The following is a 119,890-nucleotide window of genomic DNA, read 5'->3' on the forward strand; positions in this document are numbered from 1 at the left end:
AGTATTAACTCTCTCCACTGCCAAGACACTGCAAGTACATTAAATACCATTCACAAAACATCCTACAACAAACACCGCTATTACCTTAATATTATCTATCCCTCTAAGATTTTCCAGTTTAAATTAAAAGGAATTTCCATATTCCCAAGATTTTGTGCATGTTTCCATAATTTTCTCCCTTTTTGAAGGTAACATACAAATGCCTAAGATAAAATTAGCACATAGGAATGGCCACATATTCAGGGAAAAATGATGAATCCAAAAGAATGTTACTTTTAATTAAATGTGAAATTCTAATGTATATTGTGAACACTTTTTAACAAAAATTATCAAGTCATTTGGAATTTTAATTGATCGAATCTGTAGAAATTCATCAAGAACATAAAATTACTTTATTTTCTGTAATAATCAACAGACCTATTTAACAGAAAATAGACTTCATGTAAATTTATAATACTTCTTGCACAGCAGATCAGCAAGTTATTTTCGGTGTGCTTTTCTGAACCTCCACAGCATAGTCTTGCAACAGAGCCTCAAAGCACGCACTTCGTCAGGCCAATAGACTAGTCTTTATTTTTGCAAAACCATGGACCTTATTTACAATTTACATCTAAGTTATTAAAAAGTTATGAAAAGGATATTCTTACATTTTGAGCCGCTCAAACCATAAGAGGATGAAATTATCAGTATTAGGATCCATACTGATGAAGTCCTACTGGTTGTCATCTTGGTGAGAACTCGGTATGAGATACCGAGGTTCACGTAGGATGTTGAATACCTGTGGCTCAGTCTTTTATACAAGAAAATTCGGCATGTGTCCAGATTGCAAGTGATTATCGGGTGGAGCTTGTGAAGACAGAATTTGTTTCATCCCCAATGGTAAACAGCAAAACAATATTGCGATCTGATTTAACCAAAGATTGTTTGCTAAGTGGGAGTAGAAACTATGTGGTTTGTTTACTCAAGAAAGTGAAAAAGATAAAAGAAGTAACAATCAGAATGTAACTGACAGGTTGACAAATTATTTCCTAATTTAAAATTATTTGTCGGCAATCTTGAGAAACACAGAAACATTTTTTTTCTGAAAATAAATCAATTCACAGATTCCCACAGCAAAACATAATCCTGCAAAATTCCCTTACAGATGTAAATGTTTTAAGCAGTGCAATCTTCAAGGTATTTCCATTAATTTCCCAGAACTTGCCAAAAATTGATGCTTATAGGTAAAATTCTGCCCAAACAGTGGAGGGATGTAATTGTTTTATAAATATACACTTCTGAAATTAAAATGAGAACAAGTTATTCTGTACCCTGTCATATTAATATTGAAGTGATTGATCTGCAAGTGAAAGAGGATTCTAACCACCAATATTGATATTTTATTCGCATAAGATATGTTTATTAGAAATATAGTGAAATTTTTGATACATAAACTTGTCAGATTGTGACAAATGTTTTGCTGGATTGATTCATGGATAAAACGGCACAGAAACAGACCCAGGCATCAAACAACCTTAAGAGATTTACACTGATTTTATGTTAATCCTGTTTATTCTCCCCACAAATCTGCTTTGCCTAACAAATCTGTTCTTCAAGGAAGTAACAAGCAGGGTGGACGAATGAGAGGCCGTGGATGTCATTTACTTGGATTTTCAGAAGGCATTTGATAAGGTGCCTCATATGACGCTGCTTAACAAGATAAAATCCTTTGGCAGTACAGGAAACATACGGCATGGATAGAGGAATGGCTGACAGGCAGGAGGCAGAGAGTGGGAATAAAGGGGGTCTTTTCTGTTCGACTAGTGGTGTTCCTCAGGGGTCAGTATTGGGATAGTTACTTTTCACATCGCTTGTCAATGATGTAGATAGTGGAATTGATGGCTTTGTGGCAAAGCCTGCAGATGATAACGAAGATAAGTGGATGGGTAGGTAGTGCTGTGGAAGTAATGCGATTGCAACAGGACTTAAACAAATTGGAAAAGTCGGCAAAAAAGTGGCAGATGGAATACAGTGTTGGGAAATGTATGATGATGCATTTTGGTAAAAGGAACAATAGTGCAGACTATTCTCTAAATGGGGAGAAAATTCAAACATCAGAGATGCAAAGGGACTCCATGTAAGTCTCCCAGAAGGTTAATTTACAGATTGAGTCTGTGGTAAAGAAGGCAAATGCAATGTTGGCATTTATTTCAAGGTAAATATAATATAAAATCAAGGAGAAAATGCTGAAGCTTTATAACAGCGGTCCCCAACCACTGGGCCGCAGACCAATACCGAGCCGCAAAGCATGCGCTACCGGGCCATGAGGAAACGATACGCTTCGGTGATGTGAGTCAGCTGCACCTTTCCTCATTCCCTGTCACGGCCACTGTTGAGCCATTACGCATGCGAGGTCATTATCCGTGTCAGCGCGGCAAGGAGATCAACTCCTCGAGCTTGCAAATGATGGCGGGCTGAAAAGTATGTTTGACATAACATCTCTGCCGGCATTCCGGATCAAAGTCAATGCTAAGTATCCTGAGATAGCCACAAAAGCACCGAAAACGTTGCTTCCAACATATTTCTGCGAAGCGGAGTTTTCTGCAATGAATGCAACAAAAACTAAACTGCGGAATAGACTGGACATAAGGAATTCCCTTCGAGTATCGCTGTCTCCCATCACCCTTCAATGGGACCATCTTGTTGTAGGGAAACAAGCCCAGGGCTCCCACTGATTCAGCGATATTGGTGTGTTGCAATGATTTTATATGTTCATATGGGGAAAATATGTGCTGTGTGTTTAATATCCAAATGTTACTTAAAATGTTATGATGCTATTGACTTATATAACCATATAACAATTACAGCATGGAAACAGGCTATCTCTGCCCTTCTAGTCCGTGCCGAACGCTACTCTCACCTAGTCCCACCGACCTGCACTCAGTCCATAACCCTCCATTCCTTTCCTGTCCATATACCTATCCAATTTTTCTTTAAATAATAATATCGAACCTGCCTCTACCACTTCTACTGGAAGTTCGTTCAACACTTACTTCAAGCTCTCCTGTCCTCCCCTTTCCTCCCCTGATAATTGACTTATCACTGTATTCATGCGAGGAAAATATGAGCTGTGTGTTTAATATTAAATTCATTAGATAAACCCTTTTAGAAATGAAATTGAGTGTATTAGCCACTTATCACCTATATTTTGGTCGTGATTAACACCCACCTCCACCTCCACCCCCACCCAACCGAACAGAATCGCCAAAAACAATTTGCAGGGAAAAAAATCGGCAGGTACACGCATACGCAGGTTACGCATGCGCACTGGTGCCCGCGTAAGGCTTCATGGTCATTGTAGTCTTTTTTTGGGGTAAACACAACGTACTTGACTGCTACTCTTGTCCGTTGGCAACCCTACCCACCCCCCCACCCCCTGGGTCGGCCAGTCCACAAGAATATTGTCAATATTAAACCGGTCCGCAATGCAAAAAAGGTTGGGGACCCCTGCTTTATAAGACACTAGTCAGGCCGCACTTAAGACCATAAGACATAGGAGCAGAATTTGGCCATTTAGGCCATTGACTCTGCTCTGTCATTCCGTCATGGCTGATCCTGGATCCCAGACAACCCCGTACACCTGCCTTCTCACCATACCGCTTGATGTCCGGACCAATCAGTAAACGAGCAGCACTTGAAGTATTGTCAACAGTTTTGGGCCCCTTATCTCAGAAAAGATCTGTTGTCATTGGAGAGTCCAGAGGAGTTTCACGAGGATGATTCCAGGAATGAAGGGGTTAACATATGAGGAGTATTTGGCAGCTTTGGGCCTTTGCTCACTGGAATTTAGAAGAATGCAGGGGAGATCTCATTGAAACCTACCGAATATTGAAAGGATGAAATAGGGTGGATGTGGAGAGGATGTTTCCTGTGCTGGGAGTATCCAGAAATACAGGGCACAGCCTCAAAACTGAGGGTGACCTTTTAGAACAGAGGTAAAGAGGAAATTTTTAGCCAAAGAGTGGTGAATCTGTGGAATCTCTGCCACGGTAAAGTGGAGTTGATAGGTTCCTGATTGGTCAGAGCATCAAGGGATATGGTAAGACGGCAGATGTATGGGGATAAATAGGATCTGGGATCAGCCATAATGAAATGGTGGAGCTCACGCACCAGGAACAATTTGCAGCTGCTAATGAACATATCAACCCACTAGCCTCTGGAGTGCAGAAGGAAACCAGGGCATCCATAGCAAGTCACATGGAGAACATGCTATCTTCAGGCAAGCACTAATTGAGATCAGGACTGAATTGGGTCGCTGGTCACACTGGAGTCACACAGTACAGACACAGGCACTTCAGTCCACTGTGTCCATTGCCCTTATCTGAATTGGCTGCAATTCTACTAGCTACTCCACCACACTATCCTAATGAGACAATACTAGGTAAACACAAGAGCTCCTGCAGATACTGAAAATCCAGAGCAACACACACAAAATACTGCTGGAACTCAGCAGCAGCTATGGAAATGAATAAACAGTCAATGTTTCAGGCTAAGACCCTTCATGCCTGTGTCCTACCAGCACTTTGTGTCTGTCGTTCAGGACAATACTGGAGTTGTTTTCTTTAAATTCAATTAAACAAATTTTCCGCAAAAGCTATCTTTTCACATTTCCCTTATACTTAGCTGATAAATGCAATGACTGTTCCCTTGAACTTTAGAGGGTCTGAAGAAATAGCGAGCTGGACATAAGTTTCAATTCATTTCCAAGTCAGCATGGTGTTTGAAGCGGAACCTATGCCCACTGCCCTTGGTCTCCAAGGTGTTGAGGTCATAGGCTTTCGGAGGTGCTGTTAGAGTAGTCGGTGCATGTTGTAGGTGCTGTGCACCACAGCCACACTGCACTGCTGTTGATGTGAATGAATGAGCAAGGTGTAAGGGTGTCAGTTCAGCAGGTTGCTTTCTGCTGGATACTTTTGAGATCCTTGAAAGTAGTTGAAGTTGCACTCAGGCATGTTGGAGAGCATTCTATCACATTCCCAACACAACATGTGACTTGAAGATGGTAGAGATATGGTGGTGGTGGTGGTGGGGGGCAGGGGGAAGGTCACTTGCTGCAGGATCCTCAGCCTCCAACCTGCTATTGTGACATTTTCATTTATATGATTAGCTGTTATTCTGGTTAAATGGTAAACCTGGGACACTAGTAAGGGCAAACCTATCTCATGACTTTGACTGTTAAAGACAAGTTGTAAATTCCCTCACATTGGAAATGGTCATTGCCTGGCACTTTTGACGCACTTACCAGTCCTTGCCTGAATATTGTCTTGGCGTGGGGTGTTTCACTTGCAGAGGTCTGGGAATGGTATTGTGTAGACATGAACAAATATCCCTATGGTGGAAGGGCAGTACGACAGTGTAGTGGTTAGCACAACGTTTTACAGTCCCAGTGAACTGGGTTTATTTCCCACCAGTGTCTATATGGAGTTTGTATGTTCTCCCCCTGAGTACCTGGGCTTTCTCCGGGTGCTCTGGTTTTCTCCCACAGTCCAAAGTCGTACCAGTCGGTAAGTTAATATGTTGTTAATTGTTCCATATTAGGCTAGGATTAAATCAAAGGTTGTTGGGTGGTGTGACTCGAAGGCTTGTAGGGCCCTATTCCACACTGTATCTCAATAAATAAAGTTCATAAGACCGTAAGATTTAAGAGGAACATTAGGCCATTTGGCATATTGAGTTTGCTCTGCCACTTCATCATGGCTGATCCAATTTTCCTCAGCCCCAATCTCCTGCCTTCTGCCCAGCTGCCTTCGTACTCAAACCAATCAAGAATCTATCAACCTCTGCCTTAAATATACATAAAGACATGGCCTCCACAGCTGCCTGTGGCAAAGAACTCCACATTCACCATCCTCTGGCTAAAGAAATTCCTCCTCATCTCTGTTCTAAAAGGAAACCCCTCTATTATGAGGCAGTATCCTCTGGTCATAGACTCTCCCACCATAGGAAACATCTTCTCCGCATCCCCTCTATCAAGGCCTTTCACCATTTGCTGGGTTTCAATGAAGTCACCCCTCATTCTTCTGAATTCTAGTGAATACAGGCCCAGAGCTATCAGGCGTTCTTCATATTACAAGCCATTTAGTCCTGGAATCTTAAACACAAAATACTCTGCAGATGCTGGGGTCCAAGCAACACTCACAACGCGCTGGAGGAACTCAGCAGGTCGGGCAGCATCCGTGGAAATGATCAGTCAACGTTTCAGGCCGGAACCCTTCATCAGGACTGACTGACAAAGGGTCCCGGCCCAAAACATTGACTGATCGTTTTCATGGATGCTGTCCGACCTGCTGAGCTAATCTTGGAATCATTTTTGTGAGGAGGCTAACTCTGGCCTCTCTCTTGTGCCTTTAATACCTTTTACTCCACTGTAATACTGATACATCTGACTTTAGCTTCTCTTTCTCAAATTTCAGGGTAAATTTGATCATATTATGATCACTTACCCCTGAGGGTTCTTTTACTTTAAACTCTCTAATCCATTCTGGTTCATTGCACAACACCCAATCCAGAATAGCTGATTCTCTAGTAGTGGGCTCAATCATAGTCATAGTCATACTTTATTGATCCCGGGGGAAATTGGTTTTCATTACAGTTGCACCATAAATAATAAATAGTAATAAAACCATAAATGGTTAAATAGTAATATGTAAATTATGCCAGGAAATAAGTCCAGGACCAACCTATTGGCTCAGGCTGTCTGACCCTCCAAGGGAGGAGTTGTAAACACAAAATAATCTGCAGATGCTGGGGTCAAAGCAACACTCACAACACGCTGGAGGAACTCAGCAGGTCGGGCAGCATCCGTGGAAATGATCAGTCGACGTTTCGGTCCAGAATCCTTCGTCAGGACTGTAGGGGGAAGGGGCAAAGGCCCTATAAAGAAGGTGGGGGGAGGGTGGGAAGGAGAAGGCTGGTAGGTTCCAGGTCAAAAACCAGTAAGGGGAAAGATAAAGGTGTGGGGGGAGGAAGGCAGGGAGGTGATAGGCAGGAAAGGTGAAGAAAGAATAGGGGAAAACACAATGGGTAGTAGAAGGAGGCGGAACCAAGAGGAGGTGGTAGGCAGCTGGGGGAGGGGGCAGAGTGACATAGGGATAGAGGAAGGGAGGAGGAGGGAATTACCGGAAGTTGGAGTATTCTATGTTCATACCAAGGGGCTGGAGACTACCTAGACGGTATATGAGGTGTTGCTCCTCCAACCTGAGTTTAGCCTCATCATGGCAGTAGAGGAGGCCATGTATGGACATATCTGAATGGGAGTGAGAAGCAGAGTTGAAGTGGGTGGCTACTGGGAGATCCTGTCTGTTGTGGCGGACGGAGTGGAGGTGCTCGACGAAGCGGTCCCCCAATCTGTGTCAGGTTTCACCAATGTAGAGGAGGCCGCACCGGAAGCACCGGATGCAATAGATGACCCCAACAGACTCACAAGTGAAGTGTTGCCTCACTTCGAAGTACTGTTTGGGGCCCTGAATGGTGGCAAGGGAGGAGTTGCAAAGTTTGCTGGCCACAGGCAGGAATGACTTCCTATGACGCTCTGTGTTGCATCTCGGTGGAATGAATCTCTGGCTGAATGTACTCCTGTGCCCACCCAGTACATTATGTAGTGGATGGGAGACATTGTCCAAGATGGCATGCAACTTGGACAGCATCCTCTTTTCAGATACCACCGTCAGAGAGTCAAGTTCCATTCCCACAACATCACTGGCCTTACAAATGAGTTTGTTGATTCTGTTGGTGTCTTCTACCCTCAGTCCTCAGCCATAAGCTGCTCTAGAAAGCCACCTCATTAGACATTCTAGAAAATCCCCCATGGCTATTGTAACATTGTGCTTTTAGCATGCATTTCTATTTCCCATTGTAAATTGTAGGCCACATCCTTATTACTGTTTGGGGGTCTTTATACTCCCATCAGGATCTCTTTGCCCTTGCATTTCGTTAGCTCTATCCACAGTTTTTCAACACCTTCCAATCCTATGTCACCCCTTTCTAATGATGTGATTTCAATTTTTACCAACAGAACAACACCACCCCCTCTGCCTTCCTGCCTATCCTTTCAATAGACTGTGTATCCTGCGACATTAAGCTTCCAGCTATAATCTTAATAAGACCATAAGACCATAAAACATAGGAGCAGAAATAGGCCATTCAATCATGGGCTGATCCAATTCTTCCAGTCATCCCCACTCCCCTGCCTTCTCCCCATACCCTTTGATGCCCTGGCTAATCAAGAACCTATCTATCTCTGCCTTAAATGTATTCAATTACTTGGCCTCCACACTCACTTGTGGCAACAAATTCCTTAGATTTGCTACCCTCTGACAAAAGTAATTTCTCCGCATCTCTGTTCTAAATGGACGTCCTTCAATCCTGGAGTCGTGCCCACTTGTCCTAAGAAATTACTTTGCCAATCTAATCTCTTTAGGCCTTTTAACATTGAACTATTTCTATGAGATCCCCCCATTCTCCTGAACTCCAGGGAATACAGCCGAAGAGCTGCCCGCTGTTTCTCATACGGTAACCCTTTCAGTCCTGGAATCATTCTTGTGAATCTTCTCTGAACCCTCTCCAATGTAAGTATATCCTTTCTAAAATAAGGAGCCCAAAACTGCACAAAAGTGTAGTCTCACGAGTGCCTTATAGAGCCTCAACATCACATTCCTGCTCTTATATTCTTCTTTCAGCTATGATTCCATGATTCCTACAACATCATATCTGCCAATCTGCAACTATGCTACAATTTTATCTACGTTATTCCGTATTCTGTACACATTCAAATACAACTTCAGTCCTCTATTCACCCTTTTCAATTTTGTCATACCACGCTCAACCTTCTGATTACTAAGTTTGTCTGAGGTCTTACCAACATCTGACTCCACAACCTCTCCACTAACTTTTTTGCCATGCTCTTTTCCATCCTCCTGCATTTCTAGTTTAAACTCCACTATACAGCATTGGCAAACTTTCCCACTAGGACAGGGGTCCCCAACCTTTTTTGCACTGTGGACCGGTTTAATGTTGACAATATTCTTGCGGACTGGCCGACCTGGGGGGGTGGGTGGGGGGAGTAGGGTTGCCAACGGACAAGAGTAACAGTCACATACGTTGTGCTTACCCCAAGAGAGACTACAATGACTGTGAAGCCTTGCGCGGGCACCAGTGCACATGCGTAACCTGCGTATGCGTGTGCCTGCTGATTTTTTTTCCCTGCAAATTGTTTTTGGCGATTCTGTTCGGTTGGGTGGGGGTTAATCACGACCGGAAATATAGGTGATAAGTGGCTAATACACTCAATTTCGTTTCTAAAAGGGTTTATCTAATGAATTTAATATTAAACACCCAGCGCATATTTTCCTCGCATGAATACAGTGATAAGTCAATTATCAGGGGAGGACAGGGGAGGACAGGGGAGCTTGAAGTAAGTGTTGAACGAACTTCCAGTAGAAGTGGTAGAGGCAGGTTCGATATTATCATTTAAAGAAAAATTGGATAGGTATATGGACAGGAAAGGAATGGAGGGTTATGGACTGAGTGCAGGTCGGTGGGAGTAGTGTTCGGCATGGACTAGAAGGGCAGAGATAGCCTGTTTCCATGCTGTAATTGTTATATGGTTATATAAGTCAATAGCATCATAACATTTTAAGTAACGTTTGGATATTAAACACACAGCACATATTTTCCCCGTATGAACATATAAAATCATTGCAACACACCAATATCGCTGAATCAGTGGGAGCCCTGGGCTTGTTTCCCTACAACAAGATGGTCCCATTGAAGGGTGATGGGAGACAGCGATACTCGAAGGGAGTTCCTTATATCCAGTCTATTCCACAGTTTAGTTTTCGTTGCATTCATTGCAGAAAACTCCATTTCGCAGAAATATGTTGGAAGCAACGTTTTCGGTGCTTTTGTGGCTATCTCAGGATATTTAGCCTTGACTTTGATCCGGAATGCCGGCAGAAATGTTATGTCAAACATAGTTTTCAGCCCGCCGTCATTTGCAAGCTCGAGGAGTTGATCTCCTTCACGGATCAACACGGATAACGCGCGGATAATGACCTCGCATGTGTAATGGCTCAACAGTGGCCATGATAGGGAATGAGGAAAAGTGCAAATGACTGGTATCGCCAAAGCATATCGTTTCCTCATGGCCTGGTAGCACATGCTTTGCGGCCCGGTACCGGTCCGCGGCCTGGTGGTTGGGGACCACAGCACTAGGATTTTAGTCCCTCTGCAGTTCAGGTGCAAACCGACCCTCCTGTACAGGTCTCACCTTCCCTGGAAGAAAGCTCAATGATCCAAAAAATTTATGCCCTCCCTCCTACACCAACTCCTTAGCCATGTATGAAACTGTATAATCTTCCTAGATCTGGCCTCACTAGTACATGACATGGGTAGCAATGCTGAGATCAGAACTTTGGAGGTCCTGGCCTTTAACTTAGCATCTAACCCCCTATGCAGAACCTACCCTTACCATTCGGTACCTATGTGACCACGACTTCTGGCTGTTCACTTTCCAACTTAAGAATGCTGAGGACTCAATCCAAGATATCCTGGACCCTGGTACCCATGAAGCAACATACCATCCTGGTATCTTGTTCTCACCACGGAACCTCCTGTCCATTCCTCAAACTAATGAGTCCCCTATCACTACAGTGTGCATCTTCCCCCTTCCCATCTGAGTCACAAAAGGCAGACTCAGTGCCAGAGACCTGACCACTGTGACTTTCCTCTATGAGGTCATTGATGAGGCAACTGAAGATGTTTGGATCTGGGATGTCCTTGGGCTTTCTTTGTGTGAGATGTGATTCTAACCATGCAGTGTTTCCCTTTTGATTCTCAATATCTCGGCTCCTACTGCTCTGCAATCCACTACTATCAGGATGGTGTGGCAACCACTCTCAGTTCTGATCTGGCTGTAACAGCTAAGAGAAGCCATGGCAGGAGCTTACAGTGTGTGGCTGTGAACATTTCCGCTAACTGTCCACAGTGTTTCCTAGATGCTCAGCTTTGAGGTGTCATTGTGTTTTCTGAGCCAATGTCAATGGAACAATATTAAGATACCTGAATGGCCTCTTGCTTCTTCAACCCCTCAACATAATAATCTGGAAAGCCAACTCTATAAATTCAGGCTCTTTGCATAATTTAAAATATACTTGGATAGGTGGTACATGGAGGTGTGGGACTTTGAGGCATATGGGCTGAGCACAGGAAATGAGGACAAGCAATGTGAACTCCATGGTCAGCAGGGGACAAAGGACCTGTATCCATGCTGTCTTTCTCAATGTCTCTATAACCTACACGCACAATTTCATCTAACCAGTCAACATGTGAAAGCCCCATGATTGTTTTATAATTAGATTTAATAGATGCATAAATTTTCACCACATTCCTGGCACATTTGGGTGGGTGGGGCTTCAATAATATACGTTCAAAACAGAGATAGACAGATCTTTAGATGGTTATAGAGATATAGAGCACAGAAACAGTAACCATCCTGACCACCAGACACCCATTTACACCATCCTTCATTAGCCCCATTTTTTGTCCACCAACTCCTACCGGATTCCACTTCTCACTTATCCAGGTGACCACTTATAGCAGCCAAGTATCTGTATGATTTGGGGATATGGGAGGACACAACATCATAGAAACAGAAAACCTACAGCACAATACAGGCCCTTTGACCCACAAAGCTATACCGAACATGTCCTTATCTTAGAAATTACCCATGGTTACCCATAGCCCTCTATTTTTCTAGGCTTCATTTACCTGTCCAGGAGTCTCTTAAAAGTCCCTATCGTATCCGCCTCCACCACCGTCGCCGGCAGCCCATTCCATGCACTCACCATTCTCTGGATAAAAAACTTACCCCTGACATCTCCTCAAACACGAGAAAAACTACAGATGCTGGGAATTCAAGCAACACACAGAAAATACTGGTGGAACGCAGCAGGCCAGGCAACATCTGTAGGAAGAAGTCTTCCTATAGATGCTGCCTGGCCTGCTGCATTCCGCCAGCATTTTGTGTGTGTTGCCTGACATCTCTTCTGTACCTACTTCTAAGCACCTTAAAACTGTGCCCTCTCGTGCTAGCCATTTCAGCCCTGGGAAAAAGTCTTCTGACTATCCACACGATTATACACCTCTCATCCTCCGTCGCTCCAAGGAGAAAAGGCCGAGTTCATTCAACTTATGCTCCCCAATCCAGGCAACATCCTTGTAAATCTCCTCTGCACCCTTTCTATGGTTTCCACATCCTTCATGTAGTGAGGTAACCAGAATTGAGTACAGTACAGTACTTCAAGTAGGGTCTGACTGGCGTCCTATATAGCTGCAACATTACCTCTCGACTCCTAAACTCAGTCCCATGATTGATGAAGGCCAATGCACTGTATGCTTTCTTAACCACTTCACCCACATCATCTGAAGGAAATTCGCATAGTCACACGTAGTACTTGTAGACTCCACACAGAGAGCAACCAAAGTCAGGATTGAACTCAGGTAGGTTACCAGTTATATACATTTAGTGAAACTAGGATCCAGGCATACAACCCAGAAGAACCAATTGAACTATGTTCCTGGTTTCAACCCGCATGATCATGCTCCAAGCTAATCAACTCATGCTCTCCTCAAGGTTAACTGGCCCAGTTTCTTGCTGATCTTCAACGGGAACATAGTCAATAGCCACATGCTCAGTAGTTTGGGAGATGTTGGTGTCGATTGTTAAGGATGCAATTTTAAGGTACTTGGAGGCACATGATAAAGTAGGCCAAAGTCAGCATGGTTTCCTTAAGGAAAAATCTTGCTTGACAAATCTGTTGGAATTCTTTGAAGAAATAACAAGCAGGATAGACACAGAGAATCATTGGATGTTGTGTACTTGTATTTTCAGAAGGCCTTTGACAATCTTGTAGTGAGAATGGGTAAAGGAAATGTCGCCAGACTGTTCTCAAGCCCAGTCTCTGTGACAATCGTTCTTTTGCAAAAGTTTTAATTTAGTTTAAATAATTAAGTTTGACATCCTATGGAATGCCACACCACTCCATCTTTCCCGTATGTACAGAAATAGGCTTTTCCTTTAACTTCTACCATAATGTCTGTATCTGTTTTGAGAAGTTCACCTGGCAATAGCCCTTTCACTTTTCCAACTTTTTAATTGCTCGTAGGTGCATGTCTCTGAGTGGGTGTTGTACAGAGAAGCTGTTGTAATACACTTACAGGTAAAATCAATGTAAAATGTGGTTGCTACAGTGACTGGCCCCTTCCAGGGCACCCATTGTAATATGAAAGATAATATGTAATGTGAAGTTTCAATGAGGTGTAATTGTGGCACTGGAATGACAACACAAGATTGTAAGTGCTGCACAAAGGAGAATTGTAGGTGGTGACATCAAAACTTCCCACACCTTGAAAAGCAAATAATTCAAATATAAATAAATCACAACAGATTGCAGTGTGAGTGAGGTACTTAATGAGTACTTTGATTCAGTATTTACCAAGGAAAAGGATATGGAGGATCAGGAAATCAGTGCTGTGTGTATAAAAACATTAGGGTGTTTAGAGGTCAAAAGGGGGAAGTGTTGGGTCTCAATGAGCGTTACAGAGAAAAGTCCCCAGGGCGTGGTGGGATTTACCCCAGGTTATTGAAGGAGACAAGAAATGTGGTCTTGACCGGTATCTTTGTGTCCTTTCCAGCCACAGGCAGCCCTGGAGGACTGGCTAATGTTGAACCTCTATTTAAGAAGGGAAAAAGGGAAAATCTTGTGGACTATAAACTGGTGAGTCTCACATCAGTTGTAGGGAAATTGCTGGAGAAAATTCACAGGGATAGGAAATATGAACATTTGGAAACCCGTGGCCTAATTAGAGAGAGCCAGCCTGGCTTTGTATGTGGCAGGTTGTACTTTACACCCTTGACAGAGTTTTTTGACAAGGTGTTGAGAGAGATTGATGAGCATTGGGCAGTGAAAGTTGTCTACATAGATTTTAGTAAGGTGTTTGACTAAGTCCCTCGTGGGAGGCTAATCCAGAAGGTTGAGATGCATGGGGTCTGGGAAAAATTGCCTGTTTGATTTCAGAATCGGCTTGTGCATAGAAGACAGAAGGTAGTGATTGAAGGGACTTAGTCAAGCTGGAGGTCTGTAATTAGTGGTGTTTCACAAGGATCTGTGCTGGGACTTCTCAGTTTGTGATGTATATAAAAGACCTGGATGAAAATGTAGATGGGTGGGTTAGTAAATTTGCAGATGATACCAAGATCTTTGGAGTTGTGGATAATGTAGAAGACTGGCAAAGAATATAGGGTGAGATAGACCAGTTGCAGTTATGAGCAGATAGAGTTTCACCTTGGTAGGACAAATGCAAGGAGACAGTACAGTGTTAAGTACAAGATCCTTAACAGTGGTGTTGAACAGAGAGACCTTGGGATCCAAGTTCATAGCTCCTTGAAGTGGCTACACAGGTCAATGGGGTGGTTAAGGCTTGTGGAATAATTGTGCGCAGTGTTCACATCATTGCAAGCTATTTATGGCAAGTACAATCAGAATATTTATTAGTCTTTGGTCTGTCTTGTTTTCTGTAATATCACTCCGGAGAAACATTGTATCATTTCTTAATGCATGTATGCATTTCTAAATGACAATAAAAGAGGACTGAGTGTTCTCATAATCTAATCTAATCTAATCTGAGCTGTAATACCAATTTGCCCATCACAAATTTGTAATTTCTGTAAATATTGCTCCCTAGTCAAGAACTGGAATTCATCCTTCTCAGCTCCTATTTCACAAGGGCAACAGGCTACTTTATTGCTGAAGAGAACAAGCCTGTGGAACACTCGAGATTGTGATCTTGTAAATCTTCCCTTCCCCATCACTTCAGACCAGCGACAACAGAGTTATGAAGAAATTGAAATTTTGCTCCAGTGTCTTATTTTGCAAACCTGATTCGATTTTGTTTGTTGGCATTTTCATTGGGAGCATTTAATAGGTAGTGGGAGCTCAACCATACTACCACCACCTATAAGACCATAAGACATAGGAGCAGAATTAGGCCATTTGGCCCATCGAGTCTCCTCCACTATTCAATTATGGCTGATGCTTTTTTCCCTTCCTCAACCCAACTCCTCAGCCTTCTTCCTTTGATGCCATGCACCCAATGACCTGGTCTCCACAGCTGCCTGTGGTAATAAATTCCACAAATTCATCACCTTTGGCAAAAGAAATTTCTCAGCATCTGTTTTAAATGGACGCCCCACTATCCTGACGCTGTGCCGTCTTGAGCTAGACTCCCCCGCCGTGGGAAACATCCTTTCCATATCTACTCTAATTAGGCCTTTCAACATTCAAAAAGTTTCAAAGAGATCCCCCCCATCATCCTTCTAAATTCCAGTGAGTACAGACCAAGAGCCAAATGTTCCTTGTACAATAACCCTTTCATTCCCGGAATCATCCTTGCGAACCTCCTCTGAACCCTCTCCAATGCCAGTACTTCTGTTCTTCGATGAAAAGCCCAAAACGGGTCATGATACTCAAGGTGAGGCCTTATTAAGCCTCAGCATCACATCTCTGCTCTTGCATTCTAAAACTCTTGAAATTAAGGTGTTCTGAAAAGGATTCCCAAATCCCTTTGCATTTCAGATTTTTGGATTTTCTCCCCATTTAGAAAATAATCTGCACATTTATTTCTTCTAGCAAAGTACATGATCATGCATTTTCCAACATTGTATTTCATTTGCCACTATCTTGCTCATTCTCCTAAACGGTCTAAATCCTTCTGCAGCCTACCTGTTTCCTCAACACTACCTGCCCCTCCACCAATCTTCGTATCATCTGCAAACTTGGCAACAAAGCCATCTATTCCATCATCTAAATCATTGATATACAGCAATAAAATGGTCCCAACACCGACCCCTGTGATTCCTGTGGTGCACCACTAGTCACTGGCAGCCAACCAGAAAAGGATCCTTTTATTCCCACTTGCTGCTTCCTACCAATCAGCCAATGCTCTAACCAAGCCAGTAATTTTCCTGTAATACCATGGGCTCTAACTTGGTATGTAGTCTTATGTGTGGCCCCTTGTCAAAGGCCTTCTGAAAGTCCATATATACAACATCCACTGCATCCCCTTTATCTATCCTACTTGTAATCTCCTTTAAGAACTTGAAGAGGTTCATCAGGCAAGATTTCCCCTTAGGGAAACCATGCTGACTTTGTCCTATCTTATCCTGTGTCACCAAGTACTCCATAACCTCATTCTTAACAACTGATTCTAACATTTTCCCAACCACTGAGGTCAGGCTAACTGGTCTAATTTCCTTTCTGCTGCCTTCCTCCTTTCTTAAAGAGTGGAGTTACATTTGCAATTTTCTAGTCCTCTGGCACCATGCAAGAGTCCAACGATTTTTGAAAGACTATTACTAATACCTCCACAATCTCTACCACTACTTCTTTCAGAACCCTAGGATGCAGTTCATCTGATCCAGGTGACTTATGTCTTTCAGCTTTTTGAGCACCTTCTCCCTTTTAATAGTAACTGCATTCACTTCTTTTCCCTTACACCCTTCAACATCTGGCACACTGCTAGTGTCTTCCACAGTGAAGACTGATGCAAAATACTCATATGGTTCATCTGCCATTTCCATGTCTCCTATTATTTATCTGTCCACATTTTTAGCGCACCTATATCCACTTACCTCTTATTTTAAAAAAAAATTTGAAAAAGTTTTTACTATCCACTTTGATATTGTTAGCTAGCTTGCTTTCATATTTCATCTTTTTCCTCCTAATGATTCTTTTAGTTGCCCTCTAGGGTTTTAAAAGCTTCTCAATCTTCTGTCTTCCCAATAATTTTTGCTTTGTTGTATGCCCTCTCTTTTGTTTTTACATTAGCTTTGACCTCCCTTGTCAGCCACGGTTGTACTATTTTGCCATTTCAGTATTTCTTTGTTTTTTGGAATACGTATTTCCCGCACCTTTTTCATTTTTCCTAGAAACTCAAGCCATTGCTGCTCTGCTGTCATCCCTGCCAGATGCTCCTTTCAATTTACTTTGGCCAACTCCTGTCTCATACTACTGTAATTTCCTTTACTCTGCTGAAATACTACTATGTCAGACTTTACTTTCTCCCTATCGAATTTCAAGTTGAACTCAATCATATTGTGATAACTATCTCCTAAGTGCTCTTTTACCTTAAGCTCCCTAATCACCTCTGGTTCATTACATAACACCCAGTTCAGTACCTAATCCCCTCATAGGTTCAATGACAAACTACTCTAAAAAGCCATCTCGTAGGCATTCAACAAACTCAAGATCCATTACCAACCTGATTTTCCCAATCGACCTGTTGAAATCTGCCATGACTATCAAAACATTGCCCTTTTGACTTGCCTTTTCTATTTCCCGTTGCAATCTGTGGTCCACATCCCAGCTTCTGTTGAAAGGCCTGTATGCAGCTGCCATCAGGGTCCTTTTACCCTTGCAGGTTCTTAACTCAATCCGCAAGGATTCATTATCTTCCGATCCTATGTCACATCTTTCTACTGATTTGATTCCATCCTTTACCAGCAGAGCCACACCATCCCCTCTGCTGACCTTCCTACACCTCTGATATAATGTGTAACCTTGGACATTCAGCTCTCAACTACAACCATCCTTCAGCATGGTTCATTAATGGCCACAACATCATACCTGACAATCTGTACTGGTGCAACAAGATCAGCCACCTAATTTCTCATTCTCTGTGCATTGAGATTAATACTTTGAGTGCTGCATTTGCTGCCCTTTTTGATTCTACATCCCTAATGCACTGATACTCTGCCTGCTATCTTCCTGCCCTTCCTGACAGTCTGATTGCACGCTATATTTGCTTAACATCTGTCCTATCCTGAGTCCCTTCACTCTGATTCCCATTCCCCCCACCACCAAATTACTTTAAACTTTCCCCGACAGCTCTAACAAACCTGCCCGTGAGAACATTGGTCTCCCATGCAACCTGTCACTTTTGAACAGGCCATACCTCCCCCAGAAGAGATCCCAATGATCAAGAACCTGAAGCCCTGCCCCCTGTACCAGCTTCTCAGCCACACATTAATCTGCCAGATCATCCTGTTTCTACCCTCACTGGCGTGTGTCACAGGCAGCAATCCAGAAATTGCTACACTGAAAGCCCTGCTTCTCAGCTTTCTGCTTAGCTCTCTAAATTCTCTTTTCAGGACCTTTTTGCTTTTCCTTCCAATGTAACATGTACCAAGACATCTGGTTGCTCTCTCTCCCTCTCCAAAATGTTGTGAACACAATCCAAGACGTCCCTGACCCTGGCACCTGGGAGGCAACGTACCATCCGGGTGTCCTGTTCGTGTCCACAGAATCTCCTTTCTATTCCCCTGAATGTGAAGTCCCCTATCACTATCACTCCCCTCTTCTCCCTCTTTTCCTTCTGCACCATGAACACATACTCAGTGCCATTAACCATGGTATCCTCGAAGGTCATCCCCTACAGCAGTATCCAAAACAGTACAATTATTGAGGGGAATGGCCACAGGGGTGCTCTGTGCTAACTGCCTATTCACATTTCCATTTCTTCTCCTGACAATCACCCACCTACTCACCTCCTGCAACTTAGGGGTGACTATTTTTCTCTAACTCTGATTATCTTCTCACTCCTCCGTACAAGCTGAAGGTCAACCAGCTGCTGCTCCAGATCCCCAACACGGTCTTCAACGAGCTGCAGCCGGATGCACTTCATACAGACTCCGGGTCTGCCAGGACTCCAACATCTGGCATGAAGAGCACACAACAGCCATTTACTACGCTAGGTACAGTAAGAGAAAACAAAAATGGAACCTTAACAGAACCTTACCCAGAGCCAACACCTCTTCCAAGCTGAAGTCTCCTTTGAGCCAAAGCCTGACCCACTCTCCTACCCTCACCACTGGTCTGCTCCCAACCAAGGCTGTACTGCTTGTCCCTTCTATATATTTAAACAAGTGTTGCCAACCTTCAAGAAACCTCATCACTGTAGCCTACTCCAGCCAATGATTGGGCCATCAGAATTTCATCCTTGTATTCCCGTCATAATGCCCAACTGAGAATAGAGGCATCAAGTGATAAGCTCTGAATTTCGCAATTGTTCAAACAAATCCTTCAAAGAGTTCATCAGATCACTGTTGGAACACATTAACAAGTTATATGTTATCTCCTTACCCTTTAAATAATTATGCTTTACACTGCAATTCGAAATCTTAAGGTGAGGGTAAAACACAAACAAAACTCACCATCATAGGAAGTGTCAAATGTTGCTCATAGACCTATGCAGAACAGAAACAGGTTCTTCAGCCATCCTCACCTACTTGAGCTGATCCAATTTGTCTGCAAACCCCTCTCAACCGTTCCTACCTACACATCCTTCCAAATGTGCTAAAACTGTAATGCCCCCACTTCTATCACTTCTAATGAGTTTCTCCAACATACCTACCACATTCTGTATGAAAATAATACCTCTCAGGGTATTCCCTCTCGCTTTCAACTTATATCCTCTAGCTTTAGTCTACATCTGCTCTTCTCTTATTAAATATAAAGAGACTAAAAATGTGTTTTTACATTTATTTTGTATAATATTGGGAATGAAATTCACTATTTCAGCTTATTTTCATAAAAAGCAAAACGACTATTGTAGATTAAGTATAACCCAGGCAACTACTCAAATTAAAATCACATAATTCTAAACTTTAAAAGAGCAGTGCAACTTATTTCCTGTGCTCTGATGCTCTAGTGACATTTCATCAAGTTCAACAGAACTTTTGTGATTCAAAATGGAAGGCTCAATATTATTAGATATTCTTTGTCAGTGACATGAGAATTCTGGATGCAAACTGAGAGCTTACAATTCTGAGATAATCAATTCTCAAATAATTTAAATTTTGCACATGAAGATTGTAATTGCCGTCAAGTGCAAATGCAATAACCAAGAGCTAGTCGGTCATATATTTTGAGGAGCAAGCTCTTCATTGGTCAGGGTTGACCATGGATGTAATATTCTAGATGTATACAAGCCAGTATGAAAGCCTGGGCAGTGCGATATAGAGAGCAAGCCATTGCCCATGCAGCAGGTTATCCCTTTACACGCAGCTGATCAATCCAAAGGAATGGCAGACACTGACAAGAGTTTGGCACCAGTGGAGTCGCAGCAGTTGCCTGTCAACATAAGACAGTCTGAGGGACTCCAGCTCCAGATTTTTCCCTCAGGCTACAAGGCAGCAGAGGTTTGAGATCACTAACAAGAGAAAATCTGTAGATGCTTGAAATCCAAGCAACACACACAAAATGTTGAAGGAACTCTGCAGACCAGGCAGTATCTATGGAAAAGAGTACAGTTGACATTTTGGGCTGAGACTCTACAGCAGGACTGAAGGATCTACGTCGGGTCTCACTCTAATTTGTAAAAATGCCATCCCCATCTCTCAATTCGTGTTTCTGCTGCATCTACTCTCAGGATGAGGATTTTCATTCTCGAATGAAGCAGATGTTCTCCTTTCTCAAGGAAAGGGACTTCCCTTCCTCCACCATCAACATTTCCCTCAGCCACATCTCCTCCATTTCACGCACGTCTGCTCTCACCTCATCCTCCCGCCACCCTACCAGGGTAAGGTTCCTCTTGTCTTCACCCCAGCCTCTGCATCCACCACATAATTCTCCATAATTTCCACCATCTCGAATCCCACCACCTATCACACCTTTCCTCCCCCCACCTCCCCGCTTTCTGCTTTCCGCAGGGATCTCTCCCTACTTGACTTCCTTGTCCATTTGTCCCTCCCCACACTGATCTCCCTCCAGGCACTTATCCTTGCAAGTGGAACATGTGCTGCACCTGCCCCTATACCTCCTCCTCTCAACTATTCAGGGCCCTAAACAGTCAACACTTCAACTGTGAGACTAGTAGGGTCACCTACTGTATCCAGTGCTCCTGGTGTGGCCTCTTGTATATCGGTGTGACCTGACATAGTTTAAGAGGCTACTTTGCTGTGCTCTTACCAGAAGAAGCAGGTTCTCCCAGTGGCCACCCATTTTAATTCCACTTCCCATTCCCATTCTGATATATCGATACATGGCCTCTTCTACTTTTGCGAAGAGGCCACACTCAGTTTGTAGGAGTAACCTATCTGGGTAACCTCCAACCTGATAGCATGAACATCAATTTCTCAAACTTCTGGTAATGGAACCCCCCCCCCACCACCACCTCAACTTCACCATCACCTTTTCCCTCTCTCACCTCATATCCTAGTCTGTCCACCACCTCCCTCTGGTGCACCTCCAACTTTTTCTTTTTTCCATGTCCTTCTGTCCTCTCCTATTAGATTACCCCCCTCTCCAGCCCTGTATCTCTTTCACCAATCAACTTCCCAGCTCTCTACTTCAAACCAAACCCGCCTGCCCTCGGTTTCATCTATCAGCTTTGTGTTTCTCCCTTCCCTCTCCCCACCTTTTAAATCTACCTCTCATCTTGTTTTTCCAGTCCTGCTGAAATATTGACTGTTTACTCTTTTCCTACTGAGCACTTTGTGTGTGTTGGAGATTTGAGATCATAAGCTGCCAACCACCCTGTGGAGCCCCATCTTTCTGGAGCAACTGGCTTTCAGGCACCAGTAACCTGCCTTGTCAGTAGAAATGGCTCTGCCAGGCTCAGTAACTAAACCACATGTGGAGGGCAGGAGCTGAGCTGCACTTGCTTGTCAGAGGCTATTTGAAACTCTGTCATTGGGAGCATTTAATAACTCAGCCCCACTACCATCACCTGCCGCCATGCCTACCTCCAAGCTATGACAACCTGAAGGAACCATGTGCATTTTAAATTGACGCAAAATTAAAATGCAAAATTCTCCTCTTCAATCAATCAATGGTAGAGAATGCAGAAAGGAAGTAGCACAGAAGTGTCTTTGCAAAACGCAATGTTTTCCTTTGTAACAGATTTACATTTAATACTAAGAAGCTAAGGGGAGTCCTGACAGAAGCTTATAAGATTAACAAAGGCATAGATAGACAACTTGTATCTTTTTCCCAAATTTGAAATATCTAATGCTAATGAGTATGCATTAAGGTCATGGGGGTAAGGTGAAATGAGATTTACCTTTTCACAGTGGTCGGAGCCTGCCAGGGTGATAGAGGTAAATACGATAGAAATGTTTAACAAGTTCTTAGACACACGGATGTGTGGTGAATGGAGAGATATGGATATTGTGCAGGCAGCAAGATTTGTTTAGTTAGCTATTTATTAGTTTAATTAGTCTGGCATATCCTGGGCCGAAGGTCATACTCCTGTGTTATACTGTTCTATGTTCTAAATTTTAAGAAATCATTCTAAAATTTGATACTTCAAATTCTTCCCTTAATCTCAGATGTCTGTCATTATGTTGCCTTCTGTCGAGTATTTCAAATATTTTTTAAGTGTTTTTCACATCATGGGTTGATAATGTCTTGATGTGATTGGCTGCTGAGACAGTTTGGTGGTATCATTAACTTAATGATAAAGACTTAAATGCCACTGGCAGCAACTCATGCTGTAGAGTCATAGAGAAGTACAGCACAGAAACAGGCCCTTTGGCCCATCTAGTCTGTACCAAACCATTTAAAATGCCTAGTCGCACCGGGACCTTAGTCCTCCATCTGTGGGTATATTTAAGTCAGAAGTTATTTGTTTCCCGATCGGTCAGGTCACCAAAGGGTATGGCGAGAAGGCAGGTGTATGGGGTTGAGTGGAATCCTGGATCAACCATGATGGAATGGCAGAGCAGACTCGATGGGCTGAATGGCCTAATTCTGCTCCTATGACTTATGGTCTTATAGCCCTACCATCAATGCACCATCGAAAGTTCGCTTAAATGTTGAAATAGAGCTGACATGCACCACTTGTGTTGGCAGCTCGTTCCACATTCTCACAATCCTCTGAGGTTTCCCTCATGTTCCCCTTAAACTTTTCATCTTTCACCCTTAACTCATGACCTCTGGTTGTAGTCCCACCCAACATCAGTGGAAAACGTCAGCTTGCATTTACCCCATCTATACCTGTCATAATTTTGTATACCTCTATCAAGTGTCCCCTCAGTCTTTCATCCTCCAAAGAAAGAAGTCATGTATGGGGGGGCGCATGGTGGAGGTGCAGGCTGTATGGACAGGGGCTGGGGGGGTTGGGGTTGCACATATGGGTAATGATTATGGAATGTGGGAGATTTGAGAATGAGTGGGATTGTATGCCATGAGGGGTGCAGGGTTGTGAGGAGGTTTTAGAAAGGGGAATGGAGTCTGTATGGAGAACCATTGGGAAGTTTGGGGATGATGAAGGTGGGGGTGTTGTGCAAAAGAGGAGTGTTTGTGGGGGGATGAGGAAGGTGTGCGAAGTGTTGGGGATGCATGGTGAGAGGGGAAGTGATAAGGATGGCAGGGTTAGGAAGACATGGACAGTGGATTGGGGGCAGTGTGGAATGGATGAAAATGAGGAGTGTAAAGGGGTTACCAGGGATGGGTGGTGTCTCAGAGAGACAGAGGTAAAGTGGTACACATTGTGAGGATGAGTTTGTGAAGGCTGGGGAAAAGTGAGTAAAGGGTTGGGAGGAAATGGATGGAGTGGCAAGGGGAAAACTGGAAATAATACTCACGAAATGTCATGACTGTCCAATGTTGCATATTGTCTGTAGTACTTCTGACTTCTGTTAAATTTAAAGATTCACCCAAACTGTTTAGCCTTTCTCAGCCAGGTGGTGAACAAGGTGCTGAAGATGCTTTAGAAGTGTCGACAGCTCTGATAGAATCTAGTGATGACAGAAAGTCCAAACGTAATGCAGTGTTAACCGTATGATAGAGTACAAGTCAAAAAACTAGATGCAGGTCCAACAACCCTCAAGTCAGCAGTGCACACGTTGCAGGCTGTACCTTCTGCACTTTCAAATGCTCTCCAGTTCTGAGAAGACGGAAACCTGTACATCACCAATGCAGATCAAAAGTTGTGAATGGTTTGAGGGGGAACTGAAGGCCTGGATGTCACTGTGTTCAGATATGGCTAAAGTGCAGTGTGAGAGACACTGAAGCTGGTCAGTAGTTCACAGACTTTAATGTGAACAGAGTTAGAGGGAAAAGAAAACAATAAATGCTAGGCCAAACAGGCCTAAAACTCTCAAATGGAAAATGAAGCCAACACTGCTGCTGAAAGGAGTAACTAGATATAAAATAAATACCGCTAGTCTTCAGAGTTAGTTAACTGAACAGTCCAATTTCTCAAGCAAGGCAGAATGCAAGCAGGTAGTGAAGTGTTGCTATACTTAGTTGAAGTCTTGACAAGCGCTACGACGAAAAGAATGGAGTTAAATACCGTCAGAATGAAATAATAATTAGCTGACACATGCATATTCACGATCTGCTGCACTGCCGAATCTGTGGTTGTAACACTGGATCTTACTCTGCTAGCAAGTGTCAGGCTCAGGCCAAGCAGGAGATCATTGAGAGTGAGTGGGGTGGCAGGGGATGATATCCGAGATTCAGGGACAGTCAGCATCTGAATGAGTGTTGGGGAAGCTCAAAGGTTTGAACAGTCTGTTTTCCCACTCCTTGTGTTTCAGAACCAATGGTGATAAAACACTGGACCCTTTCTGGGCCCCCAAAACTGAGCACAGCCCTCCATAGGCAATCACAGGAAATACTGGAGACTTCCAACAGCTCATGAAAGCACAAGATTCTATACAGGCAAAATGTGGAGTCCAGCTACTCAACTGAATCATAAAGCTCTCTCAGTAAAACACCAGATCATAGGTATAACATGAAAACTTACCCTTTGACCTAACTGGACCATCTAGACTAGTCCCATTTCCCCTCTAAACCTTTCCTGTTCAAGTACCTTTCCAACGTGTTCCTTTGATGACTTTTTCCACATACTGACCACATTCTGGGTGATAAAGTTGTCCCACAGGTTTCTATTAAATCTCTCCTTACTCATCGAAAACTCTTTGTCCCCGAGTTATTAATTACCCAATCAACAAATTAATCAAGAATCGATCAAACTGTTTTGATTTAATGGATATAAATCCTGCTGCTGCCTGTAAGGAGTTATATGATCACGTGAGTTTTCCTCGGAAGCTCCGGTATCCTCCCACAGTACAAAGACGTACAGGTTGGCAGCTTAAATGGTTGTTGTAAATTGTCTCAGGGTTAGGTGAGGATTAAATTGGTGGATTGCAGAGCAGTGCAGCTTGAAGGGGCAGAAGGGCCAATTCTATGCTGTATCTCAATAAATAAATAAATTAACTCTTTGATGCAGCTTGATTTTATGACTGGTTGTTCCTCAGTGCTTATTGTCCCTGTCATGTAAGAAACATTTCATTTTTGTTGCCTTTAAACAATTCACTTTCCAGATTGAATTCTGTATTGAATTTTATGTCCACACTATAATTTTCTGCAATCATCTGCACGACTGTGGAAGCATAACATAGAACATAGAATAGTACAGCACATTATAGGCCCTTCGGCCCACAATGTTGTGCCAACCCTCAAACCCTGCCTTCCATATAACCCCCCACCTTAAATTCCTCCATATAACTGTCTAGTAGTCTCTTAAACTTCAGGAGTGTATCTGCCTCCACCACTGACTCAGGCAGTGCATTCCATGCACCAGCCACTCTCTGAGTAAAAAAACCTTCCTCTAATATCCCCCTTGAACTTCCCACCCCTTACCTTAAAGCCATGTCCTCTTGTATTGAACAGTGGTGCCCTGGGGAAGAGGCACTGGCTATCCACTCTATCTATTCCTCACTCTATCTTGTACACCTCTATCATGTCTCCTCTCATCCTCCTTTTCTCCAAAGAGTAAAGCCCTAGCTCCCTTAATCTCTGATCATAATGCATACTCTCTAAACCAGGCAGGATCCTGGTAAATCTCCTCTGTACCCTTCCCAATGCTTCCATATCCTTCCTATAGTGAGGTGACCAGAACTGGACACAGTACTCCAATTGTGTCCTAACCAGAGTTTTACAGAGCTACATCATTACCTCGCGACTCTTAAACTCTATCCCTCGACTTATGGAAACTAACACCCCATAAGCTTTCTTAACTACCCTATCTACTTGTGAGGCAACTTTCAGGGATCTGTGGACATGTACCCCCACATCCCTCTGCTCCTCCACACTACCAAGTATCCTGCCATTTACTTTGTACTCTGCCTTGGAGTTTGTCCTTCCAAAGTGTACCACCTCACACTTCTCCGGGTGGAACTCCATCTGCCACTTCTCAGCCCACTTCTGCATCCAATCAATGTCTCTCTGCCACCTTCGACAATCCTCTACACTATCTACAACACCACCAACCTTTGTGTCGTCTGCAAACTTGCCAATCTACCCTTCTACCCCCACATCCAAGTCGTTAATAAAAATCACGAAAAGTAGAGGTCCCAGATCAGATCCTTGTGGGACTCTACTAGTCACAATCTTCCAATCTGAATGTACTCCCTCCACCATGACCCTCTGCCTTCTGCAGGCAAGCCAATTCTGAATCCACCTGGCCAAACTTCCTTGGATCCCATGCCTTCTGACTTTCTGAATAAGCCTACGGTGTGGAACCTTGTCAAATGCCTTACTAAAATCCATATAGATCACATCCACTGCACTACCCTCATCTATGTGCCTGGTCACCGCCTCAAAGAACTCTATCAGGCTTGTTAGACACGATCTGCCCTTCACAAAGCCATGCTGACTGTCCCCGATCAGACCATGATTCTCTAAATGCCCGTAGATCCTATCTCTAAGAATCTTTTGCAACAGCTTTCCCACCACAGACGTAAGGCTCATTGGTCTATAATTACCCAGACTATCCCTACTACCTTTTCTGAACAAGGGGACAACATTCGCCTCCCTCCGATCCTCTGGTACCATGCCCGTGGACAACAAGGACATAAAGATCCTAGCCAAAGGCTCATGGAGCAGCCTGGGGAATATTCCGTCAGGCCCCGGGGACTTAAGCGTCCTAATGTATTTTACCAACTCCAACACCTCCTCTCCCTTAATATCAACATGCTCCAGAACATCAACCTCACTCATATTGTCCTCACCATCATCAAGTTCCCTCTCATTGGAGAATACCAAAGAGAAGTATTCATTGAGGACCTCGCTCACTTCCACAGCCTCCAGGTACATCTTCCCACCTTTATCTCTAATCGGTCCTACCTTCACTCCTGTCATCCTTTTGTTCTTCACATTATTGAAGAATGCCTTGGGATTTTCCTTTACCCTACTCGCCAAGGCCTTCTCATGCCCCCTTTTTGCTCTTCTCAGCCCCTCCTTAAGCTCCTTTCTTGCTTCCCTATATTCCTCAATAGACCCATCTGATCCTTGCTTCCTAAACCTCGTGTATGCTGCCTTCTTCCACCTGACTAGATTTTCCACCTCACTTGTCACCCATGGTTCCTTCTCCCTACCATTCTTTATCTTCTTCACCGGGACAAATTTATCTCTAACATCCTGCAAGAGATCTCTGAACATCGACCATATGTCCATAGTACATTTCCCTGCAAAAACATCATCCCAATTCACATCTGCAAGTTCTAGCCTTATAGCCTCATAATTTGCCCTTCCCCAATTAAAAATTTTCCTGTCCTTTCTGATTCTATCCTTTTCCATGATAATGCTAAAGGCCAGGGAGCAGTGGTCACTGTCCCCCAGATACTCACCCACTGAGAGATCTGTGACCTGACCCGATTCATTACCTAGTACTAGATCTAGTATGGCATTCCCCCCAGTCGGCCTGTCCACATACTGTGACAGGAATCCGTTCTGGACACGCTTAACAAACTCTGCCCCATCTAAACCCTTGGAACTAATCAGGTGCCAATCAATATTAGGGAAGTTAAAGTCACCCATCTGGTAGTGCTGCTGCCTTGCAGATCCACAGACCTGTGTCAATCCTGACCTCCAGTCACCTGTGTTCAGTCCTAATCTCTAGTGACTTGTGTTCAGTCCTGACCTCCAGTCACCTGTGTTCAATCCTGACCCTCAGTGACCTGTGTTCAATCCTGACCTCCAGTCACGTGTTTAATACTGCCTCCAGTGACCTGCGTTCAGTCCTAATCTCCAGTGCCCTGCGTTCAATCCTGACTCCAGTGACCTGTGTTCAGTCCTGACCTCCAGTAACCTGTGTTCAATCCAGACCCTCAATGACCTGTGTTCGATCCTGATCTCCAGTCACATGTATTCAGTCCTGACCTCCGGTGACCAGCGTTCAGTCCTGACCTCCAGTGACCTGCGTTCAGTCCTGACCTCCAGTGACCTGCATTCGGTCCTGAACTCTGGTGACATGCGTTTAGTCTTGATCTCTAGTGATCTGCGTTCAGTCCTGACCACTAGTGACCTGCGTTCAGTCCTGACCTCCAGTGATCTGCGTTCGATCCTGACCTCCAGTCACATGTATTCAATACTGACCTCCAGTGACCTGCGTTCAATCCTGACTCCAGTGACCTGTGTTCAGTCCTGACCTCCAGTAACCTGTGTTCAATCCAGACCCTCAATGACCTGTGTTCGATCCTGATCTCCAGTCACATGTATTCAGTCCTGACCTCCGGTGACCTGCGTTCAGTCCTGACCCCCGGTGGCCTGCGTTCGATCCTGACCTCCAGTGACCTGCGTTCAGTCCTGACCTCCAGTGACCTGTGTTCACTCCCAACCCTCAGTAACCTGTGTTTAGTCCTGACCTCCAGTCACATGTATTCAGTCCTGACCTCCGGTGACCTGCATTCAGTCCTGACCTCCAGTGACCTGCGTTCGGTCCTGACCTCCGGTGACCTGCATTCGGTCCTGAACTCTGGTGACCTGCATTTAGTCCTGACCTCTAGTGACCTGCGTTCATTCCTGACCATTAGTGACCTGCGTTCAGTCCTGACCACTAGTGACCTGCATTCAGTCCTGACCTCCAGTGACCTGCGTTCGATCCTGACCTCCAGTGACCTGTGTTCACTCCCAACCCTCAGTTACCTGTGTTCAATCCTGGCCTCCAGTCACATGTATTCAATACTGACCTCCAGTGACCTGCGTTCAATCCTGACTGGTGACCTGCATTCGGTCCTGACCTCCGGTGACCTGCATTCGGTCCTGAACTCCAGTGACCTGCATTCGGTCCTGAACTCCAGTGACCTGCATTCAGTCCTGACCTCCAGTGACCTGTGTTCAGTCCTGACCTCCAGTGACCTGCATTCAGTCCTGACATCCAGTGACCTGTGTTCGATCCCGAACTCCAGTGACATGTGTTTAGTCCTGACTTTCAGTGACCTGTGTTCAGTCTTGACCTCCAGTGGCCTGTGTTTGATCCTGACTTCTAGTAATCTGAGTTCAATCCTGACCTCTGGTGACCTGTGTTCAATTGTGACCTCCAGTGACCTGTGTTAAGTCCTGACCCCTGGTAGTCTCTGTATGATGTTCAGACAATTTCCCATGACTGAATGAGTACCTTTCAACTGCTCTGGTTCCCTTCGTATGACGGAACTGACTAAGTCCAGCACTCTATGTGGTGTGTTGCATTTCTGTATATCAGAATTTCCACTGCAGCTCATTATGCAACCTCATCAAACACCTCCTACTTTCGTCTTCAAAGATGTGCTGAATCTCTGTAAATATCTATGAGAATAGAGAAACTGATTGCATCTATGTGCAGGCCCCAGGATAGGCCCACCACCATTTCCACTGCAGACCACTCAGTTTACACAAGCAGGTAGCTACCATAAGCTCATAATTTTGAATCCATGTGACCAGAAGTCAGCACCTTGCTCAAGGACACTACTTGTTTGTTTGCTAAATTCCACAGGTACATGTCAGTCTCACTCTTTCTGAGGACTTTTCTAATCCAGAACAACATATATTCATTGTAAAGGCACACTTTGCACTTAGAATGAGTGATAAGGTGGTGCAGGTCCTGAGGCACGTTCACTTCTGAACATGATAAATGCTATCAGTCTACAGTCTGCAGGTTCTCTGTCAGTACACAGTCTACATGTTCCCTATCGGCGCACAGATTTCATGTTCTCTATCGAAACACCGTATGCATGTTCACTGTCAGTACGCAGTCTGCGTGTTCTCTATCGGTATAGAGTATGCGTGTTCTCTATCAGTATAGAGTCTGCATTTTCTATATCGGTATACAGTCTGCATGTTCTCTATCAGTGCAGAGTCTGTGTGTTCTCTATCGGTACTCAGTCTGCATCCTATCTATCGGTACACAGCCTGCATGATCTCTATCGGTACATAGTCTGTATGTTCTCTCCCGGTCACTTCATGTTCTCTATCGGTACACAGTTTCCATGTTCTCTATGGGTACACACTTTTTCATGTTCTCTATTGGACATAGCTGCATGTTCTGTATCAGTACACAGCCTGCATTTTCTCTTTTGTTACACAGTCTGCATATTCTCAATTGATACACAGTCTGCAAGTTCTGTATCAGTACAGAGTCTATGTGTTCCCTGTTGGTACAGAGTCTGCATGTTCTCTATCGGTACAGTCTGCATGTTCTCTATCAGTGCAGAGTCTGTGTGTTCTCTATCGGTACTCAGTCTGCATCCTATCTATCGGTACACAGCCTGCATGATCTCTATCGGTACATAGTCTGTATGTTCTCTCCCGGTCACTTCACGTTCTCTATCGGTACACAGTTTCCATGTTCTCTATGGGTACACACTTTTTCATGTTCTCTATTGGACATAGCTGCATGTTCTGTATCAGTACACAGCCTGCATTTTCTCTTTTGTTACACAGTCTGCATATTCTCAATTGATACACAGTCTGCAAGTTCTGTATCAGTACAGAGTCTATGTGTTCCCTGTTGGTACAGAGTCTGCATGTTCTCTATCGGTACAGTCTGCATGTTCTCTATCAGTGCAGAGTCTGTGTGTTCTCTATCGGTACTCAGTCTGCATCCTATCTATCGGTACACAGCCTGCATGATCTCTATCGGTACACAGTCTGCATATTGTCTGTCAGTATACAGTCTGCATGTTCTCTATCGGTACAGTCTGCACGCTCCCTATAGGTATATAGTCTGCATGTTCTAAATCGGAACACAGTCTGTATGTTCACCACCTTTACACAGTTTTCATGTTCTTTATCGGTACACACTTTTCATGTTCTCTATTGTACACAGTCTGCATGTTCTCTATCGGTACAGTCTGTATGTTCTCTATCGGTAGACAGTCTGCATGTTCTCTATCGGTACAGTCTGTATGTTCTCTTTTCTTTCTTTTTCAATCTTTTTATTAATTTCATAGAATGAAAACATAACATAATATTACAAATAGGAGATACATTGTTACAGTTAAAATAAATAATTATAAGACCAAATAGTATAAATTGACAAAACTCCCAATCGTGTAGAATAGGAACAAAGCAAAAAAAACATGAAAAAGAAAAAAAGAATCCTATCCCCCCAAAAAAAACTAAACAGAATTAGTCAACTAAACTAAAGACTTGGGCAGTGCTAACAACTTAAAAATGGGAAAGAAGAAAACCTTAGTGTCGACGACTCCGCTCCTCTCAACCAGCAGTTCAACAAGTTTGGAAATGGTCAACTTACATCAAATGAAAATACTGAATAAATGGCCTCCAAGTTTTTTCAAATTTATTGGAAGGGTCATAAACCGCACTTGTAATTTTTTCCAAATTTGAACACACCATAGTTTGTGAAAACCAATGGAATACAGTAGGAGGGTTAATATCTTTCAATTCAGCAAAATAAATCTTCTAGCCATTAGAGTAAGAAATGCAATCATCCTACGTGCTGAAGAGGTTAAATAACTTGAATCTATCACTGGTAATCCAAAGATAGCAGTAATTGGGTGAGGTAATAAGTCCATATACAAAACCGTTGAAATAATGAGAAAAATATCTTTCCAATATTTTTTCAACAAAGGACATGACCAAAACATGTGAGTTAAAGAAGCTATCTCGCAATGACATCTATCACATATTGGGTTAATGTAAGAGTAGTAACGAGATAGTTTATCTTTGGACATATGGGCCCTGTGCACTACTTTAAACTGTATGAACACACGTTTGGCACATATAGAGGATAAATTAACCAATTGAAGATTTTTTTTCCACTTTTCAGTCGGTATGACAATCTTAAGTTCTCTTTCCCAATCAGCTTTAATTTTATTGGAAACATCAGGGGATAAATTCATAATTATATTATATATAATTGCTACAACACTTTTCTGAGAAAGATATAAATCTAAAATTTTTTCCAAAGTGTCCATTGGGTATGGGTGTGGAAAATTAGGAGAAACAGTAATTAAGAAGTTTCTAATCTGTAACTATCTAAAAGCATGAGATCTGGGTAAGTTATATTTATTAGAAAGTTGATCAAATGACATGAAACAATTATCCAAAAATAAATCACGAAAACATATTATACCTTTGGTTTTCCAATCAAAGTAAGCTTTATCCATAGTGGAAGGTTGAAAAAAGAAATTAGATAAGATAGGACTTGCTAAAATAAATTGATTAAACCCAAAAAATCTTTGAAATCGAAACCATTACGTAAAGTGTGCTTAACTTTTGGATTATTGATTTGTTTATACAATTTAGAAAAAGTAAAAGGAAGCGAAGTTCCTAAAATTGAGCCCAAGGAGAACCCTTGGAAAGAATTACATTCAAGATTTACCCAATGTGGATTTAAAGGTACCTCCAAATCTCATAACCAAAATTTAACTATCAGATATTAATTGCCCAATAATAAAATCTAAAATTTGGGAGGGCAAGCCCCCCCGCCTCCTTTTTAGATTTCTGTAAATACTTTTTACTTAACCTAAAATTTTTGTTCTGCCATATATATGAGGAAATTTTTGAATCTACGTTATCGAAAAAAGATTTTGGGATAAAAATTGGAACCGATTGAAATACATATAGAAATTTGGGCAAAATAATCATCTTAATAGCATTAATTCGGCCAATTAAAGACAAAGAGATTGGTAACCATTTAGTAAACAAAAGCTTAATCTGATCAATTAAAGGTAAAAAATTAGCTTTAAATAAATCTTTATAGTTTTTCGTAATTGTTATCCCTAAATATATAAATGAATCAGTAACCAATTTAAATGGTAAATGTCCATAGATAGGTACCTGCTTATTTAAGGGAAATAATTCACTCTTATTAAGATTCAATTTGTAACCAGAAAAATTACTAAATTGAGCCAACAAATCTAGAATAGCAAGAATTGACTTATCCGGGTTAGAGATATATAGCAACAAATCATCTGCGTATAGTGATGATTTATGTATTTCATTTCCGCGGGTAATACCAAAAATATTGGGCGAGTCGTGGATAGTAATTGCTAAAGGTTCAAGGGTGATATTGAATAATAAAGGACTAAGAGGACATCCTTGCCTAATGCCACGAAAGAGCCAAAAAAAAGAAGACCTATGATTATTAGTACAAACCGAGGCTACCGGGGAGTAATATAACAATTTAATCCAAGATATAAATGTCTGACTAAAATTAAATTTCTCAAGGACATTAAATAAATAAGGCTATTCAACTCTGTCAAAGGCTTTCTCGGCATCTAATGAGATAATACATTCTGGAGTAGTAAGTGAAGGGGTATAAACAATATTCATTAACCTCCTAATATTAAAAGATGAATAACGATTTTTAATAAACCCGGTTTGATCCATAGATATAATTCGAGGTAATACCTTCTCTAACTTAGTGGCTAGAATTTTTGAAAACATTTTTGAATCTACATTCAAAAGAGATATCGGTCTGTATGATGCACATGGTCTGTATGTTCTCTATCAGTACACAGTCTGCATGTTCTCTATCAGTACACAGTCTGCATGTTCTCTACCGGTACGCAGTCTGCCTGTTCTCTATCGGTACACAGTCTGCATGTTCTCTGCCTCCTTCCTGTGTCAGCCATTCCGCTATCCATGCCAGAACCTTTCTTGTAACCATAGGGTTTTTTCTTGTTAAGCAGCCTCGTGTGGCACCTTATCAAACACTTTCTGAAAATCCAAGTAAGTGACATCCACTGCCCCATTCTTGTCCACCTGCTTGTTACATCCTCAAACTCTAACATATCCGTCAGGCACGATTTCTCTTTATGGAAACTGTGCTGACTTTAACTTATTTTAGAAACATAGAAACATAGAAAACCTACAGCACAATACAATTCAGCCCACAAAGCTGTGCCAAACATGTCCTTGCCTTAGAAATGATCTAGGATAACCCATTGCCCTCTATTTTTCTAAGCTCCATATACCTATCCAGGAGTCTCTTAAAAGACCCTCTCGTATCCGCCTCCACCACCGTCGCCGGTAGTCCATTCCAGGCACTCACCATTCTCTGCGTAAAAAAAACTTACCGCTGACATCTCCTCTGTACCTACTTCAAAGCACCTTAAAACTGTGCCTTCTCATGCAAGCTATTTCAGCCCTGGGAAAAAGCCTCTGACTATCCACACGAACAGTGCTTCTCATCATCTTATACACCTTTATCAGGTTACCTCTCTTCATCCGTCGCTCCAAGGAGAAAAGGTCGAGTTCACTCAACCTGTTTTCGTAAGGCATGCTCCCCAATCCAGGCATCATCCTTGTAAATCTCCTCTGCACCCTTTCTATGGTTTCCACATCCTTCCTGTAGTGAGGTTCATGAGGATAATTCTGGGAACGAAGGAGTTAATATATAGAAGCATTTGGCAACTTTGGGCCTGTAACCACTGGAAATTAGAAGAATGCAAGTGGATCTCATTGAAACCTACTGAATGTTGAAAGGACTAGATAGAGTGGATGTGGAGGGGATGTTTCCTATGGTGAGGGTATCTAGAACTAGAGGGTACAGCTTCAAAATTGAGGGTGACCATTAAGAACAGAGTTAAGAAGGAATTTTTTTAGCCAGAGAGTAGTGAATCTGTGGAATGCTCTGCCACAGACTGTGGTGGAGGCTAAGTCCATGTGTATATTTAAGGTGGATGTTGATCGTTTCCTGATTAGTCAGGACATCAAAGGATATGGTGAGAAGGCAGGTGTATGGGGTTGAGTGGGATCAGGATGGAATGGTGGTGCAGACTCGATGGGCTGAATGGCCTAATTCTACTCTTATGTCTTATGGTCTTATGGTCTTACTCAACATCATAACCTTGATTGTTTGGCCCATCTTTCACAGAACGTAAAACAGTAATCCTTGTAAATCTCTTCTGCATCTTCTCTAAATCTTCCACATTTTTCCTATAACATGTGACCAGAAATGAACACAATACTCCAGTATGGTGTAACCAGGCATTTACAGAACTGCAGTATCACCTCGCAACTCTTCAACTTACTCCACCAATAATGAAGGCCAGCATATCACCTGCCTTCTTAATCACCCTATCAAATTGCGTGACAACTTTAAGGGATCTGGGGACTTGGTCTCAAGTTCTGGCTGTTCCTCCACACTGCAGGAACCTTGCCATTAATAATTGTAGTCTGCCATCAAGTTTAACCTTGAAATTTAACTCCATTTGTCACTTTTCCAAACAGCTCTGCATCCTGTCTATATCTCGTCATAACCTACAACAACCTTCTGTACTATCTACAACACAATCAATGTTCGTGTCATCTGCAGATTTACTAAACCACCTTTCCACTCTCTCAAAATCATTAATAAAAAATATCACAAAGAGTCAGGGACCCAGAATTGATCCGGCAAAGTACACTCTATCCACTATCATGCAAATCCAAATCCACACGATGTTTCTTTCTATCCCAATCCTCCTGACTGTTGTAATGAGTCTACCATGGGAATTTTACTCAAATCCTTCTGAGCATGTTCACCACTTTACCTTCATCAATTTATTTTATCACTTCTACAAAAAAGTAAATCAGGCTTGAGGAACACGCTGTTCCTCACAAAGCCATGCAGACTATCCCCAATAAGAATGTGCTTCACAAATGCTTGTAGATCCTGTCCCTTAGAATCCTTGTCAAATGTTTACTTTCCAATGATGTAAGACTCACTGGTCTATAATTCCCAAGCTTTCCCTTATTACCTTTCTTGAAGTACAGAGCATCATTTGCTATCCTTTAATTGTTGCTACTACTTCTCCAGACAGTGAGGACACAAAGATCATTGCCAACCTGACAGCAATCCCTTCAGTTGCATCCCATTGTAACCTGGGATATATCTTGTCCTGCCTTGGAAACATATCTCTCCTAGTGTTTTTCAAAAGCTCCAACACTGTCTCTTAACCATAACATCCTCCAGCCAATTAAGGTGTTTATTGGTCAAGTTGGAGCATGCTTTTAGGGACTGAAACAGAACAGCACAGGAACAGGGTAAATTGGTGGCATCCGTTAGTCTCGCGAGACCATGGATCTGCACCTGGAAGGTCTTGCTTCAGTCTGTGTTAGAGCAGCGTCTGTTGTGGCTGTAGAGGCCCACACGGGAGTGACAGTCTTGGCTGCATCGACTGCACTTGAAGGCGTTGTCCTCTATTGTTATCTTGGAGCTGTTTTTCCGATGAGTGTTTTCCGAGAGCAGCAAGCCTAAATGGTGAATAATTAAATGCCTGACTAATCCCTGCTGCTGAAACAATGTTCATATCCCTCCATTCTATGCACATGCATGTGCCTATCCAAGAACCTTTCCAATGTCTCTATCAAATTTGCCACAACCATCACCCCTGGCAGCACATTCCAGACATCAGCAAATCTCTGTAAAAACTTGCTCTACACATCTCTTTGCTACTACCTCCTCTCTTCTTAAATGCATGCTTTCTTAATATTAGACATTTTAACCCTGAGGAAAAGATACAAGCTACCTCCTCTGTCTATGCCTCTCTTAACCTTATAAACTTTGATCAGGTCTCCCTTTAGCCTCAACTCCAGGTACAACAACCCAAGTTTATCCAGCATCTCCTTATAGCGTAAGCCCTCTAATCCAGGCAGTATCCTGATGAACCTCATTCGCATCTTCTCCAAATGCTCCACATTCTCTGATAAGTGGCTAATTGAACTGAATGCAACACTCAAGATTTGGCCTAACTAGAGTTTTATAAAGTTGCAATATAGATTCCCGATCCCAATTCTTGAACTCAACGCCTTGACCAATAACAGCAAGATTGTGTTACACCTCTTTACCACACTATGAACTAGTGCAACTATCTTCTGTGAAGTCACATCAAAACTGGGTCACTGGAACTGAGAGGCAACTGGAGCAAATGCTGCATCACTTTTCTACCCAGCAGAGTCAAAGGATCTCTGGAAACCTGCTTCTGGTGGTCAAATAAAATGCCAGCGAGTGCGTAACTGAATGAAATTGTGTGGCCACAACATCCAAAGTATGTGAGCCAAATGTGTATTGTGTGTGATGAAAACTATTAGTTACATTTTATGTTAGATGTACAGTATCATGTTTATACCATATATCTTACTTCTCTACATTAATCATTCAGTTCCTAACTCATGAGGATACTCTGGACAACAGAGATTTTGCTTCCTGAATACTTTTGGGTGTATCTTATGGATTTTAGACTGCTGATCATGAAAATCACCATGAAATTTCCCTGTTTTCTTGAAATCTCCTATATTTGTTATTTCATTTCATAATTCAAGTCAAATAAAATGTTGCCCACAATGTGATTTGAGAAGTTTTCTATCTTGTACAGGCATTTCTGGGCAGGCTTAGGTGGGATGGAAGCTGCATGGCAGGACAGGTTTTCAAAAGGTGATAAAATCATCATGCACACACCATTCTATGCATGGCGTTTATATGTACATCAGTTTGCGATCACATTGCAAGACAGTAAGGATGGAATCTGCTATCTCCAGGCACAAAAATTTCCTTGAAGGATATTGATATTTGAGACAGATGTTCCCATGAATAACAGATGCTAAGACTAAGGAAGGCATTTTTGTTGGTCCACAATCCAAACAGGCCATCAATGACAGGCAATTCAAAGAACTTCTAGAAGGACCAGAGAAACTTACATGGAAGGCGTTCAAGGATTTTGTTGAAAATTTTCTTAACATCTGCAGAACATCAAACTACGTGCAGCTGGTTGACAAGATAAAGTGCAACATGTCACTAAAGATTCATTTCCTGCATTCCCATTTAAAGTCAAGTGGAGTTATTGTCATAAAGAAAAAAGGCTGAGTTCACTCAACCTATTCTCATAAGGCATGCTCCCCAATCCAGGCAACATACCCAGCTCTGGTCTTCTGCCTGCTCTGGATCTCTTTATTGCTAACTGCCAATGGGACATCAACGGCCTCAACTTCACAACACCTTGTTCCAATTCCAACATCACTCCTTCCGAACGCTCTGCTCTCCACTCCCACCACACTAATCCTAACCTTACTATAAAACCCGCCTATAAGGGGGTGCTGTTGTAGTCTGGCGCACTGACCTCTACCTTGCCGAGGCACAGCAACCACTCGCGGATACCTCCTCTTATTTACCCCTCGATCATGACCCCACGAAGGAGCACCAGGCCATTGTCTCCCACACCATCACTGACATAATCCATTCAGGGGATCTCCCATCCACTGCTACCAACTTATAGTTCCCACACCTCGCACTTCCCGTTTCTACCTCCTACCCAAGATTCAGAAATCTCCCTTTCCAGATAGACCCATTGTCTCAGCTTGCTCCTGCCCCACCGAACTCATTTCTGCATACCTCGACACTGTTTTATCACTCCTTGTTCAATCCCTTCCTACCTATGTTCTTGACACTTCTCACACTCTGAAACTTTTCAATGATTTTAAGTTCCCTGGCCCCCACTGCTTTATTTTCACCATGGATGTCCAGTCCCTATATATGTCCATCCCCCATCAGGAAGGTCTCAAAGCTCTCCACTTCTTTTTGGATTCCAGACCTAACCAGTTCCCCTCTACCACCACTCTGCTCCGTCTAGCGGAATTAGTCCTTACTCTTAATAATTTCTCCTTTGGCTCCTCCCACTTCCTCCAAACTAAAGGTGTAGCCATGGGCACCCGTATGAGTCCCAGCTATGCCTGCCTTTTTGTTGGCTCTATGTTCCAAACCTATTCTGGTATCTGTCCCCTACTTTTCCTTCACTACATCGACGACTGCATTGGCACTGCTTCCTGCACGCATGCTGAGCACTTTGACTTCATTAACTTTGCCTCCAACTTTCACCCTGCCCTCAAGTTTACCCGGTCCTTTTTCGACTCCTCCCTCCCCTTTCTAGATCTTTCTGTCTCTAAGGAGACAAAGATGTCCTCCTGTTTTAAAGAAAGGGGCTTCCCTTCCTCCACCATCAACTCTGCTCTCTAACGCACCTCTCCCATTTCACGCACATCTGCTCTCACTCCATCCTCCCGCCACCCCACTAGGAATAGGGTTCCTCTTGTCCTCACCTACCACCCCACCAGCCTCCAGGTCCAACATATAATTCCCCATAACTTCTTCCACCTCCAACGGGATCCCACCACTAAGCACATCGTTTCCTCCCTCCCCCCTCTGCTTTCCGCAGGGATCGCTCCCTACGCAGCTCCCTTGTCCATTCATCCCCCCCATCCCTCCCCACCAATCTCCCTCCTGGCACTTATCCTTGTAAGCGAAATAAGTGCTACACATGCCCTTACACTACCATTCAGGGCCCCAGACAGTCCTTCCAGGTGAGGCAACACTTCACCTGTGAGTCGGCTAGGCTGATATACTGTGTCCGGTGCTCCTGATGCGGCCTTCTATATATTGGCAAGACCTGACGCAGACTGGGAGATCATTTTGCTGAACACCTACGCTCTGTCCGCCAGAGAAAGCAGGATCTCCCAGTGGCCACACATTTTAATTCCACATCCCATTCCCATTCTGATATGTCTATCCATGGCCTCCTCTACTGTAAAGATGAAGCCACACTCAGGTTGGAGGAACAACACCTTATATTCCATCTGGGTAGCCTCCAACCTGATGGCATGAACATTGACTTCTCAAACTTCCGCTAATGCCCCCCCTCCCCCTTGTACCCCATCCGTTATTTATTTATATACACACATTCTTTTTCTCTCCCTCCTTTTTCTCTCTCTGGCCCTCTCACTATACCCCTTGCCCATCCTCTGGGTTTCCCCCCTCCCCCTTTCTTTCTCCCTAGGCCTCCTGTCCCATGATCCTCTCATATCCCTTTTGCCAATCAACTGTCCAGCTCTTGGCTCCATCCCTCCCCCTCTTGTCTTCTCCTATCATTTCGGATCTCCCCCTCCCCCTCCCACTTTCAAATCTCTTACTAGTCCTTTTTTCAGTTAGTCCTGACGAAGGGTCTCGGTCCAAAACGTCGACTGTACCTCTTCCTAGAGATGCTGCTTGACCTGCTGCATTCACCAGCAACTTTTATGTGTGTTGCTTGAACATCCTTGTGAATCTCCTCTACACCCTTTCTATGGTTTCCATATCCTTCCTGTAGTGAGGCAACCAGAACTGAGCACAGTACTCCAAGTGGGGTCTGACCAGGGTCCTATATAGCTGCAACATTACCTCTCAGCTCCTAAACTCAATCCCACTCAATTCAATTGATGAAGGCCAATGCATCGGCTGCCTTCTTAGCCACAGAGTCAACCTGCACAGCAGCTTTGAGTGTCCTATGGACTCAGACCCCAAGATCCCTCTGATCCTCCACACTGCCAAGAGTCTTACCATTAATGCTATATTCTGCCATCATGTTTGACCCACCAAAATGAACCACCTCACACAGATGGTTGAACTCCATCTGGCATTTTATCATTAGTCTCTAAGTACCTCAAAACCTCATCCTTAATAATAGACTCCAACACTTTACCAGCCACTGAGGTTAGGCAAACTGGCCTCAAATTTCCTTTCTTTTGTCTTCCTCCCTTAAAGAGTGGAGTGACATTTGCAATCTTCCAGTCCTCCAGGACCATGCCAGAATCAAGTGATTCTTCGAAGATCATGACCAATGCATCCATTATCTCTTCAGCAACCTCTCTCAGAACTCTGGGATGTAGTCCATCTGGCTTAGGTGACTTATCTACCCGAAGCCCTTTGGGTTTGCTTAACACGTTTTCCTTTGTAATTACAATGGCACTCACTCATGCTCTCCAATACTCAGACCGCTGGCACACTGCTGGTGCCTTCCACAGTGAAGATAGGTGCAAAGTACCCATTAAATTCATTTGTCATTTCTTTGTCCCCCATTACCATCTTAAATAAGTAATGATGGTAACTTTGAAAAGAACTTCTACATAAATCAAAAGCAGTGAAATGTACACACATTGATATGTGTATATAATTTAATTATTTTGAATTATTGGCAGACATTTATTTTTGTTTGTACGCATTGGTTCATCAGACAAGACAATAAATATCAAGGAATATATTTTGGAGGGTAAAATTATTGGTAACAAATAGGAAAGAAAAATGCACTAAACATTATGTTTTTTCAGATTTGCAATTAATTAATGTGATTTGATAACATTATTGATTTATTCCATTCTTTTTAAGTTGCTTCAAATTTGTTTTTCTGGTGATGCCTTTGCTTCCTTTCTTCCCATCGCTTTTCTTGTAGATGATTTTGTAGACTTCCTTCCACTTTACGTTTATTTGGCTCACTTGCTTTGTTAAAGCTAGTGCTGCCTGGCTCTTGTCTTGAATTCATTAAGTGGTGATAATCTCCAGACTCCTTGCCCCTGGATGGACTGCGTTTTGTTCGAGAGACTTTATACATACTGTTGCTAATGGTTGAGTTGGTTTGATCTTCACATTTGTTTTCCACACAATCACAGGTATCGACATAGATATATGAATGATGAATAGTGTTTCCATCGGGGCACATCAAAACCGTTTCTCTTTTATGTGTCATCATCTCTTTACAGCAAGTACATTTGTGCTTCATTAAATTTACTTCTGGTGAATACCTGTCAGTTGTTAGATATAAAATACACTAATTAAACCAGGAAATTACATGAGATGGATAGAATTAAGTGTGACAATAAGTTAAGCATAAAGATATTGGGGAGATCTTAAATGCATTTTTAGCATCTGTGTTTACTGAGGAGATGGACATGGAGTCTACAGAAGTAAGGCAAAACAGAGTGGGTGCTGTCTACACAGACAAGGCCATTGACAAGGTCCCGCATGGGAGGTCGGTCCAGAAGGTTTGGGCACGTGGCATTGAGGATGAGGTAGTAAATTGAACTCGACATTGGCTTCTTGGGAGAAGCTGGAGATGGTTGCCTCTCTGACAGGAGGCTGCAGGAATTGGTGCAGGATCTGTCGTTGTGTTCTATATCAAAGATCTGGATGATAATGTAGTAATCTAGATCAATAAATTTACGGATGACGTCAAGTTTGGGAGTGTAGCAGACAGGAGGGAAGGCTATCATAGCTTGCAGTGGGACCTGGACCAGCTGGGAAAAGGCTGAAAAATGGCAGAATATAATATGGCAAATGTGAGGTGTTGCACTTTGGGAGGACAAACAAGGAAAGTGATAGGACACTGGGTAGTGCTGTAAAACAGATGAATCCGGGAATGCAGATGCATAATTCCTTAAAAGTGGTGTCACAGGTAGATAGGATTGTAAAGAGAGCTTAAGGGACATTGGCCTTCATAATTCAAAGTATTAAGTGCAGGAGTTGGGATGTTATGTTGAAGTGGTATAAGATTTTGAAGAGGTCTAATTTGGAGAATCGTCTGTAGTTTTGGTCATCTACCTACAGGAAAGATATCAATAAGAGCGTAGAGAAAAAATACAATGATGTTGCCATGATGATGACTTGATCTATAAGGAGAGGTGGAATAGGTTAGGATCTTATTCCTGAATGTAAGAGAATGAGGGGAGATTTGATAGAAGTATAAAAAAAATGAGGGGTATAGATAAGGTTAATGTAAGCAGGCTCTTTCCACTGAGATTGGGTGAGACTAGGACCAGAGGTTAAGGTGAAAGGTGAAATATTTAAGGAAACTTCTTCACTCTATGGTGGTGAGAACGGAATGGGCTGCCAGCGGAAGTGGAGGATGGAAGTTTGTTTTCAACTTCTAAGATAAATTTGGATAGGTTCATGGGTGGGATGGGTGTGGAGGGCTGTGGATCAGGTGCAGGTCAATGGGAGTAGCAGATTAATAGTTCAACATGGACAAGATGGACAGAAGGGCGTGTTTCTGTGTTATAGTGCTCTATGACTCTATAATGTTACTCACCTAGAGTTAGTGCCACATGTTCCTTCACATTCAGCTACTTCCACTTTCTGTATTGATTTACATCCCTCATAATTAATATGGACCATTTTCTTTTCACGCTTGCAACTCTCTTTCTCTTGACCTGTAATGATAAGGATAAATTTTATAATTTCAGGACAACTGTTTGAAAACAGAAGAGTCACACTTGCTCAGGCTGGAAGATAGATGAATGGCCAAATATATTCAGCGATTAACACACGTCCAGGCTTTCTGTTCCTAAAGCTGGAAATGAGCACACTTTACTCAAATCCTGATGGATGTACATTTGAAATGCAGATGTTTTTGTTCACAAAGGCCTTAAACAAAGTTTTAATTTGAGAATTTGGTGTGGAGATAACTCCTGCACAGATGAAACAGCCTGTGCCCGCATGCATATGGACCTCTGGTTTCCCACTGCTGAAGTCTATGAACCAGTCCTCATTGGAGGATCAGAGTGGAGAGAGTTAGTAACTTTAAATTCCTAGGTGCTACTATTTCAGAGTCCTGGACTCAGCATGTAAGTGCAATGAAGAAAAAAGCATGGCATGGCAGCACCTGTCCTTCTTTATGAGTTTGCAGAGATTCGACATGACATCTAAAACTTTGACAAATTTCTGTAGGTGTGTAGTGGAGAGTATATTGACTGACTGCATCACAGCCTGGTATGGAAACACCAATGCCCTTGAACAGAAAATCCTACAGAAAGTAGTGGATTTGACCCAGTCCATCACAGGTAAAGCCCTCCCAACCACTGAGAACATCTACATGAAACACTGTCGTAAGAAAAAAGCATCACACACCACCCAGGTGGGTTCTCCCTGCTACCTTTAGGAAAAAGATACAGTGCTTCAGGACTCACACTACCAGGTTCAGAACAGTTAGAACCCTCAACCATTGGGCTCTTGAAGCAGAGGGGATAACTTCACTCAACTTGCCCCATCACTGAACTGTTCCCACAATCAATACACTCACTTTAAAGACTCTTAATCTCTTGATCTTTGAATTTACTGCTATTTATTTATATTTGTATTTGCACAGTGTGTTGTCTTCTGCATTCTGGTTGAATGCTCTAGTTGGGCAGTCTTTCATTGATTCTGATATAGTTATTATTGTATATGCTACCTCTCTCTGAGTTCTTACACAACTTTGGCTCTAGCTAACTCTGCTAACAGTCACGTGTCTCAGCAGTGAGAAGGACACCTTTCATAAGTAATACATGTCTAGGGTCGGTATGATTTGGGGTTCAACCAAACTGGAAAGTTAGGATGTTTCAATTAAGGAACATTGATTCTGGAGAGTGCTGTGTAAATACTGCTCGCACACAATTATTGGTCATCAAGGAATAACATTTTGTACACCAGCATAAAATTATAAAGGAAGTATATTTATCAAATTTTAGCTTTATCAGTTAACAGGAAAAGAATAGAAAAGTAAAAGGGTCCATTGCAGTTAAACCTGTCAAATGTTGGAGCTCATTTTCAGAGTAGTCAGGTTTATTGCTTTACTCACGCACTGAACCTACATTCTGCGTGAAAGACACCAGTTCGAGCTTTCCTCCAAGATCATCTCAAATGAACTGTTTAACCCAGGAATATTGGCACTTCCTCCCTTGAACCATTCATCTGCACAAAGCACTTCTTACAACAGGGTCTCTCCTTCAAATGACGTTTGTCGGGCATCTTCCCTGGTGTCACACACACATTCCGCAGCTTCCGTCAAAACACCCCAAACCAGACTACTGTCCTTCAGAAATCTGACCCCACCCAGCCCTCTCGAATGTTCCATGGCAGCCCAATGGGCAGAAAGTTACAACACGTACCAAAACAACTCTGGTTGGCTGACACAACATGGCTGCTTATCTTTAGCTGAAGCCAAAACACTCTTGCTAGCAGGACACACTGCATTTGCAGAAAACTGCTAAAATAAAAATGCCTCACAACACAACAGTAGAAATCTTAACCAGGACATTACATTCTCCCCCCACCACAAATAGTCATGTCTTCAAGACTTTGGAACTTATTAAGATCATAAGATATTGGAGCAAAATTAAGTCATTTGGCCCATTGAACCTGCTCCGCTATTTCATCATTGCTGATCCAATTTTCCTCTTAGCTCCAATCTCCTGCCTTCCCCCAGTAACCCCTTCATGCCCTGACCAATCAAGAATCTACAACCTCTGCCTTAAATATACATAAAAATTTGGTCTCCACAGCTGTTTGTGGCAAAGAATTCCACAGATTCACCAGAATCTGGCTAAGGAAATTTCTCCTCATTTCCATTCTAAAAGGATGCCCCTTTATTCTGAGGCTATGTTCTCTGGTCTTAGAACTCTCCCACCAAAAGGAAACATCCTCTCCACATTCACTCTATCAAGACCTTTCGCCATTGGATAGGTTTTAATCAGGCCACCCCTCATTCTTCTGAATTCTAATGAATACAGGCCCAGAGCCATCAAGCGCTCTTCATATAACAAGCCATTCAATCTTAGAATCATTTTCGTGAACCTCCTTTGAACTGCCTCTCTACTTCCTCAAAACAACTTACCTCTCCACCTATCTTCATATTGTCTGCGAACTTTTCAACAAAGCCATCAATTCTGTCATCCAAAACACTGACATATAACATGAAAAGAATCGGCCCCAACACGAACCCCTGTGGAACACCACTAGTCACTGGCAGCCAGCCAGAAAAGGCTCCCTTTATTCCCGCTCTATGCCTCCTGACAATCAGCCACTGCTTTATCCATGCCTCAATCTTTCCTGTAGCTTATTAAGCAGTTTCATGTCTGGCACCTTGTCAGAGGCCTTCTAAAATTCCAGGTACACAACATCAAGCATTTCTGCTTTGTCTATCCTGCTTGTTATTTCTTCAAAGAATTCCTGCAGATCTGTGAGGGAATAAGTTCCCTTGAAGAAACCATGGTAATTATATTCTATTTTATCATGCACCTCCAAGTACCTTGAGACCTCATTGTTAATAATTGACACCAACATCTTTCAGATCAACATCTTTCAGAGGTCAGACTAACTGGCCTATAGTTTCCTTTAAGACCATAAGACATTGGAGCAGAATTAGGCCATTCAGCCAATCAAGTCTGCTCCACCATTCCATCATAACTGATCCAAGATCCCACTCAACCCCATACACCTGCCTTCTCGTCATATCCTACGATGCTCTGACTGATCAAATATACCCACGGACTTTGCCTCCACTGCAGTCTCTGGCAGAGCATTCCACAGGTTCACTATTCTCCGGCTAAAATAATTCCTCCTTACCTCTGTTCTAAAAGGTCACCTCCTAAATTTGAGGCTGTGCCTTCTAGTTCTGGATACCCCCATCATAGGAAACAACCTCTCAACATTCAATGTCTTTTCAACATTTGGTAGGTTTCAATGAGATCCACCACCCACCGCCCCCCCCGCATTCTTCTAAATTCCAGTGAGTACAGACCCAAAGCTGCCAAATGCTCCCCATATGTTAACCCCTTCATTCCTGAAATCATCCTTGTGAACATCCTCTGGACTCTGTCCAATGACAACACACCCTTTCTGAGATTTGGGGTCCAAAATGTTGACAATACTCCAAGTGCGGCCTGACTAGTGTCTTATAAAGCCTCAGCATTATCTCCTTGCGTTTATATTCTATTCCCCTTGAAATAAATGCCAACATTGCATTTACTGGCTTTACCACAGAATCAACCTGTAAATTAAACTTCTGGGAGTCTTGCACAAGGACTTCTAAGTCCCTCTGCACCTCTGATGTTTGAGCCTTCTTCCCATTTAGATAATATTTTGCACTATTGTTCCTTTTACCAAAAAGTATTATCATACATTTCCCAATACTGTATTTCATTTGCTATTTTCTTAAACCATTCTTCCAATTTGTCTAAGCCCTGTTGCAATCGCATTGCTTTCTCAGCACTATCCACCCCTCCACCTACCTTCATATCATCTGCAAATTTTGGCACAAGGCCATCCATTCCATCATCCAAAATAAAAATACCTCACAGCATAGCAGTAGAAAACTTAACCATACATATAAATTTGCTGAGTGTCCCCACAAGAAAATGAATTTCAGGGTTGCATATGGTGACGTATATGTACTTTGATAATAAAATTTACTTTGAAATTTTAACTTTGAGCAAGACCCTGACAGCATTTAGGCACAAGCTGATAAGTAGAATTTGTCATTTGTGCCACAAAAATGCCAGGAAATTATGCTCTCCAACAAGACTGTATCTAACCATTTACTCTTCAATGATACTACCATCACGGATAACCCCACCATCGGTATTCTGAAGCTGTCTGAAGTGTTCTGTCTACAGTAATTTCCCATAGCTTCTCTGGCACCTCCCAAATCTCCAGCACCTACCACCTGAAAGGCCAGCATTTGGGTATATCAACATCTTCAGGTTCTCCAAGTTGCACACTATCCTGACTTAGAAATATACCACTGATTTTTCATCATCTCTCATTCTAAATCCTGGAATTCACAATTTATATGCTTTTGGGAATACCTTCAGCAGACAAGCAGCAACAGTCCCAGAAGGTAGGCACTGCCACTTTCTCAGGACAATTAGGTGGAAACAATATGTAAGTAGAAAGGGAAACAAAGGTAATGTTTCAGATCAGCTTGAGTGGCAGTAAGAGAAACCCGTACTTCAGGCTGGTGGGGAAGTGTCACCATTGTCACTTTTACTGTTCTGATAATGATACTGGACTGCTTGTAGAACTAAATTCAGTAATGGGGAGGACCTGCTACTCACTTCTGTTGAAACTTCAGATCATACCTTCCCTGTGTGGTGAAAGGGATTTTACTTTTATCATGTGAGAATAGGATGTGTGGTCACGCAGATACTACAAAGACATTTATCAAAGATTCACTGAAGTCTTTAATTAAATGTCATGTTTGCAGTATGCCTTTAAATAGTAAAACTAAAAGTGAACCACATGGATCATTCCTGTGGCCTTTTCTAATTATTTGGCTTCCAGCTATGATGAAGAGGCACACTTCAGAATACTTTGGTTCTGTTTGTTGACAGTTCCCAGTAGAGTGACAAGGTAATATTCATCCCCTGATCTTAGATGAAGCTTGAAAGTTCAAGGTTCAAAGTAAATTTATTATCAAAGTACACATATGTCACAATATACCACCTGGAGATTCATTTTCTTGTAGGTATTCACAATAAGTACAAAGCAACACAATAGAATCAATGAAAATCTGCACATGACAAAGATAGACAAATGACCAATGTGCAGAAGACAACAAACTGTGCAAGTACATTTTAAAAAATTAAAAATAAATAATGCAATAAATATCAAGAACATGAGTTGTAAAGTAATTAAAAGTGATTCTATAGGTTGTGGAATCTGCTCAGTTTAAGGGTGAGTGAAGTTATCCCCTCTGGTTCAAGAGCGTGACAGTTGAGAGATAATTACTTCCTGTATAATTATCTTATGTTATGTCTAAACACCTAGCAATAAAGGTCTGATCCAAAGCAGTCATTACCCAAAATGTTCGCTCAATTTCAATTGCACAAGATGCTGCTTCACCAGCTGCAGTTTTTGTTTTCATTTAACAACTAGAGTCAACCTTATGTTGTACTACCCTCAGAAACACAGGTATATATTCAGTACTTTGATTAATGCATGACGATCCATTTCCAATCAACAACTGCCCAGATGTGTAAACACCTCTCTGTCACTTTGTTAGGGAGAGGGAGTCTGTAGTATGTCAAGTTGTTGGCTGCAGATAGTTTTTGTTGTACTGCAGATAATGGTCTTTCTCAGGAGCTTTGCTATTGCTTACTTGATGGGTGAAAGGTGCTGATGTTTTTTTGCTGAAGTAAGTGGGGAAGGGCAGGGTCATTGCTTTGTTGCTGCTTGTGCGTGGGAGGGGGGAGTGGGTGGGGGCTTTGGGATCTAATGTTTTTACTGTCACTTATTTTCTGGGGCATGTCAAGTTGTATATTTATATATTTCTCTGATATTAAGTGGAACCATTGAAACTATTCTACTGAGTGAAACAATAGAAACCATAGAAAAACTACAGCACAGAAACAGGCCTTTTGGCCCTTCTTGGCTGTGCTGAACCATTTTCTGCCTAGTCCCACTGACCTACACACGGACCATATCCCTCCGTACACCTCCCATCCATGTATCTGTCCAATTTATTCTTAAATGTTAAAAAAGAACCAGCATTTACCACTTCGTCTGGCAGCTCATTCCACACTCCCACCACTGTCTGTGTGAAGAAGCCCCCCAATGTTCCCTTTAAACTTTTCCCCCTTAACCCATGTCCTCTGGTTTTTTTCTCCCCTTGCCTCAGTGGAAAAAGCCTGCTTGCACTCCCTCTATCTATACCCATCATAATTTTATATACCACTATCAAATCTCCCCTCATTCTTCTACGCTCCAGGGAATAAGGTCCTAACCTATTCAACCTTTCTCTGTAACTAAGTTTCTCAAGTCCCGGCAACATCCTTGCAAGCCTTCTCTGCACTCTTTCAACCTTATTAATATCCTTTCTGTAATTTGGTGACCAAAACTGAACACAATACTCCAGATTCGGCCTCACCAATGCCTTATACAACCTCATCATAACATTCCAGCTCTTATACTCAATACTTTGATTAATAAAGGCCAATGTACCAAAAGCTCTCTTTACGACCCTATCTACCTGTGATGCCACTTTTAGGGAATTTTGTATCTGTATTCCCAGATCCCTCTGTTCCACTGCATTCCTCAGTGCCTTACCATTTACCCTGTATGTTCTACCTTGGTTTGTCCTTCCAAAGTGCAATACCTCACACTTGTCTGTATTAAACTCCATCTGCCATTTTTCAGCCCATTTTTCCAGCTGGTCCAAATCCCTCTGCAAGCTTTGAAAACCTTCCTCACTGTCCACTACACCTCCAATCTTTGTATCATCAGCAAATTTGCTGATCCAATTTACCACATTATTATCCAGATCATTGATATAGATGACAAATAACAATGGACCCAGCACTGATCCCTGTGGCACACTACTAGTCACAGAGTGGTTTAGAGAATTTTATATATTTTTTGATTCAAATATTGCCGCACATCTTTAATACTTACAGGTCTTGCAACAGCCATTTTCAGTTGTAATAATTGTGCCCTGTAACATGAAGCAAATTGTAAAGTGTTAGATGTTACCCAATTACAATGAAATGTATAATTTACAAAAAATAACAACTGGATTGATCTCCAGCAAGCTGGAGGTGGATTCTCACTCATGCTCCAAATAAACATGTATGGGCTTAAACACGAGGAATTCTGCAGATGCTGGAAATTCAAGCAACACACATCAAAGTTGCTGGTGAACGCAGCAGGCCAGGCAGCATCTCTCGGAAGAGGTACAGTCGACATTTCGGGCCGAGACCCTTCGTCAGGACTAACTGAAGAAAGAGCTAGTAAGAGATTTGGAAGTGGGAGGGGGAGGGAGAGATCCAAAATGATAGGAGAAGACAGGAGGGGGAGGGATGGAGCCAACAGCTGGACAGTTGATTGGCAAAAGGGATATGAGAGGATCATGGGACAGGAGGCCCAAAGAGAAGGAAAGGTGGTGGGGGGGAACCCAGAGGATGGGCAAGGGGTATAGTCAGAGGGACAGAGGGAGAAAAAGGAAAGAGAGAGAAAGAATTTGTGTATATAAATAAATAAATAACGGATAGAGTACGAGGGGGAGGTGGGGCAGTAGCGGAAGTTAGAGAAGTCAATGTTCATGCCATCAGGTTGGAGGCTACTCAGATGGAATATAAGGTGTTGTTCCTCCAACCTGAGTGTGGCTTCACCTTTACAGTAGAGGAGGCCGTGGATAGACATGTAATCCATCTGTTATTTATTTATATACACACATTCTTTCTCTCTCCCTCCTTTTTCTCCCTCTGTCCCTCTGACTATACCCTTTGCCCACCCTGTGGGTTTCCCCCCCACCTTTCCTTCTCTCTGGGCCTGCTGTCCCATGATCCTCTCATATCCCTTTTGCCAATCACCTGTCCAGCTCTTGGCTCCATCCCTCCCCCTCCTGTCTTCTCCTATCATTTTGGATCTCCCCCCCCCTCCCACTTTCAAATCTCTTACTAGCTCTTCCTTCAGTTAGTCCTGACGAAGGGTCTCGGCCCGAAATGTCGACTGTACCTCTTCCTAGAGATGCTGCCTGGCCTGCTGCATTCACCAGCAACTTTGATGTGTGTAACATGTATTGGCTGTGTGGTTGAGTAGTATTCACTTTCATATAATCTGTTTTAACTTCCAAGCCTCCTTCAATGTCTGCAGACATGAGTACAAGCACTGCTACAGACTCATACAATGCGATGAGGTGGAGGATAAATGCGTGGCTGAGGGATTGGAGCAGGTGGCAGGGATTCAAGTTTTTGGATCATTGGGACCTCTTTTGGCGCGGGCATGACCTGTACAAAAAGGACGGGTTACACTTGAATCCTAGGAGGACCAATATCCTGGCAGGGAGATTAGCGAGGGCAACTGAGATGACTTTAAACTAGAATGGTTGGGGGGGTGGGAATCAAATTAAAGAGGCTAGGCGAGAGGAGGTTAGTTCACAACAGGGGGATGGGAACCAATGCAGAGAGACAGAGGGGTGTAAAGTGAGGGTAGAAGCAAAAAGTAGTAAGGAGAAAAGTAAAAGTGGCAGGCCGACAAATCCAGGGCAAGCATCAAAAAGGGCCAATTTTCAACATAATTGTATAAGGGCTAAGAGAGTTGTAAAAGAGCGCCTGAAGGCTTTGTGTGTCAATGCAAGGAGCATTTGTATCAAGGTGGATGAATTGAAAGTGCAGATTGTTATTAATGATTACGATATAGTTGGGATCACAGAGACATGGCTCCAGGGTGACCAAGGATGGGAGCTCAACGTTCAGGGATATTCAATATTCAGGAGGGATAGACATGAAAGAAAAGGAGGTGGGGTGGCGTTGCTGGTTAAAGATGAGATTAACGCAATAGAAAGGAAGGACATAAGCCGGGAAGATGTGGAATCGATATGGGTAGAGCTGCGTAACACTAAGGGGCAGAAAACACTGGTGGGAGTTGTGTACAGGCCACCTAACAGTAGTAGTGAGGTCGGAGATGGTATTAAACAGGAAATTAGAAATGTGTGCAATAAGGGAACAGCAGTTATAATGGGTGACTTCAACCTACATGTAGATTGGGTGAACCAAATTGGTAAAGGTGCTGAGGAAGAGGATTTCTTGGAATGTATGCGGGATGGTTTTTTGAACCAACATGTTGAGGAACCAACTAGAGAGCAGGCTATTCTAGACTGGGTTTTGAGCAATGAGGAAGGGTTAATTAGCAATCTTGTCGTGAGAGGCCCCTTGGGTAAGAGTGACCATAATATGGTGGAATTCTTCATTAAGATGGAGAGTGACATAGTTAATTCAGAAACAAAGGTTCTGAACTTAAAGAGGGGTATCTTTGAAGGTATGAGACGTGAATTAGCTAAGATAGACTGGCAAATGACACTTAAAGGATTGACGGTGGATATGCAATGGCAAGCATTTAAGGATTGCATGGATGAACTACAACAATTGTTCATCCCAGTTTGGCAAAAGAATAAATCAAGGAAGGTAGTGCACCCGTGGCTGACAAGAGAAATTAGGGATAGTATCAATTCCAAAGAAGAAGCATACAAATTAGCCAGAAAAATTGGCTCACCTGAGGACTGGGAGAAATTCAGAGCTCAGCAGAGGAGGGCAAAGGGCTTAATTAGGAAGGGGAAAAAAGATTATGAGAGAAAACTGGCAGGGAACATAAAAACTGACTGTAAAAGCTTTTATAGATATGTAAAAAGGAAAAGACTGGTAAAGACAAATGTAGGTCCCCTACAGACAGAAACAGGTGAATTGATTATGGGGAGCAAGGACATGGCAGATCAATTGAATAATTACTTTGGTTCTGCCTTCACTAAGGAGGACATAAATAATCTTCCAGAAATAGTAGGGGACAGAGGGTCCAGTGAGATGGAGGAACTGAGCGAAATACATGTTAGTAGGGAAGTGGTGTTGGGTAAATTGAAGGGATTAAAGGCAGATAAATCCCCAGGGCCAGATGGTCTGCATCCCAGAGTGCTTAAGGAAGTAGCCCAAGAAATAGTGGATGCATTAGTGATAATTTTTCAAAACTCGTTAGATTCTGGACTAGTTCCTGAGGATTGGAGGGTGGCTAATGTAACCCCACTTTTTAAAAAAGGAGGGAGAGAGAAACCGGGGAATTATAGACCGGTTAGCATAACGTCAGTGGTGGGGAAACTGCTGGAGTCAGTTATCAAAGATGTGATAACAGCACATTTGGAAAGCGGTGAAATCATCGGACAAAGTCAGCATGGATTTGTGAAAGGAAAATCATGTCTGATGAATCTCATAGAATTTTTTGAGGATATAACTAGTAGAGTGGATAGGGGAGAACCAGTGGATGTGGTATATTTGGATTTTCAAAAGGCTTTTGACAAGGTCCCACACAGGAGATTAGTGTGCAAATTTAAAGCACACGGTATTGGGGGTAAGGTATTGATGTGGATAGAGAATTGGTTAGCAGACAGGAAGCAAAGAGTGGGAATAAACGGGACCTTTTCAGAATGGCAGGCAGTGACTAGTGGGGTACCGCAAGGCTCAGTGCTGGGACCCCAGTTGTTTACAATATATATTAATGACTTGGATGAGGGAATTAAATGCAGCATCTCCGAGTTTGCGGATGACACGAAGCTGGGCGGCAGTGTTAGCTGTGAGGAGGATGCTAAGAGGATGCAGGGTGACTTGGATAGGTTAGGTGAGTGGGCAAATTCATGGCAGATGCAATTTAATGTGGATAAATGTGAAGTTATCCACTTTGGTGGCAATAACAGGAAAACAGATTATTATCTGAATTGTGGCCGATTAGGAAAAGGGGAGGTGCAACGAGACCTGGGTGTCATTATACACCAGTCATTGAAAGTGGGCATGCAGGTACAGCAGGCGGTGAAAAAGGCGAATGGTATGCTGGCATTTATAGCAAGAGGATTCGAGTACAGGAGCAGGGAGGTACTACTGCAGTTATACAAGGCCTTGGTGAGACCACACCTGGAGTATTGTGTGCAGTTTTGGTCCCCAAATCTAAGGAAAGACATCCTTGCCATAGAGGGAGTACAAGGAAGGTTCACAAGATTGATTCCTGGGATGGCAGGACTTTCATATGAAGAAAGACTGGATGAACTGTATTTGTACTCGTTGGAATTTAGAAGATTGAGGGGGGATCTGATTGAAACGTATAAAATCCTAAAGGGATTGGACAGGTTAGATGCAGGAAGATTGTTCCCGATGTTGGGGAAGTCCAGAACGAGGGGTCACAGTTTGAGGATAAAGGGGAAGCCTTTTAAGACCGAGATTAGGAAAAACTTCTTCACACAGAGAGTGGTGAATCGGTGGAATTCTCTGCCACAGGAAACAGTTGAGGCCAGTTCATTGGCTATATTTAAGAGGGAGTTAGATATGGCCCTTGTGGCTACGGGGATCATGGGGTATGGAGGGAAGGCTGGTGCAGGGTTCTGAGTTGGATGATAAGCCATGATCATAATAAATGGTGGTGCAGGCTTGAAGGGTCGAATGGCCTACTCCTGCACCTATTTTCTATGAATATGAAGTACATCAGTGTCAGTTTGTAGTAGTGGGAATTTTTTAATGCTAACTGAACAAACTTGTGTGATAATACTGGCAGTTCAGCAGAGTGATTATAATTGAATATACAGTATTTTGGTCCATTTCAAAGTACATTTTGTAAATATTATAATACAAATTTATAGTTCCATTAATTAACTGAAACATATGTATACTTACTGGTTTGCAGTTTTCTGGATCAAAATCAGGGCACTCTGCCTTGGAACTGGTTGAAATTAAACTCTCATTAATTTTCACACATTTATAAGTTATGCACTTGTCATAAGGTGAAGGCCATTCTTTGCCAGGCTATAATAGAAAAAGAAGATTATACTTCAGAAGGTACTTGCAGTTTTTCAAAAAACTATTTTATATTTTTATGTAACATTTTCAAGATTCAAGACTCAAGATGGTTCAATGCCATTTCCAATACATAAGAGTAAAGGAAAATGAAAACAGTTTTACTGCAAATCTGATGTGGCACAAAAAACATAATAAGATAAAGAACACAATAATAAAAACACAATAAATATAAATATATAAGATTAGCTTATATACAATACATATATTGATTGCTTGTACGTCCAGAAAGTGACACTAGGCACAGGAGTGTGTGTATAAAATAACTATGACAGGAAATGATAAACCAGTGGTGGCTGCAGCTGTGGAGGGGGAGGCTAATAGCTGGAAGTGTTGATCAGCCTTGGGGAAAATAACCATTTTTGAGACTGGTGGCCCTGGCATGGATGCTACATAGCCTCCTCCCTGATGGGACTGGGACAAACAGGATGGAGGAACTGAGGGAAGTACATGTTAGTAGGGAAGTGGTGTTAGGTAAATTGAAGGGATTAAAGGCAGATAAATCCCCAGGGCCAGATGGTCTGCATCCCAGAGTGCTTAAGGAAGTAGCCCAAGAAATAGTGGATGCATTAGTGATAATTTTTCAAAACTCTTTAGATTCTGGACTAGTTCCTGAGGATTGGAGGGTGGCTAATGTAACCCCACTTTTTAAAAAAGGAGGGAGAGAGAAACCAGGGAATTATAGACCAGTTAGCCTAACATCGGTGGTGGGGAAACTGCTAGAGTCAGTTATCAAAGATGTGATAACAGCACATTTGGAAAGCGGTGAAATCATCGGACAAAGTCAGCATGAATTTCTGAAAGGAAAATCATGTCTGACGAATCTCATAGAATTTTTTGAGGATATAACTAGTAGAGTGGATAGGGGAGAACCAGTGGATGTGGTATATTTGGATTTTCAAAAGGCTTTTGACAAGGTCCCACACAGGAGATTAGTGTGCAAATTTAAAGCACACGGTATTGGGGGTAAGGTATTGATGTGGATAGAGAATTGGTTAGCAGACAGGAAGCAAAGAGTGGGAATAAACGGGACCTTTTCAGAATGGCAGGCAGTGACTAGTGGGGTACCGCAAGGCTCAGTGCTGGGACCCCAGTTGTTTACAATATATATTAATGACTTGGATGAGGGAATTAAATGCAGCATCTCCAAGTTTGCGGATGACACGAAGCTGGGCGGCAGTGTTAGCTGTGAGGAGGATGCTAAGAGGATGCAGGGTGACTTGGATAGGTTAGGTGAGTGGGCAAATTCATGGCAGATGCAATTTAATGTGGATAAATGTGAAGTTATCCACTTTGGTGGCAATAACAGGAAAACAGATTATTATCTGAATTGTGGCCGATTAGGAAAAGGGGAGGTGCAACGAGACCTGGGTGTCATTATACACCAGTCATTGAAAGTGGGCATGCAGGTACAGCAGGCGGTGAAAAAGGCGAATGGTATGCTGGCATTTATAGCAAGAGGATTCGAGTACAGGAGCAGGGAGGTACTACTGCAGTTGTACAAGGCCTTGGTGAGACCACACCTGGAGTATTGTGTGCAGTTTTGGTCCCCAAATCTAAGGAAAGACATCCTTGCCATAGAGGGAGTACAAGGAAGGTTCACAAGATTGATTCCTGGGATGGCAGGACTTTCATATGATGAAAGACTGGATGAACTAGGGTTATACTCGTTGGAATTTAGAAGATTGAGGGGGGATCTGATTGAAACATGTAAAATCCTAAAGGGATTGGATAGGCTAGATGCAGGAAGATTGTTCCCGATGTTGGGGAAGTCCAGAACGAGGGGCCACAGTTTGAGGATAAAGGGGAAGCCTTTTAGGACCGAGATTAGGAAAAACTTCTTCACGTAGAGAGTGGTGAATCTGTGGAATTCTCTGCCACAGGAAACAGTTGAGGCCAGTTCATTGGCTATATTTAAGAGAGAGTTAGATATGGCCCTTGTGGCTAAAGGAATCAGGGGGTATGGAGGGAAGGCTGGTACAGGGTTCTGAGTTGGATGATCGGCCATGATCATACTGAATGGCGGTGCAGGCTCGAAGGGCCGAATGGCCTACTCCTGCACCTATTTTCTATGTTTCTATGTTTCTATGTTTCATGAGCAGAGTGGGTGGGATCCTTCATGATGTTACTTTTCAGGCGCCTTTCTCTGTATATATCCTTGATGTTCCATGTTAAAATATATACATCAAGTTAACCTTTGTATAATATAGTATTCCATCCATTAAAGTTTTTATTTGAAGATCTGTTCTTACTCAAAAACGTATGTGTAACATTTGCCTAGATTCTATACATTAATTTCCTAGCAGGCTACACTACATTTTAGTTATTTAGAACATAGAACATAGAAATCTACAGCACATTACAGGCCCTTCAGCCCACAACGTTGTGCCGACCATGTAGTCTTTTCTAGAAACTGCCTAGAATTTCCCTAGCACATAATCCTCTATTTTTCTAAGCACCATGTACCTATCTAAGAGGTTCTTAAAAGACCACTTCTACCACCACCGCCAGCTGTACATTCCACAGTCCCTCCACACTGTGTGTGAAAAACATACCCCCGACATCCCCTCGATACCTATTTCCAAGCACCTTAAAACTATGCCCCCTCATGCTAGCTATTTCAGCCCTGGGAAAAAGCCCCTGACATGATCAATGCCTCTCATCATCTTATTCGCCTCTATCAGGTCACCTCCCATCCTATTTGTTTCTATTAATGTTCTTTTACACCTTAAGCAGCTGGTGCTGAAAAAAATCAACTTATTTTGAAAAACAGACACTTTATAGAAAATTTGAGCTAAATCTGCTACTAAGTATTTTCCAAAATTAGGGAAATTATAATATGCAAAATAAATTTGCTTTGAACTTTATGTTCTTACAGGGCTTAAAAACAGGCCATGCTGGGAACACTCTGCAGTTTAGGCAGCATCTGTACAATGAGAAGCAGTAATTGAGCTTTTGACCTGAACGTTGTCTGTTTCTCTTTCTACTTGCTGAGGACTTCAGCCTTTTCTATTTTGATGTCAGATTTCCAGCATTTAGCTTTGTACAGAATGATGTGGAATTGATGCTTTAATCGGCTGCAATGTCCAGAGATCACTTTCGCAATGTAAGTGGTCAGAAAGGGATGAGGGAAATCTTCACTCAGAGCAAGTGAATCTTACAGAGGATTAGTGGCTGAGTATATTCAAGGCTGGGTTTGACAGATTTTTAGTTGCTCAAGAAATTATAAAAAGATGGCTAGTGCATCAGGTAGATCAGCTATGGTGTTATTGTAGGGTTATTCCTGTTATCCATTATATTCTTGGCAGGTAATTCAGCTCCTTGAGTGCCTTTCTATGAGTTCACAGGTCATCTGCATTACTCTATCTACTCTAAGTAAGTAAAAATAAACTAGATTAAAAACAAAACCAGTGTGGATGACTTTGAGAGAAAAGGGAACATAGTGTTATGATCAAGCTGTTTTCACACTTTTGTTTAATGTGCTATACAATTTAGAGGCTAAGGAATGTGAGGATAGCAAAGTCAACTGCAGGACAAGATGGCTCTGAGCTGTGGTCTCCATTGAGGTCATGACTTAGACTTAGTTATATTTTTGCTTCTTAGGGACAGTTTTGGGGACAGAAAGGGGAATTAAAGGTCAGGTTATGGTGTGGAGGACTTAAAGGTCATCTGTAATCTAGGCCTCCCCTCCATGTTTGAAGGCTAATATTGTAAAGGTTGGACAGATGTTGGACCAACAGACCAGCAAAGATGAGGGCTGGGGGCTGCCAGGTCAATAAGTTTCAGAATTGGAGTTCCGTGTGGGCAGGGGGCACGAAGACCTTTGCTGGTTAGGGACAGTTGGTAAGACCGAAGTTCAAGGCCTAGAGTTCGGGGGTTCCAGTCATCAGAGTGTCTGGAGTTTAAAGCCTGGAGTTTGGATTTCTAACCAGGGATCTCATTCATTGTCATTGGCAAGATCGGGACCAATACCAAAGATCGAAGTGCAGAGGTCGAGGCTCAATGGCCAAAACCCTGGGTCTGCGAGTCTGTGAATCCAGTGGTGAAGTCGAAGGCCCAATGTCTATTAGTTTGGAAGTCCAATAGAGGCTGGAGCCTTGGAGATGGCCTGTCCTGGGTTTAGAGGACTGTCTGAGTGAGTGGCTGTGAGGGTGTTGTTGTTTGTTTGCTGCTGCTTTGGTGTTGTTTTTGTTTGTGCTGTTCTGTTAAGCATTGTGGACATTGTTTGCTCTAGAGTGTGTAGTAATACTTGTAGGCTTCCCCCAGCACGTCCTTATGTCGTGTTGGTTGTTAACACAAATTACACATTTCACTGTATGTTTCCATTTACATGTGATAAATAAATGAATCTGAATCTGAATAGAGAAATAAAATGAAGTAGAAGTTGAATGTTATAAACAGCTAATTTGTGCAATAAAATGAGCATGTCTGTAGCTCATATTGCAGACTTGGACTGTTGTAAAGGGTGAAAGGCTCAACAGTAAGCATGTGGAACAAGCATATGCTTGCAGCATCTTCACTTGTGGACAATGTAAGCTGGAGTTCATTCAGGATCTCACACTATCACTGGAATGTTCTCTCCAACGGCTAACATCATTGATGCTATTATTGGAAGGAGGTGTAGAAATGCCATTTCTACTGCTGCCTATAACTATGAATTAAAGAGAAGGAAGAATGAGCAATATTTCTCAGACTGAACTGGGCTCTGTCCATGTACAGAATCTGTAGACGATGGTTGTGTGGACCATAGTTGGGTCACATGTGTTATATTAGGGTGGAGAATATGAATTTGCACTAAAAGTCCTAATGATAAAGTCTCCTGGTCTATACTGAGTTAACACAATATGAGGGAATAATTCACACAGTACCTTGATGTTATTGAACTTCTAGCACCACTACATGTGTGTCCTAACCCTCTGTAGAAACTGTTAGTTCTCTGCCTCCCACCTTTCCTACCACAGCTGCGGTCACAAATGGAAAACCGCAGGCTGGCTCCCTCCTGTGAAGCACAGTTCCTGAATGCTAACCAGATCAGAACGCGGCAGTTCACAGCAGAACTGCTTCTGTGTGATCCAGGCTAACTTTACAGTAGCCAGCATTAATAAACTTGTGTAGCCTGCTGATATGATCTGCACACATGCAATAGTAGCTGCATTCAAAACTTGGCAAGTGAACTCTGTCTGACGCTCATTTATTAAGTGAAGAGAGAAATGGAGAAGCACAAATAGTTAAGGAATAAAATAAAATTACCATGCTCTGATTCCTAGGAAAAAAAACAATCATTTGAGAAAAAAATTTTGAAAGCTGAAGTTTAGGAAAATGTCAGTAATTTTAATTCCAACATAGTTTGGAGGCTTTAACTGGGTGAGAAAGTGACCATTTTCCCTATCATATCTCATGAAATCTTGGAATTTTAACAAGAAATATTTTATTAACAATGTCACTGTTATTTAATATAATTTGATTATACAAACCGGCAGAAGATGGACAGGTTGATCTCCAGGGTGTATCACACATTGCGTCTGGACACATTTACCACAGCATTCACCAGGCACCTCTTGGTACTCAGACCCCTGTTGCAAAGTGCATTCATTAGTTCCCTGATAAATATTTGTTGGATCTCGGCAATAAAATAATAATGCTTGAAATTTCTAATTATAACATTCCAGTATTTAATTCTTTTTGGTTTCCTTTTTTATTTTGATACTGTTCTGTCCAGCTAGCCACAGATGATTTTAATTGTTCCAAGATTTGCAACTTGTTTTTCGTAATAGCTAGCAGGGGCTTCTTGACCAGGAACTGAGGTCAACATGATGGCTGGAGTTACACAGACAGTGTCATTAAATGGTCACCAACTTTCAAGTGCAATTTACTGCAAAATATTATCAGAAATGAAACATGCAAATTATTACTTGTGCACAATCCTTGTTACATTCTTTATTCCGACAAAACATGATATTCAGCTGACTAGCTGGATCCGTCTCATTGCTGCAAGTACATATTTGGCATTCACTGAGAGGAATAATTGCACCGGGCTGCATGAAGAGAAGAAAATTAGTTAATTTGATTCACTATTTAAAATGAATTAATCATAGGAAAAAAAAGGTACATTTAAAACAATCAACTTACGTAGTACATTGACCCTTTATTTACACAAACATGCAGTGGCTCTACAAAAGAAGCAGAAACAAGGATCATAAAATTAATAATATTGAAATAAAGTAGCTAATTCACCCAGATATAGAAGCATGAAAACTTAGAGCCTTTACATCCCACCTCATCCATGTCAACCAAAATGCCGACCTACACTAATGCCATTTGCCTGCATTTATTCCGTATCTTCTACCCCTGTCCTATCCGATAAATGTCCAAGTAACTTTGAAACATTGTTTTTATCTGCATCCAGTGCACCCGTAGTCAGCTTGTTCTAGATATTCAGTACCCACTGTGTGGAAAAACTTACTCACCTTTCCATTTCTCCCCTCTCGTCTTGAACCTGTGACCTCTAGAATAAAACTCAGATGATTGTTTTATTTTATAAACCCCTATAAGGTCACCCCTCCGTCTCCTACATCCATTAACTACAGTCCTCTGTTCCAGGAAACATTGTGGTGAATCTCATCTGCACTCTTTCTTTTGCTACCACAGCCCTTAAGTAGTGTGGCAATCAGTATCATGTACAGAATAAGTATGTGTCAATATTGAGTACATGTTCATTTCTAATGTGTTAATTTCACAGAGCAATTACATCCTGGGTTCATATCCACAGAATAAGAGTGGCACCGTGGTCTAACAGCTTCAGTGACCTGCATTCATTTATGACCAAGGGTGCTGTCTCAAGTTTGCAAGTCTCCCTGTGACTGTTAGGTTTGAATTGGGATTTCTTCCCATGTCTCAGGGACTTCCTGATTGGTAGAGTATTGGGACTATAGGAAAAATCATTGGAGATGCTGTCTTTTTCAAAAGCTCCCTGCTGGAAAGTGCAATAGAGCTATTAAAATAATAACTTCACACCGTCTTAAAAGTTTCTTCCACAGACAGTTAATCTGATCAACCATTCTTGTTAATCCCCCCATCCCTTTTATCTATTACCCCTGTCATTGTACTGCAATGTAGAAATCTTTAAACCAAATTTTACAACACTGTTAACATTATAAATAGGTGATTCTATTTACTTATGTATTTTGCACATTTTATTCTATATCCATACTATAACCTCTAACTTTATTATTATATAATTCTTTATTCTTATAATTGTTGAACTTTGTTTATTTTGCTGTATGTTGCTGTGCGGAGATGTAGAGAGGCTTAACCCAGAGCAGCGGAGGTGATTTAGCAGTAAATAATACTTTAATAATAAACTGCTAACTGTGAGGACCACAAACTGAGAGACAGAACAGATAATAAAAACACAGCAACAAGGTAATCGAGCAACTACTTGACGGTGACTGGTTTGATGAGTGAACAAGGGCTGCTGGTTATAAATAGGCTGCAGGTGATGAGTTGGAAATGAATGGCAGGTGATTCCTGTTAGCTGGGTGAAGACTAGGAGGTGCCTGCCATCAAATTCTCATTTGTTTACTCTTTCTTTCCAGGGAACATTCTCATGAACCTCCTCTGGACCCTCTCCAATGCCTGCACATAAGGGACATAAGGGAAATCTGCGCACAATACTCCGAGTGCAGATTGACCAATGCCTTATAAAGCCTCAGCATTATATTCTTGGTTTTATAGAACATAGAACATAGAACAGTACAGCACAGTACAGGCCCTTCATCCCACTTTGTTGTGCCAACCCTCAAACCCTGTCTCCCATATAACCCCCCCCCCCCACCTTAAATTCCTCCATATACCTGTCTAGTAGTCTCTTAAATTTCACTAGTGTATCTGCCTCCACACTGACTCAGGCAGTGTATTCCACGCACCAACCACTCTCTGAGAAAAAAACCTTCCTCTAATATCCCCCTTGAACTTCCCACCCCTTACCTTAAAGCCATGTCCCCTTGTATTGAGCAGTGGTGCCCCGGGGAAGAGGTGCTGGCTATCCACTCTGTCTATTCCTCTTAATACCTTCTATACCTCTATCATGTCTCCTCTCATCCTCCTTCTCTCCAAAGAGTAAAACACTAGCTCCCTTAATCTCTGATCATAATCCATACTCTCTAAACCAGGCAGCATCCTGGTAAATCTCCTCTGTACCCTTTCCAATGCTTCCATATCCTTCTTATAGTGAGGTGACCAGAACTGGACACAGTACTCCAAGTGTGGCCTAACCAGAGTTTTACAGAGCTGCATCATTACCTCGCGTCTCTTAAACTCTATCCCTCAGCTTATGAAAGCTAACACCCCATAAGCTTTCTTAACGACCCTATCTACCTGTGAGGCAATTTTCAGGGATCTGTGGACATGTACCCCCAGATCCCTCTGCTCCTCCACACTACCAAGCATCCTGCCATTCTAGTCCATTTTATATTCTAGTCCCCTTGATAGGAATGCTGACATTGCATTTACTTTCCTCACTACCCTCTCAACCTGAAAGTTAACCTTTACATTTAACATGAAGAATAACTTTCACAGTAGATTTGTTAGTATCAAACACTTGACGTTTCAGGCCGAGGCCCTTCATCAGGACCCATCAACTGTTTACCCTTTTCCATAGATGCTGCCTGGTCTGCTGATTTTCTCTTGCATTTTGCGTGTGTTGCTTTGGGTTTGCACCATCTGCAGATTTTCTCACGTTTATGACCTGGGTCTACTGGATAAGGGATTATGGACAACTGAAATTTCATAAAACTTGCCCAAGTCTTGGAAATTTCCCAGAGCCTACCGTGAATTCATTAGTGGTTGAATTGAAATTAAAACTGTACTGATTCTTGGACACGTAAGTTGATTCGAGGACACAGAATTGCTCAAAGGTAGGGTGCATAATGCATAAGATAGCACTGCAAGCTTGAAAGAGGACTGGCAGTCCTTCCTCATTTTGTACTTATTATTTCAATTTTAAACAATGGGTATGAGTTAAGAAAGTTTATGCTTGCTGCTAATGAAAGCACATACTACTTCATTAACTTACCACAAGAATGAACTGGGCAACACTTCCCTTCTGGAATCTTTGATGATGCCTTCAACCCAAGTTCACACTGAATATCTGACTGAATATCTTTGCAAAGGTCGTTGTTGCACCCTGGACAAATCACAAGGCAAGTATGAAATTAAACTGTTGTAAACTAATTTCAAGTTATTTCTACTGTGACCTGCTTGAATAAATCCACTGGCCCAGGTTTTGTGGGATATGTTGGCACTTACCAGTGTTGAGGCTATCATTGTTTTCTGCAGCAATGAGCAATGTAAGAGTTCCTTTGTGAACCCAAAGATGTGAGCGATCTGGGAATGTGAACATCCACTCATTTTCCATCATGTCTGCACAGCACAGGGCAGAAAGCGTGGCCCCATTTATTTCAGTGGTAGGGAATGGTTGCTTGGTTGGAGCAAGTACTGATTGAGGTCATCTTTCATATAATTTGAGTATATTTTAATGGTTTCTGATTTTAATTGGTTTTGTTTTAATTTTTTAATACTTTATAAATGATCAGGTTTGAGAAGCTTGTACTTTCAATGTTTGTTTCTTTTTGTTTTAATACCTAATGATCCAGAATCATTCAGTTTCTAATTAACTGTCTTTTAACAATTTCAAAGAAGCCAAGTTTTCTTTGCTTTGTTCTCAAATCAGAGTTTGTTCTGGCTCCAACACCATGATAGACTAGGTAGTTTGCACAGTCAGCTCATCACTAACCACAAATTCTGCATGAGTGTTGTGACTGCTGATCCAGCAGAATACTCTTGTCTTTGTAAAAAACAGTCACCTACGGAATAAAATGGCATAGTGCACAGCAGGAGTCTCTTGGCTTCCTTATCTGTTAACTTAGGTGGAAGTTTTGACAGCTCAGAGTAACTCTGTGGTGACAATGAAACCAACTCCAGCTCAGTTCCTTAACAACAAGGTTACAAGTACTCAGGAATGACAAAGGTCAGTTGGAAGTGAATGCTCCAATCAAACTGGCATTAATTTCATAGTCATGAGGGTCCTAAAACAGAATCTAATTTACTATTTTTTAGAAATTTCTGTCACTGGAAAGCCCAGCATTTATGGACCATTGCCATTGCCTTGATGATGGTGCTCCCATGGTGCTAGTTGGAGGGAATTCCAGGATCTGGACTCAGGAGTGGTGATGTATTTCCAAGACTGGCTGTATGTGACTTGGAGAAGCATCTGCAGATAGTGGTGAACCAATCTGGCTACTGCTCTTATCCTTCTTGCTGGTAGTAATGAGGGTGCAGGTTGTAGATGGTACACACTGTGACAACTATTGACTGATGGAGGTTGCAGGTTTGGGAGATACTGTAGGAATGACCTACGCAAATATTTAGAATATATTTTGAAGAAAGAATCAGAATCAGGTTTATTATCACTGGCATGTGACGTGAAATTTGTTAACTTAGCAGCAGCAGTTCAATGCAATACAGCAGAGAGAAAAAAATAAAAATAAATAAAATAAAAATAATAACAAATAAACAAGTAAATCAATTAAGTATATTGAATAGATTTTTAAAAATGCAAAAACAGAAATACTGTATATTAACAAAAAAGTGAGGTAGTGTCCAAAGATTCAATGTCCATTTAGGAATCGGATGGCACAGGGGAAGAAGCCCTTCCTGAATCGCTAAGTGTCTGCTTCAGGCGTCTGTATCTCCTACTTGATGGTAAGGGTGAGAAAAGGGCATGCCCTGGGTGCTGGAGGTCCTTAATAATGGATGCTGCCTTTCTCAGACACCGCTCTCTAAAGATGTCCTGGGTACTTTGTAAGCTGGTACCCAAAATGGAGCTGACTAGATTTACAACCTTTTGCAGCTTCTTTCGGTCCTGTGTAGTAGTCCCTCCATTCCAGACAGTGATGCAGCCTGTCAGAATGCTCTCCACCGTACAACTATAGAAGTTTTTGAGTGGATTTGTTGACATGCCAAATCTCTTCAAACTCTTAAAAGTATAGCTGCTGTCTTGCCTTCTTTATAACTACATCAATATGTTGGGACCAGGTTAGATCCTCAGAGATCTTGACACCCAGGAACTTGGAGCTACTCACTCTCTCCACTTCTGATCCCTCTATGAGGATTGGTATGTGTTCCTTCATCTTACCCTTCCTGAAGTCCACAATCAGCTCTTTCATCTTACTGACATTGAGTGCCAGGTTGTTGCTGCAGCACCACTCCACTAGTTGGCATATCTCACTCCTGTACACCCTCTCATCACCACCTGAGAATCTACCACCAATGGTTGTATTGTCAGCAAATTAATAGGTGGTATTTGAGCTATGCCTAGCTACACAGTCATATGTATATAGAGAGTAGAGCAGTGGGCTAAGCACACACCCCTGAGGTGCTCCAGTGTTGATCATCAGCGAGGAGGATATGTTATCACCAATGTGCACAGATTGTGGTCTTCCAGTTAGGAAGTTGAGGATCCAATTGCAGAGGGAGATACAGAAGCCCAGCTTCTGCAACTTCTCAATCAGGATTGTGGGAATGTTGATATCAAATGCTGAGCTATAGTCGATGAACAGCATCCTGACATAGGTGTTTGTGTTGCTAGGTGGTCTAAAGCCATGTGGAGAGCCATTGAGATTGTGTCTGCCGTTGACCTATTGTGGCTATAGGCAAATTGCAATGGGTCCAGGTCCTTGCTGAGGCAGGAGTTCAGTCTAGTCATGACAAACCTCTCAAAGCATTTCATCATCCCTTACTTTCAGCATTTTTTTCACTAAGTCGTACGGTTTTTTGTTGTGAATTACATTATAGTTTTGGTAGTCAGCATTATACTTTCTTTTTTCTTATATATATTTACAGCTCTGTGGGGTTGAATGCTCTGATTAATTTTCTTTTTCTTTTTAGGTTGGCCTGGGTTTTTTTTCAGTGGGAGGTTAGATTAGATTATGAGGACACTCAGTCCTCATTTATTGTCATTTAGAAATATATTCATTAAGAAATGATACAATGTTCCTCCAGAGTGATATCACAGAAAAACAGGACAAACCAAAGATTAACACTGACAAGACCACATAATTATAACATATCGTTACAGCAGTGCAAAGCAATACCATAATTTGATAAAGAGCAGACCATGCGCACGGTAAAAAAAAAATCTCAAAGTTCCAATCGACTCCCGATAGTCCCTTTAGCAGGCGGCAAAAGGGAGAAACTCTCCCTGCCATAAACATCCAGGCGCCGATAACTGCCGATGCATTGGATGCACCCAACCACAGCCAACTCTTGAGTCCCTCCGAAAACTTAGAGCCTCCGACCAGCCCCTCTGATACAGCCTCCTAAGCACCATCCTCTGCCCAGCTCTTCGACCCCGCCCCGGCCGCCAAGCAACAAGCAAAGCCGGGGACTCGGGGCCTTCTCCTCCAGAGATTCTGGATCACACAGTAGCAGCGGCAGCGAAGAAGGCATTTCGGAAGTTTCTCTAGATGTTCCTTCGTGCTCTCACGTCTGTCTCCACCAAATCAGGATTGTGCACGGCACCCTACTTGACAGATTACAGATATCATTTGCCGGAGTGGCCGCTGAGCGCTGCGTCGCGCCGCCATCTTCTCCTTATTTGGGGTTAGGGTGGATACTAATCATACATGATCTTACTTTGGGTGCTTTTTTTATTGTTATGAATTATATATTGGACTTGTTCGTTTTGCTCTGTATAAATCTTCATTTTGTTGATTTTTTTTCTGTAGTTCTATTGTAGAAATGCATAAAAAAATTAATTAAAAACACTTGTTAAAAGCACTTCATCACTGTGGATGCGAGTGCCACCGGGCAATAGTCATTAAGGCAGCCCACATTATTCTTCTGAGGCACTGGTATAATTGTTGCCTTTTTGAAGCAATTGGAAATTTCCACCTGTAGCAGTGAGAGGTTGAAAATGCATAGTTTGCACTGTGACCAATATTGACTGGTGGCAGACGAGTACTGGACAAGTGGACTGATTTAATCTTGATGAGGTTATCCTTCTTGTGCGTTGTTAGAACTGGTGTAGGGAAAAATTCCCATCTCACTCCTGATAAGTGGTGGAAATACATTTGGACGTCAAGCAGACATGAGCAGATACAGGCCATTTGGTCCTTTGAGCCTCACTCTCCACTCCTGACTGACCAGCTCCATTCTATAACAATGTAGTGTAAAGTTCTAAGTATATCATTTCATGAGCCCTGAACCGGAAAGGTTTCAATTACTGCAAAGCAAACAAAAACTATTAGGCGATAGAATTTTGGAAAAAAAAAACAAAGTATTGCAACTACTACCAGCTGCTTCAGTATATTTTGCTTAAGCTTAAAGTGTCAATCATCCTCTGCTGGGCCAAGTGTTTTTATATCAAAAGATACATATGTTAGGTTACTGTGTTTTCATTCAAATCATCTCCTTGCAGGCACAGCCCAAGTTACAAAACAATGAGCATCCAGGTGGTAAAGTAACGGCAAACTTACTGCACACAGGTTTAGTGCAACAATTATCATCGGTGATTGTTACATTAACACTGACAAATCCTTCTCCATCACAGGATATTGCTGGGTAGTCAGGACAGCTGTAAGGCTGACAGATGACTTGATGTGTGATCTTGTCACAGATGCAGTCCTGGCAGTTGAACTTAAATGTTTCATCAAACTAGAGAAGAAAAGTAAGTTAACAGTGATTAGTTGTCAGATTCAGTACATTGTGATTTTTATACACTTCAAACAAGATGACCATGCTGTGTTAAGAGTTTATGCCATTTGTGTTGCAGGAAACATTAACTGATTCATATGACATGATCAGTGTAGAGATGACTCCATGGACACTCCAGTCGAGCATTTCTGAACAGTGGTAGAGATCGGCTGGCCTCCTAATTCTTACCTAAGGGTCTCAACCTTGCCTATTTGCTTTCACACCAGCTACCTACTGTTATACTTACTTTTGATGTATCTTTCATGCAAGGGGTCAGTTTCTATTCAAACAGCTTTTCCAGAAGGATTATGGGTGGTGAATGTACATAGTGAAGTCAGAGCAACTAGTTTGTGTACAGTCTTTTACCATTCCCAACAATGATTAAGATAAAGAAATGCTGAAGTTCCATAAACTTTCTTACTTAGAATTTCTCAGTGAAAAGTTCTCTGCTTCCTCTTCCATAACCATCTCCAAAATGACCATACGCAAAATTGTAACTCAGCCATGCAAAGCTGTTTATTTTCTCCAGTATTTCCCCCTTCCTTAATTTTCTGTGCATTATTCTGATTTTTTTAAAATGAGCTTTCAGTGTTATTTTCAGGTACTAAGGTCAGTGCTGTTTTGTGGCATAAGAGATAGAGATAAACAGGGTTGAAGAAGGCATTTAGTACTATTGTCTTCATCATCAGAGCATTGAGTTCAGTGTTTGGGATGTCATGTTTCAGCTGTGCAAGATGTTGGTGAGACCACACTTGGAGTATTGTCTGCATTCTGGTCACTCAGCTGCAGGAAGGATGTCATTAATTTTATTTATTTTATTTTGAGATAGCGAATGGAATAGACCCTGCTGGCTCTTCAAAGCCATGCCACCCAGCAATCCCCCAATTTAACTCCAGCTTAATCATGGGATAATTTACAACGACCAATTAACCTACCAACCGGTATGTCTTTAGACTGTGGAAGGAAACCTCCTGGAGGAAACCCACACAGTCACAGGGAGAACGTATAAGCTCCTTGCAGGCAATGGAAGCTGGGAACAGTGAGGAAGATATTCGTAAGGATACCCTGGAGGGCTGAGTTATAAGAAGAGGCCTGATAGGCTGAATTCCTTTTTCCCTAGAGTGTAAGAGGATGAGCGGTGACCTTTTAGAGCTGGGACTCTCAACCTTTTTTATGCCATGGACAATTAAGCAAGGGGTCCATGGACCTCTGGTTTGGAACCCCTGTTTTAGAGGTTTGTAAAGAATATAGTACAGCCTTTTTCCTAGGCTAGGGGAATCTAAAATCAGAGGCTATATATTTAGGCAAGCGATTTAGAGGGGACCTGAGAGACAAGGTTTACACATAGTGGGTATTGATTACATGGAACAAGCTGCCAGAGGAAGTGATTGAGGCAGGTGCAATTACGACACTTAAAGGACATTTAGACAGGTACACGGATAGGAAAGGTTTAGAGATATTGAACAAGCATGGATAAATAGGATAAGCTCAAATACATATCCTGGATACACAACATGGAGAAGTTATGTTAAAGGGCCTATTTCTCTGCTATATGACATGCAATATGTGACTACATTACTTTAACAAATTTTCTCTCACTCTCAACCTTGTACATGATGTATATCTGTACTGATGAAGCAGAGGCATCACGTGGAAAAGAGTGAAAAACAATTTGCACACAATAGGATTAAATGATCAAATAACCATGAAGGCTATAAGTGTCACTGGAATTTCTTTCATCAAAGGGTGATGAAAGCGGATTCTTTAAGGCAGAGATTAATGGATAGATTGTTAATTAGAAGCAGGGGTGCCGTGGAAGGTTACTATTATGGGTACACTCATTGAATGGCAGAACAGGCACAAGTCTGCTCCCATTCTTCATTCATATGTTTATTTTATTGTGGGATAAGAGGTCTCATAAAGATGGTCATAGAGGCAGAGAGATTGAAACAAACATTTGGCCCATTGAGACTATGCCAACTATCAAACCACGAGTCATGTATTTCTCCCATTTTCCTTCTCCTCCCCCATTCCCATCAACTTCCTCCAGATTCTATCACTCACCAACACACTCAAGGCAATTCACAGCACCCAATTAACCCACCGATCTGTTAATTTTTAGGATATAGGAGGAAACCAGAGCATAGGACTCAAGGGAAGTCCAAGCAACACACACAAAATGCTGAAGGATCTCAGCAGGCCAGGCAGCACCTATGGAAAAGAGTATAATCGAGGTTTCTGGCCGAGACTCTTCATCAGGGCTGGGAAAAAACAAGGTGAGGAATCAGAGTTAGAAAGTGGGGGGAGGGGAGGAATAAACACAAGGTGAGAGGGAAAACTGGAAGGGAGATTGGTGAAGTAAAGAGCTGGGAAGTTGATCAGTGAAAGAAATACAGGGCTGGAGAAGGAGGAATCTAGTAGGAGAGGACAGAAAGAGGTGATAGACAGGTAAGGAGATAAGGTGAATGAGGGAAATGGGAATGGGGAATAGTGAAGCGGGAGGGGCATTATTGGAAGTTTGAAAAATCGACGTTTATGCCATCAGGTTGGAGGCTACCCAGAGAGAATACAAGGTGTTGCTCCTCCAACCTGAGTGTGGCCTCAATTAAATTGGGAGATGGAGCAAAACGGTCTTTCAATCTACATCGGGTCTTACTGATAGACAGGCCACACCAGGAGCACCAGGTACAGTAGATACAGACTCATAGGTGATGTATCACCTCACTTGGAAGGACTGTTTGAGGCCCTGAATGGTAGTGAGGGCAGGTTCTGCTTGCAAGGATAAGTGCTAACAGGAAGATCAGTGGGGAGGGACAAATAGACAAGGACTTGAGTAGGGAGCTGTGGAAAGCAGAAAGTAGGAAAGATATGCTTGGTGATGGGATCCCTTTGCAGAAGGTTACTGAGAATTATGTGCTGGACATGGAGGCTGGTGGAGTGGTAGGTAAGGGCAAGAGGAACCCTATCTCTGGTGGGGTGATGGGAGGATGGGGTGAGGGCAGACAGTGCAAACTGCAGTTGAGGGCAGCATTGATGGTAGAGGAAGAGAAGACCCTTTCCTTGAAGATCTTTTTTTCTCCAGTCCTGATGAAGAGTCTTGGCTTGAAATGTCGACTATACTCTTTTCCGTAGATGCTGCCTGCCCTGCTGAGTTCCTCCAGCATCTTGTGTGTGTTGCTTGGATTTTCAGCATATGCAGATTTTCTCTTGTTTGTCAGAGGAAATCCACGCTGCCACAAGGACTGTGTGCAACTTCGCACAGACAGTGCCAGAGCTTAGGATGTTGTCTGGTGATGGGAGAAAGCTGTGTCACTGTGTGCACTTTGCAAAGCACAGTAGATCTTTTATACCCACTGGAAAGAGGTGATATATCTTTGTTGTAGTTACCTGTCTGAAGCGCAGCATCTTTGAGAGCACAGTGGTCTCTCAGTACCACAGTGGCTGTGGTAGAAAGCTTACCTCTGAGTCAACAACAGTGATCCTTTAACATGTATCTTTGGAACATTGTTATGTGTGGATTAGTAAAGTGTCAGTTGTCTCCCTCGTACTGAGTAAATTTGGAAATCGAATGTTTTAATGAGAGTATAAATTTATTAAATGCTGTATTATTATGTGTGTGCATAAGAAAGAATTTCAGTTCCTAGTGTGCAGTGTAGGCAGTTCAGCTGGAACCGGAAGTGAACTGGAAACGCATGCTGAAGTGTTGAGCGAGAAGCCATGACTATAGTGTTCTATGATTTACCTTAAATCCACACAAACTTTGTCTTCATTAAAGAACAAACAGAACATGGTGTCAGAAGTTGGCGTGAGATCTAAATATGAGGTGTAACTGAATACCATGAGCGACTAAGAAAGAGATGCTAGGTTCCACCGGAGAGAAGCTGCCAGCAAGAGAGCACGTTGTCTCAAAGTTCAGCAAGAGATTGAGGTGAGTGAAGCCTGAAAAATTCCCTCAATGGATAAGCTGCATCCTCCCGCACCTATGTAGTTTACTGCCATCCTAACTGATAACTGGAAACAGCAAATAAATACATGTTTAGTGGCCAGTAGAGCTGGAGGCGCAGAGGAAAGATTAAAAATGTCTATTTTTCTGCATGTAATTGGCAAAGTTGTTTTGGACATCTACAACAGCTTTCAATTTGATGAGACAGCCTTGACATTGGACATTCTGATGACAAAATTTGAGGAGTATTTTGTCCCAAGTAAAAATATCAGATTTAAAATATATAAATCCTTTTCCTGTGACCAGAAACAAGGTGTTAGTTTTGACCAATACTTAGCTGAGTTTCACACACTGAGTAAGTCCTGTGAGTTTGGAGATTTGAGAGACTCACTAGCCAGAGACAAAATAGTTTGTGGAATCCCAGATAATGAGCTCAAAGAAAGTTTACTCCAAGAAAAAGATTTAATGTTAGAAAACTCTGTAAATACGTGTAGGATAGTGGAAACCACACAAGCACAAGCTAAGGAGCTGCACAGAGCAGAAGCGACAGCACCTGCTGTGAAATCAGAGGGGCAGAGCACAAGGAGTTTCCAAAGCAACAACAAAGCAGGTTCAAACAGCAGATGCAGTAAATGTAGAGGTAGTCACATTCCAAAGACGTGCCCTGCTTATGGAAAGTCTCGTAATAATTGTGGGAAGAAGAATCATTTTGCAAAGTGCTGCAAAGCTGAGGCTACCAAGAGGAAGGTGCACAGTGTTGATGAGGAAATTGAGGAAGTTTTTGTAGATCCTTTACTGGTGTTGGTAGGACAGAATAGATTGTTCCAGTGACTGTGAATGAGATAGTAATTCCATTCAAGCTTGACATCGAAGCCCAGTGAATCTGTTGTCATTGGATGATTACAAGGCTCTCAAAGTAAAGAGCAAGATTTATCCAGTTAAATTAAAAGTGACTGACTATACTGGAGAGAACATTCCAGTAAAAGGGGGCTGTACAGTGACCTTCAAGCACAAGGGACAGCACCTATAGGCGCAGCTACTGATCATTGAAAAGCGATTACAGCCAATAATAGGTCTTAGTGCATGTGATAAGCTCAACCTATTCAACTGTGGCTTCACAGACCAAAGATGACCACACCTCACTCATGGAAGACTATGCAGATGTCTTTGAGGGGCTCAGATGCTAACCCAATGTAACTCAAGAAACTTGTAACAGCATTCATGAGAGATCCAGAGAGATTATGCAAGAATAGGACAAGACCTCCATCTTCCATAGACATCTGTACCAGCTACACCAGCATGACGGGATGCCAGTGCTGAACGGAGTGATCATTATGATGAAGTTATTAGTCTTGCTTCCACATCATGCAGTTTTGGTTCATAATCTGTCTCCCATCGACTTCCAGTTAAAGTCTGGAAATAAAGAATATCTCCACAATCCTCTCTGAAGTTGAAGAGGAAAAATAAAAAAGAAGATTGAGAGACCACACAAACCCAAAGGTCAGAACAATAGCGACAGTTCAACACAAACCAACAGGAGGAGTTATCTTTGATACGCAGAAGGAGCTCTGTGAATTGAGACAGAATCAGTTGGAACATGGATGTAGTCCAGGGCTCCATTATGAGGCACGTGGAGTTAATTATGGTCACAAGGCAAGAACAAGAACTGAGATGAACAGATAGGATCTTGGCAGAAGGATGTGAAGGAAATGAACACATAGATCAGAGTTCTCAAAAGGACACTGATATTAAGACAGCAAGTGGAAACAAATATCATTCCAAAAGGGATCATTAACCCACCACAGAGATGGATTGAGAGTGGCTAGGTGAATAAAGGACTGCATTTGCTCATTATCAATTGAAGTTAATGTAAATATCTTTGTTAGAAAGCATTATTGTTTCTTGCAGGTTTATGAGGGCACAATATTTTGTTTGTTAACTTTAAAGAGGGAAGTACATAATAAAGTACGTCATTTCCCAGTGTGCAATGCAGAAGTGACATTAGTGAACTGGGAGTGTGCTCTAAAGTGTGCAGCTAGAAGCCATGATTGTAATGTCCTGTGAATAAATATGTGTTAGTCATGGTGTCAAAATGGTTGTTGTGTTGTGTCTAGTGTGGTAGTGTAGTGGGTTGTGCTTGTTGCTCTTACTTTCAGTTTCCACCTCTGGCTAGCACTGGAATCTTTCCAGACTCAGGCTGAACTAGAAGACGGGGAGGAGGTCTGGCCCCTGCATACGTAGCACACAGGACCACTAGAATGTGGACATGGCCTGGTACTCGTGAACCAGATCCGCAGCTATGGGTAAATAATCCCACTGCCTTGTGGGCAGCCTCAGGAGAGACAAAGTCCGTGGGAGCAAATCTGGAGTGGAGCCCCTAAGGTAACTGGACGTTATTGAACATCCTTCCGGCAGCTCCTGCAGCCAAGCTAGTGCCAAACATATTGCTTCATAAGCTTTCCTTTGGACTACACCGGTGAGGCCAAGAGGGGGATCTTGACGACTGGGCATCTCAGGATCTCCATACCTTCCATCCAGGCTTGTGATGATGGTCATCGTCACCATTGTCCTTCGAGACAGACAGATCCCAACCACCCAGCTTAAACCCACACAAAGTTTGTATTTGCTAAAGAACAAACGTAACAAATGTATACCTCTTTGGGTAACCCATCAGGTCCGAGGCATCCTGTAAAAGCAAACATACGGTCTCTTACATAAATTTGAAAAGATTCCTTAGACTGAAAGATTTTGATTTTGGGAACAGAAAAAATAATAAGCTAGATATTCAAAGAAATAAAGAAGTCACAATATTTACCACATTTATCAACACAAAGGTCGGAGTCAGGGCTGAATAGGATAGTACCCGGTGAGCATAAACATCCTTCTGATAAGTTAAGACCAGTCCAATCTGAAGAGCTTAAAACCATAAATATATGTATATTAATACCATACAAGAATCCCATCTGTTGAGTACAAATACTTTAAATATATTAAAACTAATTAATTACACATATACTCAACACATAAAAGGTTGAAGGGTCTCGGCCCGAAATGTCAACTGTACTCTTTTCCACAGATGCTGCCTGCCCTACTGAGTTTCTCCACCATTTTGTGTTTTGCTTGGATATCCAGCATCTGCAGATTTTCTCTTGTTTGTCAGAGGAAATCCACGCAGCCACAAGAACTGTGTGCAGCTTTGCACAGACAGTGCCAGAGCTTAGGATGTTGTCTGGTGAAGGGAGGAAGCTGTGTCACTGTGTTGCTCACAGGTCAGAGCACCTTGTGTATTGCTTGGATTTCCAACATCTGCAGATTTTCTCTTGTTTGCGATGACTAATACATTTAGTTTTGAGAACAGTATGATCATAACTTACCTTGAACGGCAAATATGTTCCTTTTCAAAGATCCCACATGCTTTATAAATCTTGTTTGAAGGACAATCAAAAGCTATATTCAAAAATACGAATTCTTGTCAGACTATTAGAAAAATTAGTAGGTTAAAAGATTAAAACAATGAAACAGAATATATGTTTTTGAGATTACAACTAAGCTATATTTTTCTTTTTATGAAATCAGAGGCTAATTTAACCAAAATTTGGCACATTGTAACAAGACAGATGTTTATCTGGGCACTTTGCCTGTGGATCTCTCATTGAACACAACTTCCATGTAATCTGCATGCAAACATAGTTGCTCTGCTGAAGTGAATGAACCCTAGAGATCAGGAGATAATACTAGTTTAATTAGTACTTTTCTCTAGAAGAGTCTTGGAGCTGCTTTAATTCCAGAAGTATTGATATTAAAGTATGCAGAGGTATCAAGGGGCAGGTAGTGTTGAAAAAGCAGGGAGTATGCAGAAAGATTTAGCCAGATTAGGACAATGGACACGAAGTAGCAAATGGCATACAATGTAGAGAAGTGTATAGTCATGCATTTTGGATAAAGGAATAAAAGCTTAGACTATTTTCTAAATGGGAGCAAATTCAAAAATCAGAGGAACAAAGAGACTTAGGAGTCCTCATGCAGTATTCCCTAAAGGTTAACTTGCAAATCCAGTAGTAAGGAATGCAAATACAATGTTAACATTCATTTCAAGAGGACTAAAATATAAAAAAGCAAGAATGTAATGCTGAGGCTTTATAAAGCACTTGGAGTATTGTGAGCAGTTTTGGGTTCCTTATCTTAAAAATGATGTGCTGGCATTGGAAAGGGTCCAAAGGGTTCATAAGAGTGATCCTGGGAATGAAGGGATTGACTAATGAAGAGCGCTTGATGGCTTTGGACCTGTACTCACTGCAGTTTGGAAGAATAAAGGGGCATTGTATTAAAACCTATACGAAGGCCTAGACGAAGTGGTCATGGAGAGGATGTTTTCTATAATGTGAGAGTCCAGGACCAGAGGGCACAACCTCAGAGTACAAGGATGTTGCTTTAGAATGGAAATGAGGAGGAATTTCTTTAACCAGAGAGTGGTGAATATGTGGAATTCATTGTTATAGTCAGCTGTGGAATCTAAATCGTTGGCTATATTTAAAACGGATATTGATAAGTTCTGGATTAGTAAGGGCATCAAAGATTCTGGGGAGAAGACGGGAGAGTGAGGCTGAAACGGATAATAAATCAGCCAAGATGGAATGGTGGAGCAGACTCAATAGGCTGAATGGGCTAATTCTGCTCCTATGTCTCATGGTTTGAGTTTTGTATCATCACATGTATCGAAATAAAGTAAGAAACTTTTTGTCTGGGTACCATTCAGGCAGATCTTGACTTCAATAGTACCGAGGTAGTAAAAATAAAATAAAACTAAATGCAGAAATACAGTGTTGTAGATGCAGGGGAAGTCCAGAACAGGTAAACTCATGAAGTGCAGGGTCTTTAACAAGGCAATTTGAGAGATCAGCAGTGAATGACAGAGTGAGAAAGGTGCTTAATTGTGTGTTGTTTTTCCAAGGCAGGGAAGCAGTATCTTACAGGACAAGATCCTGCATTGTTAACAATTGCTTTCCAACCATAGATGTTGCACAACCTTCTGAGTTTCTCCAGCAGATTGTTTGTTGCTCCAAATTTCATAATCGACTGTTTTTTGTGACCCTAATTATCTAAATATCATTTATTAGCCCTTGGCCAGTAGCCTTCCACACTTCAGCAATCCAAATGCTTGCATAAATATCTCCTAAATGCACTGCCATCCAGTTTGCAACCACCCTGTTGGTGAAAAAAAATCATCAAGTCTCTTTTAAACCTCTATCTAGTCCCACCTCCTCTTGGTTTAGCTATCTCTGCTCTAGGGAAAAGTTTCCAAGTATCTACCAGTGTTGCCCCTCATGATTTTATACACCTCACTCAAGTTTTCTCAGGCTCTTCTGCTCCAAGGATAACTAACCCAGCGTATCCAGTCTCTAAAAACACGCACACATAGTTCTTCTTTTAATCTTGATTGTTGGGAACAAGTAAATTTACAAAACAGTAAAACTATTTTAATTGCTATAGTGTTTGAGGGCAATATAATACTCATCTTTTGCTTTGATTGGCTCCGCAACTTCTTTCCATATGAGATCTTACCTTAATTCCCATGATGCTTGTCAATAACTACCAGAGACCACTGATGTTAGATATGTTGTTGGTATTGGAAATGACTAGATTTAAATGTTTATAAATTTAATGATGAATATAAGGTAGTCACCAGGTAGGTGATCCAAAAAGGCATTTTTATCTAGTGTGTGAGAATTCACTGTTACTAAGGACAGTTGAAGTAGACAGCACTAATGCATTAACTGGGAATTTCGATAAACAGAAAGAAGCAGGAGGAGATATTGATAGGATGTGATGGACTGAACTATTAATACTAATTTAGACCTAATGACCTATTGGTTCTGCCTGATGTACAGAAAATACTTACAACATTCTCCATGTGTGTAATTTCTCCAGTCAATGCAAATACCGTGAGTCATACATGTAGTTGCATAAGTCTGCAAACTTGCACACACTACCGAGGTACTTGTTGTCAGGCACTCATCACGCACGCATGCCTGGTAGTAGGAGTCTGGTAGAACAAAGGCATGGCATTTTTCAAATAGCCTAGAAATAATGAAAATCATTAATGTTTGAAAAAAATAATTTAAAACTATTATTCTTGGTATGAAAACAGTCATAGGTAAAGAGCAAAGTTTCACCTACACTGTCCTCTAAATAATTCCTAGGTCAAATATCATGGATTTCCATTTGTCCCAAACAAAATCCTGCTCTAACATTCACTGAACAAATATATTACTCCCAGTGCTTCCACATTTCTTCTGAGAAAGCCCATTTCCTAATTTGTGCATCATATTCTGGCTTTGTAGATGATTGCAGCTGGTCAAGTGCTGAACTTAACTCTTTAAAGAACTGACAGCCTCACTTTCAGCTTCCATTCCCTATCTCTGACCTGCAAGGGCTGAATAGCTTACCGCTCATTCTGTTTCTTACACTGTTATGTTCTTATAGTCAAATCAAGTTGTTTGGTTACCTTGCGGATGTTCCCACTGTTATGATTTTTTAAGTTCTTTATTATACACACATAATAAGACACCCACTTCATCTAACTTTACCCTTCCCTGCCTCAATGAATTACCTTGAGACAAGCACTCTTCAAACATGGATTATCATAATCATCTGTACATTTGCATTAACAAGTTTTGACAATTTATTTAATTCCCTGACCAACCAAAAACTCAGAGCTGATGTAACTCTGAGATATTGACAAACAAATTATTTCTTACTTGCTTGTAATGAGCTTGCAAAGAGAGTTAGATTTGCAAGGTTGTTGAGTTGTTTGAGGAAGGATTGTCACTTGAGGTCGTGCTGTAGTCAGTGGTGTGGATGGTCCATTACAGCCCGGCTTACTGGGATCTTTGTTTTGCCAGTAATCAACCATTTCAGAACAGGAGGATACTATCTGTCCACTGGGCAGCATACAGTCATCATTCTGAATATTATTACATGTTCCTAAGAAACCAAATGTTCGGCAAACGTTATTTTATCAATATTATCACATACATCTCACACAAAATATGTAAACAGTGTATTACAACTAACATGCTCCATGGCTTTAAAGGTCTTTATATATTTTAATTCCAGTATGGCTGCTGTGATTGGAAATGTAAGAATGTATCTTTATCCCCAGGGCCAGATGTCTGCATCCCAGAGTGCTTAAGGAAGTAGCCCAAGAAATAGTGGATGCATTAGTGATAATTTTTCAAAACTCGTTAGATTCTGGACTAGTTCCTGAGGATTGGAGGGTGGCTAATGTAACCCCACTTTTTAAAAAAGGAGGGAGAGAGAAACCGGGGAATTATAGACCGGTTAGCGTAACGTCAGTGGTGGGGAAACTGCTGGAGTCAGTTATCAAAGATGTGATAACAGCACATTTGGAAAGCGGTGAAATCATCGGACAAAGTCAGCATGGATTTGTGAAAGGAAAATCATGTCTGATGAATCTCATAGAATTTTTTGAGGATATAACTAGTAGAGTGGATAGGGGAGAACCAGTGGATGTGGTATATTTGGATTTTCAAAAGGCTTTTGACAAGGTCCCACACAGGAGATTAGTGTGCAAATTTAAAGCACACGGTATTGGGGGTAAGGTATTGATGTGGATAGAGAATTGGTTAGCAGACAGGAAGCAAAGAGTGGGAATAAACGGGACCTTTTCAGAATGGCAGGCAGTGACTAGTGGGGTACCGCAAGGCTCAGTGCTGGGACCCCAGTTGTTTACAATATATATTAATGACTTGGATGAGGGAATTAAATGCAGCATCTCCAAGTTTGCGGATGACACGAAGCTGGGCGGCAGTGTTAGCTGTGAGGAGGATGCTAAGAGGATGCAGGGTGATTTGGATAGGTTGGGTGAATGGGCAAATTCATGGCTGATGCAATTTAATGTGGATAAATGTGAAGTTATCCACTTTGGTGGCAAAAATAGGAAAACAGATTATTATCTGAATGGTGGCCGATTAGGAAAAGGGGAGGTGCAACGAGACCTGGGTGTCATTATATACCAGTCATTGAAAGTGGGCATGCAGGTACAGCAGGCGGTGAAAAAGGCAAATGGTATGCTGACATTTATAACAAGAGGATTCGAGTACAGGAGCAGAGAGGTACTACTGCAGTTGTACAAGGCCTTGGTGAGACCACACCTGGAGTATTGTGTGCAGTTTTGGTCCCCTAATCTGAGGAAAGACATCCTTGCCATAGAGGGAATGCAAAGAAGGTTCACGAGATTGATTCCTGGGATGGCAGGACTTTCATATGAAGAAAGACTGGATGAACTAGGCTTGTACTCGTTGGAATTTAGAAGATTGAGGGGGGATCTGATTGAAACGTATAAGATCCTAAAGGCATTGGACAGGCTAGATGCAGGAAGATTGTTCCCGATGTTGGGGAAGTCCAGAACGAGGGGTCACAGTCTGAGGATAAGGGGGAAGCCTTTTAGGACTGAGATTAGAAAAAACTTCTTCACACAGAGAGTGGTGAATCTGTGGAATTCTCTGCCACAGGAAACAGTTGAGGCCAGTTCATTGGCTATATTTAAGAGGGAGTTAGATATGGCCCTTGTGGCTAGGGGGATCAGGGGGTATGGAGGGAAGGCTGGTGCAGGGTTCTGAGTTGGATGATCAGCCATGATCATAATAAATGGCGGTGCAGGCTCAAAGGGCCGAATGGCCTACTACTGCACCTATGATCTATGTTTATATATCCAGTCATATATCACATCTCAATCTCGTGACTATTTGAGACTTGTTATTACACAGTCGAATGTGTTCATAGTAATTTCTGTGAATATATGACTTCATCCATTGAAAAGACCTACATAGGGCTACTTGAGTTTCTTTTCAGTGATACAAGTAAGGGAAGTTCTGTAGCATCTGTGATGTTGCAGCAATGGGTGACTGTTCAGAGAGGATTGCTGGATGAACTCAGTGGTCAGCAGCATCTACGAAGGAAGTTGACAGTGACACTTCAGGTCAAGAACCTTAGTCTGGGTTGAAAGACCAAGGGGTAATTTCCAGTATAAAGAGTTGAGTGAGTGGGTTAAGGCAGGAGCTGGAAAAATATATATGTATCTAGCTCATGCTTCATCCCTTCCCCTCACCACTTTATACCGACTGCCTCCATTCTATCCTTGAGACCAGATGAAGGGTCTCAATTCACATTGTTGACTGTCCATTTCCCACCATAGATGCTCCCTGACTTGCTGAGTTCCTCCAGCAGTTCATTTTTGTTTGTACCAAATAATAACATCTGCAGTCTCTGGTGTTTATAACTTAGTATGAATAAATAAGATTCTGTAGATGCTAGGAATCTAAAGAAACACACACAAAATGCTGGAGGAACTCAGCAGGTCATACACCACCTCAGAGGAACTCAGAACGAGGGGTGATCTCATTGAATCCTTTCGAATTTCCAAAGACCTCGATAGAGTGGATGTGGGGAGGATGTTTTCTATGTGGGGGAGTCCAAAACCAGAGGACACAGCCTCAGAATAGAGCACCAACCTTTTAGAATGGAGGAAGGATTTCTTTAGCCAGAGAATGGTGAATCTGTGGAATTTGTTGCCACACTCAGCTGTGGAGGCCAAGTCATTGGGTTTATTTAAGACAGATGTTAATAGTTTCTTGATTAGGAAGGGCATGAAGGGATATGGGGAAAAGGCAGGAGTTTGGAGCTGAGAGGGAAAATGGATCAGCCATGATGAAATGGTAGAGCAGATTCTATAGGACAAATGGCTTAATTCTGCTGCTATATCTTATGGTCTTATCTATGGAAATGAATAAACAGTCAACGTTTTGGACTGAGATCCTTCTTCAGGACTGGAAAGGAAGAGGGAAGAGGCCAGTATAAGAAGGTGGGGGAAGGAAAGAGTACAAGCTCGACGGTGAATAGGTGAAGCGAGGTGGGTGGGGGAAGGGGGTGAAATAAGAAGCTGTGAGATGATAAATGGAAAAAGTAGACAGCTGGAGAAGAAGGATATGAGAGTGAACGATGGGAGAAAGGGAAGGAAGAGGGACACCAGGGGTTCATGATAGGCAGGTGAAGAGAAGAGAAAAAGTAAGGGGGCAGAGTGAGGAATTGAAGAAAAGGGAAGGGGGAGAAATTGATGTTCATGCCATCCAGTTGGAGACTACCTAGATGGAATATGAGGTATTGCTTCTCCAGCCTGAGAGTGGCCACATCATATCAGTAGAGGAGGGAATGAACTGACATGCCAGCATAAGAACGGGACCCAGAATTAAAATTGTTGTTTGTTGCAAAATCCTATCTTTTGTGGATGGAGCTAAGGTGTGAAGTGTTCCCTCATCTGGAAAGATTGGGGTCCTGAATGGAGGTGAGGGAGGAGGTGAATGAGAAGGCGTAGCACTTATTCTGCTTGGACAGATAATATCAAATGATGAGCGAGTGATGAGTGGGGAAGAAAGAATGGATAAGGGAATCACAGCTCATAGTGGAAAGTGGAGAGTGGGGAAGGATGTGTAATTGATGGTAGGATCCCATTAAAGATGGTGGAGATTGCAGACAATGACAAGGGGGAGGTGGGTGAGGACAAGAGGAACTCCATCTCTGTTAAAGCAGCGGGAAGATGGGGTGAGAGCGGATGACTGGAAAATAAAGGAGATGCAGGTGAGGGCAGAATCAATGGTGGAGGAAGGGAAACTCTGTTCTTTGAAGAAAGAGGTCATCTCTGATTTCCTCGAAAAGAAAATCTCATCCTGAAAACAGATATGGCAGAGACAAGGGAATTAAAAAAATAGTGTCAGAAATAAAATTGCCCATTTGCCCCTCCCCATTAATTGCCACCTCCGTCAACCCTCCACACTATCTACAACTCCATCAACCTATGGTGGAGTTGCACTAACCAATCCGTCCACTAATCAAAATCTCAAAGATCTGGTGTCCCAGAACATATCCCCGTGGAACACCACTGGTCATCAATCTCCAAGCAGAATACCCACCCTCTGCTTTCTATGAGCAAACCAATTCTGTATCCATACCCCTTGATTTTTTGAATTAGACTACCACTGGGAACCTTATCAAATGCCTTACTCAAATTGATATACAGCACTGTTCTACCTTCATCAATGTGCTTTGTTATATCCTTGAATATATGCTTTGTTAATCAGGCTCATGGGGCAAGACCTGCCCCTCACAAAGCCATGCGGTCCCTTATCAGACTATGCTTCTCCAAGTGCCTGTAAATCTTCTTTCTAAGAATCTACTCCAATAATTTGCCCATCATTTAAGTAAGACTCACGGCTCTTATCCCTTATTCCCTTTCTCGAACAAAGGAATAAAATTTGCCACCCTCTTTTCATCTAGTACTACTCCTGTGACCAGTGGGTCGCAAAGATCATCGCCAAAAGGCACAGCAGTCTCTTCCCTCACATACCCTAAAAACCTAGGGTATATCCTGTCTGGCTTCAGGGTCCTATTTATTCTAATGTTTTGCAAAAATTCCAGCACACACTCTTTCTTAACATTGACACATTCAAGCACACCAGCCTGTTAACAGTGACCTCACATGTGTCAATGTCCCTCTCACTGATGAATACTGAAGTAAGCAATTCATTAATGACCTCCTGTAGCTCCTCTGACTCCAGGCACACATTTCCTCCTCTATCCCTGACTGGTCCAATCTTCAATCTGGCCATCCTCTTGCTCTTCGCATACATGTAGAACATCTTGCGGTTTTCCTTAATCCTACCCAACAAAGACTTCACATGCCCCCTTCTATTTCTCCAATGTCCATTCTTCTGCTCCTTCCTGACCATCTTGTAACTCTTTAGATCTCTGTCTGATCCTTGCTTCCTAGATGTTAAGTAAGCTTCATTCTGCCTCTTGACTAGACGTTTCATATCACTTGTCAACCATGGTTCCTTCACCCTATCATCCTTTTCCTGCTTCAATGGGGAAAAAACAACACCCAGAACCTCCTGCAAGCGCTCTCTAAACAAATTCAACATTTCTGTTGTGCATTTTCCTGAGTAAATCTGTTCCCAGTTTATGCTCCTCAATTCCTGTCTAAAAGCATCATAATTACTCCTCCCCCAATTAAATACTTTCCCCTGTCTTTTAAAAGTTATTAATGTATCTAGCACAACAACACATCTGGCAGCTCATTTCATTTACTCACCATTATCTGCACGAAGAAGTCACCTCTTAGATTCCTTTTAAATCTTCCCCCTCTCATCTTAAACCTATATCCTCTAGTTGTCACAGTCCAGTCTGTTGATTACTCATTCCCCTTTAATTTCCTTTTCCCTATGTCCCACTGGGCTCCTTGATTAGGGCACCTGATCCTCACTTGAACCGGCAGCATAAAACAACTCCGCTTACATCTACTCGCTGCTGGTTTATCTCCGTAGCCAGCACAGCTGTGCTTGTCCCAGAGCCGCTGAGAATCGTGGGCTCTAAGTTGCTTCGGTGCCTGTGGCTGCTTAGTGAATTCAGTCGTTTTCGTGTCCAGCTGAGTTGCTGGCTGTTATGCCGCTACTCCGAGTTAAGATGTGAATTCTGTCATTTTCATGTTCGGCTGAGATTTGCTGGCCGATTGTCGCCACTCCGAGCCGCTAAGAATAAGGGCCGTCTTCATGAGCTTCTCCATGTCTAGATACAAATGGACTGTCATTGCTTGGTTTCTGTCGTCTCATTTCCAGCTGAATAGGTCCGGCTATTTGCCGCTATTCCGAGTTGGGAATTCTGTCTCTTCATGTCTAGCTGAGGATTGCTGACCGTTTCTTGCTCCTCCGAGCCAAGATATGAATCGTCTGTCTTTGTTTGGTGTCGTCGCTCCGTGTTCCAGTTCCAGGTCCAGGCTCGGTGTTCCAGTTCCAGGTCCAGGCTCCGAGTTCAAGTCCAAGTCTAAGTCCAGGCTCGGTGTCCAAGTCCAAGTCCAATTCTAGGCTCTGTGCCCGAGTCCAAGTCAGAGTCCCGGCTCCTTGTCTGAGTCCCAGTTCCGTGTCCGAGTCCAAATCCTAGTCCAAGTTCCGAGTCCAAGTCATGTCCAAATCTGTCTCCGTGTCATGTCTAACTGCCTGTGTCCTACACTTGGGTTCTCCTCAGTCGCTCCGTGCAACACTAGTTTTCAGTTTCCCTTCCCTATAATAAAAGACTATATGCATTTATCCTATCTATACCTCTCATGACTTTATACATCTCTATAAGATCACCCACTATTCTTCATTCCAAGAAATAAAGTCCTTTTAAATCTTCCCTGCACACTTTTCCATTTATGATGGCCACCAAAATTGAGCACAGTACTCACTAATGCATTGTCTAATTGCAAAAATAAGTATAACAGAAACAGACCATTCAGCCCCTCATGTCATGACAAATGTCAGGTACCCATTACATTAATCTCATTTACCAGCACTTAATCTGTATCCTCATGAGTTAGCAATTCAAGTATTCCTCAAAATTCTTGTGAAGTGCCTGCTTCCATTTAGAAGGGAATGTATTTAGATCTGGTTATGTATTCAACTATTGGTGTCGCACATCATTCATCTGATTCAAGGGAAGATAATTTACTTATTTGTAAGTTTTTCTCAATATCATTCTTTAACAACGCAAGAGGTAATCAATATTAGCCATATTAGTTTTCTTTTCTTTCTAATTATGAGGAAGATAAACACTTCACCTGGCATATTCATCTTGAAAGAATAGTTTTTTTCTATTGTAGAACTATTCTGGAATACCATGGATAGATTTGAACACAATAAAGTCTGCAGATGCTAGAAATCCAAGCAAAACACACAAAATGCTGGAGGAACTCAGCAGGCCAGGCAGCATCTATGGTAAAGAGTAAACAGTCGACTTTTTGGGCTGAAAGGGTCTTGGGTCTTGGCCCAAAACATTGACTGTTTACTCTTTGCCATAGATATTGCGTGGACAGATCCGTTGAGTGAGTATGCTAAATGTTCCCTGATTAATTCCTGAGCAGTGGGTAGGTCACGTGAGGAGACAATAGGCAGATTAGACCTGTACTTTTGTTCCAAAAAATAAGCTTTGGTCTCATTGAAACTTGCTAAAGTGCTGTTGGGTACAGGATAGACAAAGTACAAAGGTTTCCCCTGCTGGGAGTCCAAACCTAGGGCTCACAGTCTCAAAATAACAGAATGAAGCATTTAGTACATAGATAGGAGGGACACTCTTTACCCAGAAGGTTGTGAATCTTTGGATGTCTCAGAGGCTGAAATTACTCAATAGTTTCTTAGAATGAAGGGATAATTGTGTGATTGAGGTAAAATATCAGCCGTAAATAATTTCTATTTCCTATATTCTTATTCTAACTGCTTTATTTAAAGAATCTGTAAAACAATCTTCATCCTTACCACAATGCCCCTGTGTTTTATTTCCAAATAGTTCACTTGGAAATTTAATTGCAAAAGCTAAACCACTGGAGGTGATGAGAGCTTTTATTTTGGGAATATGAACCATTATGTTAATGCCCGACCTGAAGATCCTCACGTTATCTCTTATGTACGGAAGTGGTGCAATACTTCCATTAATTGTTACCTGCAAAACAAAGCAAAGTTTCAGAAATTTTAGAAGAATCAGAACAATTAAAAAAGGATCTAGTGCTTTCCTGGCATATATGATGAATAAACTTTTCTTGGGCTTCCAGTTGGGCACAGGTATCAATTTTAACCAACATTTTGATGACAAACTCTGCCATCTTCATCAGGGATGATGCCTAGGCATGTCTAGTCCAGTGGTATTATCTCCGTCATCCATGCCTTCAGATTGGTTAGTCCTCATCCATTCGGGTTTCTGCTGTCCCACTTTGTTTACAATCGAATTCCAGTTCTTACTTAGAGTGAGACCTTCATCTTTGTTAAAATTCTTTTCCTTTCGTTTTATTTTAATGGCTTCTTTCATCCTCGGTTCCAAAAGCCATTGGCACAGCACTTGTCACTACTTTGGTTAACTATACAAAAACTATTTTGGACCCAGAGTTTCCACAAGGAAATAAGATGATTATGCACAACATTCCTACAGAATGGCTACAGGGTGAAGGAAATCAATCGTGCCCTTAAAAGGGATGACGGAAAAACCAGGAAACCTAACAACGAGGAGGAACCCATCACTACCACCTGCCTTTCCCATTTTTCCACAGTTTCTGGAAGGATCGCCAGGATCCTGAAGAAATACTGGACAAATGCCATTCACAACCCGTAAGGAAGCTCAGATCACAGTTTATGCGGGTCAAAGATGACCTGGGACTCAGAATGGCTGGTGTTTACAGGATTCTCTGTGAATTCGGAGCAGCATTTATCAGCCAGATGGGGCACACGGTGGAAACCCACATCAAGGAGCACAGGAGGTGTATCTGTTTGGGTTACCCAGAGAAATCAGCGGTAGCAGAACATTGTATTCGCAATGGCCGTAGGATTGACTTCAGTACAAAACTACTGTGCTGCGCCAGTGGCTTTTGGGATTATCTGGTAAAGGAAACTATTGAAATAAAACTAGAAATAATAATTAAATTAAAGATGAAGGTCTCACTCTAAGTAAAAACTGGAATTCAATTTTAAACAAGATGGGACAGTGGAAACCTGATTGGATGAGGACTAACTAATCAGGAGAGATGGACAACGGCGGTATATACCACCCAGCTAAATATGCCGAAGCATTATCCCTGATGTAGATGGCAAAGTGTGTCATTGAAACATCAGTTAAAATTCAAACCTGTACCCAGCTGGAAGCCTGAGGAGAGTTTATAAGCAGAACGCTTAGAGTCATAAATTGATACCTTGAACCTCTGCCTGCATGGTAACTCTTATACCACTGGGACCTTCTTCTCCTTATTAAGGTTTTCTAACAGTCTCAACAAAAGTCTTAACCTTCACAGCTGTTGGAAGTAAGTCCCAGATCCTCTCATGCCCGTTTAATGCAAGTGGTTTATTCATGGGCTTAGTAATAATTCTTTTTCTATTTCACCTATAAGGTATAGATATTAAATTTAAATATGTGTTGTCAGTTAATCTAAGCCTTTTAACTACTATGGGTCAGGGGTTTAACTTTGCTGGCCAATAAACATTTTTTTTCAGATATTTAATAGATGTGACTTATTCCTACCCTACTCCATTCCGTTTTGTGATGGCATTATATATCAGCATGCACAAGGCACTGCTTCTGATCAGACTTGAGATTGCGATCCCAATTTTACACAATTTCATCGATGCAGTTAGAGTGCAAATGTGATGTACATCAGAGTGTCAGTGGCTTATCAAGTTCAGTCCTTTTGAAATTATTCTGCAAATCTGATATTAGAAAGCCCAGGCAAACACCGCTTCCTTCTTCCTTTAAGAAGTTTCTCTTCACAGCTCTTTCTATTCCTGGTCTATACCATACAGCCTTTAATACCATGGACCTTAGTTTTTCAAATAGGTTTATAATTACTGTACGTAATGCTTATCAAAAGCCTGTTAAATATCTATCTTCACTGCAACAGCACTATTCTCCATCACTAGCATGTGAGTTTTATGCTTTTTTTTCAAATGCCATTTTATTTTGTACAGATTAAATGCAAAATACATCAATAACCATTGACATTATCCTGCTGGCCACTAGTTATATTCCTTTTTTATATAGTTTCACATTTCCAAAATTAATCTTTTTAAGGAAGATTAGATGTCTTCATAATTTCCACTCTTACCAACTTCAGCAGCCGAGAATGAATCTTGTCTACCTGACTGATCTACCGATACATCAATACAGCTAGTCTCATTTTATTCATTATCCATTTTTTCTACCTGTTTTTTTTAAATGAGTGTATGGCTATTTCTGCTTTGCAAGTTGAAACATTATGCATTTAGTTTTGCAACCACGCTCTTGGTATTCAGACCCTGATTAATCCTGTTTTTCCATTAACCTTAAAATAAACCTTTTTAAATTTGTAAGATTTTCTTTTGCTCCCATTCATATTGCCATTAATACAATATCTGATACTCAACTCTATCTCTGCATTATATCAGCCAGCCTTGCTCAACACAGGAAAATCAAAATAATGATAGTTACCAGATTTTGAATTCCATTTGGATTGATATTTGTGACCTGTATGTTAAGATTTTCAAATTTCACAGTAATACCACGCTGACAGGTAAGACTGTCTTGGGTGTCACAGTAGTAATTGTCAACATAAACACCAAAATTTTGAAGGGATGGACTTGTTTCTTCCACAAGAACATAGCTGCAGCTTCCCTCATAACTGTAATACCGACCATCAAATGTAACAACATGTGAGCCTCCCCATCCATTACAATAACCTGTGTAGGGATAAAATGTAATATGAATTAAATCTCAGTAATAATACATCAATAACTTACTTCAAGAATATGTCAGCTCCTCTTTTGATATATTTTATAGTGCGGTAGAACAAAGGGGTCTGGGAATACAGATCCATAATTCATTGAAAGTGGCGTCAGGTTTGAATTGAATTGAATTGACTTTATAACTTACATCCTTTTACATGAGGAGTAAACTCTTTACGTTATATCTCTGTCTAAATGTGTAATGTGTAATTTATAGTAATTTGTAATAAATAGTATGTACAACAGGACAGTCAATATAACATAGAAATACAATTGTATCAACGTGAATTAATCAGTCTGATGGCCTGGTGGAAGAAGCTGTCTCGGTTGGTCCTGGCTAGGGTGGTAAAGAAAGCTCTCAGTACATTGGCCTTCATAGAGCAAAGTGTTGAGTACAGGAGTTGGGATGTTATGTTGAAGTTGTAGAAGACATTGGTGAGGCCTTATTTGAAGTACTGTGTGCAGTTTTTGTCAGCTACCTACAGGAAAGATGTAAATAAAATTGAAAGTATGCAGAGAAAAGTTACAACAATGTTGCTGGGACTGATTTATAAGGAAAGATTGAATAGATTAGAACTTTATTCCCTAGTACATAGAAGATTCTTGGTGAGATTTGATAGAGGTATACAACATTACGAGGGGTATAGATTGGGTAAATGCAGACAACAGGAATTCTGCAGATGCTGGAAATTCAAGCAACACACATCAAAGTTGCTGGTGAACGCGGCAGGCCAGGCAGCATCTGTAGGAAGAGGTGCAGTCAACGTTTCAGGCCGAGACTCTTCGTCAGGACTAACTGAAGGAAGAGTGAGTAAGGAATTTGAAAGTTGGAGGGGGAGGGGGAGATCCAAAATGATAGGAGAAGACAGGAGGGGGAGGGATAGAGCCAAGAGCTGGACAGGTGATAGGCAAAAGGGGATACGAGAGGATCATGGGACAGGAGGTCTGGGAAGAAAGACCAGGGGGGGGGGACCCAGAGGATGGGCAAGAGGTATATTCAGAGGGACAGAGGGAGAAAAAGGAGAGTGAGAGAAAGAATGTGTGCATAAAAATGAGTAACAGATGGGGTACGAGGGGGAGGTGGGGCCTTAGCGGAAGTTAGAGAAGTCGATGTTCATGCCATCAGGTTGGAGGCTACCCAGACGGAATATAAGGTGTTGTTCCTCCAACCTGAGTGTAGCTTCATCTTTACAGTAGAGGAGGCCGTGGATAGACGTGTCAGAATGGGAATGGGATGTGGAATTAAAATGTGTGGCCACTGGGAGATCCTGCTTTCTCTGGCAGACAGAGCGTAGATGTTCAGCAAAGCGGACTCCCAGTCTGCGTCGGGTCTCGCCAATATATAAAAGGCCACATCGGGAGCACCGGACACAGTATATCACCCCAGTCGACTCACAGGTGAAGTGTTGCCTCACCTGGAAGGACTGTTTGGGACCCTAAATGGTGGTAAGGGAGGAAGTGTAAGGGCATGTGTAGCATTTGTTCCGCTTACATGGATAAGTGCCAGGAGGGAGATCAGTGGGGAGGGATGGGGGGGACGAATGGACAAGGGAGTTGTGTCGGGAGCGATCCCTGAGGAATGCGGGGGGGGGGAGGGAAAGATGTGCTTAGTGGTGGGATCCCGTTGGAGGTGGCGGAAGTTACGGACAATAACATGTTGGACCCGGAGGCTGGTGGGGTGGTAGGTGAGGACCAGGGGAACCCTATTCCTAGTGGGGTGGCGAGAGGATGGAGTGAGAGCAGATGTACGTGAAATGGGGGAGATGCGTTTAAGAGCAGAGTTGATAGTGGAGGAAGGGAAGCCCCTTTCTTTAAAAAAGGAAGACATCTCCCTCGTCCTAGAATGAAAAGCCTCATCCTGAGAGCAGATGCGGCGGAGACGGAGGAATTGCGAGAAGGGGATAGCGTTTTTGCAAGAGACAGGGTGAGAAGAGGAATAGTCCAGATAGCTGTGAGAGTCAGTAGGCTTATAGTAGACATCAGTGGATAAGCTGTCTCCAGAGACAGAGACAGAAAGATCTAGAAAGGGGAGGGAGGTGTCGGAAATGGACCAGGTAAACTTGAGGGCAGGGTGAAAGTTGGAGGCAAAGTTAATAAAGTCAACGAGTTCTGCATGCGTGCAGGAAGCAGCGCCAATGCAGTCGTCGATGTAGCGAAGGAAAAGTGGGGGACAGATACCAGAATAGGCACGGAACATAGATTGTTCCACAAACCCAATAAAAGGCAGGCATAGCTAGGACCCATACGGGTGCCCATAGCTACACCTTTAGTTTGGAGGAAGTGGGAAGAGCCAAAGGAGAAATTATTAAGAGTAAGGACTAATTCCGCTAGACGGAGCAGAGTGGTGGTAGAGGGGAACTGATTAGGTCTGGAATCCAAAAAGAAGTGTAGAGCTTTAAGACCTTCCTGATGGGGGATGGAAGTATATAAGGACTGGACATCCATGGTGAAAATAAAGTGGTGGGGGCCAGGGAACTTAAAATCATCGAAAAGTTTAAGAGCGTGAGAAGTGTCACGAACATAGGTTGGAAGGGATTGAACAAGGGGTGATAAAACAGTGTCGAGGTATGCAGAAATGAGTTCGGTGGGGCAGGAGCAAGCTGAGACAATAGGTCGGCCAGGACAGGCAGGTTTGTGGATCTTGGGTAGGAGGTAGAAACGGGAAGTGCGGGGTGTGGGAACTATAAGGTTGGTAGCAGTGGATGGGAGATCCCCTGAGCGGATAAAGTCGGTGATGGTGTGGGAGACAATGGCCTGGTGCTCCTTAGTGGGGTCACGATCAAGGGGTAAATAAGAGGCGGTATCCGCGAGTTGTCGCTGTGCCTCGGCAAGGTAGAGGTCAGTACGGCAGACTACAACAGCACCCCCCTTATCGGCGGGTTTAATAATAAGATTAGGATTAGTGCGGAGGGAGTGGAGAGCAGAGCGTTCGGAAGGAGTGAGGTTGGAATGGGGACAAGGTGCGGTGAAGTCGAGACAGTTGATGTCCCGTCGGCAATTAGCAATAAAGAGATCCAGAGCAGGCAGAAGACCAGAGCGGGGGTGTCCATGAAGAAGAGGAGGGTTGAAGACGGGAAAAGGGGTCATCGGTGGGGGTGGAAGAGTCCTTGCCGAAGAAGTAGTCTCGGAGACGGAGACGGCGAAAGAAAAGTTCCGCATCATGGCGAACACGGAACTCGCTGAGGTGTGGGCGAAGGGGGACAAACGTGAGGCCCTTACTGAGGACAGAGCGTTCTGCCTCCGACAGTTGAAGGTCGGAGAGGATGGTAAAGACCCAGCAAGGATGAGAGCTGGGATCAGTGGGGGAGGGGGGAGGCTGGGGGTGTCAGTGGAGAGGGGAGGGTTGGGGTGAGAGGAAGATGGAGCCTCCGAGGGCCCAGGAGTTGACGGTGGGATCTGAGGAAGACGGAGCTGCGGAGTGGTGGTGGGAGAAGTGGAGACGGGAGTCACAACAGCAGCACATAAAGACCCGGCCTGGAGTTCAAGGCTGGAATCTTGAGAGCTGGGGTCAGAGGGGGGAGGGGGGAGGCTGAGGGTGTCAGTGGAGAGGGGAGGGTTGGGGTGAGAGGAAGATGGAGCCTCTGAGGACCCAGGAGCTGACGATGGGATCTGAAGGAGACGGGATTGCAGAGTATTGGTGGGGAAAGTGGAGACGGGAGTCACAACAGCAGCACATAAAGACCCGGCCTGGAGTTCAAGGCTGGAATCTTGAGAGCTGGGATCAGAGGGGGGAGGCTGGGGGTGTCAATGGAGAGGGGAGGGTTGGGGTGAGAGGAAGATGGAGCCTCTGAGGACCCAGGAGCTGACGATGGGATCTGAGGGAGAGGGGATTGCAGGGTATTGGTGGGGGAAGGGGAGACGGGAGTCACAATAGCAGCACATAAAGACCCGGCCTGGAGTTCAAGGCTGGCGTCGCAGTTGGTGGTTGCGCAATAGCTGTGAAGGTGTCCATGGTCGTTGCTGGAGTCCGGGTTTTGAATATGCCCTGAGGTGTTGGAGCCGCCGAGATCAGTGGCAGACGCCGCAATCTGAAGTTCATGTCTGCTAGCGTCGGGGCCGGCAGGCTCTGGAGTCCGTAGATGTAGGATCTTGCGATCTTTGCCTAACATGACAAAGTCAAAAAAACGGCGATTGCAGGCGTGAATCCGACGGAGGATGAAATAACGGGTAGGACCATTACAGACGGCGAAGAAAGTGCCCCGAAGGTGTGGAAGGGTCTGGCATAGGGACACCAAGTACCTCCTCATGGCGGAGAGAGTCGCCTTCAGAGCTTGACGGGAGAAGCGGCGAGAGGCAGAGTCAATACAATGTGAGTACCTGGGATCCTCAGAAGGTCCAAACTGAGAGACTTGGAGACGAATCCTAAAGCCAACTGGAGTAAGTTGGCGACGGAGGCACGTTCCAAGAAAGGATATATGGCTGTGATAGCGAGTCTGAGTCAAAGTGTGGTCGAAAAGTTGAAGAGCCGAAGAAATTACAGATGGGGAGCAGTGAGAGATGGTTTCACTGAACTCCCGTCGAAGAGAGGATCTAAACTTCTTCGGTGTAGGCATCACCGGAAGAGGCTTCGCAGTAGTGAATTTAAACGCAAACAACAGGAATTCTGCAGATGCTGGAAATTCAAGCAACACACATCAAAGTTGCTGGTGAACGCAGCAGGCCAGGCAGCATCTGTCGGAAGAGGTGCAGTCGACGTTTCAGGCCGAGACTCTTCGTCAGGACTAACTGAAGGAAGAGTGAGTAAGGGATTTGAAAGTTGGAGGGGGAGGGGGAGATCCAAAATGATAGGAGAAGACAGGAGGGGGAGGGATAGAGCCAAGAGCTGGACAGGTGATAGGCAAAAGGGGATACGAGAGGATCATGGGACAGGAGGTCTGGGAAGAAAGACAAGGGGGGGGAACCCAGAGGATGGGCAAGAGGTATATTCAGAGGGACAGACTTCAACCCTCCTCTTCTTCATGGACACCTCGCTCTGGTCTTCTGCCTGCTCTGGATCTCTTTATCGCTAATTGCTGACGGGACATCAACCGTCTCGACTTCACCGCACCTTGTCCCCATTCCAACCTCACTCCTTCCGAACGCTCTGCTCTCCACTCCCTCCGCACTAATCCTAACCTTATTATTAAACCCGCCGATAAGGGGGGTGCTGTTGTAGTCTGGCGTACTGACCTCTACCTTGCCGAGGCACAGCGACAACTCGCGGATACCGCCTCTTATTTACCCCTCGATCGTGACCCCATTAAGGAGCACCAGGCCATTGTCTCCCACACCATCACCGACTTTATCCGCTCAGGGGATCTCCCATCCACTGCTACCAACCTTATAGTTCCCACACCCCGCACTTCCCGTTTCTACCTCCTACCCAAGATCCACAAACCTGCCTGTCCTGGCCGACCTATTGTCTCAGCTTGCTCCTGCCCCACCGAACTCATTTCTGCATACCTCGACACTGTTTTATCACCCCTTGTTCAATCCCTTCCAACCTATGTTCGTGACACTTCTCACGCTCTTAAATTTTCGATGATTTTAAGTTCCCTGGCCCCCACCGCTTTATTTTCACCATGGATGTCCAGTCCTTATATACTTCCATCCCCCATCCGGAAGGTCTTAAAGCTCTACGCTCCTCTTTGGATTCCAGACCTAATCAGTTCCCCTCTACCAGCACTCTGCTCCGTCTAGCGGAATTAGTCCTTACTCTTAATAATTTCTCCTTTGGCTCCTCCCACTTCCTCCAAACTAAAGGTGTAGCTATGGGCACCGGTATGGGTCCTAGCTATGCCTGCCTTTTTGTTGGGTTTGTGGAACAATCTATGTTCCGTGCCTATTCTGGTATCTGTCCCCCACTTTTCCTTCGCTACATCGATGACTGCATTGGCGCTGCTTCCTGCACGCATGCAGAACTCGTTGACTTTATTAACTTTGCCTCCAACTTTCACCCTGCCCTCAAGTTTACCTGGTCCATTTCCAACACCTCCCTCCCCTTTCTAGATCTTTCTGTCTCTGTCTCTGGAGACAGCTTATCCACTGATGTCTACTATAAGCCTACTGACTCTCACAGCTATCTGGACTATTCCTCTTCTCACCCTGTCTCTTGCAAAAACGCCATCCCCTTCTCGCAATTCCTCCGTCTCCGCTGCATCTGCTCTCAGGATGAGGCTTTTCATTCTAGGACGAGGGAGATGTCTTCCTTTTTTAAAGAAAGGGGCTTCCCTTCCTCCACTATCAACTCTGCTCTTAAACGCATCTCCCCCATTTCACGTACATCTGCTCTCACTCCATCCTCTCGCCACCCCACTAGGAATAGGGTTCCCCTGGTCCTCACCTACCACCCCACCAGCCTCCGGGTCCAACATATTATTCTCCGTAACTTCCGCCACCTCCAACGGGATCCCACCACTAAGCACATCTTTCCCTCCCCCCCTCTCTCTGCATTCCACAGGGATCGCTCCCTACACAACTCCCTTGTCCATTCGTCCCCCCCATCCCTCCCCACTGATCTCCCTCCTGGCACTTATCCGTGTAAGCGGAACAAGTGCTACACATGCCCTTACACTTCCTCCCTTACCACCATTCAGGGCCCCAAACAGGCCTTCCAGGTGAGGCAACACTTCACCTGTGAGTCGACTGGGGTGATATACTGTGTCCGGTGCTCCCGATGTGGCCTTTTATATATTAGCGAGACCCATTGCAGACTGGGAGACCGCTTTGCTGAACATCTACGCTCTGTCCGCCAGAGAAAGCAGGATCTCCCAGTGGCCACACATTTTAATTCCACATCCCATTCCCATTCTGACATGTCTATCCACGGCCTCCTCTACTGTAAAGATGAAGCCACACTCAGGTTGGAGGAACAACACCTTATATTCCGTCTGGGTAGCCTCCAACCTGATGGCATGAACATCGACTTCTCTAACTTCCGCTAAGGCCCCACCTCCCCCTCGTACCCCATCTGTTACTCATTTTTATGCACACATTCTTTCTCTCACTCCCCTTTTTCTCCCTCTGTCCCTCTGAATATACCTCTTGCCCATCCTCTGGGTTCCCCCCCCCCCTTGTCTTTCTTCCCGGACCTCCTGTCCCATGATCCTCTCGTATCCCCTTTTGCCTATCACCTGTCCAGCTCTTGGCTCTATCCCTCCCCCTCCTGTCTTCTCCTATCATTTTGGATCTCCCCCTCCCCCTCCAACTTTCAAATTCCTTACTCACTCTTCCTTCAGTTAGTCCTGACGAAGGGTCTCGGCCTGAAACGTCGACTGCACCTCTTCCTACAGATGCTGCCTGGCCTGCTGCATTCACCAGCAACTTTGATGTGTGTTGCTTAGGTAAATGCAGGCTAGCTTTTTCTGCTGAGATTGGGTGAGACTAGTCACGGGTTAAGGTTGAAAGGTGAAATGATTAAAGGGAACATGAGGGGAAACATGTTCACTCAGAGGGTAGTGACTAATGCAACTGTAATTGGCTCAAGGGATTAGGAGAGCCCTAGCAGTTTATCTCACTTTGTTCATTACACCCTTGATTGCCAGCCAAGTTACACACTGAAGCAAACAGGGTTCAACTCTAGTAATCATGAACTCTGCTCAGTAATGAATTAGTAAGTCAACTAAAGTTACAGTTTGGGTGGAAACACTGCTTCCATATGTGCTTATTGCTTGGAAGGATTTCACTGCATGATCTATGAAGTTCTCACAAAGGGTGTATTCACTGCACTATTTTCAGTATAATACTGTCTTTCCAATAGCAGTTCAATTAACACTGAACACAATACACCAAGTGCAGTCTCACCAGTGTCTTGTACAACTGCAATATAACATGCCTACTTCTCATGCCATCACTGCCCCATGCATGGTAACACCACTGCCACCAGCCTGTGTGGGTAACACCACCATCACCGGCCTGTATAGGTTACACCACCGTCACCACCCCATGTAGGTAACACCACCGTCACCGCCCCATGTAGGTAACACCACCGTCACCGCCCTGTGTAGATAACACCACAGTCACCAACCTGTGTAGGTAACACCACAGTCACCAGGCTGTGTACATGTAACACCACTTTCAGTTCCACAAAACAGAAATCAAGATTTCCCCCAGTAATTGGATTCTATTTTGTTAGTAGTCCAAAGTAGTCCACTAAATCATTAATTATATCTACTATTTAGTTATTGTAATTTCTAGGTGGCAGAAGGTGGAGGTGTACAATTCTCAGTGGTGCTCCAATGTTGCAGTCTTGCTGAACTCATGTTCCCCTGACCTTGAACACCTGATAGTCAAACGCTAGTCTGATAGTCAGTTCTATTTAATTAATGGATTTCTCCTCCATAACCCTGACTGCAGGTTACTTAGCACCAGTGGCGAACACTAATCAAGCACTTGAGATTCTCTACGATGTTATCTCTAAACAAGAAACAGTCCATCCCGACACGTTTCAAATCATAATCAGGGACTTCAAACAGGCTTGTCTGAAGAAAGCTCTGCCAGTTACCATCAGTGTATAACCTGTAGCATCAGAGGTCCCAACACACTAGACCACTGATATGCTAAGATAATGAATGCCTACCGTTCCATGCCCAGACCAGATTTGGGTAAATCGGATCACTTGGTTGTCCTTCACCCACATGCAGACATTCAGATGCTCCAGAGCAAAGCTCCAGAGATTAGAACTTAAAGAGGTGGTCGAGGAGCAGCTATAGGATTGCTTCAAGTGAGTGGCTGGTCCATGTTCATGGACTCATCTGTGGATCTGAACGAATACACCATGGTTGTCACGAACTTTATTAAAACAGTTGTATAAGAATATGTTCCCACAAAATTATGCAGTTTACCCCAGTCAGAAGCCCTCGATGAACCATGAGATTCGCAATCTGCTGAAGGCTGGATCAGAGGCATTCAAGTCTCGTGACCAAGAAGTTACAAGTCCAGGAGCAATCTCCGAAGGATGCTCAATAGTTGTGACAGGACTTAAATCAAGTGGCATAAGCAACAATAGGGCTCTGCTTCCAGATGAGCGCAATGCCTTCTATGCTTACTTTGTCCTTCAAAACATGGAGAAACCATCACAAACTCCCACAGCCCCAGATAATCCTGTGATTTCAGTCTCTGAGGCCAACACATGAGCAGCCTTCAGGAGTGTGAATCCACGAGAAGTATCTGGCCCAGATGGGGTCTGGCCAAGTACTTAATTCTTGTGTTGATCAACTTGCTGGGGTGTTCACTAATATCTTTAACCTCTCAGTTCAGCTTCAAGCAGGCTTCAATTATACTGGTGCCTAAGAAGATAATGGTAATCTGCCTTAATGACCTGTTGTCCGGTAGCACTTACATCCACAGTGATGAAGTGTTTTGAAAGGTTGGTGATGAAACATATCAACTCCTGCTTGAGAGGCAACTTGCAACTGCTCCAATTTGCATACAAGCACAACAGATCCACAATAGGTGCCATATTCAACCCTGGAACATCTGGACAGCAAAGATGCATACGTCAGGATGTCCTTTAGTGACTACAGTTCAAAATTCAATACCATCATCTTCTCAAAACTAATCAATAAGCTCCAATTCCTTGGCCTCAATGCTTCCTTGTACAACTAGATCCTCAATTTCCTCATCTGCAGACCCAAGTCAATTCAGATTGGCAACAGCATCTCTTCCACAATCTCCATCAGCACAGGTGCAACACAAGGATGTGTGCTTAGCTCCCTGCTCTACTCACTTTACACTTATGACTGGGTGGATAAGCACAGCTCCAATGCCATATTCAAGTTTGCTGATGACACTACTGTCGTAGGCCAAATCAAAGGTGATGAATCAGAATATAGGAAGAAGATTGAAAATCTGGCTGAGTTGTGTCATAACAACCACCTCTTACTCAATGTCGGCAAGAACAAGGAGGTGATTATTGACTTCAGGACATGGAAACCAAAGCTCCATGAGCCAGTCCTCATTGGAGGATCAGAGATGGAGAGAATCAGCAACTTTAAATTCCTCTGTATTATTATTTCGGAGGACCTGTTCTAGGCCCAGCACATAAGTGGAATTACGAAGAAAGCATAGCAGTGCCTCTACTTCCTTTGAAGTTTGCAAAGATTCAGCATGACATTTGAAACGTTGACAGACTTCTATAGATGTGTAGTGGAAAGTATATTAACTGGTTGCATCATGGCCTGGAATGGAAACACCAATGCCCTTGAATGGAAAATCCTACAAAAAGTGGTGGGTACAGCCCAGTCCATCATGGGGAAAGCCCTCCTCACTATTGAGCACATCTACATGAAGTGTTATTGCAGGAAAGCAACATTCATCATCAGGGACCCCACCACCTACCACGTGCTCTCTTCTGATTGCTGCCATCATGAACAAGGTATAGGTGCTTTAGGTTCAGGAGCAGTTACCACCCCTCAACTATCTGCCTCTTGAACCAAAGGGGATAACGTCACTCAGGTTCACTTGCCCCACCATTGAAATGTTCCTACAGTCTATGACTCACTTTCAAGGACTCCTCATCTCATGATTTCAATGTTTATTGCTTATTTATTTAGTATTATTATTTCTTACTTTTTGTATTTGCACAGTTTGAGTCTTTTGCACATTGGTTGAATGCTCAAGTTGATTCTACTATGGTTATTATTCTATTATGGATTTATTGAGTATGCCCACAAGAAAATGAATCTCGGGGTTGTATATGGTGACATATATGTACTTTGATAATAAATTCATTTCGAACTCATAATTTTTATGTCTTGCAATGTAGTGTTGGCACAAAACAACAAATTTCATGACATATGTCAGTTACAAGAAACCTGATTCTAATTCTGAAATGCTACTCTTGGGAAATGGTGATGAGTCAAAGTAGAAATAAATAAATTTGCTGTGCTTCCTTGAAATGTGAGCTGAGTCCTGTCCAACTACACAAATGGCAACCAGCACCACTCACACCACATCACAGGAACCTGAACAACTTATGGTCATTCTGTAGGGCAACCAGCTGCCTCCTTCAGTGCAAGGAGAGACAAAGGCAGATGAAATAGATGCAATAGAGCAATCTCTTCAGCCCTTCACATCCACGCTAGCTCTTTTGTCTCTCTGAACTGAAGCCATTTTGTTTACACTGTTTATGCATCTCTTCATGCTTTGCCTATTTAAGGCTAATGCTACTTGAATTCAATAATTGTGTCTGACTCCACCAATTCCTGTTTGAGTACTGTTGGCGGGGGGGGGGGGGCGCATGCCTGGGGGAAGCAACAGTGGTTGCGCCTTTGGCACAGAGTCTGGCCCTGTGGCTCAGAAGGGTAGGGAAAGGAAGAGGATGGTAGCAGTGATAGGGTACTCTGTAGTTAGGGGGTCAGACAGGCGATTCTGTGGATGCAGGAAAGAAACACGGATAGTAATTTGCCTCCCAGGTGCCAGGGTCCGGGAGGTTTCTGATCGCGACCATGATATCCTGAAGTGGGAAGGAGAACAGCCAGAGGTCGTGGTACATATTGATACCAACAACATAGGTAGGAAAAGGGAGGAGGCCTTGAAAGCAGACTACAGGGAGTTAGGAAGGAAGTTGAGAAGCAGGACCACAAAGGTAGCAATCTCAGGAATACTGCCTCTGTCATGTGACAGTGAGTATAGAAATAGAGTGAGGTGGAGGATAAATGCGTGGCTGAAGGATTGGAGCAGGGGGCAGGGATTCAGATTTCTGGGACCTCTTCTGGGGCAGGTGTGACCTGTACAAAAAGGATGGGTTGAACTTGAATCCCAGGGGGACTAATATCCTGGTGGGGAAGTTTGCTAAAGCTATTGGGGAGAGTTTAAACTAGAATTGCTGGGGGGTGGGAACCAAACTGAAGAGACGGTTGGCTCACAAATAGAGAAAGCTTCGAGACAGTGAGAGAGGGAGGATAGGCAATTGATAGAGAAGGGATGCACTCAGACCGATGGTTTGAAATGTGTCTATTTTAATGCAAGGAGTATTATGAACAAAGTGGATGAGCTTAGACCGTGGATCAGTACTTGGAGCTATGATGTTGTGGCCATTACAGAGACTTGGATGGTGCAGGGGCAGGAATGGCTACTTCAAGTGCCAGGCTTTAGATATTTCAGAAGGGACAGGGAGGGAAGCAAAAGAGGTGGAGGCATGGCACTGTTGATCAGAGATAGTTTCACGGCTGCAGGAAAGGAGGAAGTCACGGAGGGATTGTCTACGCAGTCTCTGTGGCTGGACATTAGGAACAGGAAGGGTTCTACTCTTCACTATGATCATGGCTGATCTACCTCAATAGCACTTTCCTGCACAACTTACTTTCCCCTTAGTTACCTCAACATCTCAGATTTATATGGAACAATCTTATCTGAAAATGCACAACATGCTACAAAACTCTCAGGTAGAGAATTCCAGATTCACTATTCTTTGGATAAAGAACATTCCTTTGATCTCTGACCTGAATTGTCAATCCCTACACCTGAACTGTGATTCCTATTCTAAAACAGTATTCCTTGGATGAAGAACTTCCTATTCATCTCTGGCCTGAATAGCCAATCACTACACTTGAACTGTGATTCCTATTCTAAACATCCCAACCAGGAGAATCATCACCCCTTTACCTACTCTATTTAGTTTCTGCCATCATCCTTCTCTACTGAATACCTTGTCTCAGTATTCAGCAATGAAAGGGATCCTGATGCCCGTGAAGACAGTGTAAAGCATACTAGAACATATCAAAGTTAGAAAAGAGAATGTGCTGAACCTGGGATCAGACAGGATTTACTACAGGAAGTGAGGGAAGAGAGTGCTGCACCATTAGCAAAGACCTTTGCATCTCCATTAACCACAGAAATAGTACCACATGTGATAAATGTTAATCCTTTGTTCACAAAAGGGAGTAGTGATAATGCTTGTGAATTATAGACCAGTGAGTCCTGCTTCAATGATGGGAAAATTACCAGAGAAGTTTCTTAGAGGAGGATTTATGACCATTTGGAGAGGCATAGTCTGATTAGGGATAGTCAGCATGGCTTTGTGAGGGGTAAGACATGCCTCACGGGCCTAATTGAATTCTTTGAAGATGTGATAAAGCTCATTGCTGAAGATTGAGCAGTTGATTTGGTGTATATGACTTTTAGTAAGCATTTGATAAGATTCCCCATGATAGGCTCATTCAGAAGATCAGGAGGCATGGGATCCAGAGAAACTTGGCTGTATTAGTTCATTAAAGACATTTAAGAACCTCTTAGATAGACACGTGGATGATAGAAAAATGAAGGGCTACATTGAAGGGAAGGGTTAGATTTATTTTAGTGTGGGTTATAGGGCAGCAGTGTTCTATCTGATTTGTTTAATAATATGACAAAGCAATCCAATGAAGGCAATTGTCATAAACAGTGGATGTGGGTGTGCATGGATTTTAGTAAGGTGGTCGATAAGGTTCCCGTGATAGGCTCATTCAGAAAGTTAACATTATGGGCTGAAAGGGATTATACTGCTGTAATGTTCTATTGGGAAATGAGGCTGGCCAAGAATTTTCAGATCGTTTTGGATAGGGGTAACCCTGGACTTTAGGTCAATGTGTGAAACCGTGTAAAGGCGAACTACAATAATATTACGAAGAAGCTAGGGAGTGCAGATTGATAGAGGCTGTATTTTGTAACCCCATATCTGTCATCTGGGAGTCTAACAGCTTGTCTGAATTCAGCATCAATGTGTTCTCGTGAGGTAGAAAGACAAAGATGGTAAGGTTTGAGGAGCTTGAATAATGAGAGATGTTGTAAATGTAGTCAAAATGAAAAAGGCTGAACACTTCAGGTCTAGAAGTTGATTAAATTCCCGAGGAATAGTAAAGAAGCAGGAACAAACAAACAGGGAATCTGGAGGGCTAAAAGAAGCCATGAAATGTTCTGTCTTGAAGGAGTAAAGAGAATCCCAAGACATTTAAAACATACATTAAAACAGGAGGGTAACTAAGGAGAGTATAGGAAAGTCCAGGGACAAAGGAGGGAATATGCCTGGAACTAGAGGATATGGCTGAGGGATTAAAAGTGTACTAGGCATTGACATTCACCAAGGCATGAAGAATGACATGCTGATATTCTAAGGCATATTGAGATCAAGAAGGAGGAGGTGTTGGTTCTCTTGAAGAGTATTAAGATGGATAAGACCCCCAGATCTACAGTATCACAGGTTATTGAGAGAGGAAAGAAAGGAGATTGCTGGGAACTTGACAGAATTCTCTGTACCCTCTTTAAGCACAGGTGAGATCTCAGAGGACTGGAAAACAGCCAGTGATGTTCCTTTGTTCCAGGAAATTATAGCCGGAAGTCTTGCATCAATGGTATAGAAATTATTGGAGAAGATACTTAAGGATACGATCTATTCAGATTTGGGGAAACAGAGTCCTATTAGAGATAGTCAGACCAGCCTTATCAGGGGAGGTTAATGATAAAGGACAAGCTATAGAAATATTTAGATTAAGAGGTGTAGATGTAGTGTTTTTTCCCCAAAGTGAAAATGTCAAATAGAGGGCATAGGTTTAATGTACAAGGTAGAGTTTAATAGGGGATTTAGAAGGAAAGTATTTTTTATACTTTCTTATACTGCAGAATAGCAAAGGCAAGTTCTGCTTTCGGTAGGCTGCGCTCCACTGTATGGGAATGTCGAGGAATCAGTCCAGCAACAAAACTGAAGGTCTACAGAGCCATGGTACCCACTACCCTCCTGTATGCCTGTGAAATGTGGACTGTTTATCGAAGCTCAACCATTTCCACGTGACTTGTCTTCACAGAATATTAGGCATCAGATGGCAAGATAAAGTACCAGACACTGAAGTTCTCTCTAGAGCAAGTCTGCCATCAGTCCACACACTGCTGATGAGAGCACAGACCCGGTGGGCAGGTCATGTCATCCGCATGCCGGACGAGCGCATACCCAAGCAGCTCCTTTTTGGGGAACTCGCTGCTGGAAGACGCTCGCATGGAGGTCAGAAGAAACGCTACAAAGACACACTAAAGGCCTCCCTGAAGTCATTGGACATAGACGCGATCTCTTGGGAAATGCTGGCACAAAACCGCCCTACCTCATCCACAAGAGCTGTCAAGCTTATGAAGCAAGGTGCATTGCTGAAGCACAACATAAGCACGAGCTGCGCGAGCCCAGAGCCAGCAGCGCAACAACTGCAGTGCCTACACATGTCTGCCCAGCATATGCCAGGACACTCCGTGCCCGAATTGGCCTGACCAGTCATCTTCGGACACACCATATTCAATCTCAAAGTGACTAATGGTGTTGAGGTCTTCATCGACGACGATGGACGAACTACATTTTTTATACAGAAAGTGGTAGGTGGCTGGAAATCACTGCCATGGAAGATAATGGAAGCAGATGGAAAAGCAATGCTTAAGAGACATTTTACAGGCACATGAGCATCCAGAGAATAAAACTTAAAGACCACGTGTCGGCAGATGTGTCATTCAAATTGGCGTCAGGTGGGCCTTAAAGCTCTCAATTTCTTTCAGGACAGCGGACCCAACAAGTTCCCTTCCACCACCACTCTCCTCCATCTGGTGGAACTAGTGCTCACCCTCAATAATTTCTCCTTCAGCTCCTCCACTTCCTTGGAACCAAAGGTGTAGCCATGGGCACAAGCATTGGTCCCAGCTAAGCGTGCCTTTTCATCGGCTACATGAAACAGTCCGTGTTCCAAGCCTATATCAGCATCACTCCCCAAATCTTCTTAGGCTACATCGGCGACTGCATTGGTGATGCTTCCTGTACCCATGCTGAGTTTATCGACTCCATCAATTTTGCCTCCAACTTCCACCCTGCCCTCAGATTTACTTGGTCCATTTCTGACACCTCCCTCCCTTGCTTAATCTCTCTGTTTCTATCTCTGGAGACAGTCTATCCACTGATACCTTTTATAAACCCACTGACTCTCACAGCTATCTAGAATGTACCTCTTCCCACCCTGTCACTTGTAAAAATGCCATCTCCTTCTCTCAGTTCCTTCATCAGCAGCACATATGCTCTCAGGATTAGGCTTTTTATTCCAGAAATACCGAGATATCTTCCTTCTGAGATGTCATCCTGCATAGTAATGGGGGACAAATAATTGGCAGATGAACTTAGTAGGTACTTTGCATCTGTCTTCACTGTGGAAGACACTAGCAGTATGCCAGAGGTCCATGAGTGTCAGGGAGTAGTAGTGAGTGTCATTGCAATTAGAAAGGAAAAAGTGCCAGGTAAACTCAAAGGTCTGAAGGTGGATAAGTCACCTGTACCAGATGGACCTCATCCCAGAGTCCTGAGAGAGGTTGCTGAAGAGATAGCAAATGCATTGGTCATGATCTTTCAAGAATCACTTGATTCTGGCATCGTCCCGGAAGACTGGAAGATAACAAGTGTCACTCCACTCTTTAAGAAGGGAGGAAGGCAAAAGGAATGAAATGATAGGCCAGTTAGGCAAACCTCAGTGGTTGGGAAAGTGCTGGAGTCTATTATTAAGGATGTTTCGGGGTACTTGGAGACTAATGATAAAATAAGTCAAAGTCTGCATGGTTTCTGTAAAGGGAAATCTTGCCTAACAAATACGTTAAGAGTTTGAGGAAGTAACAAGCAGAGTGGACAAAGGAGAGGCAGTGGATGTCATTTATTTGGATTTTCAGAAGGCGTTTGATAAGGTGCCACATATGAGATTGCTTAACAAGAAAAAATTCTATGGCTCTACAGGAAAGATACTGGCATGGATAGTGGAATGGCTGACAGGCAGGAGGCAGCGAATGGGAATAAAGGCGGCCTTTTCTGGTTGGCTGCCAGTGACTAGTGGTGTTCCTCAGGTCAGTGTTGGGACTGCTACCTTTTGCATTGTTTGTCAATGATTTTGATAATAGAATTGATGGTTTTGTGGCAAAGTTTGCGGATGATACGAAGATGGGTGGAGAGGTAGGTAGTGCTGAGGATTTGCAGCCGAACTTAAGACAAATCAGAAAAAATGGCAAAAAAGTATCAGATGGAATAGAGAGTTGGGAAATGCATGATTATGCATTTTGGTAAAAGAAACAATAGTTCAGACTATTATCTAAATGGGGAGAAGTTTCAAACATCAGAAGTGCAGAGGGACTTAAGTGACCTCGTGCAAGACTCCCAGAAGGTTAATTTACAGTTTGATTCTATGGTAAAGAAGACAAATGCAATGTTAGCATTTATTTCAAGGGGAATAGAATATAAAAACAGGGAGATAATGCTGAGGTTTTATAAGACACTAGTCAGGCTGCACTTGGCGTATTGTCAACAGTTTTGGGCTCCGTATCTCAGAAAGGATTTCTTGTCATTGGAGAGGGTCCAGAGGAGGCTCATCAGGATGATTCTGAGAATGAAGGGGTTAACATATGAGGAGCATTTGGCATGCAGGGTGATCTCATTGAAACCTACCAAATGTTGAAAGGACTAGATAAGGTGGATGTGAAGAGGATGTTTCCTGTGGTGGGGGTATCCAGAACTAGAGGGCACAGTTTCAAACTTAAGGGGCAACCTTTTAGAACAGAGGTAAGGACAAATTTTTTAGCCAGAGAATAGTGAATCTGTGGAATGCTCTGCCAGAGATTGTGGTGGAGGCCAAGTCCGTGAGTATATTTAAGGTGGAAGTTGATCGTTTCCTGATCAGTCAGGGCATCAAAGTATATGGCAAGAAGGTAGGTATATGGGGTTGAGTAGAATCCAGCATCAGCCATGATGGAATAGTGGAGCAGACTCGATGGGCTGAATGGCCCAATTCTGCTCTTATGTCTTCTGGTCTTCTGGTCTCCTTCAAAGAAAGGGGCTTTCCTTCTCCTACCATCAACATCACTTCCACTTCGCGCACATCTGCCCTCACCCCATCATCTCGCCGCCAATCCAGGGACAGGTTTCCTCTTGTCCTCACCTAACAATCCACTAGCCTTGTGTCCAGCACATAATACTCTGTATCTTCCGGCATCTCCAATGGAATTCCACCACCAAGCACATCTTTCCCTCCCCCCACTTTTCACAGGGATCTCTTGTTCATTCATCCCTCCCCATTGATTTCCCTCCTGGTACTTACCCTTTCAAGTGGGACCAGTGGCACACCTGCCCCTGCACCCCCTCCCTTTCTATTATTCAGGGCCCCAAACAGTAGACACTCTACTGTATCCAGTAGATTGGGGCTCATCTACTGTATCCAGTGCTCCTGGTGTGGCCTCATGTATATTGGTGAGATCCGATGTAGATTGGGAGACTGCATCACTGAGCACCTTTGCTCTGTCCGCCACCAAAGGTGAGATCTCCCAGTGGCCACCCATTTCAATTTTACTTCCCATTCCCAATCTGACATGTCAGTCCATGGTCTCTGTTACTGCCGCGATGAGGAGCAACACTTTGTATTCCATCTGGGTAGCCTCCAACTTGATGGCATGAACATCGATCCTTGAACCTCCAGTAATTACCACCCCCTCCCAGCCCCCCTTCCTTCACCATTCCCCATTCCTGCCTCCCTCTCTCACCTTATCCCTTTACCAGCCTATTATCTCCCTCTGGTGCTCCTCCCCCTTTCCTTTCTTCCATGGTTATGTGTCCTCTTTGTCAGACTCCCCCTCTCCAGCCCTGTATCTCTTCACCAATCAACTTCCCAGCTCTTTACTTTATCCTCTCCACCTCTCCCAGATTCAAATGGGACCTCCCACCTTGTGCTTCTTCTTCCACTCTCCCCACCTTCTTACTCTGCCTCCTCCTCTTCCTTTCCAGTCCTGATGAAGGGTCTTGGCCTGAATCTTCGACTTTTCCAAAGATGCTGCCTGACCTGATGAATTCCTCCAGCATTTTGTGTGTGTTGAGTTCAAATTGGCATCCTGGTCAGCACAGATGTGAGGGTGAGGGCCTGTTCTGAGCTATGCTTTTTTAACTTTGAGTATCTATAAGTGGCCAAAGTAGCTGCTCCTGCTCCTTATATTAATTAACATAAACATATAAGATACACTCAGTTCTGATTTGAAAATACTTACAGTCGCATTCGTAATGGTAGCAACATTGGTATTCATCATAAACTTTGACAGGTAGACGACCATTGGCACACTTAATGGGTTCAACAGTGGGACACACCACAGGTTTTAAGGAAATTATATCTTTATCTATACATCTTGCCATCATGCAGTCACATTTCAACCAGGTCTCATTGTACTGGAAAGAGAAGAATCATTTCAGAAATTTCTCAAAACAGAAATCGCAATAATACCTATTACTAGTTAACTTCTCATTATTGTGAATTCTCCCTGTTTCCAGCTGAGCCTCATTATTTCTTTAGGACTGCTAATTAGAAGGTAGCGGAAGATGTCCTAGAATGCAGAAGGGTGGATAGGTCTTCAGGGCCTGATAGGATCTATGCCAGTATGCTATTGGGAAATTGCTTAGGCTCTAAAGGAGATTTTTCTATCTTTCTCAGCTACAAGTGTGGCAGACTGTAGCTGAGAAAGACTGTTCTTCTTTATTAAGAAGAGCAACAGAGAGAAGATAGTAAGTGCTGAATATTGATAATTTGTGACTAGTGTATCTTAGCGAGCAGTGGTGGGACCCTTGTCATTTGCAATGTATATCAATAACTTGGATGTGAATATAGGAAGTGTGATTAGTAAATTTGAAGATGACACAAAAATGGTGGTGCTGTGGATAGTCAGGAAAGTTGTCTTAGGCTATAACTGGATAAAGATCAGTTAGAAAGTTGGATGGAGTGTTGACAGGTGCAAGACAAGCCCAACAATATATAGAGCAAAGCCATGTACAGGAAGAGGTAGGAGGCCATGAGACCTAGGAGTCCAAGTTCATTGCTTCCTGAAAATGGCAATATAGGTAGATTGGGAGGTAAAGAAGATGTAAGGTATGCTTGTCATCATAAGGTTGGAGCATGGAACATAGAAGTTAGTATATTAATTTGCAAGTTTAGGCCTAGAGAGGTTCAGCCAAATTTGAAGTATTGACTGCACTAAAGGAAGGATGTGATTGAGCTGGAAAAACTGTAGAGGAGATTTACCAAGAAAGAACGTGTGAACAGGCCCTTTGGCTTAATTCCTCCATGCCAACAAAGTTAACTAACTGAGTTAGTCCTGTTTGCCTATATTTGGTCATATCTCTAAACCTGTTGAAATGTCTTTTAAATCTATAGTTGTACGTGTCTGTGTCACTTCCTCTGGCAATTTGTTCTATATACCCACTATACTCAGTGTGAAAAAGTTGACCCTGAGGTCCACTATAAATCTTTCCCCTTTCGCCTTAAAATGTGTCCTGCAGTTTTGGACACTCCCATGCTGGGGAAAAGTCTGTGGCTTTTTACATTATCTTTGCACCTCATGATTTTATAAACCTGTAATAGCTCATCTCATAGCCATCTGCCTCCAGCGAAGAAATCCCTAGCCTATCTAATCTCTCCTTGTAACTCAAGCTCTGCAGTCCCAGGAAAGAATGTTGCCTGGATTGGAGGACTTGTGTTATAGAGAGATTTGAGTGAGCTGAGATTGCTTTTCCTGAAGCGGAGGCTGATGGGTGACCTGATGTTCATTCATGAGAAGTATAAATAGGATAGGTTTTACTTATCTATGCCCCATGATAGGGGCATCAAAAGCAAAAGGATATTGTTTTAAAGTGAGAAGAAGGAATTTTAAAAAGAAATGGAGAATGGTTGATATCTACAATATGCTACCAGAGGAGTTAGTGGAATCAGATACAATTACTATGCCTAAAAGGTATCTGGACGATGCTTAAATAGACAAAGCATAGAAGGATGTAGACCTAATGTGGGCAAATGGGATTATATAATGAAATTAATTAGACAGGGCTTCGGGCAGTTCATTGGGAACACCTTCTTTGGGGCAATTATATATCTGATATGTGGAGGAATGTTTGAAGAACAACTGCACAACATAAAGGACAGGCATATTCCAGTAAGAAGGGAGGATGAGAATGGCAAGGTAAGGGAACCTTGGATGTTGGGAGAGGTTATGAGTTTAGGCAAGAAGATAAAGGAAATATATATAACATTTAGGAAGCTAAAATTAGTCTTTGAAGATTATGAAGAAGCTAGAAAAAAGCTTAAGAAGGCAACTGGGTGAGCCAGGAGGGGCAATGGAGTGTCCTTAGCAAGTGCAATTAAGGAGAATCTCAAGGCATTCAATACACACATCAAGAGCAAGAGAATAACTAGGGATGAGAGTAGACAACTCAAGAATAAAGGACGGAACAAGTGGTTGGAGGCAGAGGATGTTGGTGAGGCCCTAAATGAGTACTTTGTAACGGTATTCACTATTAGGAAGAATATAGAAGATAGATCAGTGTGGAGCATGCTAGCTCATATTGAGATAAAGAAAGAGGTGCTGTTGGGTCTCTTGAATATGGTTAAGGTGGACAAATTCCCATAGCCTGATTTGATGTATCCTGGTTATTCAGAGAGAAAAAAGTTGAGATTGCCAGAGCATTGACTAGGATCTTTGACCACACCTCCAGCCACAGGCAAGACCTGGAGGGACTAAAGTGTAGCTAATGTTGTTCCTTTCTTCATGAAGGAAGATAGAGATAATACTGGAAAATATAGACCAGTGAATCTCAAGTTAGTGGTAGGTAAAATATTGGAGAAGATTCTTGGTGACAGGATTTGTAGGCAATTGAAAAAACGGCCTGATTATGGGCTGCCTTTGTGCAGGGAAGGCAATATTTTCATAAACTAATTGAGTTTTTTAAAGAGGTGACAAAGTTGATTGCTGAAGGTAGAACAGTGGGTGGTGTCTACGTGGATCTTAGTAAGGCATTCAACAAGGTCCCTCATTGCCTGTTTCTACAGAAGATTAAGATGCATTGGCATGGGACATGAACATTTGAATTCAGAATTGGATTGCCCATAGAAGGCAGAGGGTAGTGGTAGAAATGAGTTATTCTGACTGGAGGTCATGGATGAAAACATGATTGGATGGGTTAGTAAATTTGTAGATGATACAAGGATTGTTGGCTGTGTATAAGAAGGATACAGTGGGATGTAGATCAGCTGCAGATTTTGACAGAGTTTGTAAAACTGGACAAGTTTGAAGTGTTGCATTTTAGGAGATCAATTATAAAGGGACAGTACTCATTTAATGGTAAGATCCTCAATACTATTGATGTAAAGAGGGTGTTGTGGTCCAACTTCATAGCTCTCTGAAAGTTACCATAAAAATTGATAAGGTGGCAAAGGACATTCTTGCCTTAGTCAAAGCAATGAGTTGATGAGTCAGAAAAATATATTGCAGCTTGGCACAATTCTCGTTGAGCCTCATCTAGAGTATTTATGTGCCACTCTACTTTCCCCATTACATTAGGTCTTTGGAGAGGGTACAGAAGTGGTTTACCAGGATGTTCCCTGGATTAGAGAGCACGTACTATAAGGAGAGGTTTGGATAAACTAGTGTTATTTCTCTGGAGTGGTGGAGGCTGAAGGGAGGCCTGAGAAGTTTACAAAATAATGTGCAGCATAGATAGAGTAGGAGCACGTATGTCTTTCCCGGCGTTGAAACATTTTAATACATTTAATTTCTGAAGGGGAATATTCAAAGAGGAGGTGTGGGGCAAGTTTTTTTTTTACAGAGAGAATGCAATGTGCTGCCAGGGGTGGTGATGATCAGCCTGTTTCTCTGGTGTGCTGTTCAATATTCCATGCTCCAATGTAGATGGCAAATAGTTGTATGGCACAGACACAAGCTCTTTTACATACAGGTTCAAAGAGCTCTTGTCTGCTCTAGTAACATAAGATCATAAGACCATAAGACATAGGAGTAGAGTTAGGTCATTTGGCCCATCGAATCTATTATGCCATTCAGACATGGTTGATCCTTTTTTCTCTTCCTCAGCCCCGTTCCCCGCCCTTCTCCTCATGAGCGTTGATACCACGTCCAATCAAGAACCCATCAATCTCTGCCTTAAATACACCCAACGACCTGGCCTCCACAGCTGCCAGTGGTAACAAATTCACCAATTCACTACCCTCTGGCTAAAGAAATTTCTCTGCATCGCTGTTTCAAGTGGATGCCCCTCTATCCTGAGTCTGTGCCCTCTTGTCCTAGACTCCCCTACCATGGGAAACATACCTTCCACATTTACTCTGTCTAGGCCTTTCAACATTCAAAAGGTTTCAATGAGATCCCACCTCCCTCATCTTTCTAAATTCCAGTGAGTACAAGCCCGTATCAAATGTTCCTCATATGATAACACTTTCATTCCTGGAGTCATCCTTGTGAGCCTCCACTGAACACTCTCCAATGCCACCACATCTTTTCTAAGATGAGGAGCCCAAATCTGTTCTCAATACTCAAGGTGAGGCCCCACCAGTGCCTTATAAAGCCACAGCATCACATCCCTGCTCTTGTATTCTAAACCTCTTGAAATGAATGCTAACATTGCATTTGCCTTCCTCACCACCAACTCAACCTGTAAGTTAAACTTTAGGGTGTTCTGCACAAGTACTCCCAGATTTGCAGCTCAGATGTTTGAATTTTCTCCCCGTTTAAACAATAGTCTGCATATTTACTTCTACTACCTACAGTAAGTGCATGACCATGCATTTTCCAACATTGTATTTTGTTTGCCACTTTCTTGCCCATTCTCCAAATCTAAGTCCTTCTGCAGCCTACCTATTTCCTCAACACTGCCCACCCCTCCACCAATCTTTGTATAATTCGCAAACTTAGGAACAAAGCCAGCTATTCAATTATCTAAATCATTGATATATAGCATAAAAACAAATAGCAGGCAACCAGGAAAGGATCCTTTCATTCCCACTCATTGTCTCCTATTAATCATCCAATGCTCTAATTATGCTCCAAACATGACTCTAAAATATAATAAGTGAGCCAAATATTCCGGTACACAGAGATTTTCCACTGTCTTCTAATTATCAACGCCACTTTACCCAGGATATTCTTTAAGGCATTGAAAGGAAAAGTGTCATACCTGCTGAGACATTTTTTTCAAATTAGGTTTTAATACCCCAATAATATTCCAACAATTAGCTCATTCAGAAGGATTAATAACTTCACGATAAATGTAGGGTATCCAGAGATACTCTGATTTATTGTTTTGGAAATATCCCACCCAACTTTGTGACAGATCAGCTATGTTAAATACTTTGTGGAATAACTGGTTTGATATTACAGAGTGCAAAATATATAACAACAAAATTAACAGCACTATGCTATTGACAGAATATTTCTAGTCAGCAAGTATGCAAAATATAAATAATTGGGTTTCCATTCAGCTGTGTCAACTAAGTTTTCATAAATCTGTAACAGACTTTTCTCCAAAAATGTGAATTTTTAATCTAATGTGCACTTACATCTCTTGGAGGATTTAAGTCTGGGCACCCTACAGGTTTTGTGGTCGATTCCGTTGGCTTTGTTGGATGGCTGATATTGCTTGTAGGTACACTTGTGAAAGGAGGCTTTGTGCTTCCACAAGGCCAGATATGTTTTTCAATGTTACAGGTTTCATTACATATTGCATAAATGCAAAATCCAGCATTATCTGTGTAGTTATATATAATTGCACCTAAAATGTAAACAATAGATGAATGACTTTAAACATTGCAATTGATATTGAAGACTGAAGAGAGGAAACAAGTTAGAAAACAAAATAGACTGCTTTTTAGTTACCCACTGAATATTATATAGAGCAAAATAATTGCTTAAATGTTGGTACATAATATGAAATTGGAGCACAAATTGATATTTCATAAATTTTCAGAAATAAACAAAACAGGTAATCTAAAACATACATGAATTATTTTAACTTTTATAAGAGGACACCTAAAAATAAATGAAAATGAGCTTTGTAATGGCTAGAGAGTTTATTATGTTTATTATTCTGTTTCTGCTTGCACGTTTTATGACAGTGTGATATTTTATGACATTTGGAAATATCCAAAGTTTTCAAGCAGTTCATTGACTTCTACAGGTTACACTGGAGAAGTGTAACTGAACTTGCAATATGCTGTAATTATAATAGCAGGGCAGACAACTGATACCCCTGCCCGACCGGCAAGCAACCTACCTCCACCACCAGAAAATACATTGGCAAATCTGGTTTCTTGGAAAGACATTCAGACAAAAAGACGATAAAAATTTTCTTAAGATTTTTAAATACATCATCTCATGAAATAAAAGCAAGTAGTTTACCTTGGGGATACAATGTTCCATTCACAGCACAGAAACATTCAGTGTTGGCAGATGAAAAACTGACAGTGGGAGAAAGGGTAGAATACTCCATGGAACCAGTAAATGGAGATGAAACAGTTGAGGGCATCTTGATCGTCGTTCCAGACAGGGCAGTTGTTGATCGAGGAGGTGAGAGTCGAACGGTGACAGCAGTGGTCATGCTCCAGGTGGTGGGTGACAAGGTAGACTGATTAAACGTGACTTTGCCAGAAGTTGAAGTCATTCTGGCTGATTCTGTGATTCCACTGTGAGTGGTGGCTACTGTACTACTCATGGATACAGGTGTGGTAGTGTTGTTCAGTCCTGTTGAAGTTGAAATGGTGGTAGTTGATGTTGCTTTTGTTGTGCTTGTGGAGCTGGTAAATTGTGGAGTAGAAGATTCTCCAGTTGTACTTTCTGATGGAGTGGATGTGTCAACTATTGTGCTCAGAGTCTCAGTTGGCACAGTGGCTGTTGAAACAGTTGTTAGTGTTTCAGATGGTGTGCTTGTGGAGATCACTGATGTGTGAGTAACTGTGGCAGACGTTGTTGTGGCTGAAGTTTCAGTAGGTTCTGTTCGTTCTGTAGTACAGGTTGTCGTCATTTCAGTTGTGGGGCTGGATAGTGCACTTATGCCAGTGACTGGAGTAGTGGATATCATGGGTGTGGCTGTGGGTGTAGATGTAGTTGTTGTAGTTGTTGGGATGTGTGCAGTTGTTGATTCAGTTGTGATAACAGGAGATGGTGTGCTGGTTTGTTCTGTTGTTGTTGTTGGAGTGGATGTGCTTGTGGATGTGGTGGAGTGTGCAGTTATATTTACTGTTGGTGTGCCCTCTGATGGAGTGGACGTGTGCAATGTTGTGGTACTAGTAGCTGGTGTTGCTGAGGTGGTGGAGACTGTAGTTACTGTTTGGGATGGTGTGCTTGTGGGCTCTCCAGGTGTGGGTGTAACTGTTGCAGACTTTGTGGTGGTTGAAATTTTTGTTGTTTCTGAAACTTCAGTTGTACATGTTGTACTCAGTTCAGGTGTGGAACCTGCTGGTGTTGGTGAGCTGGTAGATGTTGGTGTACTACGTTTGGATGTGGGTGTAGACGTACCTGTTGTACTAGTTGTGGAGGCAATGATATGGGTAGTTGTTGATTTAGTGTTGATGGCAGTGGGCGTTGTGGTTGATGGTACCTCTGTTGGTTTTGTTGTGCTTGTGGAGCTGGTAAATTGTGGAGTAGAAGATTCTCCAGTTGTACTTTCTGATGGAGTGGATGTGTCAACTATTGTGCTCAGAGTCTCAGTTGGCACAGTGGCTGTTGAACCAGTTGTTAGTGTTTCAGATGGTGTGCTTGTGGAGATCACTGATGTGTGAGTAACTGTGGCAGACGTTGTTGTGGCTGAAGTTTCAGTAGATTCTGTTGGTTCTGTAGTACAGGTTGTCGTCATTGCAGTTGTGGGGCTCAATGTTGTTACTGTATCAGTGACTGGAGTTGTGGATATCATGGGTGTGGGTGTGGCTGTGGGTGTAGATGTAGTTGTTGTAGTTGTTGGGATGTGTGCAGTTGTTGATTCAGTTGTGATAACAGGAGATGGTGTGCTGGTTTGTCCTATTGTTGTTGTTGGAGTGGATGTGCTTGTGGATGTGGTGGAGTGTGCAGTTATATTTACTGTTGGTGTGCCCTCTGATGGAGTGGACGTGTGCAATGTTGTGGTACTAGTAGCTGGTGTTGCTGAGGTGGTGGAGACTGTAGTTACTGTTTGGGATGGTGTGCTTGTGGGCTCTCCAGGTGTGGGTGTAACTGTTGCAGTCTTTGTGGTGGTTGAAATTTTTGCTGTTTCTGAAACTTCAGTTGTACATGTTGTACTCAGTTCAGGTGTGGAACCTGCTGGTGTTGGTGAGCTGGTAGATGTTGGTGTACTACGTTTGGATGTGGGTGTAGACATACCTGTTGTACTAGTTGTGGAGGCAATGATATGTGTAGTTGTTGATTTAGTGTTGATGGCAGTGGGCGTTGTGGTTGATGGTACCTCTGTTGGTTTTGTTGTGCTTGTGGAGCTGGTAAATTGTGGAGTAGAAGATTCTCTAGTTGTACTTTCTGATGGAGTGGATGTGTCAACTATTGTGCTCAGAGTCTCAGTTGGCACAGTGGCTGTTGAACCAGTTGTTAGTGTTTCAGATGGTGTGCTTGTGGAGATCACTGATGTGTGAGTAACTGTGGCAGACGTTGTTGTGGCTGAAGTTTCAGTGGATTCTGTTGGTTCTGTAGTACAGGTTGTCGTCATTGCAGTTGTGGGGCTCAATGTTGTTACTGTATCAGTGACTGGAGTTGTGGATATCATGGGTGTGGGTGTGGCTGTGGGTGTAGATGTAGTTGTTGTAGTTGTTGGGGTGTGTGCAGTTGTTGATTCAGTTGTGATAACAGGAGATGGTGTGCTGGTTTGTCCTATTGTTGTTGTTGGAGTGGATGTGCTTGTGGATGTGGTGGAGTGTGCAGTTATATTTACTGTTGGTGTGCCCTCTGATGGAGTGGACGTGTGCAATGTTGTGGTACTAGTAGCTGCTGTTGCTGAGGTGGTGGAGACTGTAGTTACTGTTTGGGATGGTGTGCTTGTGGGCTCTCCAGGTGTGGGTGTAACTGTTGTAGACCTTGTGGTGGTTGAAATTTTTGTTGTTTCTGAAACTTCAGTTGTGCATGTTGTACTCAGTTCAGGTGTGGTACCTGTTGGTGTTGGTGAGCTTGTAGACATTGGTGTACTAAATTTGGATGTGGGTGTAGATGTACCTGTTCTACTAGTTGTGGAGACAATGATATGTGTAGTTGTTGATTGAGTGTTGATGGCAGTGGGTGTTGTGGTTGTTGGTCCCTCTATTGCTTTTGTTGTGCTTGTGGAGCTGCTAAATTGTGGAGTAGAAGATTTTCCAGTTGTACTTTCTGATGGAGTGGATGTGTCAACTATTGTGCTCAGAGTCTCAGTTGGCACAGTGGCTGTTGAAACAGTTGTTAGTGTTTCAGATGGTGTGCTTGTGGAGATCACTGATGTGTGAGTAACTGTGGCAGACGTTGTTGTGGCTGAAGTTTCAGTAGGTTCTGTTCGTTCTGTAGTACAGGTTGTCGTCATTGCAGTTGTGGGGCTGGATAGTGCACTTATGCCAGTGACTGGAGTTGTGGATATCATGGGTGTGGCTGTGGGTGTAGATGTAGTTGTTGTAGTTGTTGGGGTGTGTGCAGTTGTTGATTCAGTTGTGATAACAGGAGATGGTGTGCTGGTTTGTTCTGTTGTTGTTGTTGGAGTGGATGTGCTTGTGGATGTGGTGGAGTGTGCAGTTATATTTACTGTTGGTGTGCCCTCTGATGGAGTGGACATGTGCAATGTTGTGGTACTAGTAGCTGGTGTTGCTGAGGTGGTGGAGACTGTAGTTACTGTTTGGGATGGTGTGCTTGTGGGCTCTCCAGCTGTGGGTGTAACTGTTGCAGACTTTGTGGTGGTTGAAATTTTTGCTGTTTCTGAAACTTCAGTTGTACATGTTGTACTCAGTTCAGGTGTGGAACCTGCTGGTGTTGGTGAGCTGGTAGATGTTGGTGTACTACGTTTGGATGTGGGTGTAGACGTACCTGTTGTACTAGTTGTGGAGGCAATGATATGTGTAGTTGTTGATTTAGTGTTGATGGCAGTGGGCGTTGTGGTTGATGGTACCTCTGTTGGTTTTGTTGTGCTTGTGGAGCTGGTAAATTGTGGAGTAGAAGATTCTCTAGTTGTACTTTCTGATGGAGTGGATGTGTCAACTATTGTGCTCAGAGTCTCAGTTGGCACAGTGGCTGTTGAAACAGTTGTTAGTGTTTCAGATGGTGTGCTTGTGGAGATCACTGATGTGTGAGTAACTGTGGCAGACGTTGTTGTGGCTGAAGTTTCAGTAGATTCTGTTAGTTCTGTAGTACAGATTGTCGTCATTGCAGTTGTGGGGCTCAATGTTGTTACTGTATCAGTGACTGGAGTTGTGGATATCATGGGTGTGGGTGTGGCTGTGGGTGTAGATGTAGTTGTTGTAGTTGTTGGGGTGTGTGCAGTTGTTGATTCAGTTGTGATAACAGGAGATGGTGTGCTGGTTTGTCCTATTGTTGTTGTTGGAGTGGATGTGCTTGTGGATGTGGTGGAGTGTGCAGTTCTATTTACTGTTGGTGTGCCCTCTGATGGAGTGGACGTGTGCAATGTTGTGGTACTAGTAGCTGGTGTTGCTGAGGTGGTGGAGACTGTAGTTACTGTTTGGGATGGTGTGCTTGTGGGCTCTCCAGGTGTGGGTGTAACTGTTGTAGACCTTGTGGTGGTTGAAATTTTTGTTGTTTCTGAAACTTCAGTTGTGCATGTTGTACTCAGTTCAGGTGTGGTACCTGTTGGTGTTGGTGAGCTTGTAGACATTGGTGTACTA

General features: G+C 42.8%; 2 protein-coding genes across 2 annotated transcripts; both read right to left on the bottom strand.

Moving 5' to 3' along the window:
- Positions 1 to 36,323: 36,323 nt before the first annotated feature.
- Positions 36,324 to 109,419, bottom strand: muc5fl (mucin 5f-like). The gene is made up of 15 exons (XM_072271358.1): positions 109,278 to 109,419; positions 89,995 to 90,242; positions 87,306 to 87,489; positions 79,701 to 79,926; positions 78,842 to 79,020; positions 76,317 to 76,389; positions 75,758 to 75,858; positions 75,597 to 75,628; positions 68,783 to 68,960; positions 64,321 to 64,431; positions 62,830 to 62,882; positions 61,160 to 61,282; positions 60,498 to 60,510; positions 43,199 to 43,319; positions 36,324 to 36,330 (listed from the first exon to the last, which is right to left on the bottom strand). Exons 1-15 carry the CDS (start codon positions 109,417 to 109,419, stop codon positions 36,324 to 36,326), a joined length of 1,791 nt encoding a protein of 596 aa, XP_072127459.1.
- Positions 109,420 to 109,444: 25 nt separating this feature from the next.
- LOC140204665 (uncharacterized) lies at positions 109,445 to 118,212 on the bottom strand. The gene is made up of 3 exons (XM_072271359.1): positions 116,570 to 118,212; positions 116,067 to 116,398; positions 109,445 to 109,452 (listed from the first exon to the last, which is right to left on the bottom strand). Exons 1-3 carry the CDS (start codon positions 118,210 to 118,212, stop codon positions 109,445 to 109,447), a joined length of 1,983 nt encoding a protein of 660 aa, XP_072127460.1.
- Between the last annotated feature and the right edge of the window lie 1,678 nt (positions 118,213 to 119,890).

This window comes from Mobula birostris, chromosome 11, assembly GCF_030028105.1.
Source record: "Mobula birostris isolate sMobBir1 chromosome 11, sMobBir1.hap1, whole genome shotgun sequence".
Taxonomy (NCBI): Eukaryota; Metazoa; Chordata; class Chondrichthyes; order Myliobatiformes; family Myliobatidae; genus Mobula; species Mobula birostris.

What these genes read in the sequence shown, in the direction of transcription:
- muc5fl (XM_072271358.1), bottom strand. Translation starts at nt 109,419, where the DNA reads ATGGCAAGATGTATAGATAAAGATATAATTTCCTTAAAACCTGTGGTG. An exon ending in TAAAACACAGGGGCATTGTG is followed by an intron (nt 79,927 to 87,305) that starts GTAAGGATGAAG and finishes TTGGTTTCTTAG; the next exon opens with GAACATGTAATAATATTCAG. An exon ending in GAACATATTTGCCGTTCAAG is followed by an intron (nt 75,859 to 76,316) that starts GTAAGTTATGAT and finishes TATGGTTTTAAG; the next exon opens with CTCTTCAGATTGGACTGGTC.
- LOC140204665 (XM_072271359.1), bottom strand. Translation starts at nt 118,212, where the DNA reads ATGTCTACAAGCTCACCAACACCAACAGGTACCACACCTGAACTGAGT. An exon ending in ACAACTAGTACAACAGGTAC is followed by an intron (nt 116,399 to 116,569) that starts GTCTACACCCAC and finishes AGAGCCCACAAG; the next exon opens with CACACCATCCCAAACAGTAA.